Source organism: Mobula hypostoma, chromosome 11 (assembly GCF_963921235.1).
Source record: "Mobula hypostoma chromosome 11, sMobHyp1.1, whole genome shotgun sequence".
Lineage (NCBI taxonomy): Eukaryota > Metazoa > Chordata > Chondrichthyes > Myliobatiformes > Myliobatidae > Mobula > Mobula hypostoma.
In genome coordinates this window covers 83,388,670-83,510,891 of record NC_086107.1, presented here as the reverse complement: position 1 = coordinate 83,510,891, position 122,222 = coordinate 83,388,670, and the positions used below count along the sequence as shown (strand labels likewise).

Here is a 122,222-nt window from a genome sequence, read left to right as displayed (position 1 = left end):
GAGCAGATTGGGGCAGAGGGGGTCTTGAATGAAAGGGGGAGTGGGGGAGAGCGAAGGAGAAATATAGAGAGGGAAGGGAGAATGGAATGCATTGAGCAGAGATGAATGAGGGAAAGCAGAGAGAGGAAGAGGGAGATGGGGAGAGAGCGAAAGGAGAGCGGTGGCAGATGAGAAACAGTAGCAAAGGAAAAGATGAGAGACAGAAGGAGGTATTGAGGGAGAGAGAGGGAGCGGGGTATTGAGAATGGAGGAAGCAAGAGAGTGGAAAGGGAGGGAGGGAGAGGTGGAGGGAGGAAGAGAAGGAGTGGGAAGCCAGAATGCGGGAAGGGAAAGAGTGAAGGAAAAAGGAAGGGAGAGAGAGGTGGGATAGAGGTAGAGAGTGATAGAGGGAGGTAGAGATTGAAGGAGGAAAAGAGTGATCGAGAGAGAGAAGGTGAAGAAGAAAGAAAGTGAGGGGAGGGGGAAAGGCAGAAAAAGGATGACATTGATCTTCTCTCTGCCCATCAACCGTCCTCTGCTCAGGCACCAGGTCACTGCCCCTCACCACCACCCCCAGAGAAAGATAATCTCCACTTTTTCCTCCCAGTAGGACAAGGGAATGAATTGGACCATCATTTGTCAGTCATCCCTGACGAGAGCTTACGAGGCCCGAGGGCCTTTAGGGGAAGTTAGGACAGGGGAGGGGAAGATGGGATGGAGGAGATGTGCTCTGGGAGTTAGGGGCCATGACGTCAGATCAGTCTTGCTATTGGTTCAGATTAGCCTCCAGGAGAACTGGAATAGGCTGGTGAGGTTTAGCCTGCACACGAAGCCCAGGTTTACAATATGGCACAGCCCATTATGTTGTGCTGACCTTTAACCTACCCCAAGATGAATCTAACCCTTCCTTCCACATAGGCCTCCAGTTTTCTTTCATCCATGTGCCGAGCTGAGAGTCACATATATGTCCCTAATGTGTCAGTCTCTGCCACCGTCCTTGGCAGCACATTCCATGCACTATCACTCTCTGTGTGAAAAAACCCTACCTCTGACATCCCATCTATACTTTCACTCAACTTGACTACGTCGACACAGGCCTAGGGGGCCGGCGTTGTGCGATCATGCCTTACAAAGCGCAAAACGAAAGACTGTGTGGCACGCCACTCCTAGCACAGACAGTAGATGGCCATTGACTCACAAAGTGTTCATCCGCCCTTTGACAGGTTTTCTTTTTAGCCCTGCTGGGTGCCTACACACCCTCCTCCCTGGTTAACCCAAGTGCACCAGGGGGTGTGCTGGTTGAGTCGCCGACAGGCTACGTGGTAAGGCCCAGACCTGACCTGAGATGCTCAATCACTTTAAAATAATGTCCTTTCGTATTAAATATTTCTACCCAGGGTAAAAGGCTGTCCATTCTATCATTTTGTACACCTATATAAAGTTTTTCTCATCCTGTTTCACTCCAAAGGGAAAAGCACTAGCTTACTTGATCTTTCCTCATAGGACATGCTTTCTGGTAAATCTCCTCTGCACCCTCTCGAAAGCTTGCACATCCTTCCTATTATGAGGTAACCAGAACTGAACACAATTCTCCAAGTGCGGTCTAACCACGTTTTTACAGAACTGCAACATTAGCTCTGAGCTCTTGAACTCAGTTCCTTGATTAATGAAGGCCAACACACCATACGCCTTCTTAACCAACTATCAATTTGTGTGGCAAACTGGCTGGCTCTTTAGATATTCTCAAGATTCCTCTGTTCCCTGGCAGTGCCAAGAATCCTACCATTAACACTGTACTCTGCCTTCAATTTGCCATCTGCATTATCCACAACTCCACCAACCTTCCTGTAATCTGCAGACTTACTAGCCCACCTTTCCACTTCCTCATCCAAGACGTTTATAAAAACTCACAGGGAACAGCTGTCCCAGAACAGGTCCAGTTTGCGGACAAGTCACTGACGGCTTCCCTCTCCTCTCCGCCGGAAATGTTGTGGCTGAGTCTGGGCTGGGTCTGACCTTCTCATTAACCAGGTCAAAGTGGGTGGGGGGTGGGAACGAAGGGGGCTGTGGGGTCACCGAAGACGGGTGTCGGGTCGCAAATTGGTGATTGGAAAGTCCACCCCTCCACGTCTCTGTGACCACCCCCGCTCCTTGTCCCACCCTATCTCCGTGACCCCCACCAGCCTTCATTGAAGGGCACATGGATGAGGAAGTAATAGGCCTCGGGGGGGGGGGTGCACGTGGTTTGTCAATGTTTATTTATGAGAATGATCCAACCGGCATTTGGAACAGGCCCCTGACATTCAAACCCTGGCCTTTAAGTGTCCGCTCGTTGAAAATATCTGGGCTCGGAGGGATCTCTCACCGGCTAAATATAGAGATCCCTGTCCAATCCGTCTGCAGCCGGCTCTGTCATCAGCAGACTTAGTGTGTATTATTTGAAAACAGATGCCGGGGAATTACAGTATGGACGCGGTGTCTGTGTCCAACTCCGGACTCCAAGGACTGGTGCTCTGGGAACTGAAGGCTTCAGACAGAGGGACAGAGGGAGAGTGAGGGAGAGAGTGAATTGAGAAAGGGAGAGCAAAAGAGAAAGTCAGAGGGAGAGGGAGAGTGAGGGAGAGGGAAGAAGGGGAGAGAGGAAGATAGACGGCAGAAAAGGAGAGAGGGAGGACAAGAGAAAGAGATGGGGTTTCACAGAGACGGAGGAGGATGCAGGGGAGGGAAGGGTTGCGGGAATGGGAGAGGTTTAGGGGAAGGAAGAGGTCACGGAAATGGGGAGGGGTATATGGAGTTACAAGAAGAGAATTGGTTTAAGGTACAGAGGGGGTCATGGAGACAGAGAAGACTGTGGTGTGGGGAGGGGGTCACGAAGACCAGGAGGGGGTCATGGAGACGGGGAGGAAGGGGGTCACAGAGATGGGGAGGTGTTTAAGGGAGGGAGGGAGGGGTTACAGAGACAGTGAAGGATGTGGAGGAGGGAGTAGTCATAAAGACAGGGAGGGGAGGGAATGGGTCAAGAAGATGGGAGGGGTGGAGGGGAGGCAGACAATGATGGAGACGGAGAGGGAGGGGATGATGGAGATGGGGGTGTAGAGGAGGGAGGGGGTGATGGAGATGGGAAAGGAGAGTGATGGAGGGAGGGAGGGAGGGGATGCTGGAGATGGGGAGGGGTGTACAGGAGGGAAGGGTGTAGGGAAGGGAGGGGTGATGGAGACGGGGAGGGAGTGATAAAGATGGGGACGGGTGTACGGGAGGGAGGGTTTAGGGGAGGGATGGGGTGATGGAGATGGGTATGAGCATAGGTGAGGGAGGGGGGGTCACAGACCAGCCCTTCTCGTTGCACCCCCCACCCCCTGCCCCACCTAAGCCGTGAGGACATGGCGGGAAGATGAATCACTCAGATCAGCAGCCTGGCGACATGATCACGCGTCCCCACAGCTGCAGGACCCAGTAGCACCACCACTGACATCAGCCCCCTTCTTAGGAAACACACATTTCTGTAACACAACACGGCACTAGTGTCAGCTGTCTCCAGAGATTCTGACCTCAGCAGCAGCAGGGAGGGACACTCACTCTGTGTCTGACCCTGGGAGTGTGTGATGGGACGGTGTGGAGGGACACTCACTCTGTGTCTGACCCTGGGAGTGTGTGATGCAATGGTGTGGAGGGACACTCACTCTGTGTCTGACCCTGGGAGTGTGTGATGGGACGGTGTGGAGGGACACTCACTCTGTGTCTGACCCTGGGAGTGTGTCATGCAATGGTGTGGAGGGACACTCACTCTGTGTCTGACCCTGGGAGTGTGTGATGGGACGGTGTGGAGGGAGATTCACTCTGTGTCTGACCCTGGGAGTGTGTGATGGGATGGTGTGGAGGGACACTCACTCTGTGTCTGACCCTGGGAGTGTGTGATGGGATGGTGTGGAGGGACACTCACTCTGTGTCTGACCCTGGGAGTGTGTGATGGGATGGTGTGGAGGGACACTCACTCTGTGTCTGACCCTGGGAGTGTGTGATGGGATGGTGTGGAGGGACACTCACTCTGTGTCTGACCCTGGGAGTGTGTGATGCGATGGTGTGGAGGGAGATTCACTCTGTGTCTGACCCCGGGAGTGTGTGATGGGACGGTGTGGAGGGAGATTCACTCTGTGTCTGACCCTGGGAGTGTGTGATGGGACAGTGTGGAGGGAGATTCACTCTGTGTCTGACCCTGGGAGTGTGTGATGGGACAGTGTGGAGGGAGATTCACTCTGTGTCTGACCCTGGGAGTGTGTGATGGGATGGTGTGGAGGGACACTCACTCTGTGTCTGACCCTGGGAGTGTGTGATGCGATGGTGTGGAGGGAGATTCACTCTGTGTCTGACCCCGGGAGTGTGTGATGGGACGGTGTGGAGGGAGATTCACTCTGTGTCTGACCCTGGGAGTGTGTGATGGGACAGTGTGGAGGGAGATTCACTCTGTGTCTGACCCCGGGAGTGTGTGATGGGACAGTGTGGAGGGAGATTCACTCTGTGTCTGACCCCGGGAGTGTGTGATGGGACAGTGTGGAGGGAGATTCACTCTGTGTCTGATCCCAGGAGTGTGTGATGGGACGGTGTGGAGGGAGATTCACTCTGTGTCTGACCCCGGGAGTGTGTGATGGGACGGTGTGGAGGGAGATTCACTCTGTGTCTGACCCCGGGAGTGTGTGATGGGACGGTGTGGAGGGAGATTCACTCTGTGTCTGACCCTGGGAGTGTGTGATGGGACAGTGTGGAGGGAGATTCACTCTGTGTCTGACCCCGGGAGTGTGTGATGGGACAGTGTGGAGGGAGATTCACTCTGTGTCTGACCCCGGGAGTGTGTGATGGGACAGTGTGGAGGGAGATTCACTCTGTGTCTGATCCCAGGAGTGTGTGATGGGACGGTGTGGAGGGAGATTCACTCTGTGTCTGACCCCGGGAGTGTGTGATGGGACGGTGTGGAGGGAGATTCACTCTGTGTCTGACCCCGGGAGTGTGTGATGGGACGGTGTGGAGGGAGATTCACTCTGTGTCTGACCCCAGGAACACACAGGGAGATTTACCCTCTTTACCACACTCTCCCTCTCTCATTCACCAGTCTCTATCTGTCTCACTAGAGCAATGGAAGAAGAGAATTTCTTTGTTATTTCTGATGAAGGGAGAAGAGTTTCCCTTTCACTTCCCTCCATCTCTCTTGCCGGGAACTGAGGTATATGCCTCTAAAAACATTTGACAAATTACAACCACAGGGGACGGGAAGGGGAGAGGCACTTATCGGCTCTCACCGTGTGATGCACCTCTTCCTGACGTCAGTGCCTGATGGAGGTGATTTTCTCTAGAACCCTCCCCCCCCATCGTCATCTTACTTCCGCTGTTGCTGGTGGGGAACAGGGATGTGGGTTCAGTATCGGTTCTGACAAAAGCAAAGATCAATGAGGCCAGAGGTTGTGAGGAGAAGGGATCACCATGGGAGGGATAGGGAACAGTGAGGGAGACCGCACTGTCGAGTGGTGGTGTGGAGAGAGCACTGTAGGTGAGTGTGTATAAACAAAAATCTTAATGCAAGAGTGCATCAAAGATGTGTGTAAAGCTATTGATTTTTAAGGGCTGTCATCAGTTGACAGGAAGTAATTGAACTTCTGATGCAAATGTCCAGAAATAATCTCCTCAAGTGAGAGAGGGACGGAGAGACACCAGTCAGTGTACAGATCTCCCCCTGAGAGAGAGGGGCTGAGAGACACCGGTCAGTGTACAGATCTCCCCCTGAGAGAGAGGGACTGAGAGACACCGGTCAGTGTACAGATCTCCCCCTGAGAGAGAGGGACTGAGAGACACCGGTCAGTGTACCGATCTCCCCCTGACAGAGAGGGGCTGAGAGACACCGGTCAGTGTACAGATCTCCCCCTGAGAGAGAGGGACTGAGAGACACCGGTCAGTGTACAGATCTCCCCCTGAGACAGAGGGACTGAGAGACTCCGGTCAGTGTACAGATCTCCCCCTGAGAGAGAGGGACTGAGAGACACCGGTCAGTGTACAGATCTCCCCCTGAGAGAGAGGGACTGTGGGACACCGGTCAGTGTACAGATCTCCCCCTGAGAGAGAGGGACTGTGGGACACTGGTCAGTGTACAGATCTCCCCCTGAGAGAGAGGGACTGAGAGACACCGGTCAGTGTACCGATCTCCCCCTGAGAGAGAGGGACTGAGAGACACTGGTCAGTGTACAGATCTCCCCCTGAGAGAGAGGGACTGAGAGACATTGGTCAGTGTACAGACAACACTGTCCTGTGTGTTTCTTCAGAGTGTATGTGACGGATTGTCTAAACAAATATTTATTGAGGGAGACAGACAGTCAGTATGTGTTGATGAGAGCATATATATATATATATATAGAGAGAGAGAGAGAGAGAAAGGCAGAGGGGTGCCGTGTGAGAGAGGGGGATAAGGGGAATGAGGAAAGTGGCAGACTGGTGGGGAGAGGATGGATGGAAGGGGAGAGGGAGGACAAAATTGAAAGGGATGAGAGAAACGGATCATCGGAGAAGTCGGAGAAGGGGAGAGGGCTATCAGCAGCACTGGGGCTCCACAGGGGACTGTTTTGTCTCCCTTTCTCTTCACCATTTACACCTAGGACTTCAACTACTGCACAGAGTCTTGTCATCTTCAGAAGTTTTCTGATGACTCTGCCATAGTTGGATGCATCAGGAAGGGAGATGAGGCTGAGTACAGGGCTACGGTGGGGAAACTTTGTCACGTGGTGTGAGCAGAATTATCTGCAGCTTAATGTGAAAAAGGCTAAGGAGCTGGTGGTAGACCTGAGGAGAGCTAAGGTATCGGTGACCCCTGTTTCCATCCAGGGGGTCAGTGTGGACATGGTGGAGGATCACAAATACCCGTGGATACGAATTGACAATAAACTGGACTGGTCAAAGAACACTGAGGCTGTCTACAAGAAGGGTCAGAGCCATCTCTATTTCCAGAGGAGACTGAGGTCCTTTAACATCTGCCGGACGATGCTGAGGATGTTCTATGAATCTGTGGTGGCCAGTGCTATCATGTTTGCTGTTGTGTGCTGGGGCAGCAGGCTGAGGGTAGCAGACACCAACAGAATCAACAAACTCATTCGTAAGGCCAGTGATGTTATGGGGATGGAACTGGACTCTCTGACGGTGGTGTCTGAAAAGAGGATGCTGTCTAAGTTGCATGCCATCTTGGATAATGTCTCCCATCCACTACATAATGTACTGGGTGGGCACAGGAGTACATTCAGCCAGAGACTCATTCCACCGAGATGCAACACAGAGCGTCATAGGAAGTCATTCCTGCCTGTGGCCATCAAACTTTACAACTCCTCCCTTGGAGGGTCAGACACCCTGAGCCAATAGGCTGGTCCTGGACTTATTTCCTGGCATAATTTACATATTACTATTTAATTATTTATGGTGCAACTGTAATGAAAACCAATTTCCCCCGGGATCAATAAAGTATGACTATGACTATGGAAGGGGAGAGTGGTCACAGAATGGGGAGACGAGGTTATAGGGGAAAGAGCAGAGGCAAAGTAATGAGAAGGGAAGCATTGGGAGGTGAGAATGCAGGGGAGAGAGATAGGGAGAAGGGGAAGGAGAAAGAAGTGTGAGAGAGGTGAGAACAGGGAAAGGGTCAGAGAAGAAGAATGTAGTGAGTAGGAGGGGAGAAGGAAGACAGGTAGGCAGCAGAGGGAGCTAGGTGGAAGGGGAGAGTGTGCAGAGGGACAGAGGAGAGAGTATGGTTCAGAGAAGAAAGAGACACTGGGGAGATAGAGGGAGACAAGGAGATGGGGAAGGCAGGGTGTAGAGGGGGAGAAAGGTGGATGAAAGACGTGGAGAGGAGTGGAAGGGGGAGAAGTGAGGGATAGGGAGGAAGGGGGCAGGGGTAAAGAGGAGAGAGGGAACAGTAGGGTGAAATAGAGAGGGGGAAGGCAGGGAGGAGTGGGGAAGAGAGAGATGGGGAGAGGGTTAGAGAAGGGAAGTGTGAGGGGTTGATTGAGGGAAAAGAATCAGAGGGGGAGGGAGGGGGAGAGAGAGAAGGGTTAAAAGAGAGCAACAGAGAGGTAGAGAGAGTGGAGAGAAAGTGAGAGTGGGAAGAGAGGCAAAGGGGAGAGAGGGAGAGTCAGTAAGGAGAGTGGGGAGAGGGTAGCAGGTTGAGAGGGAGCAGAGAGGCTGGGAGAGGAGGGAGATGGCCCAAGGGTGTGTGGAGAGAGATGGGAAGAGAAGGGGGTGGAAGAGGCAACTGTGGCTGCCTCATGAAGTCAAAGACCGCATACAAGCAAAAGAAAGGTCATATATTACAGTAAAAATCAGTGGAAAATCAAAGGATTGGAAAGCTTTTAAAAACCAACTAAGAAAGGAATATGGAGAGAAAAGATGAAATATGAAGGTAAGCCAGTACAAAAGAGGATATCCATTGTTTCTTCAGATATATAGAGAGTAAAGACAGGTGAAAGTGGATACTGGATCACTAGAAAATGATGCTGAAGAGGTAGTAATGGACACAAGGAAATGGCAAACAAACTGAATAAGTATTTTGCATCAGTGGAAGACACTAGAAATATTCCAGGAATTTGGGACTGTCAGGGGGCAGTTGTGCTTATAGTCACTATTACTAAGGTGAAGGTGCATGGGAAGCTAAAAGGTCTGAAGGTAGATAAGTCACCTGGACCAGATAGACTGCACCCCAGGGTTCTGAAAGAGGTGGTTGAAAGATTGTGGAGGCATTAGAAATGATTTCTCAAAAATCACTAGATTCTGGCATTGTTCCAGAGGACTGGAAAATTGCAAATGTCACTCTACTCTTTAAGAATGGAGGGAGGCAAAAGAAAGGAAATGATAGGCCAATGAGCCTGATCTCAGTGGTTGGGAAGATGTTGGAGTTTGTTGTTAAGGGTGTGGTTTTGGGGTTCTTGAGGCAGATGACAAATTAGGCCAAACCCAGGATCTCCTTAAGGGGAAATATTGCCTGACAAATCTGCTGGAATTCTTTGAGGAAACAACAGGCAGGAGAGATAAAGGAGAGCCAGTGGATGTTGTGTACTTGGATTTTCAGAAGGCCTTTGACAAGGTACCACACATGACAAGATAAGGGCCCATGGTATTACAGGAAAGATACGAGCATGAACTAGACAGAAGATTGGCTGATTGCAGGATGCAAAAGATGAGAATAAAAGGAGCCTTTTCTGGTTTGCTCCCTTTGATTAATAGTGTTCTGAAGAGACTGGAGTTGGGACTGCTTCTTCTTATGTTCTATGTCAATGGTTTGGATGATGGAATTTATGGATTTGCAGCCTGGTTTGTGGACAATACAAAGATAGGTGAAGGGACAGGTAGTATTGAGGAATCAGGGATTCTGCAAAAGGACGTAGATTAGGAGAATGGGCAAAGAAATGGCAGGTGGAATATAGTGTAGGGAACTGTATGGTCGTGTACTTTTGTAGATTGAATAAAAGTGTGGACTATTTTTTAAAACCGGGAAAAATTTTGAAATCAGAGGTGCAAAGGGACTTGGGAGTTCTTGTGCAGGATTCCCTGAAGGTTAACTTGCAGGTCGGGTCTGTGGTGGGGAAGTCAAATGCAATGTTAACATTCATTTCAAAAGGATTAGAGTATAAAATCAAGGATGTGATGCATTGGTCAGACCATACCTGGAGTATTGTGAGCAGTTTTGGGTCGTTAATCGAAGAGAAGATGTGCTGTCATTGGAAAAGATCCGGAGGAGGTTCACAAGAATGATTCAGGGGATGAAAGGTTAACGTATGAGGAGCAATTGATAGCTCTCAGTCTGTAGTCATGGAGTTTAGAAGAATGTGCGGGCATCTCAGTGAAACCTATCAGATATTGAAAGGCCCAGATAGAGTGGATGTGGAGAGGATGTTTCCTGTAGTGGGGGAGACCAGGACCAGAGGGTACAACCTCAGAGAAGAGGGAAATCTATTTAAAATAGTAATTTCTTTTGCCGGAGGGTGGTGTATCTGTGGAATCTATTGCCACAGATGGCTGTGGAGGCCAAGTTATATTACACTTAAAGCAGAGGTTAATAGGTTCTTGTTTAGTCAGGGCGTGAAAGGTTACGGGGAGAAGGCAGGAGAATGGGGGTGATAAATGAGCCATGAGGTAGTATTCTCGATTGGACAAATGGCCTTATTCTGCATATATGTTTAATGGTCTTATGAAGATCAGGTGAGAGAAAGAGAGAGGCGTGAGAAAGAACAGGGTGAGGTGGGAGGGAGAGAGGAGAGATGGCAGAGAAAGAGAAGGAGGTAGTGAGAATGATGGGAAGAGAGACTGGGGGTAAAGGAGATAGAGAGACTACCTAATGAAGGCAATACCCCCTGTAACAGAGGTAATGGGGGAGAGACTCCCTCTGTAACAGGGGTAATGGGGTACAGACTCTATAACAGAGGTAATGGGGGAGAGACTCCCTCTGTAACAGGGGTAATTTGGAGAGAGTCTCCCTCCCTCAAACCAAAAGCCGTGGATGAACAAGGAGGTTCGTTGTCTGCTTAGGGCTAGATCTGTGGCATTTAAGTCTGGTGACATTACTTCCTATAAAGCGAAACCCAATAGTATGAATGGCAGTGATGCTTCACCACCAGATGAACTCAACACCTTTCATGCCCGCTTTGAAAGGGAGAACACAACTACAGCTGTGAAGATCCCTGCTGCACCTGGTGACCCTGTGATCTTTGTCTCAGAGGCCAATGTTAGACTGTCTTTAAAGAGAGTGAATCCTCGCAAGGCAGCAGGCCCCAGTGGAGTACCTGGTAATGCTCTGAAAACCTGTGCCTACCGACTGGCGGGTGTATTCAAGGACATTTTCAACTTCTCACTGCTATGGGCAGAAGTTCCCACCTACTTCAAACAGTCAACAATTATACCAGTGTCCAAGAAAATTAGTGTGAGCTTCCTTAATGACTATCACCCAGTAGCACTCACATCTACAGTGATGAAATGCTTTGAGAGGTTGATCATGGCTCGAATCAACTCCTGTCTCAGAAAAGCCTGGACCCACTGCAATTTTCCTATCGCCACAATAGTTCTACAGCAGACGCAGTCTCTATGGCTCTTCACACAGTGCTAGATCACTTGCACAACACAAACATCTATGTCAGAATGCTATTCATCGGCTATAGCTCAGCATTTAACACCATAATTCCCACAGTCCTGATTGAAAAAATACAAAATCTGGGCCTCTGTACATCCCTCTGCAATTGGATCCTTGATTTCCTAACCAGAAGACCACAATCTATGCAGATTGGTGATAACACCTCCTCCTCGCTGACGATCAACACTGGCACACCTCAGGGATCTCCACACCCATGACTGCGTGGCTAGGCACAGCTCAAATACCATCTATAAATTTGCTGATGATACAACCATTGTTGGTAGCATCTCAGATGGAGACAAGAGAGTGTACAGGAGCAAGATATACTAGCTAGTTGAGTGGTGCTGCAGCAATAACCTTTCACTCAACATCATTAAGACCAAAGAGCTGATTGTGGACTTCAGGAAGGGTAAGACAAGGGAACACAAACCAATCCTCATCGACGGATAGGAAGTGGAGAGAGTGAGCAATTTCAACATTTCTGAGAATCTAACCCGGTCCAAACATATTGATGCAGCTACAAAGCAGGCAGGACAGCAGCTATACTTCATTAGGAGTTTGAAGAGATTTGGATTGTCATTTAAAACACTCGAAAACTTCTACAGATGTAACATGGAGAGCATTCTGACAGGCTGCAACACTGTCTGGTATGGGAGATGGACACTGCACAGGACCAGAAGAAGCTACAGAAAGTTGTAAAATTAGTCAGCCCCATCTTGGGTGCTAGTCTCCATAGTATCCAGGACATCTTCAAGGAGTGGAGCCTCAAAGTGGCAACATTCATTATTCAGGACCCCCACCACCCAGGATGTGCCCTCTTCTCATTGCTACCATCAGGAAGGAGGTACAGAAGCCTGAAGGCACACACTCAGTGATTCAGGAACAGCTTCTTCCTCTCTACCATCCGATACCTAAATGGACATTGAATCCATGAATACTACCTCACTTTTTAAAAATATATATTATTTTTGTTTTTCTATGATTTTTAATTTAATGATTTAATAAACACACACACACACACACACACACACACACACACACACACATGTATATATATACTTACTGTCATCAATTTACTTTTTTTCCCTCTTCTATATTATCATGTATCGCATTGTGCTGCTGCCCAGTTAACTAATTTCACAACACGGGCCAGTAATAATAAACCTGATTCTGATTCTGATTCAACAGGGGCAATGGGGAGAGACTCCCTTTGTAACAGGGGCAATGGGGAGAGACTCCCTTTGTAACAGGGGTAGTGGGGAGAGACTCCCTTTGTTACAGGGGCAATGGGGAGAGACTCCCTCTTCAGCACCGAGTTTGGGGAGAGATCCCCTGTTTAGCATGGAGACTGGGGAGAGTTCCCCTGTTTAGCATGGAGTTTTTGGAGAGACTTCCAGTTTAGCACAAACATCAGGTAGAGATTAAAACCTGCTGTATATTTGCCTGATTCATGTGTCAGACAGTCGGTTGCTAGGCAGTCGGGAGGCTTCAGAGCGAGGAGAGAATTCCTGACCATACATTATTACTGGCTGTGGTGTGGTGGCTGTGTGCAGCTCCCGGAAACTGCTCTCATTCCAGCGCTGTACAGGCCAGCTCGACGTGAATGGGCTCTGTGAGGGAAAGTCAGACTGCTAATAAACTGTTTATCTACGGGCTGTGAACTACAGAAATAAACAGGGCAGCTACGGTAGGTCTAGACATAGAAAAGCCCTCAACTCTGTCCCATTTCACACTTAAACATGCAGTGCAGGCTCCTTCCACACAGTCCCATCTCCCACACGTGGGTCACACACAGAGTGAATCTCCCTCCGCACCATCCCATCACACACTCCCAGGGTCAGACACAGGGTGAATCTCCCTCCACACCATCCCATCACACACTCCCGGGGTCAGACACAGAGTGAAGCTCCCTCCACACCATCCCATCACACACTCCCAGGGTTAGGCACAGAGTGCAGCTCCCTCCACACAGCCCCATTTCCCACACCTGGGTCAGACACAGAGTGAAGCTCCCTCCACACAGCCACATCTCCCACACCTGGGTCAGACACAGAGTGCAGCTCCCTCCACACAGCCCCATCTCCCACACCTGGGTCACACACAGAGTGAAGCTCCCTCCACATTGTCTCATCTCCCACACCTGGATCAGATACAGGGTGAAGCTCCCTCCACACAGTCCCATCTCCCACACCGGGGTCAGGCACAAAGTGAATCTCCCTCCACACCATCCTATCACACACTCCCGGGGTCAGACACAGAGTGAAGCTCCCTCCACACCATCTCATCTCCCACACCGGGGTCAGATACAAAGTGAATCTCCCTCCACACCATCCCATCACACACTCCCAGGGTTAGGCACAGAGTGAAGCTCCCTCCACACTGTCCCATCACACACTGGTTTGTATATACTGTAGCACTGAATTTGTAGTAAAGATATTTTGTAATAAAAAAAAGGGGATTAGACACAGAGTGAGGCTCTCTCCACACCATTCCACACACACACCCTCTGTTCCATGATACTCCCCACCATTCATGGTGTGTGTCCTACCCTCATCAACCAAGGTCCCTCTCACCCTCGATACTCTTCATCATTCATGGTATATGTCCTACCCTCGTACACTGAGGTCCCTCTATCCCTCAATACTCTTCACCATTCACGGTGTGCGTCCTACCCTCTTACACCGAGGTTCCGCTGTTCTGCAACCAATTCTCTGATCATTTCAATATGTATTTTGTAAATATCAAAGTTATTCATCAGAGTTTACAACATGAACATCAGCCACTGTTTGGAATGTTTTACAAACTCTCTGTTTTCTTTTTGCCTTCCAATTTGTATTCTTTCTAATGGGGTAGAAACATCCCTGTAACAGGGGTAATGGGGTAGAGACTCCCTGTAACAGGGGTAATGGGGAGAGACTCTCTCTGTAACAGGGATAAAGGGGCAGAGACTCTCTCTGTAACAGGGGTAATGGGGGAGAGTTTCTCTCTGTAACAGGGTAATGGGGTAGAGACTCTGTAATGGGGTGATGGGGAGAGACTCTCTCTCTGTAACAGGGTACTGGGGTAGAGACTCTCTTTGTAACAGGGGTAATGGGGGAGAGTCTCTCTCTGTTACAGGGGTAATTGGGGAGAGTTTCTCTCTTTAACAGGGTAATGGGGTAGAGACTCTCTCTGTAATGGGGTAATGGGGTAGAGACTCTCTCTGTAATGGGGTAATGGGGAGACACTCTCTCTGTAATGGGGTACTGGGGTAGAGACTCTCTCTGTAACAGGGGTAATGGGGGAGAGTCTCTCTCTGTAACAGGGGTACTGGGGTAGAGACTCTCTCTGTAACAGGGGTAAAGGGGCAGAGACTCTCTCTGTAACAGGGGTAATGAGGGAGAGTTTCTCTCTGTAACAGGGTAATGGGGTAGAGACTCTCTCTGTAATGGGGTAATGGGGAGAGACTCTCTCTGTAACGGGGTAATGGGGAGAGACTCTGTGTAACAGGGTACTGGGGTAGAGACTCTCTCTGTAACAGGGGTAATGGGGAGGGACTCTCTCTGTAACATGGGTAATGGGTAGAGACTCTCTCTGTAACGGGGTACTTGGGTAGAGACTCTCTGTGTAACGGGGTACTGGGGTAGAGTCTCTCTCTCTGTAATGGGGTAATGGGGAGAGAATATCTCTGTAACAGGGGTAATGGGAGAGACTCTTTCTGTAACAGTGATCCCCGACAGGGGACAGAGTCCAACGTGAAGAGGTGTGCTCTTTAATTTTTCCTTTTGATTGCTTTAAGGTCTTGTTTGAATCCTTTCCTTTGATCTGACGTTACATTTTAATTTCTCGTTTTAACCATGGCTGGACCACATTTCCTTTCAGCATATTACATTCTACCTCAAAGATACATATTGCACCAAAACGATGAATTAACATCTTTCGAGGTCAACCTTTGCTTGTTTAATGTCGTATTTTTTTGTACAGGATCCAAGCCTCCCAGAACCAATTCCTGTCTGCTCCCTTCGAACCATGCCCTACTTCCATCTGAGATCTTGTTTGCCGATAGTAAATAAATGAACACAACGATGCAGTGTTGTGGAGGGCTGCCAAATGATGTAGTTCCTGGGACTGAACATCACTAACAGCCCGTCCTACTCCAACTATGTAGACACCACGGCCAAGAAAGCTCACCAACGCCTCTGCTTCCTTAGGAGACTGAAGTAAATTGACATGTTCCTGTCGATACTTACCACTTTGTATTGATGCACCAGAGTAAGCCCCTATCCAGGTGCAAAGTCAAAGTATGGTCATTATCAAAGTGTGTATTCAGTATAGAACCCGGAGATTTGCCTTCCCACAGACAGCCTCGAAATGAAGAAACACCATGGAAACCGTTCAAAGAAAGCATCAAACAACCAATGTGCAAAAAAAAAGAAGAAATCTCGCAAATGGCAAAAAAATGAGCGAATAACACACAGAATATTAAACTTCAAACCACAGGGTCCTTCAAACAGTCTAGGAATATTCAGTTTTGTTCAGAGTACGAAGTAAAATTTATTATCAGAATATATACATGTCACCACATACAACCCCTGAGATTCTTTTCCCTGTGAGAAATGTACAGACCTCCTCCGGAGAGAGGGACAACACCGGTCAGTGTACAGATCTCCCCCTGAGAGAGAGGGACAGAGAGACACCGGTCAGTGTACAGATCTCCCCCTGAGAGAGAGGGACAGAGAGACACCGGTCAGTGTACAGATCTCCCCCTGAGAGAGAGGGACAGAGAGACACCGGTCAGTGTACAGATCTCCCCCTGAGAGAGAGGGACTGAGAGACACTGGTCAGTGTACAGATCTCCCTCTGAGACAGAGGGACTGAGAGACACCAGTCAGTGTACAGATCTCTCCATGAGAGAGAGGGGCAGAGAGACACCGGTCAGTGTATAGATCTCCCTCTGTGAGAGAGGGACACAGAGACACAGATCAGTGTACAGATCTCCCCCTGAGAGAGAGGAACTGAGAGACACCGGTCAGTGTATAGATCTCCCTCTGTGAGAGAGGGACACAGAGACACTGGTCAGTGTACAGATCTCCTCCTGAGAGAGAGTGACTGAGAGACACCAGTCAGTGTACAGATCTCCACATTAGAGAGAAACATCGGTCCCACTGAAAGAGAGGGACTGAGAAACAAAGTTCAAAGTTAAAAGTTCAAAGTGAAGTTTATTATCAGAGTACATTCATGTCACCACATACAACCCTGAGATTATTTTTCCTGCGGGCAAACTTAGCAAATCTATAGAACAGTAACTGTTAAACAGGATTAATGAACAACAAACTGTGTGAATGTAAGTATAAATAAATAGCATTAAAAATAGGGAGCATGAAATAACAAGATAAAAAATCCTTAAAGTGAGACCATCAGTTGTGGGCTTACCAGAATTAGGAATGAGTGTCGTTTTCCCCTTTTGTTCAAGAGCCTGATGGTTGAGGGGTAGTAACTGTTCTTGAACCTGGTGGGGTGGGTACTGAGGCTCCTGTACCTTCTGCCTGGTGGCAGCAGTGAGAAAAGAGCATGGTCTGGGTGGTGGGGATCTTTGATGATGGATGCTGCTTTTCTACGGCAACATTTCATGTGGATATGCTCAATGGTTGGGAGGGTTTTACCTGTGATGTACTGGGCCAAATCCACTGCCTTTTGTAGGATTTTCTGCTCAAAGGAGTCGGTGTTCCCACACCAGACCATAATGTGGCCAGTCAGCACCTTTTCCACCACACATCTATAGAAGTTTGCCAAAGGTTTCGATGACTTGCTGAATCCCTGAAGACTCCTGAGGAAGCAGAGGTGCACTCGTGCTCTCTTCGCAATAATATTTATATGATGGGTCCGGGACGGGTCCTTTGAGATAGTGACACCCAGGAATTTAAAGTTACTGACCCTCTCCACCTCTGACCCTCCAATGATTACGGCCTCATGGACCTCTGGTTTTCCTCTCCTGAAGTCTACAATCAGTTCCTTGGTCTTGTTGACATTGAGTAAGAGATTATTTTTATTACACCACTCAGTCAAATTTACAATCTCCCTCCTGTTTGCTGATTCATCACCCTCCTTGATACAGCCCACACAGTGGTGTCATCAGCAAACTCGTATATGGTGTTGGATCTGTACTTATCCGCACAGTCATAAGTGTAAAGTGAGTAGAGCAGGGGGCTACGCACACAGCCCTGTGGTGTTCCTGTGCTGATGGAGATTGTGGAGGAGATGGTTTTGCCAATCCGAACTGACTGGGGTTTGCAAGTGATGGTGTTAAATGCTGAGCTGAAATCGATGAAGACAATCCTGGTGCGTGCATCTTTGCTGTCCAGGTGTTTCAGGGTTGTGTGAAGAGCCAGTGAGATGGCACCTTTTGCACCAGTAGGTGAACTGGAGTGGATCCTAGTCACCATTCAGACAGGAGCTGTTATGCTTCAACAGCAGCCTCTCAAAACACTTCACCACGGTGGATGTAAGTGCCACCGGCTGACAGTCACTGAGGCAGGTCACCACACTCCTCTTGGGCACAAGTACGACTGAAGCCTGCTTGAAGCAGGAGGGTAACCACACACTGCCTGAGTGAGAGGTTGAAGATATCCGTGAATACATCAACCAGCTTGTGGGCACAAGTCTTCAGTACTTGGCTGGATACTCCGTCCGGACCGGATGAGTTCCCTGGATTCACTCTCTTGTAGGCAGCGCATCATCTTCAGATACTGAGATCAAAGGATCATCAGGAGACACGGGGCTGTGCGATGGTTCCTCCCTGTTCTGGTGAACAAAGCGAGCACAGAAGGCATTGAGCTCATCTGGAAGCAAAGCTCTGCTCTCCCCATGTCACAGATTTAACTTTGTAGGAGGTTATGGCATTCAAACCCTGCCACAGCTGTCGAGCGTCCCTTGTTGATTCCAGTCTAGTCCGGAATCTCCACTTCTCCCGAGAGATGGCTTTCCGGAGATCATACCTGCACCCCTTGTAGCATTCTTCATCTCCAGACTTGAATGTCTCTGATCTGGCCCTCAGCAAATTCCAGATTTCATGGTTCATCCAGGGCTTCTGATTGGGGTAAACCCTGAATGGTTTTGTGGGGACACACCCGTCTACCACTGTTTTAATGAAGTCTGTTACGGCCCAGTGTCGTCAATCGGGCCCACAGACGAGTTCAGTTTAGCGCAATATCATTCATTGACCGCAGGCTGCAGCTCCAGTCTGCTCCAATCAAAATTGTGCAAAATAGCAATAGAAAAGGAGTAACCAGAAACCAGAAACACATCATAATGTGAACTGCAAAATCCTCTAGAAACAAGTCATCATGGCTTGTTTGTCACCGCTCTGCCTGTGACCGCAGGAAACCACGGAGAGTTGTGGATTCAGCTCAGCACATGACAGAAACCAACCTCCCCACCATGGACCCTGTCTACACTTCCCACTGCCTCAGTAAAGCTGCTGGCATGATCAAAGACCCCACCCTTCCCAGACATTCTCTCTTCTCCCCTCTCCCATTGGGCAGAAGATACAACAGCCTGAAAACACCAACCGCCAGGCTCAAGGACAGCTTCTGTTTTAAGACTATTGAACGGTCCCCTAAGTATGATAAGATTTGACCTCATAATCTACCTCATTGTGGCCCTTGTCTGCCAGCACTGCACTTTCTCTGTAACACTTTATTCTGCATTCTGCTATTGCTTGTCCCTCGTACTACCTCGAACTGTGTGGATGGTATGCAAAATCCTTTTGTGTATGTGTGCCAATAATAAAACAATTTACCAAATCTAGCAGTGGGATCTGTTGGCCGTTTGCAGAAACGAGTGGGGAAATGACAGCTGGAGTTTAATCTGAGCAATTGCACTTTGGAAGGTTAGATGTCAAGGGAAAGGACACAGTTAATCGCAGGACCCTTAACAACGTTGATGTACAGGGTCCAAGTCTACAGCTCCCTGGAAGTGTCTGCACAGGTCAACAGGATGGCAAAGAAGGTGTATGGGCATGCTTGCTTTCATTCATCACTTCAAGAGTTGGGAAGTTGCGTTGCAACTTTATGAAACTTTGGTCAGGCCGCATCTGGAGTACTGCATTCAGTTTTGGTTACCCCATTACAGGAAGGATGTGGGAAATTATGCATTAACCTCTGCATACGTGTACTTGTGAGTGTGACTGTAAACCTGACCTTGACTTTGGGGATGTGGAGAGGGTGCAGGAGAGCTTCACCAGGATGCTGCCTGCTTTAGAGGGCGAGAGCTGGAGAGGCTGGACAGACTTGGGTTGTTTTCTCTGGAGGGGCAGAGGCTGAGGGGAGACCTGATAGAAAGTTATAAGATTATGACAGACGGACAATTGGTATCTTTATCCCAGGGCTGCAATATCTAATACCAGGAGGCATACATTTAAGGTGAGGGGGAGGGGTAAATTCAAAGGAGATGTGAGGGCAAGTTTTTTTTTACAGAGAGTGCTGAGTGCCTGGAATGTACTGGCAGGGGAGGTGATGGAGAGACATGCGATAGAGGTGTTTAAGAGGCAGGTAATGGAGGGAGGTGGACGTGGGACAGGCAGTAGGTGTGATTGCGGAAACTTAGTTCAACACAGCATTGTGGATTGAAGGGCCAATTCCTTTGAAGCATTAAAGATTAGAGAGGCATTGATCGTGTGGATAGTCAGAGGCTTTTTCCCAAGGCTGAAATGGCTAGCACCAAAGGACGCAGTTTTAAGGTGCTTGGAAGGAGGTACAGAGGGGATGTCAGGGGTAAGTTTTTTTACGCAGAGTGGTGAGTGCGTGGAATGGGCTGCCGGTGGCGGTGATGGAGGCGGATACGATAGGGTCTTTTAAAAGGCTCCTGGATGGGTGCATGGAGCTTAGAAAAATAGAGGGCTATGGGTAACCTGAGGTAATTTCTAAAGTAAGTACATGTTCGGCACAGCTTTGTGGGCCGAAGGGCCTGTAATGTGCTGTATGTTTTTTATGTTTCTATGCTTCTGTCAAGTCATTCAGCCCTCATTGTACAAAGGTAGGTCACCACGGAGGGAAGTATCGGGAGACCTTAGTGTAGCAGGGTATGACACACTGTGAATTGTGGGGAGTATCGAGGGACAGAGGGACCTCAGTGTATGAGGGTAGGACACACACTGTGAATGGTGAGGAGGATTGAGAGAGAGGGACCTCAGTGAATGAGGGTCGGATACACACCGTGAATGGTGGGGAGCTGTGAGGAACGGAGGGGCCTTGGTGTACGAGGGTAGGACACACACTGTGAATGGAGGGGAGCATAGAGGACCAGAGGGACCTCGTGTACGAGGGAGGGCACACACCGTGAATGGTGGAGAATATCAGGGAACAGAGATTTACATGTCGAAGGCTCTCTGAAGACAGCAGCACAGTGGGATGAGGTGGTACAGAAGGTGTACAGACACAATCCTTCATTCACTGGGACACGGAGTACAAGAGCAGGGAGGTGATGTTCAGAACGTTACAGCCCATGGGTCAGATCCCAATTGGAGCACCGGGTGATCTGCTCCCCAGACCACAGGAAGTGGGTGACGGTGCTGGAGCGGGTGCTGAAGGGATAGCCCAGCACCCCCTCTTGGGTACAGAGCGTCGGTACCAAGGGGAGAGGCTGGGCCTGTTCTCCCTAGAGCAGAGCGTACTGAGGAACTTTCAACATGGAGAATTTTAAGATTACAAGAGGCAATGAAAGGGAATCTTCCTCTGTATGAGAGGCAAAGAGATTGTCTCATCACACACCCCCAGGGTCAGACACAGAATGAAGCTCCCTCCACACCGTCCCATCACACACTCCCGGGGTCAGACACAGAGTGAAGCTCCCTCCACACCGTCCCATCACACACTCCCGGGGTCAGACACAGAGTGAATCTCCCTTCACACCGTCCCATCACACACTCCCGGGGTCAGACACAGAGTGAATCTCCCTCCACACCGTCCCATCACACACTCCCGGGGTCAGACACAGAGTGAATCTCCCTCCACACCGTCCCATCACACACTCCCGGGGTCAGACACAGAGTGAATCTCCCTCCACACCGTCCCATCACACACTCCCGGGGTCAGACACAGAGTGAAACTCCCTCCACACTGTCCCATCACACACTCCCAGGGTCAGACACAGAGTGAATCTCCCTCCACACCGTCCCATCACACGGTCCCAGGGTTAGACACAGAGTGAAGCTTTCTGCACACTCCAGGGACACCCTGCTTGAAATTTTTAAAGCTGCTGTATTTCAGTCTGTGGAGAGTGGGGTGCTGACGATTGAGTGTCTGGGATGTTTTGAGAAGTTACTCACTCTCCACTTCCTCCCTCTCTCCCCACTCACTGGGGCCCCTCACCCACCGAAGTTACGTCCCACCTCAGCAGTTGGATCTGTTCCCTGATGCTATGCAGTTTGTTTTTCTGAATGAATCTCAGCTTTGTGGGGGGAGGAGAGGAAGAGAGACACAGAGAGAGAGAGAGAGAGAGAGAGAGAGAGAGAGAGAATGAATGAGAATGTGTGGAGGGGAGTGTGCGAAACTGTTGTGTGAGAGTCTGTGTGTCTGTGTGTGCACATGTGGAGAGAGAGAGCTGTGTGGATACTACTGTGACAGTATGTCAATCTGTGTGTGTGATAGATGTGCGTGTGTGTGTGTGAGAGAGAGGGGGTGGGTGGGGACAAGATACAGAATGGGGAGGGAGAGGGGAAGGTGGACAGGGGACTGGGGAGGGGCCGACGGCCCTGTTTGCTGACTGTGGCCAGGAATGTGTGGAATGTTTCCATACTGACTCCCTGGCCTTTGGGTTGTGTGAGGGGTTCAGTTCTGTGTGTGTACATGCGTAGTGTGTATGTGTGTGTATATATATATATATATATATATACACACACACACACACACACATATATATATAATGGGCAAAGAAGTAGCAGATGGAACGCTGTGCAGGGAAGTTTGTGGTCCCTTAAGGCAGACTATTCTCTAAATGGAGATAATATTCAAAGATCAGAGGAGCAAAGGGACTGGGGAGCCCTTGTGTAGGACTCGCTAAAGGCTAACTTGCAGGTTGATGCGGTGGTGAGGAAGGCAAGTTAAATGATAGCACTCATTTCGACAGGACTAGAATATAAAAGCCAGGATGCAATGCTGAGGCTTTAAGAGCAGCTTTGGGCCCTGTATCTAAGGGAGGATGTGCTGGCATTGGAGAGGGTCCAGAGGAGGTTCATGAGAATGAGGGTGAGGGAGGGGATCGAGAAGGGTAGAGAAGTCACCCATGTTCTTCCAGAAGCACTCACAAGTTCTGTTCCAAATTATTTAATGATACAGAGAGTTTCAAACAGTAATATCCAGTCTCAAAATGAGGTTGGGGGGTGGGAAGTGGGGGAAGAGAGGAGGGGGAAGAGGGGATTGGAGGGCACGGGGGGGAGACAAGGGGGAGGGGAAGAAGGAAATGGGAGGGGAGGGGCAGAGGGTAGAGAGTGGGGAACAGAGGTATTGGAGCAGAGGGATGGGGGGAGGATAGAGTGGGGGAGGAAAGGGTTGGGCGTTATCCCAGAGTGAGAGGGACTGAGAGACACTGGTCAGTGTACATATCTCTCCCCGGAAGTAGGTTAGTGTTTCGACTGTGCATTGAGGGGGTGAGGTGTGAGGCTTCGTAGATCAACGATTTCTTTATCATTCTGTGTGTACTTTGAGGAGCGTTTTCAAAACTTGTTAACTGTAGGCAAGGTCTGTCACGACAGTCCTAACCCAGTCCATCATGCGTGCAACGTTGGTGTAGTAACCCATGTAGTTGGCACTGCACTGTGCAGTGGTCCCCGAACTGACAATCCCGATCTGTGGGGTGATTCAGATCCTGTTAGAGACACCCAATGGGGAGCCATCCCTTCCCATTCACTCCCACCACCCACATTCCCAATGGGACCCCAACTCTTCCCATATACTCCCACTGTCCACAGTCCTAATGGGACCCACCCCTTCCCATTCACTCCCACAGTTCACACTCCCAGTGGGACCCCAACCCTTCCCATTCACCCTAACTGTCCATTGTCCCAATGGGCCCCAACCCTTCCTATTAACCCCCATTGTCCACACTCCCAATGGGATCAACCCCTCCCTGTGCACACTCCCAATGGGACCCCAACCTTCCCATTCACTCCCACCACCCACATTCCCAATGGGACCCCAACTCTTCCCATTTACTCCCACTGTCCACAGTCCCAATGGGCCCCAACCCTTCCTATTAACTCCCATTGTCCACACTCCCAATGGGATCAACCCCTCCCTGTGCACACTCCCAATGGGACCCCAACCTTCCCATTCACTCCCACTGTCCACACTCCCAAATGGACCCCATCCCTTCCCATTCACTCCCACCATCCACACTCCCAATGGGAACTCACCCCTTCCCATTCACTTCTGCAGTCCACACTCCCAATGGGAACTCACACCTTCCCATTTCCTGCCAGATTTAATTGCAGGAAACATTGCAGCAATGTGCTGTGATGGTGCAATGCCATCACCTTTGCTGCTGTTGCATTCTATTGAAATGTTGCCTCTGCGTTCCCATGCTTTGGCCCTGCTGTTGAATGGTGCTGCTCCCAGAACCTGAAGGCATTTGAAGATGCCATGCTTTAGCTCGTTGTTGCATCTCTGCTGCAGAATTCCACCTTACAACACTGCAGTGGACTGGTAGTTGTGAGGTGTTGTGGAATGCTTTTTCTGCAAGGTCCTGCAATGCATTTGTGTAGCAGTTTAACGCTGTTGCATTGTAGTATATTGGTGTGTTATAGTAGAGTGAGCATTTCCATGCTTGACTCTGTGCTGCATTGTTGACCACTCGTTGCAGAAATGCATCGCTGCATGTACATTGTATTGAGAAATGATCAGCACAGTGTTGCAATAATGCAGCAGTGTGTGGTTCTGCAAGGAGAGTGGAATTGTGCTGTAATGCTGCATGGTTCATGCAGGGGTAAATGCAATGGTATACTGCAGCACAGGACTGCAATTCCCAATGGTGCCCAGCAATACAAGAGCTTAAAACTGCCTCTGGAGTATGCAGAATGGAGTGATGCAACTTTAACCTCCTATGGCGTGTCGTACTGATTCATTTTGTTGGAGTTGTTACGTTGCGGGCGTGCTACAGTGAGATAGGATTGGTGCATCGCCCTGTGACGCTGTTTTGCTGAACGATGGACTGCAGCAACACAGCAAAGGTGGGGGGAAATGCAGCCCATCAGTGCGCTGCAGCAAGACACGGCTGCAGAGGTCATGCCTTTGATGCAATGCAGTCGCAGATATCTGCTGTCTTCCAGGTGGAGATGATGCAGGAGGGTTGACCACTGCATTCCAAGAGGATTGGTTGCACTCGTTCTCACCTGAATCCATCTCTGCTTAATTTTGATTGAGAAAGGACCGCCAGAATCTCCTAAAACGTAGAACACAGAACAGCACAGTACAGGAACAGCCCCTTTCCTCCACAAAGTTGTACTAAACTAAACAAATGCAATTGAATGCCTAACTCTAATCCCTTCTGCCTACACAGTGTCCAGTCAATACCCCTCCACCCATGTGCCTCTCCAAAAGCCCCTTAAAACACCTCTGTCGTATCTGCCTCCACCACCACCCTCAACACCACATCCCAGGCACCCACCACCCTGTGTGTGAAAGAACACTTGCACCACACATCTCCTTTGAACTTAACCCTCGCACCTTCAATGCATGCCTGCTGGTATTAGAATTTCAATACTTTGACCTTGAGGGATAAAGATACCAGCTGTCTATGCCTCTCATTATCATTGTGAGTGGAGACTTCTGTGAGGTCCCCCCTCAGCTCCTGCTGCTCTGGACAATACATCTGATCTCTCCCGATAACTCATAACTCCTAATCCTTCCTGCAATCGGCTAACCAAACCTGAATGCAATACTCCAGACGAGGCCTGACCAGAGTTTTATAAAGCTGCAATGTTACTTCCCAATCCTTGAACCGATAAAGTCTGCACCTTCTTTGCCATCCTATTGAAGTACTGGGAGTTGTGGACGTGGAGTCTAAGATCCCTCTGTACATTAACACTGCTAGGAGTTGTCATTCACTGCGTCCTGTCCCTTGACACCTGCCCTCTCAAAGTGGAACACAAGGCGAAGCAGATACACAACGTAAAGCACAGATCTGAAGTGTGGCAGGACACTCCACATTTCCCTGGCTGGGGTTAGTCCCTGCATTCACATCCACCATATTACCTTGCCCACATCTGCATGTCAGGAGTGTGACGGGACATTACCCAATTTGCCAGCTGAGGGCAGCTCTCGAGAAGCTCAGCGCCATTCAGAACAGATAGCACCCTTCACCAGTTACCCCTTATCCCTGCCACCCCCACAAAACACCCACTCCTGCCCACCTCTAGCACAAAAAGAACCATACATAGAGGGCACCACAGTCCCTGGCCAGGCCACTCCAAAAGCCCCTCCTGAACACCCCCCCCCACCACAAATCTTGCTGGATGGATGACAGGAAGACCACCACCTACGGTTTTCCCACATCCCACACGGATCAAAATGCGATATACGCTCTCCTTCCCTTTCATTGGATCAGGGTCTGACTCCCAGAACTTGCTCACTCAATGGTGTCAAGGGAGAGCACCCGCACCAGAAAGGACATACCTTGGGGATGGGGGGGGGATGTTTTCACGGCCTCCTTCTCAGGGGGCAAATAGGGATGGGGAGAAATGCTGGCAAGTTCCCTACCTTCTGGAGGGGTGATAAGTGATGAGTGCCAAAAGCAGGCAAGCAGAGTAATACCAAGGGTCCATAAATTTAATTGGGTGACAAAGCTGGTGGAGGGAGAGGAGGAAATGGAGAGTGTGGGGAGAGGAGATGGAGAGGCGGAGAATGGGTGAGGAGTGGGTGGGGTGTCGGTGGGGAGAGGGTGGGGAGAGAGTGGGGGGAGAGAGTGGAGAGTGGGTGGGGAGTGGGTGAGGAGTGGGTGAGGAGTGGGTGGGGAGAAGGTGGAGAGTGGGAGGGGAGTGGGTGGGGAGTGGGTGGAGAGTGGATGGAGAGTGGGTGAGGAGTGGGTAGGGAGTGGGTGGAGAGTGGGTGGGGAGAGGGTGGGGAGAGGGTGGAGAGAGTGGGGAGAGGGTGGAGAGTGGGTGGGGAATGGGTGGGGAGTGGGTGGAGAGTGGGTGAGGAGTGGGTGGGGAGTGGGTGGAGAGTGGGTGGGGAGTGGGAGAGGGTGGGGAGTGGGTGGGGAGTAGTTGGGAAATGGTGGGAGATGGTACAGAGTGGGTGAGGAGTGGGTGGGGAGTGGGTGGGGAGTGGATGGGGAGTGGGTGGGGAGTGGGTGAGGAGTGGGTGAGGAGTGGGTGGGGAGAAGGTGGAGAGTGGGAGGGGAGTGGGTGGAGAGTGGATGGAGAGTGGGTGAGGAGTGGGTAGGGAGTGGGTGGAGAGTGGGTGGGGAGAGGGTGGGGAGAGGGTGGAGAGAGTGGGGAGAGGGTGGAGAGTGGGTGGGGAATGGGTGGGGAGTGGGTGGGGAGTGGGTGAGGAGTGGGTGGGGAGTGGGTGGAGAGTGGGTGGGGAGTGGGAGAGGGTGGGGAGTGGGTGGGGAGTAGTTGGGAAATGGTGGGAGATGGTGCAGAGTGGGTGAGGAGTGGGTGGGGAGTGGGTGGGGAGTGGACGGGGAGTGGGTGGGGAGTGGGTGAGGTGTGGGTGGGAGATGGTGGGGAGTGGGTGAGGAGATGGTGGGGAGTGGGAGTGGGTGGAGGTGGGAGAGTGGAGATGGAGAGGGTCAGAGGAGGACAATATGGAGGGGAGATCTCAGTTGGAAAACTCACCAGCACAAGTGTCCACCCCATCTCCTTTGGCACAGATCTGACTCAGATCAAGGTTATTCCTCAAACACTGGTCACGGGGCTGGAGGTGGGGGTGGTTGAGAGAAAGAGAGTGTGGGACATTAGTCATTATAGCTGAGACGCAAAGGGAGGGGGATGCAAGAGAGGTGAGGAGTGGGAGGTTTGGAGAAAAGGTGGGGAGAGGGCAATACAGAGGGAGGAAATGGGAGAGAGAGGAGGGTAGAGAGGAGAGAGAAGATGGAGAGAAAGGGGAGAAAGGGGGAGGGGAGAGGGGGGAGACAAGGGGGAGAGGCAGGGGAGACAGTGGGACAATGGGGGAGATGGTGTAGGCGGGGGTAGGAGACAGGGAAATGGAGAGATGTGAGGGAGAGAAGTGAAAGAGGGATGAAAGGGAGGGAGAGAGAGGATAGGGGGAGGGAGGAAGGTGTCAGGGTGGGGAGAAAGATGGGCTCCAGGGAGGGACATGTTGGGATGAACTCACCTTGATGGAGATTTTCCCATACTTGAGAACTTTTGAGATTTTCCCTTTTTCCGTGAGGCCCCAACCTGAGATGTACCCTGAGATCTCTCTCCACTCGCTCCCACTGTAGCCTGTTAGGACACGGTCTGTATCCAGAGAGATATCTGCCCTTAGTGCAATGTTCCCAGAAGGCAGACCACAAACTCCAGCACACTCTTCTATGTAATCTCTCACTCCCCCTCTCTCTCATGTCATCTCCCCCTCTGTCCCTTTCTTTCTCAGTTTGTCTCTCTTCCTCTCTGTCTCTCTCCATGTTTCCTCCCTCTCTCTTTCTCTCCTCTCTGGCTTCCCCTTCTCACACCCTTCCCCTCTGTCTCGGACTGGAGGTTGGTGACCAGAGCTGTCTCGAGGGCTCAGTGTTGGGAGCTTTCACGCTTGTTATCCATGTCAGTGATTTGAATGAGAATATACAGATGCAGTTAGCAAGTTTGCAGCTGACACAAAAGTGGGTAGAGTCGTGGACAATGAAGAGGATTGTAAGGACTTACAGGGGGATCTCAATCAACTGAGTCCATGGGCCGAGGAATGACAAATGGAGTTTAGGTTGGATAAGTGCGACGTAACACATTTCAGGAAGACAGATGAGGGTGAGACTTTGCCAGAGAACGGCAGGTCCCTCGGGAGGCACAGTTCCCTGAGAGTAGGGTCACAGGTAGACAGGGCGGTGAATAAGGTGAGAACAGGGTTTGGAACATCCCTCTGGATAAGCCGTGGGGCACAACCAACCGAGGGGAGCAGAGTGATCGTCTCTCTGCTCTGCCACTGAGTCTGGTGCTGTGATTGCATGGGGGGAGGTGGGGAGAAGACGGTTAGAAGAGTAGACGTGATGTGAAGGAGACACCCCCAGATGGTATGTTGCCTCGCAAGTGCCAGGGTCAGGGATGTCTCGGGTTGGGACCACGGCATTGTAAACTGGGAGGTTGAGCAGCCAGGAGTCCTGGCCCCAGTGACACAGGTAGGAAAAGGGAGGAAACCTGAAGAGAGATTTTAGGGAGCTAGGTAGAAAGCTGAAAAACCAGAACTCCAGGATAGTAATCTTTGGATCGTTACCTGTGCTATGTGCCAGTGAGGGAAAGAATGGGACGATGTGGCAGATAAATGAGTAGCTGAGGAATTGGCTCAGGGACTAGTGTTTCAGGTTTCTGGATCGTTGGAATCTCTTCTGGGGAAAATATGACCTGTAGAAAAGGGGCAGGTTACACCTGAACCCAAGGGGGACCAATACCCTTGCGGGCAGGTTTGCTAGAGTTGTTGGAGAGGGTTTAAGCTGATATGGCAGGGGGTGGGAACCAGCGTGATAGGGATGAGAATGGGGCAGTTAATGTATGAACATATGCAGTGCGTAGTGAGACTGTGAGAAAGGACAGGCAGACGTTAGGACAAAATTGCAGTCAGTGGGATATTAAAGTGTAACGGGGCAGAATTGAGAAAGGTGACTGAAGGTGTTATATTTGAATGCGCAAAGTACAGTATACAGAATAAGGCAGATGAACTTGTAGCACAGTTACAGATTGGCATGTATGACATTGTGGGCATCACTGGATCATGGCTGAAAGAAGATCATAGCTGGGAGTTTAACATCCGAGGATACTCATTACATCGAAAGGAGAGGCAGGTAGGCAGAGGGGGTGGAGTGGCCGTCTTGGTAAAAAATGAAATCAAATCCTTAGAAAGAGGTGACACAGGGTCGGAAGATGTAGAATCCTTGCAGATACAGTTAAGAAGCTGCAAGAATAAAAGACTCTAATGGGAATTGCATACAGGCCTCAAAACAGTAGCCAGGATGTGGGGTACAAGTTACAAAGGGAGATAGAAAAAGGCTTGTAAAAAGGGTAATGTTCGGATAATCACAGGAAAATCAATATGCCAGTAGATTGGAAAAATCAGACAGATGCAGACAGCCCAGCGCATCTGTAGTTATGAACTTCCCATGATTCAGGACATTTACAAGGACAGGTGTGTAAAAAGGGTCCGTAGGATCATTGGGGACCCAAGCCATCCTAACCACAATCTATTCCAGCTGCTGCCATCCGGGAAGCAGTACCACAGCATAAAAGCCAGGACCAACAGGCTCCGGGACAGCTTCTTCCACCAGGCCATCAGACTGCTTAACTCATGCTGACTTGAGTGTACTCTGTATTACATTGACTTCTATTTATTATAAATTATTATAAATTACTGTGATTGCACATTGCACATTTAGATGGAGACGTTACGTAAAGATTTTTTACTCCTCACGTATGTGAAGGATGTAAGAAATAAAGTCAATTCAATTCAATTCAATACCAAGAGAGAGAATTTGTAGAATGCCTACAAGATGGCTTAAAAGAATAGCTTGTGGTTAAGCCCTCTAGGTGATCAGCCATTCTGCATTGAGTGTAGTGTAATGAACCAGATTTGATTAGGGTGCTTAAGGTAACAGAACCCTTCAGAGACAGTGATCGTAATATGATAGACTTCACCCTACAATTTGAGATTGTGAAGCTAAAGTCAGATGCTTCAGTATTGCAGTGGAGTAAAGGGAACTATAGAGGCACGAGAGAGGAGTTGGTCAGCATTGACACTAGCAAGGATGACGGCAGAACAACAATGGCTGGAGTTTCTGGGAGCAGATCAAAAGGTACAGGATAGATACATCCTAAAGAAGAAATATTCTAAAGGCAGGATGGGTTGACCATTGCTGACAAGGGAAGTCAAGGACAGCATAAAAGCGAAAGAGAGGGTATTAAATAGAGCAAAAATTAATGGGGATTAGGAAGCTTTTTAAAGATCACCAGAAGGCAATTAAAGATCATAAACAGAGAAAAGGTGGAATGAGTGGAAGCTAGCCAATAATATCAAAGGGGAAACCAAAAGTTTTTCAGATATATAAGAGAGGTGAAAGTAGATATCGGACCACTGGAAAATGATGCTAGAAATTGGGGACAAGGAATGATAAATGAACTGAATAAGTATTTTGCATCCATCTTCACTGTGGAAGACACAAACAGTATGCTGGAAGTTTGAGTGTGTCAGGGGGCAGAAGTGTGTGCAATTGCAATTACTAGGGAGGTGTTAAGAAGGTGAAAGGTCTGAAGGTAGGTTAGTCACCTTGACCTGATGGATTACACCCCAGGGCTCTGAAAAAGGCAGCTAGAGAAAATGGATGCATTAGCTTCTAGCATGGTTCTGGAGGACTGGAAAATTGCAAATTTCACTGCACTCTTCAACCAGGAAGAGAGGCAGAAGAAAGGAAATTATAGGCCAGTTAGATTGACCTCAGTGGCTGGGATGATGTTGGAGTCAGTTGTCAAGAATGACATCTCAAGGGTATTTGGGGACACATGATAAAATAGACCATAGTCATCATGGTGTATTTAAGGGGAAATCTTGCCTGACATATCTGTTGGAATTCTTTGAGGGAATAACAAGATGGATAGACAAGGGAGAACTGGTGAATGTTGTGTTTTCAGAAGGCTTCTGATAAGGTGCTGCACATGAAGTTGCTTAACAAGACAAGAGCCCATGGTATTACAGGAAAGGTACCGGCGTGGATAGAGCATTGGTTGATTGGCAGGAGACAAAGAGTGGGAATAGGGTAGCCTTTTCTGGTTGGCTGCCAGTGACTAGTGGTGTTCCACAGGGGTCTGTGTTGGGGTTGTTTCCTTTTACATTGTATGTCAATGATTTGGATGATGGAATTGATGGCTTTGTGGCCAAGTTTGCGGATGAAACGAAGCTAGCTGGAGAGGCAAGTATGTTGAGCAAGCAGGGAGGCAGTAGAAGGAGACTGGGCAAAGTGGCAGATGGAATACAGTGCAGAGAAGGGTATGGTCATGCACTTTGGCAGAAGAAACAAACACATAGATTATTTTTTAAACGAGCAGAAAGTTCAAAAATCTGAGGTGCAAAGGACCTCGGGAGCCCTTATGCATCATTCTCTAAACGTTCATTTGTGGCTTGAATCAGCATTAAGGAAGGCAAATGCAATGTTAGCATTCATTTTGACAAGACTAGAATATATTGTAAAAGCAAGGATGTAATGCTGAGGCTTTATAAGGCACTGGTAAGGCCTCACTCAGAGTATTGTCAGCAGTTTTGGGCTGCTTAACTAAGAAAGGTTGAGCTGACATTGGAGAGGGTCCAGAGGAGGTTCACAAGAATGATTCTGGAAATGAAAGAGTTAGCATATAAGGAGCATTTGATATCTCTGGGCCTGTACACACATTGAATGTTGAAAGGCTTAGATAGAGTGGATATGGAGAGAATGTTTCCTCTACTGGGGGACTCTAGGACCAGAGAGCACAGCCTCAGAATAGAGGGACGTCCATTTTGAATGGAGATGAGGAGGAATTTCTTGAGGTAGAGGGTGGTGAATCTGTGGAATTCATTACCACAGGCAGCTGTGGAGGAAATGTCATTGGGTGTATCGAAGGTGGAGGTTGATAGGTTCTTGATTAGTCAGGGCACGAAAGTTTACAAGGAGACAGCAGAGAATGAGGTTGGGAGGGAAAATGGATCAGCCATGGCAAAATGGCAGAGCATTTCGATGGGCTGAATGGCCTAATTATTTTCTATCTCTTATGGTTATGATCCTGTTACAGCTGTACAAGATGTCAGTTTTGGTCACCCTGCTAAAAGATGCCATTAAGCTGGAAAGTATGCAGAGGAAATTTACAGGGGATGTTGCTGGGTCTTGAGGAACTGAATTAAGGAGAGAGTTGGGACTTTGTTCTCTGGAGTACAGGTGACCTAGTAGAGGAGTATAAAATCATAAGGGACACACAGGGTGAATGCAGAGTCTTTTTCCCCCAGAGTTGGGGAATCAAGATCCAGAGGGCACAGGTTTAAGATGAGAGGGGGGAGATTTAGTAGGAAACTGAGGAGAAACTTCTTTACAAAGAGTGTGGTCCATATATGCAATGAACTGCCAGAGGAAGTGGTTGAGGCAGGGACATTAACAATATTGAAAAGGTAGATGAAGGCAAAAGGTTCAAAGGGATATAGGCTAGACAAGAGGAAATGGAATGAACTTGGATAGAAATCGACCAGTATGGATCCGAGAGGGTCGAAGGGTCTGTTTCTGTGTTGAGTGACTCTGGAACACTCCCTCACTTACTCACGTTCCTGGGGTCAGACACAGAGTGAATCTCATTCCACTCTGTCCCATCACACACTCCCGGGGTCAAACAAAGAGTGAAGCTCCCTCCACACCGTCCCATCACACACTCCTGGGGTCAGACACAGAGTGAATTCCCCTCCACTCTGTCCCATCACACACTCCCGGAGTCAGACACAGAGTGAATCTCCCTCCACACTCTCCCATCACACACTCCCAGGGTCAGACACAGAGAGAAGCTCCCTCCACACCATCCCATCACACACTCCCGGGGTCAGACACAGAGTGAATCTCCCTCCAGACCGTCCCATCACACACTCCCGGGGTCAGAATCAGAGTGACTCTCCCTCCACAGCGTCCCATCACACACTTCCAGGGTTAGACACAGACTGATCTCCCTCCACACCGTCCCATCACACACTCCCAGGGTCAGACACAGAGAGAAGCTCCCTCCACACCATCCCATCACACACTCCCGGGGTCAGACACAGAGTGAATTTCCATCCACACTGTCCCATCACTCACTCGCATTATTCCTGTATTCCCTTGGCTCCCTACCTTGGTAAGAGCACTGATCTGTCCAGTCACCCTCTGGTGCCGGGAGAAATTCAGAGACTTCCTTCGTGCAGGGTAGACAGACAGGCCTGAGAAAGGGATGGAGAATAGGGGTCAGTTCCCGTAGCAACAGATCCATACTGGCAACCTGCTACACATGTCTTGCATAGGATATACAACACAGAACAAGCCCTTCCACCCACCACGTTAAACATAACTAAACCCCTAACTAAGCTAATTCCTTCTGCCCATACAGTGCCATACCCCTCAATTCCCAGTACATCCATGTGCCTGTCTGAGAGTCCCTTCAACGCCTCTGTTCTATCTGCCTCCACCACCACCCTCGTACCCACTGCTCTCAGCGTTAAACCACTTGCCCCACATATCTCCACTAGACTTACCCCAATCACCTTAAATACATGCCCTCTAATGTTAGACATTTCAACCCTGGAGGCAGAAGATAATCACTGCGCCACTCATAATCTGATAAACCTCTCTCAGATCTCCCCTCAGCCTTCGCTCCAGAGAAAACAACCCGCGTTTGTTCACCCTCTCCTGGCACGCAGCATCCTGGTGAAGCTCTCCCGCACCCTCTCCACATCCCCAAAGTCAAAGTCAGGTTTACTGTCACACGCAGAGATTAATGAAACATTTCCTGGCAGCATCACAGGCACATTGCATCAGACACACACAAGAAAGACAGGAATTAAACATATATTATGCAAAATTTATTTCTTCTTTATGGCTTTGGCTTCTGCAGAACATGGAAGGGTACAGCACAGCACCGGCCCTTTGGCCTGCGATGCAGTGCTGCACTCTAAGATCAATCCAATGCCTCCCTCCCGCACAGCCCTCCATTTTTCTTTCACCCATGGGCCTATCTCAGAATCTCTTAAATGCCCCTAATGCATTTGCCTCGGCCACCATCCCTGGCAGGGCGTAGAACACACCCACCACTCTCTGTGTAAAGAAACCTACCTCTGAAATCCCCCCTATATTTTCCTCTAAGCCCTACCGAATTAGTCACTCTGCCCCGGAGGAAAAAGTCTCTGGCTGTCCTTTCCATTAACTTGTACACCTCTATCAAGTTACCTCCTTCATTCCAAGGAGAAAACCCTGGCTCACTCAACCTACCTTCATAAGACATGCTCTCTGATCCAGATAGCATGCTGGTAAATCTTCTCTGCACCCTCTCTAAAGCTCCATATCCTTCCTATAATGTGGTGACCAGAACTGAATCAAGTGCAGTCTACCCAGGGTTTTATAGAGCTGCAACATTACCTCATGGCTTCTAGGTTCTACAAGAAAGAACATACTTGGACCACAAACAAAGACTATTGTGGTGCAAAGTGGTGTACTGAGGTAGTGATTAGAATTGTGCCTGTTGGTTCAGGAGCCAAATGGTTGAAGGGAAGTCATTGTTTCTGAACCGAGTGGTGTTGGACTTCTGGGTTTTTTTACCCCCCGCCTGATACAAGCTGGGAGAAGATAACGTGGCCCAGATAGTGGGATCTTTGATGATGGATGTTGCCTTTTGAGGCAGAGCCTCCTGTACTGATGGTGGAGAGGGATGTGCCCGTGATGTGTTGGGCTTATTCATCTTCCTGCAATGAGGGACCAGCACTGTCCCCAGCCGTCCGAGCTTTATTCAGTTACAGGATGACTTCCTGATTGTTACTCTCAGCACCCCATCCAATGAAGGCAAGCATGCTGTGTGCCTTCTTCACCACCCTGTCTATCTGCATAGTCACTTTCAGGGAGCCGTGGACTTGCAGCACAAGGTCTCTCTGTACCTGAGCACGATCAAGGGTCCTGCTTAACAGTCCACTGTCTCTTTACATTTGATGTGAGAACAAGATTTGAAGCGAATGGGGTGAGTCAGGACATTCGGCAGGCTTTAGATCGCAAGGAGCAGTTGGGTTGTGTATTTTGGGAGTAAGATTTGAAAAAGCGAACAGGGCAGTCAGGATATTTGGTAGGCTTGAGATCATGGGGTAAGTAGGCACTTGGCAAGTACCAATAAATAGATATTTTGTTTAAGCCATTGTAGGAGCAGCTGTAATTGGGCTGGGCTGGTATTTCAGAGGAGAGTCAAGGCTTTGGATCAAGGGTCCTAAACAGGCAAGACAGCTCATGAAAGTATCTGGTTTCTGAGGAGGCTGCTGAGAAATGGACTTTGAACATCTTTACTCACGTCATTCTACAGATGCGCAGTAGAGAGCATCTTAACAAGCTGCATCGCTGCTCGGGTTGGAAACTGCACTGTAGCAGTCAGGAAAACTCTACAACAGGTACTGAAAACCTCCCAATGCATCACTGTCATCAGCCTTCCCGCCATCAAGGATAGAGTTAAGACTGGGATGAGAGCTGCATACAGGCTCTGGGCCTGTAGTCGCTGGAGTTTAGAAGAATGAGGGAGGATCTCGTTGAAATCTATCAAATATTGAAAGGCCTCAATCAAGTGGATGTGGAGAGGTTGTTTCCTGTTGTTGGCAACTCTAGGAGAGCACAACCTCAGAACAGAGTGACAACTCTTTAGAACAGAGTGGAGGAGGAATTTCCTACAGAGGGTAGTGAGTTTATGGAACTCACAGTCAGCTGTGGAGGTCAAGCCATTGGGTATACTTAGAGCAGAAGTTGATAGGTTCTTGATTAGACAGGGTGTCAAAGATTATGGGAAAAAGGCAGGAGAATTGGGTTGAGAGGGATAATAAATTAACAATGATTGAAAGGTAGAGCAGATTTGAAGGGCCAAATGGCATGTTAAGAAGGGTAATGTCATAATTGTAATGGGGGACTTCAATATGCAAGGGGATTGTGAAAATCAGGTTGGTGTTGGATTGCAAGAGACTACTTGAGCCTACTCAGGGAAAGGTTATCTTAGATTGGGTGATGTGTAACCACCCAGATCTTATCGGAAACATAATGTAAAGGAACCCTGAGGAGGCAGTGATCATAATATGATTAAATTCATACTGCAATTTGAGAGGGAGAAACATAAGTCACGTATCATATCACAATGGAATAAATGGAATTACAGAGGCAAGAGAGAGGAGCTTGCCCACATGGACTGGAGGAGGATAGTGGTGGAGACGACAGCAGAGCAGAGATGGATGAAGTTTCTGGGAATAGTTCACAAGGCACAGGATACACAGAGGAAGTTCTCAAATGGCAGGGGCAGGCAACTGTGGCTGACAAGAGAAGTTAAGGGCTGCATAAAAGCCAAGGAAAGGGCATATAAGGTAGCAAAAGTGAGTGAGAAGTTGGATGATAGGGAGGCATTTAAAATCCAACAAAGGGTAACTAAAAAAGAGCTGTAAGAATGGAAAAGATGAAATATGAGGGCAAATTAGCCAATAATATAAAGCAGGATACTAAAAGGTTTTGTTTTCAGTTAAGAGTAAAAGGGAGCTGAGAGTTGATATTGGACCACAGGAAAATGATGCTGGTGAGGTAGTAATGGGAGACAAAGAAATGACAGATGAACTTAATGGACACCTTGCATCAGTCTTCACTGTGGAAGACACTAGCCACATACCAGAGGTCTGTGAGTGTCAGGTGTCAGATAACAGGAGTGAATGCCATTGCTATTACAAAGCAAAAACTGCTAGGCAAACAAAAAGGTTTTAAGGTGGTTAAGCACCTGTACCTGGACTACATCCTCGGGTCCCGAGAGAGGTTGCTGAAGGGATAACAGATGCATTGGTCATGATCTTGCAAGAACCTCTTGATTCTGCAATGGTCCCGGAGAACTGGAAGATTGCAAATGTCACTCCGCTTTTTAAGAAGGGAAAGGCAACAGAAAGGAAGTTAGGCCAGTTGGCCCAACCTCAATGGTTGGAAAAGTGTTGGAGTCTATTATTAAGGGTGAGGTTTTGGGGTACTTGGAGGCTAATGATAAAATAAGTCAAAGTCAGTACGGTTTCTGTAAAGGGAAACCTTGCCTGACAAATCTGTCAGAGTTCTTCGAGGAATTAGCAAGTAGGGTGAGTAGCAACAAAGGAGAGGCAGTGGATGTCATTTACTTGGATTTTCAGAAGGTGTTTGACAAGGTGCCACACATGAGACTGCTTAACAAGTTAAGAGCCCATGGTATTACAGGAAAGCTACTGGCATAGTTAGAGCTTTGGCTGATTGGTAGGAGGCAGCCAGTGGGAATAAAAAGATCAATTTCTGGTTGGCTGCCAGTGACTAGTGGTGTTCCACAGGGGTCAGTGTAGGGACCACTTCTTTTTATGTTCTATGTCAATAATTTAGATGATGGCTTTGTTGCCAAGTTTGCAGATGATATGAAGATTGGTGGAGGGGCAGGTAGTGTTGAGGAAACAGGTAGGCTGCAGAAAGACCTGGACAGATTAGGAGAATGGGCAAGAAAGTGGCAAATGAAATACAATGTTGGAAAATGTATGATCATGTACTTTGTTGTAGAAATAAATGTGCAGACTAGTTTCTAAACAGAGAGAAAATCCAAAAATCTGAAATGAGAAAGGAATTGGGAGTCCTTGTGCAGAACACCCTTAAGGTTAACTTGCAGGCTGAGTTGGTGGTGAGGAAGGCAAATGCAATGTTAGCATTCATGTCAAGAGGTCTAGAATACAAGAGCAGGGACGTGATGCTGAGGCTTTATAAGGCACTGATGAGGCCTCACCTTGATTATTGTGAACAGTTTTGGGCTCCTCAGCTAAGAAAATATGTGCTGGCATTGGAGAGGGTTCAGGGGAGGTTCACAAGGATGATTCTGGGAATGAAAAGGCTATCATATGAGAAACACTTGATAGCTCTGGGTCTGTACTCACTGGAATTTGGAAGACTGCGTGAGGATCTCATTGAAACCTTTTGAATGTTGAAAGGACTAGATAGAGTGGATGTGGAAAGGATGTTTCCTATGGCAGGGGTATCCAGAAATTGAGGGGTGACCTTTTAGAACAGAGGTAAGAAGGAATTGTTTTAGCTAGAGAGTGATGCATCTGTGGAATGCTCTGCCACAGACTGTGGTGGAGGCCAAGTCCACACGTATATTAAAGGTGGGAGTTAATACTTTCCTGATCAGTCAGGGCATCAAAAGATATGGCGAGAAGGCAGTTGTATGAGATTGAGTGGAATCCGGGATCAGCAATGATGGAATGGCAGAGTAGACTCGATGTGCTGAATGGTCTAATTCTGATTCTATATCTTATGGACTTATGGGTCAAACACAGGGTGAAGCTACCTCCGCACGGTCCCATCTCACACTCCCGGGGGTCACACAGAGTGAAGCTCCCTCCACCCTGTCCAATAACACAGTTCTGGTGTCAGATACTGGGTGAATCTCCCTCTGCACTTTCCCATCAAACTCTCCTGGGGTCAGACACAGAGTGAATCTCCCTTCACACTGTCCCATCACACACTCCCAGGGTCAGATGCAGAGTGAATCTCCCTCCACAGTGTCCCATCACACTCCCGGAGTCAGACACAGAGTGATTCTCCCTCCACACCGTCCCATCACACACTCCCGGGGTCAGACACAGAGTGAATCTCCCTCCACAGTGTCCCATCACACTCCCGGAGTCAGACACAGAGTGAATCTCCCTCCACACTGTCCCATCACACACTCCCAGGGTCAGACACAGAGTGAAGCTCCCTCCACACTGTCCCATCTTACACTTCCGGGGTCAGACACAGAGTGAATCTCCCTCCACACTGTCCCATCTTACACTCCTGGGGTCAGATACAGAGTGAAGTTCCCTTCTCACTGTGCCATCACACACTCCCAGGGTCAGACACAGAGTGAAGCTCCCTCCACTCCGTCCCATCACACACTCCCAGGGTCAGACACAAAGTGAAGCTCCCTCCACACTGTCCCATCACACACTCCCAGGGTCAGACACAAAGTGAAGCTCCCTCCACACTGTCCCATCACACACTCCCGGGGTCACATACAGAGTGAAGTTCCCTTCTCACTGTCCCATCACACACTCCCGGGGTCAGACACAGAGTTAAGCTCCTTCCACACCGTCCCAAAACACTCCCAGGGTCAGACACAAAGTGAAGCTCCCTCTGCAACACATTTCCTGACCTGATTTGGTCACTGAACTGTAAATCCTCCTCCAATCGCAGAAGACCAATGTCGTAGGAATAATCTTGAGTGAGAATAGCATGCGTGTTATTGTATGAAGGATGCACATGCAGTTCCGTGACCTCCTTCGGATTCCTGCTGCGTCTTTTCAACTCTCCTGTAACGACAAATCCCATCCTGGGAAAATGCTAACTGCCTTCTCGAACTGACGGAATTCCTTATGTATGGGGGAATGGGCAGGACAGTCTGATAAGAGATGGCTAGACAGAGTGGGGTTGTCTCCGAAGTGTGGGGTTACAAAGAGCAGTGGGGACTGGACACAGCATTTAGATCCTGAGGAGGCGAACATCTTGCTAAGTGGGACAGCAAGTTATTGAGAAGGGCTGAGAGAAATATTTCAGATGCTGAGGGGTTTTCAACAATTGATTAAGTCGAGTGTGTCTGTACTCAGAAAAGGTAGAGAAAAACTGTCATAGGCCAGCTGGGTTCTGACAGTCTGCCTAACAAGGACCACACTTAATTTGAAAAGATTGAGTGAAACATCCTCGGGGGCTTTCAACAAACTGCTAAGCAGAGAGAAGACATAATCAGGAACACTGAGTGATAACATTTAATACCTTGAGTGTTTTCAACAGATGAGTAAGCGAGGTGGGTGTGTCATTAGGGAAGCGGACAGAAACACTTATGGCCAGCAGTGTTTTGACAGTCTGCCTAGCGAGATCAGCACTTCATTCAAAATGATTGAGAGAATCATTTAACAACTTGAGATGTGTTGACAGATTATTAAGTGGGAAGAACAAATGGTCAAGAAAGGCTAAATAATAACATTTAACCCTCTTATTGGTTAAGACAGTCTATTGAGCAGCGAGAACTGAAATCAGCTAATATTGAGGAGACATGAAAGATCCTACGACATTTTGATAGTCTGATAAGCAGGGAGCACAGTTAATCAGAAAAGATCGAAAGTAACATTTGAGATCCTGATTTTCTACTATGTAGACAGCGCAAGTAACCAAGAATGTTGATAGACAGATTTCGGACCCTGAATCCTTTCCATAGTCTGCTAAATGGAGGAAGCAAGAATTCAGGAAAGTTCAGTGATAACATTTATAATCCTGATGAGTTTCTAACAGTTGAGTAAGTTCTACGCTTCTCAAAGCTCTACGCTTCTTTTTGGATTCCAGACCTAATCAGTTCCCCTCTACCACCACTCTGCTCCGTCTAGCGGAATTAGTCCTTACTCTTAATAATTTCTCTTTTGGCTCCTCCCACTTCCTCCAAACTAAAGGTGTAGCTATGGGCACCCGTATGGGTCCTAGCTATGCCTGCCTTTTTGTTGGGTTTGTGGAACAATCTATGTTCCGTGCCTATTCAGGTATCTGTCCCCCACTTTTCCTTCGCTACATCGACGACTGCATTGGCGCTGCTTCCTGCACACATGCAGAACTCGTTGACTTTATTAACTTTGCCTCCAACTTTCACCCTGCCCTCAAGTTTACCTGGTCCATTTCCGACACCTCCCTCCCCTTTCTAGATCTTTCTGTCTCTGTCTCTGGAGACAGCTTATCCACTGATATCTACTATAAGCCTACTGACTCTCACAGCTATCTGGACTATTCCTCTTCTCACCCTGTCTCTTGCAAAAACGCCATCCCCTTCTCGCAATTCCTCCGTCTCCGCCGCATCTGCTCTCAGGATGAGGCTTTTCATTCTAGGACGAGGGAGATGTCTTCATTTTTTAAAGAAAGGGGCTTCCCTTCCTCCACTATCAACTCTGCTCTTAAACGCATCTCCTCCATTTCACGTACATCTGCTCTCACTCCATCCTCCCACCACCCCACTAGGAATAGGGTTCCCCTGGTCCTCACCTACCACCCCACCAGCCTCCGGGTCCAACATATTATTCTCCGTAACTTCCGCCACCTCCAACGGGATCCCACCACTAAGCACATCTTTCCCTCCCCCCTCTCTCTGCATTCCGCAGGGATCGCTCCCTACACAACTCCCTTGTCCATTCGTCCCCCCCATCCCTCCCCACTGATCTCCCTCCTGGCACTTATCCGTGTAAGCGGAACAAGTGCTACACATGCCCTTACACTTCCTCCCTTACCACCATTCAGGGCCCCAAACAGTCCTTCCAGGTGAGGCATCACTTCACCTGTGAGTCGACTGGGGTGATATACTGCGTCCGGTGCTCCCGATGTGGCCTTTTATATATTGGTGAGACCCGACGCAGACTGGGAGACCGCTTTGCTGAACATCTACGCTCTGTCCGCCAGAGAAAGCAGGATCTCCCAGTGGCCACACATTTTAATTCCACATCCCATTCCCATTCTGACATGTCTATCCACGGCCTCCTCTACTGTAAAGATGAAGCCACACTCAGGTTGGAGGAACAACACCTTATATTCCGTCTGGGTAGCCTCCAACCTGATGGCATGAACATTGACTTCTCTAACTTCCGCTAGGCCCCACCTCCCCCTCGTACCCCAGCTGTTACTCATTTTTATGCACACATTCTTTCTCTCACTCTCCTTTTTCTCCCTCTGTCCCTCTGAATATACCTCTTGCCCATCCTCTGGGTCACCCCCCCCCGCCGTCTTTCTCCCTAGGCCTCCTGTCCCATGATCCTCTCGTATCCCCTTTTGCCTATCACCTGTCCAGCTCTCGGCTCTATCCCTCCCCCTCCTGTCTTCTCCTATCATTTTGCATCTCCCCCTCCCCCTCCAGCTTTCAAATCCCTTACTCACTCTTCCTTCAGTTAGTCCTGACGAAGGGTCTCGGCCTGAAACGTCGACTGCGCCTCTTCCTATAGATGCTGCTTGGCCTGCTGCGTTCACCAGCAACTTTGATGTATGTTAGTTGAGTAAGTGGTGTGTTTAAGTAATCGGAAAAGCTTGAGAGAAACATTTAAAGTCCAACAGAATTTTTATACCCTGGGTAGTGGGGAGAGCAGAAAATCAGGAAAGAGAGAGTGAAATCTCTGTCAACAAATACATTCAAAAACTTCTATAAATGTACCATGGAGAGCATTCTGACAGGCTGCATCACTGTCTGGTATGGAGGGTCTACGATACAGGACCGAAAGAAGCTGCAGAGGGTTGTAAATCTAGTCAGCTCCATCTTGGGCACTAGCCTACAAAGTACCCAGGATATCTTTAGGGAGTAGAGTCTCAAAAAGGCAGCGTCCATTATTAAAGACCTCCAGTACCCAGGGCATGCCCTTTTCTCACTGTTACCATCAGGTAGGAAATACAGAAGCCTGAAGGCACACACGCAGCGATTCAGGAACAGCTTCTTCCCCTCTGTCATCCGATTCTTAAATGGACTTTGAAGCTTTGGACACTACTTCACTCTCTTTAATATACAGTATTTCTGTTTTTGCACATTTTTTAATAATCTATTCAATATATGTAATTAATTTACTTGTTTATTTATTATTATGTTTTATTTATTATTATTATTATTCTCTCTCTGCTAGATATGTATTGCATTGAACTGCCGCGGCTAAGTTAACAGATTTCACGTCACATGCTGCTGATAATAAACCTGATTCTGATTCTGATTCTGATTAAGCAGTCTGCTAAACAGGAAGAGCAACTAATCTGGAAAGATTGGAATAAATATTTATGATCCAGAAGGATTTGAATTGTCTGCCTACTGGGTGTGCAAGTAACCAAGAAAGTTGGGAGAATCATTTAAAATTCTGAGAGGATCCAACAGTCGGCTACATGGAGGAAAGCAAGTAATCAGGAAAATAAACATTTAAGACCATGAGGGATTTTGACAGTCTACGAAGCATTGGAAGCTAGTAATCAGGAAAGACTGATGTCAAGGTTTAAAATTAAGATGTTCTGACAGACTGCTAAGAGGAGATAGCAGGAAATCAGGAAAGACTGAGTGAAATTTTTAAATTCCTGAGGGGATTTTGAGTGTCTGCTGAACGTGTTAGTAAGTAATTAGAAAAGTGAAGCATTTAAAATACTCATAAAAGTTGCTGGTGAACGCAGCAGGCCAGGCAGCATCTCTAGGAAGAGGTACAGTCGACGTTTCGAGCCGAGACCCTTCGTCAGGACTAACTTTTATGTGTGTTGCTTGAAATTCCAGCATCTGCAGATTTCCTCGTGTTTGCGTTTAAAATGCTGAGGGGTTTCAACAGCTGAGGAAGCAGAGTGGATAAGAGGAAAGCTTGCATGAAACATTTGTCTTCCATTAGGGTTTTGACAATTTGCCTAGCAGGGACAACATTTCACTGGGAAAGACTGAGGGAAACATTTAACATCCTGGGCAGTTTTAACAGTCTAGTAAGCTGGAACAGAAAATCAGGAAATATTGAAGACCCTGAATTGAGTAAGTGTGGTAGTTGTAATCAAGAGAGTTTGAGGGAAGTTGACTATCCAGCAGAGACAGCATTTCACTGGGAAAGGTTGGAAGCAATATTTATCATTCCGAAGATGGTAAGCAGGCAGAATAGGAATTCAAGAAAAGTTGAGGGAAATGTTGAAGATCCAGAGGGATTTGGACAGTCTAAACGCAGGGAAAGCAAGCCATGAAGAAAACTAAGAGAAATATCCAGTATTTGAAGCTTTTTAATAGTCAGCTAAGTGGGGAAGAAAGTAATGAGGAAAGCTGAATGGAACATTTAAGAACCTGAGAGGCTTTCGACCATTGAGTAAGAGAGGTGTGGAACTAATCAGGTAACTTTGAGGTAAATGTACAGTGTATGGTCCAGCAGTGTATTCAGTCTGCATAGCGGGGAGAGCAGGACATAATGAAAGGAGGAATGAAACGTTTAGGATCCTAATTGATTTCAGCAGTTGAATAAGGATGATGAGCAAGAATCCAGGAGAGCCTGAGAGAAACTTTTAACTCCCGTGGGATTTCGAAAGTCTGCTAAGGGGGGGAGATCAAGTAATCAGGAAAGACTGAGAGAAACATTTAAGACCCCAATTAGGTTTGACTGTTGACTAAACAGGGAGAGCCAGTAGCTAGGAAAGATCAGAAATTGTGATGATTTATCGAGAGGGGATCGAATACATATTTTCAAGTTAGTGCCTCAGTTCCATAGGGTGTTGGTAAGATCGGACCTGGAGACTGAGAATAGCACCACTCTCCCTATCCAAGGTTGGTGGTGGGGTGGGGAGGAGCTGTTATTGCCTCAGGAGCAGTTTGAAGGATGGTATCTGAATTGACAGACTTCTCACAGACTCATCTCATGTGGGTGGTAAGAGTGTGAAAGGTTGTAGAGGGAGGAATAACCTGAGCAAAACCTAGTCCAGAAGCCAGGGCTGGAGAGAGTGAGAGGGAAGTGGAGACACAGACAGACCAAAGGGGAACATACCGACAAAGACATGGATTTCCGCAGGGGTGAGAAGCTGCTCATCAAAGAGGTTGTGAGCTACTGTGAGGATCCACTTCTTGGAAATGATCGAGCCGGCACCCATACAATAGCCATTCTGAAAAGAGAGACAAATGTGGAGGGAGCGTCACTCTGAGTCTGAACCCGGGAGTGTGGGAAGGGACGGTGTGGAGGGAGCTTCATCCTGTGTCTGACCCCAGGAGAGTGTAATGGGATGGTGTAGAGGGGGATTCACTCTGTGTCTAACCCCTGGGAGTGTGTGATGGGACAGTGTGGAGGGAGATTCACTCTGTGTCTGACCCCGGGAGTGTATGATGGGACGGTGTGGAGGGAGATTCACTCTGTGTCTGACCCTGGGAGTACGTGAAGGGACAGTGTGGAGGGAGATTCACTCTGCGTCTGACCCCGGGAGTGTGTGATGGGACGGTGTGGAGGGAGCTTCACTCTGTGTCTGACCCCAGGAATGTGTGTGATGGGACAGACTGGAGAGAGATTCACTCTGTGTCTGACCCAGTTAGGGTGTGATGGACTGTGTGGAGGGATATTCATTTTGTGTCTGACCCCGGGAGTGTGCGATGGGACAGCGTGGAGGGAGATTCACTCTGTGTCTGACCGCGGGAGTGTGGGAAGGGAAGGTGTGGAGGGAGCTTCATTCTGTGTCTGACCCCGGGAGTGTGTGATGGGACAGTGTGGATGGAGATTCACTCTGTGTCTGACCCTGGGAGTGTGTGATGGGACGGTGGGAAGGGAGATTCACTCTGTGTCTGACCCGGGGAGTGTGTGATGGGACGGTGGGAAGGGAGATTCACTCTGCGTCTGACCCCAGGAATGTGTATGATGGGACAGTCTGGAGAAGGATTCACTCTGTGTCTGACCCAGTTAGGGTGTGATGGACTGTGTGGAGGGATATTCATTTTGTGTCTGACCCCGGGAGTGTGCGATGGGACAGCGTGGAGGGAGATTCACTCTGTGTCTGACCGCGGGAGTGTGGGAAGGGAAGGTGTGGAGGGAGCTTCATTCTGTGTCTGACCCCGGGAGTGTGTGATGGGACAGTGTGGAGGGAGATTTACTCTGTGTCTGCCCCGGGACTGTGTGATGGGAAGGTGTGAGTGGAGATTCACTCTGTGTCTGACCCCGGGAGTGTGTGATGGGACAGTCTGGAGGGAGATTCACCCTGTGTCTCACCCCGGGAATCTGTGTGATGGGACAGTGGGGAGGGAGATTCACTATGTGTCTGACCCCGGGAGTCTGTGATGGGACGGTGTGGAGGGAGCTTCACTCTGTGTCTGACCCCAGGAATGTGTGTGATGGGACAGTCTGGAGAGAGATTCACTCTGTGTCTGACCCAGGTAGGGTGTGATGGACGGTGTGGAGGGATATTCATTTTGTGTCTGACCCCGGGAGTGTGTGATGGGACGGCGTGGAGGGAGATTCACTCTGTGTCTGACCCCGGGAGTGTGTGATGGGACAGTGTGGATGGAGATTCACTCTGTGTCTGACCCCGGGAGTGTGTGATGGGACGGTGTGGAGGGAGATTCGCCCTCTATCTGACTCCGGGAGTGTGTGATGTGACGGTGTGGAGGGAGCTTCACCCTGTGTCTGACCCCGGGAGTGTGTGGTGGGACGGTGTAGAGGGGAATTCACTCTGTGTCTAACCCCTGGGAGTGTGTGATGGGACGGTGTGGAGGGAGCTTCACTCTGTGTCTGACCCTGGGAGTGTGTGTTGGGACAGTGTGGAAGGAGTTTCACTCTGTATCTGACCCTGGGAGTGCGTGATGAGATGGTGTAGAAGGAGCTTCACTCTGTGTCTAACCCTGGGAGTGTGTGAAGGGACGGTGTGAAGGGACGGTGTGGAGGGAGTTTCACCCTGTGTCTGACCCCGGGAGTTTGTGATGGGATGGTGTGGAGGGAGATTCACTCTGTGTCTGACCCCGGGAGTGTGTGATGGGACAGTATGGAGGGAGATTCACTCTGTCTCTGACCCCGGGACTGTGTGATGGGACGGTGTGAGTGCAGATTCACTCTGTGTCTGACCCCGGGACTGTGTGATGGGACGATGTGAGTGGAGATTCACTCTGTGTCTGACCCCGGGAGTGTGTGATGGGACAGTCTGGAGGGAGATTCACCCTGCGTCTCACCCCGGGAATCTGTGTGATGGGACAGTGGGGAGGGAGATTCACTATGTGTCTGACCCCGGGAGTGTGTGATGGGACGGTGTGGAGGGAGCTTCACTCTGTGTCTGACCCCAGGAATGTGTGTGATGGGACAGTCTGGAGAGAGATTCACTCTGTGGCTGACCCAGGTAGGGTGTGATGGACAGTGTGGAGGAATATTCATTTTGTGTCTGACCCCGGGAGTGTGTGATGGGACGGCGTGGAGGGAGATTCACTCTGTGTCTGACCCTGAGAGTGTGTGAAGGGACGGTGTGAAGGGACGGTGTGGAGGGAGTTTCACCCTGTGTCTGACCCCGGGAGTTTGTGATGGGATGGTGTGGAGGGAGATTCACTCTGTGTCTGACCCCGGGAGTGTGTGATGGGACAGTATGGAGGGAGATTCACTCTGTCTCTGACCCCGGGACTGTGTGATGGGACGGTGTGAGTGCAGATTCACTCTGTGTCTGACCCCGGGACTGTGTGATGGGACGATGTGAGTGGAGATTCACTCTGTGTCTGACCCCGGGAGTGTGTGATGGGACAGTCTGGAGGGAGATTCACCCTGCGTCTCACCCCGGGAATCTGTGTGATGGGACAGTGGGGAGGGAGATTCACTATGTGTCTGACCCCGGGAGTGTGTGATGGGACGGTGTGGAGGGAGCTTCACTCTGTGTCTGACCCCAGGAATGCGTGTGATGGGACAGTCTGGAGAGAGATTCACTCTGTGGCTGACCCAGGTAGGGTGTGATGGACAGTGTGGAGGGATATTCATTTTGTGTCTGACCCCGGGAGTGTGTGATGGGACGGTGTGGAGGGAGCTTCACTCTGTATATGACCCTGGGAGTGCGTGATGAGATGGTGTAGAAGGTGCTTCACTCTGTGTCTAACCCTGGGAGTGTGTGATGGGACAGCGTGGAGGGAGATTCACTATGTGTCTGACCCCGGGAGTGTGTGATGGGACGGTGTGGAGGGAGCTTCACTCTGTGTCTGACCCCAGGAATGTGTGTGATGGGACAGTCTGGAGAGAGATTCACTCTGTGTCTGACCCAGGTAGGGTGTAATGGACGGTGTGGAGGGATATTCACTCTGTGTCTGACCCCGGGAGTGTGTGATGGGACAGTATGGATGGAGATTCACTCTGTGTCTGACCCTGGGAGTGTGTGATGGGATGGTGTGGAGGGAGATTCACTCTGTGTCTGACCCCGGAAGTGTGTGATGGGACGGAGTGAAGGGAGATTCACCCTCTATCTGACTCCGGGAGGGTGTGATGGGTCGCTGTGGAGGGAGCTTCACTCTGTGTCTGACCCTGGGAGTGTGTGATGATGGGTCGCTGTGGAGGGAGCTTCACTCTGTGTCTGACCCTGGGAGTGTGTGATGTGACGGTGTGGAGGGAGCTTCACCCTGTGTCTGACCCCGGGAGTATGTGATGGGACGGTGTAGAGGGGAATTCACTCTGTGTCTAAACCCTTGGAGTGTGTGATGGGACAGTGTGGAGGGAGATTCACTCTGTGTCTGACCCTGAGAGTGTGTGAAGGGACGGTGTGAAGGGACGGTGTGGAGGGAGTTTCACCCTGTGTCTGACCCCGGGAGTTTGTGATGGGATGGTGTGGAGGGAGATTCACTCTGTGTCTGACCCCGGGAGTGTGTGATGGGACAGTATGGAGGGAGATTCACTCTGTCTCTGACCCCGGGACTGTGTGATGGGTCGGTGTTAGTGGAGATTCACTCTGTGTCTGACCCCGGGACTGTGTGATGGGACGGTGTGAGTGGAGATTCACTCTGTGTCTGACCCCGGGAGTGTGTGATGGGACAGTCTGGAGGGAGATTCACCCTGTGTCTCACCCCGGGAATCTGTGTGATGGGACAGTGGGGAGGGAGATTCACTATGTGTCTGACCCCGGGAGTGTGTGATGGGACGGTGTGGAGGGAGCTTCACTCTGTGTCTGACCCCGGAAGTGTGTGATGGGACGGAGTGAAGGGAGATTCAGCCTCTATCTGACTCCGTGAGGGTGTGATGGGTCGGTGTGGAGGGAGCTTCACTCTGTGTCTGACCATGGGAGTGTGTGATGTGACGGTGTGGAGGGAGCTTCACCCTGTGTCTAACCCAGGGAGTATGTGATGGGACGGTGTAGAGGGGAATTCACTCTGTGTCTAAACCCTGGGAGTGTGTGATGGGACGGTGTGGAGGGAGCTTCACTCTGTGTCTGACCCTGGGAGTGTGTTGGGACAGTGTGGAAGGAGTTTCACTCTGTATCTGACCCTGGGAGTGCGTGATGAGATGGTGTAGAAGGAGCTTCAGTCTGTGTCTGACCCTGGGAGTGTGTGAAGGGACGGTGTGAAGGGACGGTGTGGAGGGAGCTTCACCCTGTGTCTGACCCCGGGAGTTTGTGATGGGATGGTGTGGAGGGAGATTCACTCTGTGTCTGACCCCGGGACTGTGTGATGGGGCGGTGTGGAGGGAGATTCACTCTGTGTCTGACCCCGGGACTGTGTAATGGGACGGTGTGAGTGGAGATTCACTCTGTGACTGACCCAGGTAGGGTGTGATGGACGGTGTGGAGGGATATGCATTTTGTGTCTGACCCCGGGAGTCTGTGATGGGACGGCGTGGAGGGAGATTCACTCTGTGTCTGAACCCGGGAGTGTGTGATGGGACAGTGTGGATGGAGATTCACTCTGTGTCTGACCCCGGGAGTGTGTGATGGGACGGTGTGGAGGGAGATTCGCCCTCTATCTGACTCCGGGAGTGTGTGATGGGACGGTGCGGAGGGAGATTCACTCTGTGTCTGACCCAGGTAGGGTGTGATGGATGGTGTGGAGGGATATTCATTTTGTGTCTGACCCTGGGAGTGTGTGATGGGACGGCGTGGAGGAAGATTCACTCTGTGTCTGACCCCGGGAGTGTGTGATGGGGCAGTGTGGATGGAGATTCACTCTGTGTCTGACCCTGGGAGTGTGTGAAGGGACGGTGTGGAGGGAGCTTCACTCTGTGTCTGACCCCGGGAGTGTGTGATGGGACAGTGTGAAGGGAGATTCACCCTCTATCTGACTCCAGGAGTGTGTGATGGGACGGTGTGGAGGGAGATTCACTCTGTGTCTGACCCCAGGAGTGTGTAATGGGACGGTGTAGAGGCGGATTCACTCTGTGTCTGACCCCTGGGAGTGTGTGATGGGACGGTGTGGAGGGAGCTTCACTCTGTCTCTGATCCTGGGAGTGTGTGATGGGACGGTGTGGAAGGAGTTTCATTCTGTATCTGACCCTGGGAGTGTGTGATGGGACGGTGTGGAAGGAGTTTCACTCTGTATCTGACCCAGGGACTGGGTGATGGGACGGTGTGAGTGGAGATTCCCTCTGTGTCTGACCCCGGGAGTGTGTGATGGGACAGTCTGGAGGGAGATTCACCCTGTGTCTCACCCCGGGAATCTGTGTGATGGGACAGTGGGGAGGGAGATTCACTATGTGTCTGACCCCGGGAGTGTGTGATGGGACGGTGTGGAGGGAGCTTCACTCTGTGTCTGACCCCAGGAATGTGTGTGATGGGACAGTCTGGAGAGAGATTCACTCTGTGGCTGACCCAGGTAGGGTGTGATGGACAGTGTGGAGGGATATTCATTTTGTGTCTGACCCCGGGAGTGTGTGATGGGACGGCGTGGAGGGAGATTCACTCTGTGTCTGACCCTGAGAGTGTGTGAAGGGACGGTGTGAAGGGACGGTGTGGAGGGAGTTTCACCCTGTGTCTGACCCCGGGAGTTTGTGATGGGATGGTGTGGAGGGAGATTCACTCTGTGTCTGACCCCGGGAGTGTGTGATGGGACAGTATGGAGGGAGATTCACTCTGTCTCTGACCCCGGGACTGTGTGATGGGACGGTGTGAGTGCAGATTCACTCTGTGTCTGACCCCGGGACTGTGTGATGGGACGATGTGAGTGGAGATTCACTCTGTGTCTGACCCCGGGAGTGTGTGATGGGACAGTCTGGAGGGAGATTCACCCTGCGTCTCACCCCGGGAATCTGTGTGATGGGACAGTGGGGAGGGAGATTCACTATGTGTCTGACCCCGGGAGTGTGTGATGGGACGGTGTGGAGGGAGCTTCACTCTGTGTCTGACCCCAGGAATGCGTGTGATGGGACAGTCTGGAGAGAGATTCACTCTGTGGCTGACCCAGGTAGGGTGTGATGGACAGTGTGGAGGGATATTCATTTTGTGTCTGACCCCGGGAGTGTGTGATGGGACGGTGTGGAGGGAGCTTCACTCTGTATATGACCCTGGGAGTGCGTGATGAGATGGTGTAGAAGGTGCTTCACTCTGTGTCTAACCCTGGGAGTGTGTGATGGGACAGCGTGGAGGGAGATTCACTATGTGTCTGACCCCGGGAGTGTGTGATGGGACGGTGTGGAGGGAGCTTCACTCTGTGTCTGACCCCAGGAATGTGTGTGATGGGACAGTCTGGAGAGAGATTCACTCTGTGTCTGACCCAGGTAGGGTGTAATGGACGGTGTGGAGGGATATTCACTCTGTGTCTGACCCCGGGAGTGTGTGATGGGACAGTATGGATGGAGATTCACTCTGTGTCTGACCCTGGGAGTGTGTGATGGGATGGTGTGGAGGGAGATTCACTCTGTGTCTGACCCCGGAAGTGTGTGATGGGACGGAGTGAAGGGAGATTCACCCTCTATCTGACTCCGGGAGGGTGTGATGGGTCGCTGTGGAGGGAGCTTCACTCTGTGTCTGACCCTGGGAGTGTGTGATGATGGGTCGCTGTGGAGGGAGCTTCACTCTGTGTCTGACCCTGGGAGTGTGTGATGTGACGGTGTGGAGGGAGCTTCACCCTGTGTCTGACCCCGGGAGTATGTGATGGGACGGTGTAGAGGGGAATTCACTCTGTGTCTAAACCCTTGGAGTGTGTGATGGGACAGTGTGGAGGGAGATTCACTCTGTGTCTGACCCTGAGAGTGTGTGAAGGGACGGTGTGAAGGGACGGTGTGGAGGGAGTTTCACCCTGTGTCTGACCCCGGGAGTTTGTGATGGGATGGTGTGGAGGGAGATTCACTCTGTGTCTGACCCCGGGAGTGTGTGATGGGACAGTATGGAGGGAGATTCACTCTGTCTCTGACCCCGGGACTGTGTGATGGGTCGGTGTTAGTGGAGATTCACTCTGTGTCTGACCCCGGGACTGTGTGATGGGACGGTGTGAGTGGAGATTCACTCTGTGTCTGACCCCGGGAGTGTGTGATGGGACAGTCTGGAGGGAGATTCACCCTGTGTCTCACCCCGGGAATCTGTGTGATGGGACAGTGGGGAGGGAGATTCACTATGTGTCTGACCCCGGGAGTGTGTGATGGGACGGTGTGGAGGGAGCTTCACTCTGTGTCTGACCCCGGAAGTGTGTGATGGGACGGAGTGAAGGGAGATTCAGCCTCTATCTGACTCCGTGAGGGTGTGATGGGTCGGTGTGGAGGGAGCTTCACTCTGTGTCTGACCATGGGAGTGTGTGATGTGACGGTGTGGAGGGAGCTTCACCCTGTGTCTAACCCAGGGAGTATGTGATGGGACGGTGTAGAGGGGAATTCACTCTGTGTCTAAACCCTGGGAGTGTGTGATGGGACGGTGTGGAGGGAGCTTCACTCTGTGTCTGACCCTGGGAGTGTGTTGGGACAGTGTGGAAGGAGTTTCACTCTGTATCTGACCCTGGGAGTGCGTGATGAGATGGTGTAGAAGGAGCTTCAGTCTGTGTCTGACCCTGGGAGTGTGTGAAGGGACGGTGTGAAGGGACGGTGTGGAGGGAGCTTCACCCTGTGTCTGACCCTGGGAGTTTGTGATGGGATGGTGTGGAGGGAGATTCACTCTGTGTCTGACCCCGGGACTGTGTGATGGGGCGGTGTGGAGGGAGATTCACTCTGTGTCTGACCCCGGGACTGTGTAATGGGACGGTGTGAGTGGAGATTCACTCTGTGACTGACCCAGGTAGGGTGTGATGGACGGTGTGGAGGGATATGCATTTTGTGTCTGACCCCGGGAGTCTGTGATGGGACGGCGTGGAGGGAGATTCACTCTGTGTCTGAACCCGGGAGTGTGTGATGGGACAGTGTGGATGGAGATTCACTCTGTGTCTGACCCCGGGAGTGTGTGATGGGACGGTGTGGAGGGAGATTCGCCCTCTATCTGACTCCGGGAGTGTGTGATGGGACGGTGCGGAGGGAGATTCACTCTGTGTCTGACCCAGGTAGGGTGTGATGGATGGTGTGGAGGGATATTCATTTTGTGTCTGACCCTGGGAGTGTGTGATGGGACGGCGTGGAGGAAGATTCACTCTGTGTCTGACCCCGGGAGTGTGTGATGGGGCAGTGTGGATGGAGATTCACTCTGTGTCTGACCCTGGGAGTGTGTGAAGGGACGGTGTGGAGGGAGCTTCACTCTGTGTCTGACCCCGGGAGTGTGTGATGGGACAGTGTGAAGGGAGATTCACCCTCTATCTGACTCCAGGAGTGTGTGATGGGACGGTGTGGAGGGAGATTCACTCTGTGTCTGACCCCAGGAGTGTGTAATGGGACGGTGTAGAGGCGGATTCACTCTGTGTCTGACCCCTGGGAGTGTGTGATGGGACGGTGTGGAGGGAGCTTCACTCTGTCTCTGATCCTGGGAGTGTGTGATGGGACGGTGTGGAAGGAGTTTCATTCTGTATCTGACCCTGGGAGTGTGTGATGGGACGGTGTGGAAGGAGTTTCACTCTGTATCTGACCCAGGGACTGGGTGATGGGACGGTGTGAGTGGAGATTCCCTCTGTGTCTGACCCCGGGAGTGTGTGATGGGACAGTCTGGAGGGAGATTCACCCTGTGTCTCACCCCGGGAATCTGTGTGATGGGACAGTGGGGAGGGAGATTCACTATGTGTCTGACCCCGGGAGTGTGTGATGGGACAGTCTGGAGGGAGATTCACCCTGTCTCTGACCCCAGGATTGTGTGTGATGGGACAGTCTGGAGAGAGATTCACTCTGTGTCTGACCCAGGTAGGGTGTGATGGACGGTGTGGAGGGATATGCATTTTGTGTCTGACCCCGGGAGTGTGTGATGGGATGGTCTGGAGGGAGCTTCACACTGTGTCTGACCCTGGGAATGTGTGGAGGGAGATTCACTCTGTGTCTGACCCTGGGAGTGTGTGATGGGACGGCGTGGAGGGAGATTCGCCCGGTATCTGACTCCGGGAGTGTGTGATGGGATTGTGTGGAGGGAGGTTCACTCTGTGTCTGACCCCGGGAGTGTGTGATGGGACGGTGTGAAGGGAGATTCACTCTGTGTCTGACCCTGGGAGTGTGTGAAGGGACGGTGTGGAGGGAGATTCACTCTGTGTCTGACCCCGGGAGTGTGTGATGGGACGGTGTGAAGGGAGATTCACCCTCTGTCTGACTCCGGGAGTGTGTGATGGGACGGTGTGGAGGGACGTTCACTCTGTGTCTGACCCCAGGAATGTGTCTGATGGGACAGTCTGGAGAGAGATTCACTCTGTGTCTGACCCAGGTAGGGTGTGATGGACGGTGTGGAGGGACATTCATTTTGTGTCTGACCCCGGGAGTGTGTGATGGGACGGCGTGGAGGGAGATTCACTCTGTGCCTGACCCCGGGAGTGTGTGATGGGACAGTGTGGATGCAGATTCACTCTGTGTCTGACCCCGGGAGTGTGTGATGGGATGGTGTGGAGGGAGATTCACTCTGTGTCTGACCCTGGGAGTGTGTGAAGGGACGGTGTGGAGGGAGCATCACTCTGTGTCTGACCCCGGGATTGTGTGATGGGACGGTGTGAAGGGAGATTCACCCTCTATCTGACCCCGGGCGTGTATGATGGGACGGTGTGGAGGGAGCTTCTCCCTGTGTCTGACCCCAGGAGTGTGTGATATGACGGTGTGGAGGGAGATTCACCCTGTGTCTGACCCTGGGAGTTTGTGATGGGATGGTGTGGAGGGAGGTTCACTCTGTGTCTGACCCCGGGAGTGTGTGATGGGACGGTGTGGAGGGAGCTTCATTCTGTGTCTGACCCCGGGAGTGTGTGATGGGACGGTGTGAAGGGAGATTCACCCTCTATCTGACTCCGGGAGTGTGTGATGGGATGGTGTGGAGGGAGCTTCACTCTGTATATGACCATGGGAGTGCGTGATTAGATGGTGTAGAAGGTGCTTCATTCTGTGTCTAACCCTGGGAGTGTGTGATGGGACAGCGTGGAGGGAGATTTACTCTGAGTCTGACCCCGGGAGTGTGTGATGGGACAGTGTGGATGGAGATTCACTCTGAGTCTGACCCCGGGAGTGTGTGATGGGACGGTGTGGAGGGAGATTCACCCCCTATCTGACTCCGGGAGTGTGTGATGGGACGGTGTGGAGGGAGATTCACTCTGTGTCTGACCATGGGAGTGTGTGAAGGGACGGTGTGGAGGGAGCTTCACTCTGTGTCTGACCCCGGGAGTGTGTGATGGCACGGTGTGAAGGGAGATTCAGCCTCTATCTGACTCCGGGAGTGTGTGATGGGATGGTGTGGAGGGAGGTTCACTCTGTGTCTGACCCCGGGAGTGTGTGATGGGACGGTGTGGAGGGAGCTTCACCCTGCGTCTGACCCCAGGAGTGTGTAATGGGACGGTGTAGAGGGGGATTCACTCTGTGTATAACCCCTGGGAGTGTGTGATGGGACAATGTGGAGGGAGCTTCACTCTGTGTCTGACCCTGGGAGTGTGTGATGGGACAGTGTGGAGGGAGATTCACTCTGTGTCTGACCCTGGGAGTGTGTGATGGGACGGTGTGGAGGGAGATTCACTCTGTGTCTGACCCCAGGAGTGTGTAATGGGACGGTGTAGAGAGGGATTCACTCTGTGTCTGACCCCTGGGAGTGTGTGATGGGACGGTGTGGAGGGAGCTTCACTCTGTGTCTAACCCTGGGAGTGTGTGATGGGACGGTGTGGAAGGAGTTTCACTCTGTATCTGACCCCGGGACTGTGTGATGGGACAATCTGGAGGGAGATTCACCCTGTGTCTCACCCCGGGAATCTGTGTGATGGGACAGTGGGGAGGGAGATTCACTCTGTGTCTGACCCCGGGAGTGTGTGGTGGGACGGTGTGGAGGGAGCTTCACTCTGTGTCTGACCCCAGGAATGTGTGTGATGGGACAATCTGGAGAGAGATTCACTCTGTGTCTGACCCTGGGAGTGTGTGAAGGGACGGTGTGGAGGGAGCTTCACTCTGTGTCTGACCCCGGGAGTGTGTGATGGGACGGTGTGAAGGGAGATTCACCCTCTATCTGACTCCGGGAGTGTGTGATGGGACGGTGTGGAGGGACGTTTATTCTGTGTCTGACCCCAGGAATGTGTGTGATGGGACAGTCTGGAGAGAGATTCACTCTGTGTCTGACCCTGGTAGGGTGTGATGGACGGTGTGGAGGGATATTCATTTTGTGTCTGACGCCGGGAGTGTGTGATGGGACGGCGTGGAGGGAGATTTACTCTGTGTCTGACCCCGGGAGTGTGTGATGGGACAGTGTGGATGGAGATTCACTCTGTGTCTGACCCCGGGAGAGTGTGATGGGACGGTGTGGAGGGAGCTTCACCCTGTGTCTGACCCCAGGAGTGTGTGATATGACGGTGTGGAGGGAGCTTCACCCTGTGTCTGACCCTGGGAGTTTGTGATGGGATGGTGTGGAGGGAGATTCACTCTGTGTCTGACCCCGGGACTGTGTGATGGGACGGTGTGGAGGGAGATTCACTCTGTGTCTGACCCCAGGAGTGTGTGATGGGACGGTGTGGAAGGAGTTTCACTCTGTATCTGACCCTGGGAGTGTGTGATGGGACGGTGTGGAAGCAGTTTCACTCTGTATCTGACCCTGGGAGTGTGTGATGGGACGGTGTGGAAGCAGTTTCACTCTCTATCTGACCCTGGGAGTGCATGATGAGATGGTGTAGAAGGAGCTTCACTCTGTGTCTGACCCTGGGAGTGTGTGATGGGACAGCCTGGAGGGAGATTCACCCCCTATCTGACTCCGGGAGTGTTTGATGGGACGGTGATGAGGGAGGTTCACTCTGTGTCTGACCCTGGGAGTGTGTGATGGGACAGTGTGAGTGGAGATTCACTCTGTGTCTGACCCCGGGAGTGTGTGATGGGACAGTCTGGAGGGAGATTCACCCTGTGTCTCACCCCGGGAATCTGTGTGATTGGACAGTGGGGAGGGAGATTCACTATGTGTCTGACCCCGGGAGTGTGTGGTGGGACGGTGTGGAGGGAGCTTCACTCTGTGTCTGACCCCAGGAATGTGTGTGATGGGACAATCTGGAGAGAGATTCACTCTGTGTTTGACCCAGGTAGGGTGTGATGGACGGTGTGGAGGGATATTCATTTTGTGTCTAACCCCGGGAGTGTGTGATGGGACGGCGTGGAGGGAGATTCGCCCGGTATCTGACTCCGGGAGTGTGTGATGGGATGGTGTGGAGGGAGGTTCACTCTGTGTCTGACCCCGGGAGTGTGTGATGGGACGGTGTGGAGGGAGATTCACTCTGTGTCTGACCCTGGGAGTGTGTGAAGGGATGGTGTGGAGGGAGCTTCACTCTGTGTCTGACCCCGGGAGTGTGTGATGGGACGGTGTGAAGGGAGATTCACCCTCTATCTGACTCCGGGAGTGTGTGATGGGACGGTGTGGAGGGACGTTTATTCTGTGTCTGACCCCAGGAATGTGTGTGATGGGACAGTCTGGAGAGAGATTCACTCTGTGTCTGACCCTGGTAGGGTGTGATGGACGGTGTGGAGGAATATTCATTTTGTGTCTGACGCCGGGAGTGTGTGATGGGACGGCGTGGAGGGAGATTCACTCTGTGTCTGACCCCGGGAGAGTGTGATGGGACGGTGTGGAGGGAGCTTCACCCTGTGTCTGACCCCAGGAGTGTGTGATATGACGGTGTGGAGGGAGCTTCACCCTGTGTCTGACCCTGGGAGTTTGTGATGGGATGGTGTGGAGGGAGATTCACTCTGTGTCTGACCCCGGGACTGTGTGATGGGGCGGTGTGGAGCGAGATTCACTCTGTGTCTGACCCCGGGACTGTGTGATGGGACGGTGTGAGTGGAGATTCACTCTGTGTCTGACGCAGGTAGGGTGTGATGGACGGTGTGGAGGGAGATTCATTTTGTGTCTGACCCCGGGAGTGTGTGATGGGACGGTGTGGAGGGAGGTTCACTCTGTGTCTGACCCTGGGAGTGTGTGAAGGGACGGTGTGGAGGGAGCTTCACTCTGGGTCTGACCCCGGGAGTGTGTGATGGGATGGTGTGAAGGGAGATTCACCCTCTATCTGACTGCGGGAGTGTGTGATGGGATGGTGTGGAGGGAGGTTCACCCTGCGTCTGACCCCAGGAGTGTGTAATGGGATGTTGTAAAGGGGGATTCACTCTGTGTCTAACCCCTGGGAGTGTGTGATGGGACAGTGTGGAGGGAGCTTCACTCTGTGTCTGACCCTGGGAGTGTGTGATGGGACAGTGTGGAGGGAGATTCACTCTGTGTCTGACCCTGGGCGTGTGTGATGGGACGGTGTGGAGGGAGATTCACTCTGTGTCTGACCCCAGGAGTGTGTAATGGGACGGTGTAGAGGGGAATTCACTCTGTGTCTGACCCCTGGGAGTGTGTGATGGGACGGTGTGGAGCGAGCTTCACTCTGTGTCTGACCCTGTGAGTGAGTGATGGGACGGTGTGGAGGGAGATTCACTCTGTGTCTGACCCTGGGAGTGTGTGAAGGGACGGTGTGGAGGGAGCTTCACTCTGTGTCTGACCCTGGGAGTGTGTGAAGGGACGGTGTGGAGGGAGCTTCACTCTGGGTCTGACCCCGGGAGTGTGTGATGGGACGGTGTGAAGGGAGATTCACCCTCTATCTGACTCCGGGAGTGTGTGATGGGATGGTGTGGAGGGAGGTTCACTCTGTGTCTGACCCCGGGAGTGTGTGATGGGACGGTGTGGAGGGAGCTTCACCCTGCGTCTGACCCCAGGAGTGTGTAATGGGATGTTGTAAAGGGGGATTCACTCTGTGTCTAACCCCTGGGAGTGTGTGATGGGACAGTGTGGAGGGAGCTTCACTCTGTGTCTGACCCTGGGAGTGTGTGATGGGACAGTGTGGAGGGAGCTTCACTCTGTGTCTGACCCTGGGAGTGTGTGATGGGACGGTGTGGAGGGAGCTTCACTCTGTGTCTGACCCCTGGGAGTGTGTGATGGGACGGTGTGGAGGGAGATTCACTCTGTGTCTGACCCCAGGAGTGTGTAATTGGACGGTGTAGAGGGGGATTCACTCTGTGTCTGACCCCTGGGAGTGTGTGATGGGACGGTGTGGAGCGAGCTTCACTCTGTGTCTGACCCTGGGAGTGTGTGATGAGATGGTGTAGAAGGAGCTTCACTCTGTGTCTCACCCTGGGAGTGTGTGATGGGACAGCGTGGATGGAGATTCACTCTGTGTCTGACCACAGGAGTGTGTGATGGGACGGTGTGGAGGGAGCTTCACTCTGTGTCTGACCCCAGGAGATGTGATGGGACAGTATCGAGGGAGCTTCACTCTGTGTCTGACCCCGGGAGTGTGTGATGGGACGGTGTGGAGGGAGATTCACTCTGTGTCTGACCCCGGGAGTGTGTGATGGGACGGTGTGGAGGGAGCTTCACCCTGTGTCTGACCCCAGGAGTGTGTGATGTGACGGTGTGGAGGGAGCTTCACCCTGTGTCTGACCCCGGGAGTGTGTGATGGGACGGTGTAGAGGGGAATTCACTCTGTGTCTAACCCCTGGGAGTGTGTGATGGGACGGTGTGGAGGGAGCTTCACTCTGTGTCTGACCCTGGGAATGTGTGTTGGGACAGTGTGGAAGGAGTTTCACTCTGTATCTGACCCTGGGTCTGTGTGATGGGACAGTGTGGAGAGAGTGTTACCTATGTCTGACACCAGAAATGTGCAATGGGATAGTGTCTGAATCCTGGAGTTTGCCCTCGCCTCTGGTCTTGCATTTCTCTTTGCTCCTACCTGCCCCCTTATTTGAAGGCGTATTTGCCAGGGCCACTGTTTCTCCTCTGCGTCCTCTCCCCCGTAAACACGAGCGACCTCTCGCTGACTGCGTCTTCGCCCTCTCATCCCACAGCCCATGGGAATGTCCCCTGTCAGAGACACAAGTGAGTGGGTGATGGTTGGCACTGGCTATAGTCATCCCCTTGGGTTGGACTGAGTTACTGTTGCTGTCTCTATCCCATTCCTGCACGGAAAAGAAAGAGTCCCATTTGTAGTATAGATGGTGTTGGTGGGAGTGAATGGAAAGGCTTACAATCCCATTGGGAGTGCTGATGGTGTAGTGAAAGGGAAAGGGATGGGGTCCCATTAGGATTGTCGATGGTGGAGTGAATGGGAAGAGGGGATCCCACTGGGAATGTGGATGGTAGGAGTGATGGGAAGAGGGAATCACATTGGAAGTGTTAACGGTGGGAGTGAATGGGAAAGGGATGGGTTCCCATTGGGCATTTCGATGGTGGAGTGAATGGGAAGAGGGGATCCCACTGGGAGTGTTGATGGTGGGAGTGAATGGGAAACAGGTGGGGTTCCATTGGGAATGTAGACATTGGGAGTGAATGGGAAGGGATGGGGTCCCATTGGGAGTGCTGATGGTGGGAGTGAATGGGAAGGGTTGGAGTCCCATTGGGAATGTTGACATTGGGAGTGAATGGGAAAGGGGTGGGGTCCCATTGGGAGTGTCGATGTTGGACTAACTGGAAAGTGGGGATTCCATTGGGAGTGTGGATGGTGGGAGTAACTGGAAAGTGGGGATTCCATTGGGAGTGTGGACGGTGGGAGTAACTGGAAAGTGGGGATTCCATTGGGAGTGTTGATGGTGGAGTAACTGGAAAGTGGGGATTCCATTGGGAGTGTGGATGGTGGGAGTAACTGGAAAGTGGGGATTCCATTGGGAGTGTGGATGGTGGGAGTGAATGGAAAGCAGGTGGGGTTCCATTGGGAATGTTGACATTGGGAGTGAATGGGATAGGGTCCCATTGGGAATGTTGACGTTGGGAGTGAATGGGAAAGGGGTGGAGTCCCTTTAGGATTGTCAATGGTGGAGTGAATGGGAATAGATCGGGTCCCTTTGGGAGTGTGAACGGTGAGAGTGAATGAGAAGGGGTGGGGTCCCATTGGGATTGTGGACAGTGGGAGTGAATGGGAAGTGGGTGGGGTCCCATTGGGAGTGTGGATGGTGGGAGTAAATGGGAAAGGGATGGGTCCCATTGGGTGTGAATAGGAATGGTTGGTGTCCAGAAGTCTGTGAACAGTAAGGAGTGGGGAGCAGTTTGACAGGGAAGTTAACCATACCATGAGCCCAGTGATGTAGGACGTACCCTCTGGCCTCCTGGTGAGTTGGGTGAGCTCCTGTAGTTGGTTGTAGTTGGCAAAGTAAAAAGTGCGTGGTTCATCCTGGCTAGTGACAAGTTGCTCAAGCTCCTCCTTGTTCCCATCACCGATCCCAATGGCAAATATATCTGGGACAGAATATAGGGAAAAACATGGGCACTAATGAGTCTTCCCACTGCATGCCCCATGTCAAAGTGTCTCTGGACAGCAGCAAGGCATGATGGGAGATACGTCAATCCAGCATTCATTGTCCTTCATCAATCACCCCTGGAGAAAGTAGGGAACTTGCCAGCATTTATTGCCCCTCCCTGATCAGCTCTTGAGAAAGTGGGGAACTTGGGAGGTTCCATCATCTATCCCTGATCACCCCTTGAGAAAGAGGGGAACTTGCCAGCATTTATCACGCATCCCTCATCACCCCTCGAGAGGGTGGGGAACTTGACAACATTTATCACAATTTCCTCCTCAAGGTGGTGGGGGTTTGCCATAACTTATCGCCCATCAGAAGACCAAGACAACACTTTTGTGCAGGTGTGGTCTTCCCAGCAACTACTGCCCATCTCTACTATCTCTACTTGCCCCGTCAAGAACGTGGGACTTTGCCAGAGTTTACCACACATCCCTAATCGCCCCTTGGGAAGATGGGGGTAAGCGCCCCCCCCCCCACACACACCAACTCCTTGAACCAGTTGTGTCACTTCTGATGGCAGGGCCCCCAGAACGTCTCTGGCTCCACAATTCAGATCCGGCCCCATTAAAGGGAGGCTGATTCATCTCCCAGTCAGGTGGTACAGGGTTGCAAGTGTGGGGAATCTGTGGATGGTGGTACCATGTTCCCCCCCTCCCTGCACCCACTGCCTTGCCCTTCGGATGGGGACAGACCAATTTTAAATCTTAGCCCTGGCGATCCCTCCTCCCTGCCTTTCCAAAGAGTCAGCCCTCCCCCAGTGATGGGACGTATTTACCGAGGTTCTCCTCAGCCCTGGGCACCAACTCCTTAATCTTCTTCACAACTTCTACTGGATTCCTGCCCACGTTATGTCTCCCTGTCAGACAGAAATACAAAACAATTCAAAACTAAACTCAACGTCAAGTTTATCTTCATTCACACAAGGACTTGATTTCTAGATTGTGGAACAAGGACAAACCCTTCAGCACACAAATTAATATAACGCCTCCTGCCTGCACAGTGTCCACACCCCACCCAGCTGCTGTACTCAGTGCCCTGACTGATGAAGGCCGGGGTGCCAGACGCCTTTACCAACTTCTCCACTTTCAGCAAATCATGTCCCTGTACCCCAGGCCCCAGAAGACAAGTTGGGAAGGTGCAGGTTTTACCGTCAGTGAGAAGGATGATGATTTGTCGGGCAAGAGTTTCCAGAGAAGATGCAGACACGGCCTGCCTGATGTATCCCAGGGTGTGGTCCAACGCCCCACTGATGTTCGTACCCATCTCGGAGAGGTAGGCTGGAATCAGCGATGTACAGGTCATGAGTGAGGGGAGAGGGAGGCAGAGGGGGGGTGAAGAGGAGGGGAGTGGGGGAGGAGGGGGTAAGAGAGGGGGGCAAGGATGGGAAAGGAGGAGTGAACGGAGAGCGTAGGGATGAGAGGGAGAGGGAAGGGACAAAGGAGGGAGAGACAGGGTGAGGGGGAGGGAGAGTAGGGCTGTGAGTGGATGAGGGAGAGAGTGAGGGCGTGGTCCTGACCTGTGTAGTTGAAGTTGTGGAATTCCTCGGCGAACAGGGGCTCGGAGGATGAACTGACCTCGAACAGGACACGGGAGGCGAAGCAGACAGCGCGGAACTGTACACGGTTCGAAACGTCGTGTGTCTGCGGATGCAATGGTGGCTCAGCAGGAGCAGAAGGGGGAGCATCACATCTGAGTAACCCCTCCCCCAACTTGTCCTCCACCCCTCCAGATCATCCGCCATTATCAAACCCCCAGACCACGTCTCCATCTGTTTCCCACCCCACCAGCTCCCCCTCACCCCTCGTCCCCTTGCCAAAGGAATGGAGATGGGGAGGGACAGGCTGTGGGTTAGAAAATTGGCATTGGCAGTCGAAAGTAAGGTGCTAAGCCCCTTTCTCCCGCCATCTGTTCTCTTCCTCCCACACCCATCTGTCTCTCATTCTCTCCCTCCATTCTTCCTCCTCCACTGTCTCTATTCCTCTCCCCTTCCCTCATTCTCCATCCCACACTCCCTAACCCTCCTTTCCTCCTTCCATCCTCCCTGTTCCTTCTCTCTACTTTCCCTCTCAGTCAAACCCTTCCTCTCTTTCACCCCTCTATACATCTCCCTTTCCATCTCCCTCTCCCACCTCCATCTCTCACTCTCTCTCTCTCCCTCTCCTTCCATCTCCCTTTATCCCTTCACCTCTTCATCTCCCTCTCTCCCTCTCTCTCCATCTCTCCCCTCATCTCTCTCCCTCCATCTTTCTCTCTCACTCCCTCTCTTGCTTCATCTCTCCATCTCTCTCTGCCTCCCCTCCATCTTTCTCTTTCTCTCCCTGCCCATCTCCTCCCGCTCCCTCCTTTCCTCCTTCCAGCTCTCACTGAAGTCAGGTTTGTGTATTGGGGTGCAGGACGGGTGTGGGGGGCTTTGGAGAGGGATGTAAAGAGATTTATCGGGATGCTGCCTGGATTAGAGGGCATGAGCTAAAAGGAGAGGTTGGACAAAGTTGGGTTGTTTTCTCTGAAGCCGTGGTGGCTGAGGGGAGATCTGATCCAGATTTATAAGATTATGAGAGGCTCAGATACAGTAGACAGCTGCTATCTTTTATCCTCAGGCTGGAAATGTCTAATACCAGAGGGAATGCATTTAGCAGGGGTGGGGCAAGTTCAAAGGAGATGTGTGGCGGCAAGTTATTTTTACAGAGAGTGGTGGGTGCCTGGAATGTGGTGTCGGGGGTGGTGGTGGAGGCAGATACAATAGGAGTGTTGAAGAGACTCTCAGGCGGGCACATGTAGGTGCTGGGAATGGAGGGCTATGGACACTGTGTAGGCAGAAAGGTTAGATTAGTTAGGTATTTAATTAGTTCAGAACACTGAGGCCTGGGGTCCAGGGGGCCAGAAGGCCTGTACTTGCATTATAACGTCACCCTCTGTACAACTTTCAGGGAGGGGGAGTCACTGGGTTGACAAGGAAGAGGGGATAATCAGGGCCTCAGTGAAATGAATTTCACCACCTCCTGCAAGTTCAGAGCCGGACAAAGATTCGAGCACCGATCTGCCCCTTCACACCCCCTCCTGCCTGCACTCTCCCCAGGAATCTGAGATTGGGTGGGGGGGGGGGAGGAGAGAGTGTCCCTTGGAGAGGGGATGGCCGACACCCAAACCTTCTCGCTGAACGTAGCAACGAATTCCAGGGTCTTCTGAAAATTCTCCTCGCCCACGCTGCCAGATGCGTCCAGGAGGAAGTAGATGTGTACACCTGATGATATGGAGAGTGGACGAAAAGTCCAAAAGTTAATCAATGGGATCCATCCCCACATGGGACACCCACTCTACCACCTCCCCTTCCTCCCCTAACCTTCTGAGTCAGAATCAAAGCTGTCTATCATTGATTTATGTCGTGAAGTTTGGGGTTTACGGCATGCAGCAGCAGTACAGAACAAGACATGAAAAATTACTCTATGTTAACATATAATTAATAAATATTGCAAAACTCAAATAGTGAGGTAGTGTTCGTGGGCCATTCAGAAATCTGATGGCAGAGGGGAAGAAGCTGTTCCTTAAACATTGAGTGTGTGTCTTCAGACTCCTGCACCTCCTCCCTGATGGTAGTGATGAGAGGAGATATCCTGGCTGGTGAGGCTCCTCAGCGATGGGTGCTGCCCTCTTGAGGCATTGCCTATTGAAGCTCTCCTCGATGGTGAGGTGGGCTGTGACTGGGTCTACAGCCCTCTGCAGCCTCTTGCAGCCCTGTGCGTTGGAGTCTCCGTACCAGACGGTGATGCACCCTGTCAGAATGCCCTCGTGGAGACATAGAGCACCACGCTGCAGGAACAGATCCTTTGGCCTGTCTAGTCTGTACTGACTATTATTCTGCCTAGACCTGTTGACCTGCATCTGGACCATAGCCCTCCATACCCTTCCCATTCATGTATTTATCCAAACTTCTCTGAAATGTTGAAATATAGACTCTCCATGGTACATCTGTGGAAATCTGCTAGAGTCTTTGATGACATACAAAATCTCCTCAAACTCCTAATGAAATGTAGCGGCTGGTGTACCTCCTTTGTAATTATATCAATATGTTGGGCCAAGGACAGATCCTCAGGGACGTTGATGGCCAGGAATGTGAGGCTGCTCACCTTTCCACTGCTGATCCCTTGTTGAGGACTGCTATGTGCTCTCCTGAAGGCCACAATCAGGTCCTTGATCTTGCTGATCCGAGACCTGGTGACATCACCCAAACAACCGATTTATCATCACTTCTGTATGCTTCCTTGTCACTATCTGAGATTCTGCCAATGACAGTTGTGTCAGCAGAGAATTTATAGATGGTGTTTGAGCTATGCCTAGCCACATTCTGTGGGACAGGGACAGCTGGGAACAAAGGCATCAAAGGCCAGTGGTGCTGTGCACAGAGTAGAGGATTGGCAAAGGATACAGAGGGATATAGATCAATTGCAGCTTTGGGTGGAGAAATGGCAGATGGAGTTTAATCCAAACAAACGCGAAGTGCCGTACTTTGGGAGGTCAGTTGTACACAGTGAATGGCAGGACACTTCACAGTGTTGATGAACAGAGGGAGTTTGATGTCCAAGTCCACAGCTCCCTGAAAGTGGCCACACATACTGATAAGTGGTAAATGTATTTGCCGTTGATACGACCGTTGTTGGCAGAATCTCAGCTTGTGACAAGGAGGCGTATAGGAGCCAGATAGATCAGCTGTTTGAGTGGTGTTGCAACAACTTTGCACTCAACGTCAACAAGTGCACGGAATTGACTGTGGACTTCAGGGTGGGAGGTCAGGAGAACACACACCAGCTCTCTTTGAAGGGTCCGCGGTGGAAAAGGTGAGCAGCTTCAAGTTCCTGATGTCAACATCTCTAAGATCTATCCCGGGCCCAACACGTTGACAGAATCGCAAAGGAGGCATGCCAGCTTCATACAGAGTTCATACTTCATGAGGAGTTTGAGGAGATTTGGGAAGTCACCAAAGACTCTTGTAATCTCAACAGATGTACAGTAGAGACCATTCTGACTGGTTGCATCACCGTTTGGTGTGGAGGATCACAAGGGGATGTACAGTGAAAACCATTCTGACTGGTTGCATCACCGTTTGGTGTGGAGGATCACAAGGGGATGTACAGTGAAAACCATTCTGACTGGTTGCATCACTGTTTGGTGTGGAGGATCACAAGGGGCTGAAGAGGGACGGAGGCTCTGCCAGCTCCATCACAGACACAACCCTCCCCACCATCGGGGACGTTAATAAGAGGCTGTGCCTCAAGAAGGTGCATCAATCACTGAGGACCCTCGCATCCAGGACATGCCCCCTTCTCATTGCTACCATCAAGGAGGAGGTACAGGACACTGAAGACACACACTCAATGTTTCAGGAACAGTTTCTTCCCCTTCGCCATCAGATTTCTGAATGAACAACAAACACAACCTCACCACTTTGCTTTCTTTTTGCATTCATTATTTATTTTTTTAAATTTTGTAAGATCTATTAACTTTTTATTTATTGTATTGTACTGTTGCCACCAAGCGACAAATTCCACAACATACTGACAAGGTTCCACACGGTAGGCTTATTCAGAAAGTCAGAAGGCATGGGATCCAGGGAAGTTTGGCCAGGTGGATTCAGAATTGGCTTGCCTGCAGAAGGCAGAGGGTCTTGGTGGAGGGAGTACATTCGGATTGGAGGGTTATGACCAATGGTGTCCCACAAGGATCTGTTCTGGGACCTCTACTTTTCATGGGGTAGAAGGGTGGGTTGGCAAGTTTGCAGACGACACAAAGGTTGGTGGTGTTGTAGATAGTATAGAGGATTGTTGAAGACTGCAGAGAGACATTGATAGGATGCAGAAGTGGGCTGAGAACTGGCAGATGGAGTTCAACCCAGAGAAGTGTGAGGTGGTACACTTTGGAAGGACAAACTCCAAGGCAGAGTACAAAGTAAATGGCAGGATACTTGGAAGTGTGGAGGAGCAGAGGGATCTGGGGGTACATGTCCACAGATCCCTGAAAGTTGCCTCACAGGTGGATAGGGTAGTTAAGAAAGCTTATGGGGTGTTAGCTTTCATAAGTCGAGGGATAGAGTTTAAGAGTCGCGATGTAATGATGCAGCTCTATAAAACTCTGGTTAGGCCACACTTGGAGTATTGTGTCCAGTTCTGGTCACCTCACTATAGGAAGGATGTGGAAGCATTGGAAAGGGTACAGAGGAGATTTACCAGGATGCTGCCTGGTTTAGAAAGTATGCATTATGATCAGAAATGAAGGGAGCTAGGGCTTTACTCTTTGGAGAGAAGGGGGATGAGAGGAGACATGATAGAGGTGTACAAGATAATAAGAGGAATAGATAGAGTGGATAGCCAGCACCTCTTCCCCAGAACACCACTGCTCAATACAAGAGGACATGGCTTTAAGTTAAGGATTGGGAAGTTCAAGGGGGATATTAGAGGAAGGTTTTTTACTCAGAAAGTGGTTGGTGCGTGGAATGCATTGCCTGAGTCAGTGGTGGAGGCAGATACACTAGTGAAGTTTAAGAGACTACTAGAGAGGTATATGGAGGAATTTAAATTGGGGGTTATATGGGAGGCAGGGTTTGAGGGTCAGCACGACATTGTGGGCCGAAGGGCCTGTACTGTGCTGTACTATTCTATTCTATATGTCGGTGATAATAGATCCTTTTCTGATTCTTCTTCTGAAAGAATGCGTACGGCATGCTTGCCTCCATTAGTCAGGACCCTGAGTTCAAGAGTTTGGAAGTCACAATGCAGCTTTATAAAACTCTAGTCAGGCCACAGCGGGAGCATTGCCTTCAGTTCTGGCCGCCCCATCACAGGAAGGGTGTGAGAGTTTTGGAGAGTGGACAGAAGTGGTTCAGCCAGGATGTTACCTGGATTGGAGAGCATATAAGCTGTCGGGAGAGACGAGACAAACTTGAGTAGTTTTCTCTGGAGCGGTGGAAGCTGAAGGGAGATCTGATCCGGACCTGGTAAGCACAAGAGATTCCACAGGTGCTGGAAATCCAGAGGGATATGGGCCAAACTCAGGCAAGTAGGGCAAGTTTAGATGGGAATCTTGGTGGGAATGGACATTGGGCCAAGGAGCCTGTTTCTGTGCTGTGTGTCTAAGAACCAACACGATCAAAAACTATAGAGAGTTGTGGACACAGACACCAGCCTCCCCTCCATGGACTTTGTCTGCATTTCCCTTTGACTCGGTAAAGCAACCAGCGTAATCAAAGCACCCACCCATCCCAAATTTCTCTCTCTCCCCTGTCCATCGGGCAGAAGATACAAAAGCCTGAAAGCACGTCCCACCAGGCCCAAAGACAGCTTCTACCCTGCTGTGATGAGACTTTTGAATGGAGAGGGAAAGAAATGGAAGAGGGGCGAGAGGAGGAGGCACAGAGGGGGAGAGATGGGAGGGCAGGGGAGATGAGAGAGTGGGAGACGGGAGATGGGAGAGCAGGAGAGGAGAGGGGAGGTGGGGGGAGAGGCGAGTGGGCGGGCGAGGAGACATGAGAGGGGAGAGTCGGGAGGGCAGGAAAGGCAGGAGGGCAGGTGAGACATGAGAGTGGGAGATGCAGGAAGGAGGGGGTGACATGAAGGGGGAAGAGACAGAATGGCAGGGGACACACAAGAGGGGGAGAGTTGGGCAGGCAGGGGATACGGGAGGGCAAGAGAGGCAGGAGGGCAGGGGAGACACGAGAGCGGAGAGGCAGGAGAGCAGGGGAGACACGAGAGGGGGGAGAGGCAGAAGGGCAGGGGATACGGGAGGGCAAGAGAGGCAGGAGGGCAGGGGAGACACGAGAGGGGAGAGGCAGGAGGGCAGGGGAGACACGAGAGGGGGGAGAGGCAGGAGGGCAGGGGATACGGGAGGGCAAGAGAGGCAGGAGGGCAGGGGAGACACGAGAGGGGAGAGGCAGGAGGGCAGGGGAGACACGAGAGGGGGGAGAGGCAGGAGGGCAGGGGATACGGGAGGGTAAGAGAGGCAGGAGGGCAGGGGAGACACGAGGGGGGAGAGGCACGCAGGTGGGGAAGATGGGAGGGCAGGAAAGTAGGATGGGACAGACTGGTGACCTCACAGACTCTTGTACCTTATTGTCTGGCTACACCGCACTCCCCCTGTGATTGTAACTCTTCATTCTGTATTCTGTTTACCCTTTTGTCCTACCTCAGTATCTTACCTGGGCCATAATCTCTATGGATAGCATAGACAACGAAAGCCTTTCACCATATCTCAGTTCATCTGACAGTAACCAACCAGCCATGTCTTGTGGGATCCTCACACAGAGAGGAGGGTTAACGGGGGAGGGGGGCACTTACCTTGCTTAGCATGGCCCAGAATTTCTTCAGAGAGGGTCAAATGGTTGGCCACATCCTTGGGAAAATCAAAGGCATACCAACCTCGAGAGAAGACAGAGTGTGTGTATGTGTGTGTGTGTGTTCTCTCCCCTACACCCCTTGCTGTCACCCCTCCTTCCCCATCGCCTCACTGTCTGTCACCCCCTCCCTCCCCATGCCCCCCATCTCCAACAACCCCCCGCCTCATCTCTATCAACCCCTCCCTTTCCTATGCCTTTCCCCATCTCTGTGATCCCCTTCATTTGCTGCTCCCCTCCATCTCCATCACCCCTCCTTCCCCTGTGCCCCTCCCATCTCTGTGTCCCCCCCACCCCCATGCAGCTCCCTGTTTCTGTGATATCCTCCCTCCTCTACGGTCGTCACATCTCCATCAACCCCTTCCCACCCCTGAAATCTTTCATTGCTCAGTTGCCTTCTCCTCCTCTACACCCCTCCCCATCTCTCACACCCCCTCCGCCACTTACGCCCCTCCCTGCCAAATACACTCCCTCCCCTCCCCCTTCTGCCGCCCCATCCTTTCCCTTCCTCCTTACTCTCACAGGTGGTCTCCCTCCCACTCCACCTGCCAGTGGGGAGGCAGGTCCTGGTCCGAGAGCCTCTCAGCACCAGGCCGGAAGAGCACAGGTAGGAGACGGTGTCGCCCTCATCGAACCCCCTCACTTTGCGGCTTCCCCCAAGCGGGATCCCCGGATCAGGGCAAAGCGAATCTGCTGGGAGTAAACGAACAGGTTCAGCCTTCAATGCTCACACCTCCGGGACTGAGGCCCACCTTTTCCTCCATTGACCACTAGGCCCGAGATGAAGCGTGGGGCTGTCCTGTGCGTTTTAAAGGGCTTGATGCCCCAGTGGCCAAGTGACCAAATGGCATAATTATGCTCCTATGCCCTATGTCTATGAAACATAGAAACATAGAAAACCTACAGCAAAATACAGGCCCTTTGGCCCACAAAGCTGTGCCGAACATGTCCTTACCTTAGAACTACCTAGGCTTACCCATAGCCCTCTATTTTTCTAAGCTCCATTTAGCCATCCAGGAGTCTCTTAAAAGATCCTATCATATCCGCCTCCACCACCATCGCTGGCAGTGCATTCCACGCACTCACCACTCTCTGTGTGAAAAAACTTAGCCCTGACATCTCCTCTGTACCTGCTTCCAAGCACCTTAAAACTATGCTCTCTTATGCTAGCCATTTCAGCCCTGGGAAAAAGCAGACATCCCACCTCTCCCTGAAGATCCGGGACTCTCCCGTATATTGATAGTGGCTCCCTGACGCCCGGAAATTATATACGATATCCCGGAAATAGATTTTTTTGAGAGGGAGAGGGAGAGCGAGCATCTTGATTGGTCTCTCTTCGGTGCTAAGAGTGGTCCCCAACCACCAGGCCGTGAGGAAACAATATGATTTGGCAATATGAAACGATATGAGTCATTTGCACCTTTCCTCATTCCCTGTCACGCACTGTTGAATTTGAATGCACGCGAGGTCATTACCCGCACGTCATCCATGTCAGCGCGGGAAGGAGATTAACTCCTCAAGCTTGCAAATGACGGCGGGCTGAAAAGTATGTTTGATATATCATCCCTGCCGGCATTCTGGATCAAAGTCAAGGCTGAATATCCAGGAAAGCACTGAAAACGTTGCTTCCATTTCCAACATCATATCGCTGCGAAGCGGGGTTTTCTGCAATGGGTGCAACGAAAACTAAATTGCGGAATAGACTGGACATAAGGAACTCCCTTCGAGTATCACTGTCTCCCGTCACCCCTCAATAGGACCGTCTTGTTGCAGGAAAACAAGCCCAGAGTTGTTGGTGTGTTGCAATGATTCTTTATGTTCATACGGGAAAAATATGCACTGTGTGTTTAATATCCAAACGTTACTTAAAAAGTTATGATGCTATTGACTTATCACCTATATTCCAGTCGTGATTAACACCTCCCTCTCCCCGCCCCGGTCAGCCGGTCCGCAAGAATATTGTCGATATTAAACTGGTCCGCAGTGCAAAACTGATTGCGGACCCCTGCTAAGTAGACCTATCAGTTTTCTCTGTGGGCAGGCTTTACAGTCCATCTCAAAAATAATGACGGCGTTGCTCGCTGCACTGTTTGCAACAGTGATTTTTCTATTCCCCACGGTGGGTTAAAATGTAAAAGCCATGTTGAGGTGAGTTTAATAGGTGTTATTACAGCATAGCTAACGTTATTTAAACTAGCTGGCTGGCTGCTAAGGAGCTACTCTATTGATGTCCTACGTGATGAGGCCAAACCCCCTGTAGACTTGCTTAAAGTTGTAATAGAATAAATATGATGATATAATATAAGTACATATTTTAATGTCACGTTTTCTGCATATACCCAACTTGGTTTACAGATTAGACAAAATCACTAAACAAAGTATTACATACACCCTTGGAGGTCAACGGGTGGGGGGGTGGTATATGGTGTTGCGGGGGAGGTGGGGGTGCTACCTCCCTGAAATGGTGGTGATACCTCCCTGAAATGAGTTTTTGCAGGGTGGGATGTCTGAAAAAGCCTCTGACTATCCACACGATCAATGACTGTCATTATCTTGTCCACCTCTATCAGGTCATCTTTATGTTTGATGGTTATCTTACATGGGATTGATAAGCTGACAAATAGGCCTACATAGAACATAGACCATAGAATAGTACAGCACAGTACAGGCCCTTCGGCCCACAATGTTGTACCGACCCTCAAACCCTGCCTCCCATAAAAGCCCCCACCTTAGATTCCTCCATATACCTGTCTAGTAGTCTCTTAAACTTCACTAGTGTATCTGCCTCCACCACTGACTCAGGCAGTGCATTCCACGCACCAACCACTCTCTGAGTAAAAAACCTTCTTCTAATATCCCCCTTGAACTTCCCACCCCTTACCTTAAAGCCATGTCCTCTTGTATTGAGCAGTGGTGCCCTGGGGAAGAGGCGCTGGCTATCCACTCTATCTATTCCTCTTATTATCTTGTACACCTCTATCATGTCTCCTCTCATCCCCCTTCTCTCCAAAGAGTAAAGCCCTAGCTCCCTTCATTTCTGATCATAATGCATACTTTCTAAACCAGGCAGCATCCTGGCAAATCTCCTCTGTACCCTTTTCAATGCTTCCACATCCTTCCTATAGTGAGGTGACCAGAACTGGACACAATACTCCAAGTGTGGCCTAACCAGAGTTTTATAGAGCTGCATCATTACATCGCGACTCTTAAACTCTATCCCTCGACTTATGAAAGCTAACACCCCATAAGCTTTCTTAACTACCCTATCCACCTGTGAGGCAACTTTCAGGGATCTGTGGACATGTACCCCGAGATCCCTCTGCTCCTCCACACTACCAAGTATCCTGCCATTTACTTTGTACTCCGTTTTGGAGTTTGTCCTTCCAAAGTGTACCACCTCACACTTCTCCGGGTTGAACTCCATCTGCCACTTCTCAGCCCACTTCTGCATCCTATCAATGTCTCTCTGCAATCTTTGACAATCCTCTACAGTATCTACAACACCACCAACCTTTGTGTCGTCTGGAAACTTGCCAACCCACCCTTCTACCCCCACATCCAGGTCGTTAATAACAGTCATGAAAAGTAGAGATCCCAGAACAGATCCTTGTGGGACACCACTAGTCACAATCCTCCAATCTGAATGTACTCCCTCCACCACCACCCTCTGCCTTCTGCAGGCAAGCCAATTCTGAATCCACCTGGCCAAACTTCCCTGGATCCCATGCCTTCTAACTTTCTGATTAAGCCTACCGTGTGGAACCTTGCCAAATGCCTTACTAAAATCCATATAGATCACATCCACTGCACTACCCTCATCTATATGCCTGGTCACCTCCTCAAAGAACTCTATCAGGCTTGTTAGACATGATCTGCCTTCACAAAGCCATGCTGACTGTCCCTGATCAGACCATGATTCTCTAAATGCCTATAGATCCTATCTCTAAGAATCTTTTCCAACAGCTTTCCCACCACAGACGTAAGGCTCACTGGTCTATAATTACCCGGACTATCCCTACTACCTTTTTTGAACAAGGGAACAACATTCGCCTCCCTCCAATCCTCCGGTACCATTCCCGTAGACAACAAGGACATAAAGATCCTAGCCAGAGGCTCAGCAATCTCTTCTCTCGCCTCGTGGAGCAGCCTGGGGAATATTCCGTCAGGCCCCGGGGACTTATCTGTCCTAATGTATTTTAACAACTCCAACACCTCCTCTCCCTTAATATCAGCATGCTCCAGAACATCAACCTCACTCATATTGTCCTCACCATCATCAAGTTCCCTCTCATTGGTGAATACCGAAGAGTAGTATTCATTGAGAACCTCTCTCACTTCCACAGCCTTCAGGCACATCTTCCCACCTTTAACTCTAATCGGTCCTACCTTCACTCCTGTCATCCTTTTTTTCTTCACATAATTGAAGAATGCCTTGGGGTTTTCCTTTACCCTACTCGCCAAGGCCTTCTCATGCCCCCTTCTTGCTCTTCTCAGCCCCTTCTTAAGCTCCTTTCTTGCTTCCCTATATTCCTCAATAGACCCATCTGATCCTTGCTTCCTAAACCTCATGTATGCTGCCTTCTTCCACCTGACTAGATTTTCCACTTCACTTGTCACCCATGGTTCCTTCACCCTACCATTCTTTATCTTCATCACCGGGACAAATTTATCCCTAACACCCTGCAAGAGATCTCTAAATATCGACCACATGTCCATAGTACATTTCCCTGCAAAAACATCATCCCAATTCACACCCGCAAGTTCTAGCCTTATAGCCTCATAATTTGCCTTTCCCCAATTAAAAATTTTCCTGTCCTCTTTGATTCTATCCTTTTCCATGATAATTATAAAGGCCAGGGAGCAGTGGTCACTGTCCCCCAGATGCTCACCCACTGAGAGATCTGTGACCTGACCAGGTTCATTACCTAGTACTAGATCTAGTATGGCATTACCCCTAGTCAGCCTGCCCACATACTGTGACAGGAATCCATCCTGGACACACTTAACAAATTCTGCCCATCTAAACCCTTGGAACTAATCAGGTGCCAATCAATATTAGGGAAGTTAAAGTCACCCATGATAACAACCCTGTTATTTTTGCACCTTTCCAAAATCTGCTCCTCTGTATCTCTGCTGCTACCAGGGGGCCTATAGAATACCCCCAGTAGAGTAACTGCTCCCTTCCTGTTCCTGACTTCTACCCATACTGACTCAAAAGAGGATCCTGCTACATTACCCACCCTTTCTGTAGCTGTAATAGTATCCCTGACCAGTAATGCCACCCCTCCTCCCCTTTTTCCACCCTCTCTATCCCTTTTAAAGCACTGAAATTCAGGAATATTGAGAATCCATTCCTGCCCTGGTGCCAGCCAAGTCTCTGTAATGGCCACTACATCATAATTCCATGTATGTATCCAAGCTCTCAGTTCATCACCTTTGTTCCTGATGCTTCTTGCATTGAAGTACATGCACTTTAGCCCTTCTACCTTACTACCTTTACACCCTTTATTCTGCTTCTCTTTCCTCAAAGCCTCTCCATATGTCAGATCTGGCTTTACTCCATGCACTTCTTTCACTGCTCTATCGCTCTGGGTCCCAACCCCCTTGCAAATTAGTTTAAACCCTCCTGAACCATGCTAGCAAACCTACCTGCAAGGATATTGCTCCCCCTCGAGTTCAGGTGCAACCCATCCAATCTGTACATTTTCCACCTTCCCCAAAAGAGATCCCAATGGTCCAAAAATCTAAAACCCTGCTCCCTGCACCAACTCCTCAGCCACGCATTCAACTGCCATCTCCTCCAATTCTTACCATCACTGGCACGTAGCACTGGTAGCAATCCTGAGAACGCCACCCTTGAGGTCCTGTTCTTCAGCCTTCTGCCTAGTTCCCGAAACTCACACTTCAGGACCTCATCCCTCTTCTTGCCTATGTCATTGGTCCCAACATGTATCACGACTTCTGGTTGCTTTCCCTCTCGTACCAGGATGTCATGCACCCGGTCAGAGACATCCCGGACCCTGGCACCCGGGAGGCAACAAACCATGTGGGTGTCCTTCTCACGCCTAAGATGAAGCCTGGGGCTTTTCTATAGGAGCTTGTAAGGGGATCATTCTATGATGTCTGTGAAGAGTAAGAATTAGCAGTTGTGTCATTGAGTAATTGACCACTAGGCCTGAGATGTAAACTGGAGCTTTCCTGTGGGTTCTAGAGCATTTGAGGCCCTCCTCACTGGATGGATCACCGTTTTTTTTAACAGTAGGTCTGAATTGGAGCCTAGGGCTTTCCTATAGGGGTTGTAAGGGGTTTTGTGGCCCACTTTTGTGAGTATACTGTTGGTCTTTGACCGCTAAGCTCAAGATGGAGTCTGGGACTTTCTCATGGAGGTTCTGGAGGGTTTGAGGTCTTCCTCCTCACAGGACAGGTCATTGGTTTCTCAAACAGTGGGGCTGTCATGTGGGATTGTGCAGAGGGATTGCCGCCCTCCTTATCTTATGTCAGAAGTCACTGCGAGCAATGTCAGCGGAACGTACTACACTGAATCAGAAGCTCACCAGAAGCTGCATATCACAATGCAGCACACTCCACAAACAATAACTCACAAGCTACGCTGTTCCTGGATTGTGCCTTGCACTCATGCTTGGATCTTCTAAAATCAAACCTTAGAAGGAGTATGCAGGGCAAGCATACTGAGGCACGAGGCCTAAAACAAAGCCTAGGACTTTCCAGCCAGTGAGTGACAGGAAACAAGGGCTTTGTGCCTAAAATGTGAGTGAGTGAAACAAGGAACTCGGGCAAAAACTGAGCCTGCGACTTTCTTGGAGCGAGTAGGCCCCACTGGAGGTGAGATCAATCAGGCAAGGACTAGGCCCCAAGCAAATTCTGGGACTTTCTTGAGCATAGAGCCCTATTAGGAACTATTTCAACACACACATAATGCTGGATGAACTCAGCAGGCCAGGCAGCAAACTGGATTTATGAACAGGCTCAGCTAAGCAGGAATTAGGCTCCAAAACTTTGAAGCAAAGCCTGGGACTTTCTTGAGAGACTTAAGCCCCACTACTGGTGAGATTAAACAGTTAAGGGACTAGGCCCCAAACAAAGCCTGGGACTTTCCTGAGCAATGAGTACCCCCCTTGGGAGCAGGGTCAAAGAGGCAAGAAACTAGGCCTGGAGCAAAGCCTGGGACTTCCCTGTTTCCGTGAGATGGCCAGATGTGGGGTGGGGTGGGGGAGGGAGTGTGACCTCAGTCCGTGAGTGTGAGGTGGGGGTAGACTCACCTCCGGCGTAGCAGATAACAGCATTTCCGCTCCAGCGCCCATTAGCGAGGCAGGTCCGAGTGGGGGAGCCAAGGAGCGCAAAGCCCTGGTTGCAGATAAACTGTACCGTCTGGTTGACGCGGTACTGCAGGAGGCGCGGCTGGAAGTATCCGTGCTGTAGGAGCATTGGGCTCACGCACCGGTACGCTGTGGAGTGGCGAGGGAGAGAGAGCATTAGCCGAGGGGGGAGAGGGAGGGGTGCAGGAAGCAAGACGGAGACAGCCCCAGGTCGGTGTAATGCCAGAAAACAGTTGGGAGCCAAGGGCCGTGTATCAGAGTAACCTGGTCCACGTAACACAGTAACCCAGTCCTGGTCCACATAACACAGTAACCGGTCGTGGTCCACATAACACAGGAACCCAGTCCTGGTCCACGCAACACAGGAACCCAGTCGTGGTCCATGTAGTACAGTAACCCAGTCGTGGTCCGCGTAACACAGTAACCTGATCGTGGTCCACGAAACATAGGAATTCCGTTGTGGGTCCACGTAACATAGGAATCCCGTCGTGGGTCCACAAAATACAGGAGTCCAGACATGGGTCCAGGAAACACACGGGCCCAGTCATGGGTCCACGAAACACAGGAACCCAGTCACACGTTCACGAAATGGTGTAGTCCAGTCGTGGGTCCAGGAAACACGGGAACCCGGTCGTGGGTCAACATAATGCAGGAACTCGGACATGAGTCCATGAAACAAAGTAACCCAGTCATGGCTCCTGTTATATATTATACAGAGAAAGAACAATAAGGGGTCTAGAAACATTTAATATAAACTTGGTAAGCAGCCTCATGTGTGGCACCTTGTCAAAGGCCTTCTGAAAGTCCAAATATACAACTTCCACTGCATTCCCTTTATCTATCCTACTTGTAATCTCCTCAGAGAATTCCAACGGGTTTGTCATGAAAGATTTTCATTGAAGGAAACCGTGTTGACTTTGTCTTTTCTTGCCCTGTGTCACCAAGTACTCCATAACCTCATCCGTAACATTTGACTCCAACATCTTTCCAAATACTGAGCTCCCCGCTCTCAATGGGAACTGCAGAAGAAGGGAATAAGTGAGGTTACAGCCAACCATTTTAATTCCCATTCTCATTCCCATTCCGATATATTGATCCATGGCCTCCTCGTGCCACAATGAGGCAACCTTCAGGGTGGAAGAGCAACACCTCATATTCCATCTGGATAGCTTCCAATCTGATGGGATGAATATTAAATTTTCCTTCCCCCTTCCCTCTTCTATTCCCCATCTAGCCTCTTACTTCTTCTTCTTACCTACCTGTCACCTCCCCCTGGTGCCCCACCTTCTTCCCCTTCACCCATGGTCCACTCTCCTCTCCAACCTTTTACCTTTCCCACTCACCTGGCCTCACCTGCCACCTTCAAGCTTGTCCTCCTTCCCGCCCCCAACCTTTTTATTCTGGCATCTTCCCCCTTCCTTTCCAACCCCGAAGAAGGGTCTCAGCCCAAAACATCCCCTGTTCATTAATTTCCATTGATGCATCTGACCTGCTGAGTTCCTCCAGCATTTTGTTACTCTGGATTTTATAGAACATAGAATAGTACAGCACAGTACAGGCTCTTCGGCCCACAGTGTTGTACCGACCCACAAACCCTGCCTCCCATATAACCCCCCACCTTAAATTCCTCCATATACCTGTCTAGTAGTCTCTTAAATTTCACTAGTGTATCTGCCTCCACCACTGACTCAGGCAGTGCATTCCATGCACCAACCGCTCTCTGAGTAAAAAACCTTCCTCTAATATCCCCCTTGAACTTCCCACCCCTTACCTTAAAGCCATGTCCTCCTGCACTGAGCAGCAGTGCCCTGGGGAAGAGGCACTGGCTGTCCACTCTATCTATTCCTCTTAATATCTGTGTACCTCTATCATGTCTCCTCTCATCCTCCTTCTTTCCAAAGAGTAAAGCCCTAGCTCCCTTAATCTCTGATCATAATGCACACTCTCTAAACCAGGCAGCATCCTGGCAAATCTCCTCTGTACCCTTTTCAATGCTTCCACATCCTTCCTATAGTGAGGTGAGCAGAACTGGACACAGTACTCCAAGTGTGGCCTAACCAGAGTTTTATAGAGCTGCATCATTACCCTGTGACTCTTAAACTCTATTCCTCAACTTATGAAAGCTAATACCACATAATCTTTCTTAACTACCCTATCTACCTGTGAGGCAACTTTCAGGGATCTGTGGACATGTACCCTGAGATCCCTCTGCTCCTCCACACTACCAAGTATCCTGCCATTTACTTTGTACTCTGCCTTGGAGTTTGTCCTTCCAAAGTGTACCACCTCACACTTCTCCAGGTTGAACTCCATCTGCCACTTCTCAGCCCACTTCTGCATCCTATCAATGTCTCTCTGCAATTTTTGACAATCCTCTACACTATCTACAACACCACCAATCTTTGGGTCATCTGCAAACTTGCCAACCCACCCTTCCACCCCCACATCCAGGTCGTTAATAAAAATCACAAAAAGTAGAGGTCCCAGAACAGATCCTTGTGGGACACCACTAGTCACAACCCTCCAATCTGAATGTACTCCCTCCACCACCACCCTCTGCCTTCTGCGGGCAAGCCAATTCTGAATCCACCTGGTCAAACTTCCCTGGATTCCATGCCTTCTGACCTTCATGCCTACCATGTGGAACCTTGTCAAATGCCTTACTAATATCCATGTAGATCACATCCACTGCATTACCCTCATCTATATACCTGGTCACCTCCTCAAAGAACTCTATCAGGCTTGTTAGACATGATCTGCCTTCACAAAGCCATGCTGACTGTTCCTGATCAGACCATGATTCTCTAAATGCCCATAGATCCTATTTCTAAGAATCTTTTCCAACAGCTTTCCCACCACAGACGAAACGCTCACTGGTCTATAATTACCCGGACTATCCCTACTACCTTTTTTGAACAAGGGCACAACATCTGCCTCTCTCCAATCCTCCGGCACCATTCCCGTAGACAACGAGGACATAAAGATCCTAGCCAGAGGCTCAGCAATCTCTTCCCTCGCCTCGTGGAGCAACCTGGGGAATATTCCGTCAGGCCCCGAGGACTTATCCGTCCTAATGTATTTTAATAACTCCAAAACCTCCTCTCCCTTAATATCAACATGCTCCAGAACATCAACCTCACTCATATTGTCCTCACCATCATCAAGTTCCCTCTCATTGGTGAATACCGAAGAGAAGTATTCATTGAGGTCTTCACTCACTTCCACAGCCTCCAGGCACATCTTCCCACCTTTAACTCTAATCGGTCCTACCTTCACTCCTGTCATCCTTTTGTTCTTCACATAATTGAAGAATGCCTTGGGGTTTTCCTTTACCCTACTCACCAAGGCCTTCTCATGCCCCCTTCTTGCTCTTCTCAGCCCCTTCTTAAGCTCCTTTCTTGCTTCCCTATATTCCTCAATAGACCCATCTGATCCTTGCTTTCTAAACTTCATGTATGCTGCCTTCTTCCACCTGACTAGATTTTCCACTTCACTTGTCACCCATGGTTCCTTCACCCTACCATTCTTTATCTTCCTCACGGGACAAATTTATCCCTAACGTCCTGCAAGAGATCCCTAAACATCGACCACGTGTCCATAGTACATTTTCCTGCAAAAATATCATCCCAATTCACACCTGCAAGTTCTAGCCTTATAGCCTCATAATTTGCCCTTCCCCAATTAAAAATTTTCCTGTCCTCTCTGATTCTATCCTTTTCCATGATAATGCTAAAGGCCAGCGAATGGTGGTCACTGTCTCCCAGATGCTCACCCACTGAGACATCTGTGACCTGCCCCGGTTCATTACCTAATACTAGATCTAGTATGGCATTCCCCCTGGTCGGCCTGTCAACATACTGCGACAGGAATCCATCCTGGACACACTTAACAAACTCTGCCCCATCTAAACCCTTGGAACTAATCAGGTGCCAATCAATATTAGGGAAGTTAAAGTCACCCATGATAACAACCCTGTTATTTTTGCACCTTTCCAAAATCTGCCTCCCAATCTGCTCCTCCGTATCTCTGCTGCTAGCAGGGGGCCTATAGAATACTCCCAATAGAGTAACTGCTCCCTTCCTGTTCCTGAATTCCACCCATACTGACTCAAAAGAGGATCCTGCTACCTTACCCACCCTTTCTGTAGCTGCAGAATTTCTTGTGTTTATGATGAAATGTCTATCCCATTTGATACCGGTTAACCGGCTGGTGCACCCCTGTGTTTATGATGAAATGTCTATCCCATTTGATACCGGTTAACCGGCCAGTGCACCCCTGTGTTTATGATGAAATGTTTATCCCATTTGGTACCGGTTAACCGGCCGGTGCACCCCTGTGGGCTGCTGCAAGAAGGTTCTCTCCCTGCCTTCCTTGTTAGCTGATGCCGAGGGCAGTGGGCTGTGAATCTACGGATCTCCTGGTCCGTCTGCTGGGACACTAGCTTCATCAGCAAAGGAATCTTTTTTAGCTTCCCTGGGACCCTGCCGATCATCTGGCGTTTATGATCCAAACGTCTCCTAACAATTTGTCCATCTGCCAGCTCAATCTCTACTACTTGACCGTGACAATCCCGGATGACAGACGCCAGCTTTTTCTCCCCTGCAAGATGTGCATCTTTGGCACCAAACATTCTCGGACTGGTGTGCATAATGTAATCCTGCTTCATGTCCTCTTGCTGGCTGCAAGTTCACTCCTGGACAGTCGGCTCTGGGAGATCGGATGACTACAGTCCATCAAGTTCCTCTACGCACACCCAGGCCTGGTAAAAGTTCAGCTGGCAGTCTCCTTAAACTTGAACTTAAACCAGACCAGTACTGATCTGAAGCATCAGTGTGAAAACCCCACTGTAAAAGAGAATTCATTGTTTTCTTCCTTTATTGACACACGCAGTGTGGAGTAGACCCTTCTGTCCCTCAGGCTGCGCACCCCAGCAACCCCCAATTTAATCCTAGCCTAATCATGGGACGACTTACAATGACTAATTAACCTACCGACCAGTACGTCTTTGGACTGTGGGAGGAAACCGGAAACCCATGCAGTCAGGGGGAGAACGCACAAGTTCCTGACGGGCAGCGGTGGGAATTGAACCCGTGTCTCTGGTACTGTAAAGAGTTGTGCTGACCACTACCCTATGGTGCTACTCCTCCAATACGATCGATGCAGGACATCACCAATGGTATCTTTTTAATCCAATTTCTGCCCAGCAAATTAGCCCATTAGCCTCCCCGGTCTACAGGCAGGTTCCCTTGTGAGGCACCTCTGTAGTAAAGACACCACGCAGGTCCACGTCATCTCCAGTGTAGCTACGGAACACCGAGTTCAGCGATTTTAATTCTGGAATATGACGTAAGGATAATCTGGTTTCCAAGGTGATGGCTGAACCGGTATTCAGCTCAAATTTCAGGGCTAGTTGTCCACCGTGAGTGCAACCAGGTAAGGAGGCCAGGCCTGGGGTTACATGCAAAGGGTTTGGAAAATAGTGTACACTTCTTCACTCCGGTTGTCTCCTTGCGTGGCTGGATTCTGTCGCTTTATGTTGGTGCATTGCTTAACGAAGCACACCTTCTTGAGGTGCCCTACCTTCTGACAGAAATGGAAGACTTTTTTTTTGATCCTATTATTTTGAAGGACCTGTCCCAGGCTCAGCACGTAAATGTAATTATGAAGACAGAACAGCAGCACCTCTACTTTTTAGGAGTTTGTGAAGATTTGGAATGACATCTAGAACTTTGACAAACTTCTATAGACGTGTGGTGGAGAGTATGTTGACTAGCTGCATTACAGCCTGATATGGAAAATCCTACAAAGAGTAGTGAATTCAGCCCAGGCCATCACGACCCAGGTCAAGCTCTCTTCTCGCTGCTGCCATCAGGAAGAAGGTGCAGGAGCCTCAGAGCTCACACCACCAGGTTCAGGAACAGCTATTACCTCTCAGCCATCACAGTTTTCAACCAAAGGGGATAACTTCACTTGCCCCATCATTGAAATTTTCCCGCAACCTATGGATTTACTTTCCAAAACTCTTCACCACATGCTCCTGCTATTTATTGCTTATGTATTTATTATTATTGTTGCTTCTTTTTATATTTGCACAGTTTGTTGTCATTTGCACACTGGTTGAACGTCCAAGTTGGGTGGTCGGTCATTGGCTCTGTTACGGTTATTATGCTAAAGATTTGTTGGTATGCCCATAAGAAAATGAATCTCAGGGTTGTATATGGTGACATGCATGCACCTTGATTATTAAACTTTACTTCGAACTTTTGAATTTCGAACTTTGCTGTGGAGATGTTCTGCAGAGGGGGCTCTTGCTTCAATACTGCCTGAATCTGTAGCAAGCTGTGCAGCTTGCTTTGTCCCAGGACGTATCATGTTTTACGGACAGGAGGCTCTCCTATGTCCTATTATGGGCTCTAGAAAATAAATTCGTGGATAAGTGTTGCTTTATCGAATTTGCTCAGGGGATATCTTTGCACTAGCATTCCTGTACCACCAGGGTCAGTCTTGCAATTAAATCATCTCCTTTCTCGTTGGGGGTCTGCTGCAAATGTGAGAACTTATAGCATACGGTAAAACATTGCCCTGCACCCCCTAAATGTTGTCCAAAACATCTAACGACTGTCAGTTCAGACTCGTTCTGGAGGTGCAGGGCACCAGTGTATTTGTGCCTGAGTTCTCCCAAGTGCACGTGGAGCAATTCGAGTTTCATTACTTCCCCTAATTTGCTGCTGGTGTTAAAATTGTTTGGAGTTCGATGATTTCCTCCATTACAGCCAAATTCCAGTGGTCGGTTTTGCCATTGCAACAGCCCAAAATGTATTGGTTTGTCATTGCAACTGTCTAAACTGGATTGGCTTGTCATTGCGACAGTCCAAAATGAATTGGTTTGTCACTGGAACAGTCTAAACTGGATTAGATGCTTGGAGTAGAGAGGCCAGTCTTGTTTCCATCTTTATCACCAGATGTTATGTATCCGCGGAGCAAAAACAACAACGTAGTAGTAGGATTAAACACTGTACTGAGTCATGTTAGTAATGGTTCACACTGGACAACTTACAGTGTGGGAGAGACAAACCAAGCCCTCCAAGACGAAACATTTGAATCAAAAGCCAGCGCAGAATGAGAGAGCTATCCGCACACAGCAGTCCATTCAATTCACCACGAAATCTATCGACACATGGACACTTTGCACATTCTCACAATCAATCTGTTACAAGCACAAATACATATAGTGCAGGAACCTGGTCGTGGGTTCACATCCGATGCCGTAAGTTCGCTTATCACAGAGATGGACTCTGTAAGTCCATGTATGGCTGGGACGGACTCCATAAGCCCCCGTATTGCAGCGACGGACTCCATAAGCCCGCGTTTGGCAGGGACGGACTCCATAAGCCTGCGTATCACAGGGCTGAACACTGGAAGCTCACGCATCGCAGGGACAGGCAAGGCTGTGTAGCGTGGTCACCAGTGCTACAGGAACACAATCCTCTGAACAGCTACAATCAGTCCCCGTCACACCCAACACTCCCCACCCCACCCTTTGGACTCACGTCGGCACTGGGCAGTCTGCGACCTCTCCCTCTGTGCATTGCGCAGAGGGCTCCAGCGTCCGGACTGCATACACACCCTCCAGGCGACAGGGAAGGGACGGAAGCCGACCGGACAGTGGTACTCCAACACTCCGCCCGGCCGGGGACTGGAGGCACTGGAGGACCTCCCTCCCGAGATCGGATCCACCGGACCGCAGGTTGTTCCTGGGGGAGAGAGGGGAATCAGTGAGGCTCCAGCACCTCCTCCCGTTTCCTCCCTCCATCCATTACCTCACTCCTCCCTCTCACTCCATCCTCTCCTTCTCCGCTCCCGACTCAACTTCCTTCCCTCCAGCAAGTCCTAACATTTTCCACCTCCTCCTCCACCCCTCACCCCCTCCTTTTCTTATGACCTCCTCTTCCTTCTGCTCCTGTCACCTCCTGCCCCTCCTCCTCCTCCTCATTGCTCCTCCTCCCATCACCTCCTCTTAATGCACCCATATGGGGAGGGAGAAGAGTATGAGATGGGAGGGAGTGACGGGTAAGTTGGGCATAGGAGAGTGAGAGGTATGAGGGGGAGGGTTACAAAGGGAGAAGATGGGAGGAGGAAGAGAGGGATAGGAGGAGAGAGAGAGGGCAGGGGAGGGAAGGGGAGGGGAGGGGGAGGGGAGGGGGAGAGGGGAAGAGGGAGGGGAAGAGGGAGGGGAGAGGGGATGAGGGTAGGGTTGGGGGAGGGGGAGAGGGAGACAGGTAAAGGGAGAGATGCAGTGGGAGGGGGAGAGGAGAGGGGAAGTGGAGGAGAGGGGAAGTGGAGGAGAGGGGAAGTGGAAGAGAGGGCAAGAGGGGTGGAGGGGAGAGGAGGAGAGGGTGGGAGTGAGAGAGAGGGGGTGTGGCGAGAAGATTGGGAGAGCAGGAGGGAGAGGGGCTATAGCGGGGAGAGGGGAGGGAGAGAGGAATGGTAGTGAGGGAGAAGGGGTGTGGCATGGAGAGGAGGGGAGAGAGGGAGAGAGGGAGGAGGATGGGGGAAAGTGGGAGGAAGAAGGAGAGGGAGGGTGAGAAGATGAGAAAGTGAGGAGGTGAGGAGGGGGAGATGGGGAGATGGGGAGAGGGTAACAGGGTGAGGGAGAAGAGAGGGAAAGACGGAGATAGGAGACAGGGGAAAGGGGACGGGGACAGGGGAGAGGGGAAAAGGGAGAAGGAAGGGGAGCTGGGAGGAAGAGGATGAGGGTAAGGGTAAGGGTGAGGGTGAGGGGTAAAGGATAGTGGTGGAAAGGATCAGAGGGAGAGAGGGGGAGAGGGGAGAGGGGAGAGGGGAGAGGGGGAGAGGGGGAGGGGGACAGGGAAGAGGGGGAGAGGGGAGGGGGGGAGGGGAGAGGGGAAGATAGGGGAGGGGGAGAGGGGAGGGGGAGATGGGGTGAGGGGAAGGGGGGAGATGGGGTGAGGGGAAGAGGGGAGAGTGGAGAGGAGAGAGGGGAAGAGGGAGGGGGAGCTGGGAGGAAGAGGATGAGGGTGAGGGTGAGGGGTAAAGGGAGAGTGGAAAGGAGCAGAGGGAGAGAGGGGGATGGGGAGAAGGGGAGAGGAGGTGAGGTGAGATGGAGAGAGGGAGAGGAGGAGAGGAAGGGGGAAAGGGGGAAGGGGGATGGGGAGGGGGAGAGGGAGAGGGGAGAGGGGGAGGGGGCAGAGGGAGGGGGAGAGGGAGAGGGGAGGGGGGAGAGGGAGGGGGAGCTGGGAGGAAGAGGATGAGGGTGAGGGTGAGGGGTAAAGGACAGAGTGGTGGAAAGGAGCAGAGGGAGAGAGGGGGATGGGGAGAAGGGGAGAGGGAGAGGGGAGAGGGGGAGGGGGCAGAGGGAGGGGGAGAGGGAGAGGGGAGGGGGAGAGGGAGGGGGAGCTGGGAGGAAGAGGATGAGGGTGAGGGTGAGGGGTAAAGGACAGAGTGGTGGAAAGGAGCAGAGGGAGAGAGGGGGATGGGGAGAAGGGGAGAGGAAGTGAGGCGAGATGGAGAGAGGGAGAGGAGGAGAGGAAGGAGGAGAGGGGAAGGGGGATGGAAAGGGGGAGAGGGAGAGAGGAGAGGGGGAGGGGGCAGAGGGAGGGGGAGAGGGAGAGGGGAGAGGGGAGAGGGGGAGAGGGAGGGGGAGCTGGGAGGAAGAGGATGAGGGTGAGGGTGAGGGTGAGGGGTAAAGGGCAGAGTGGTGGAAAGGAGCAGAGGGAGAGAGAGGAGAGTGTAAGGGTGAGGGTGAGAGAGGGGGAGAGGGGTTGAGGGGAGAGGGGGAGAGGGGGAGAGGGGAGGGGAGAGGGGGAGTGGGGATGGGGGAGATGGGGTGGGGGAGATGGGGAGGGGAGGGGGAGAGGGGAAGAGGGGAGAAGGGAGAGGAAAGAGGGGAAGAGGGAGGGGAAGCTGGGACGAAGAGGATGAGGCCAAGAGTGAGGGTGAGGGTGAGGGTGAGGGGTAAAGGGAGAGTAGTGGAAAGGAGCAGAGGGAGAGAGGGGGAGAGGATGAGGGTGAGGGAGAGGCTGAGGGAGAGGGAGGGGGGAGGGGGAGAGGGGGAGAGGGGATGGGGAGATGGGGTGGGGGATATGGGGAGGGGGAGGGGGAGAGAGGAGAGTGGAGAGGAGAGAGGAGAGAGGGGAAGAGGGAGGGGAAGCTGGAACGAAGAGGATGAGGCCAAGGATGAGGGTGAGGGAGAGGCTGAGGGAGAGGGAGAGGGGGAAGGGGGAGAGGGGGAGAGGGAGAGGTGGAGAGGGGAGGGGGAGAGGGAGAGGGGAGAGGGGGAGAGGGTGAGGTGGAGAGGGGAGGGGGAGAGGGAGAGGGGAGGGAGAGGTGGAGAGGGGAGATGGGGAGAGGGAGACGGGGAGAGGGGAGGGGGGAGAGGTGGAGCGGGGAGATGGGGAGAAGGAGATGGGGAGGGGAGAGGGGAGGGGGAGAGGGGGAGAGGGGAAAGGTGTTGAGGGGAGATGGGGATTGAGATGGGGAGAGGGGAGAGGGAGAGGGGGAGAAGGGGAGAAGGAGAGAAGGAGAGGGGAGAAGGGGAGAGGGAGAGGGGGAAGGGGGAGAGGGGGAGAGGGAGAGGTGGAGAGGGGAGGGGGAGAGGGAGAGGGGAGAGGGGGAGAGGGAGAGGGGGAGAAGGGGAGAAGGAGAGGGGAGAAGGGGAGAGGGAGAGGGGGAGAGGGGAGAGGGTGAGAGGGGAGAGGGTAGAGGGGGTGAGGAGAGGGAGATGGGCGAAGAGGTGAGGGGAGAATTAAGGGGGGATGGGGAGAGGGGGAGAGGGGGAGCAGGGAGAGGGGGAGAGGGGAGAGGGGGAGAGTGGAGAGGAGAGAAGGGAGACGGGGAGAGGGGAGGGAAAGAGGGGGAGGGGGGAGTGGGGGAGTGGGGAGAGGGGGAGTGGGGAGGGGGAACTGGGAGGAAGAATATGAGGGTGAGGGTGAGGGGTAAAGGAGAGAGCGGTGGAAAGGAGCAGAGGGAGAGAGGGGGAGAGGGGGAGGGTGAGGGTGAGGGAGAGGTGGAGAGAGGAGATGGGGAGAGGGAGGGGTGAGGGGAGGGGGGAGAGGTGGAGAAGGGAGATGGGGAGAGGGAGACAGGGAGAGGGGAGGGGGAGAGGGGAAAGGTATTGAGGGGAGACGGGGATTGAGACGGGGAGAGGGGAGAGGGAGACGGGGAGAGGGGAGAGGGAGAGGGGGAGAAGGGGAGAAGGGGAGAAGGAGCGGGGAGAAGGGGAGAGGGAGAGGGGGAGAGGGGAGAGGGTGAGAGGGGAGAGGGGGTGAGGAGAGGGAGATGGGCGAAGAGGTGAGGGGAGAGGTATGGGGAGATGGGGAGAGGGGGAGAGGGGGAGCGGGGAGGGGGGAGAGAGGAGAGGAGGAGCGGGGAGAGGGGGAGAGTGGAGAGGGGAGAAGGGAGACGGGGAGAGGGGAGGGGGAGAGGGGGAGTGGGGAGAGGGGGAGTGGGGAGAGGGAGAGGTGAGAGTGGGAGAGGGGGAGAGGGGAGGGGAAAAGGAGAAGGGGAGAGTGGGAGAGGGAGGGGGAGAGGGGGTGAGGGGAGAGGGAGAGAAGGAGGAAGAGGAAGAGGATGAGGGTGAGGCTGAGGCTGAGGGAAAGAAGGGGAGAGGATGAGGGTGAGGGAGAAGGGTAGAGGGAAAGGGAGGGTGAGAGGGGGAGAGGGGGTGAGGGGGAGAGGGGGAGAGGGGAGAGAGGAGAGGGGGAGAGAGGAGAGGGGGAGAGAGGATGAGGGGAGAGGGGAGAGGGGGAGAGCGGAGAGGGGAGTGGGGAGAGGTGGAGAAGGGGAGAGTCGGAGAGGGGAGAGCGAGAGGGGTAGAGGAGGAGAGGGGGAGAAGGGGAGAGGGGGAGAGGGGAGGGGAGAAGGGGATAGGGAGAGGGGGAGAGGGGGTGAAGGGAGAGGGGGTGAGGGGAGGGGGGAGACAGAGAGGGGGAGAGGGGAGAGGGGAAAGGAGTAGAGGGGAGGGGGAGAGGGGAGAAGGGAAGAGGGAGAGAGGGCGGTGGAGCTGGGAGGAAGAGGATGAGGGTGAGGGGTAAAGGGAGAGTAGTGGATAGGAGCAGAGGGAGAGAGAAGAGGGTGAGGGTGAGGCTGAGGGAAAGCGGGGGAGAGGGTGAGGGTGAGGGAGAGGGGTAGAGGGAAAGGGAGGGTGAGAGGGGGAGAAGGGGTGAGGGAGAGAGGGGCAGAGGGGAGAGGGGAGAGTGGAGAGGGGAGAGGGGGTGAGGGGTGAGGGAAGAGGGGAGAGGGGGTGTGGGGATGAGGGGAGAGTGGAGGGGAGAGGAGAGAGGGGAGAGGGGAAGAGGGGGAGGGGGAGAGGGGAGAGGGGAAGAGGGGGAGGGGAGAGGGGAGGGGGAGCGGGGAGAGGGGGAGAGGGGGTGAGGGAAGAGGGGGAGAAGGGGTGAGGGGAGAGGGGAGTGGGGAGAAGGGGAGAGTGGAGGGGGAGAGGGGGAGAGGGGAGAGCGAGAGGGGTAGAAGGGGAGCAGGGGAGAGGGGGAGAGGGGAGAGATGGAGAAGGGGAGGGAGAGATGGAGAAGGGGAGAGGGAGAAGGAGAGAGGGGAGAGGGGAGAGGGGGAGCGGGGAGAGGGGGAGATGGGAGAGGGGAGAGGGGGAGGGGGGAGAGGGCGTGAGGGGAGAGGGGGTGAGGGCATGAGGGGGAGAGGGGAGAAGGGGAGGGTGGAGATGGAGAGGGGGAGAGGGGAGGGGGAGAAGGGGAGAGGGGAGAGGGGGAGAGGGGAGAGGGAGACGGGGAGAAGGGGAGAAGGGGAGAGGGGGATGGGAGATGTGGAGAGGTGGAGGGGAGATGTGGAGAAGGGGAGGGGAGATGGGGAGAGGGAGAGGGGGATGGGAGGGGGAGATGGTGTGGGAAATGAGTGGCAGAGGGAGATTGGGAGGGGAGAGAGGGAGGGGGAGAGGGAGGGGGAGAGGGAGGGGGAGAGGGAGGGGGGCTGGGAGGTGGAGAGGGAGATGGTGTGGGAAGGGAGTGTAGGGGTAGGGAGAGTAAGAGGGAGAGGGAGAGAGGGATGGGGGAGATGGAAAGACAGAGAGCGGGAGAGATGAGAGAGGGGGTGTTGGGACTGATGGGAGGTGGAGAGATGGGGGAGAGACAGGGAAGAGAGTGAAGAGACAGAGGTGGGGGTGGGAGAAGGAAGAAGATTGAAGGGTATTCGTGCCCTCTGCCCTCCTGTCTGGGACCCCAGTCCTCGACGATCCACCCCCTCACCTGTGACATCAGCAGCGTGGAGGAGGAGGCTGAGGGAGAGAGTGAGGAACCACAGACAGGGCTCCATCGCTGGAAGTGCAGGATTGAGTGATCGATTGTCGTGGGTTCCCGTACACACAGTAACAGGAATTACCGGGGCAAAGGTTGATCTGAAGGCCAGACCCGTTCTGATTTTGGAATCACTTAACCCCTTCTCTTCCATCTCTCAGCCAATCGAGGACGTGGGAAGGTGGGAGCAAAGGCAAGAGGGGCAGGAGGATAGCAAGCATGCAAAGGAGGAGGAGGAACGGCGGGGGAGAAGTGGACCGGGGAAAGGGGTCATAGGGAGCAGGAGGAGAAGAGGAGAGACTGGGTAGAGGGGGACGAGTGGGAAGAGAGGGGAAGGGGCAACGGGGAGGGTGTTGGGGGAGAAGTCAGAGATAGTTTGGGGGAAGAGAGGGGAGGGTGTGGCAGAGAATGGAAGTGGGGTGGGGGAGAGAAAGAAACTTACCAGTAGAAAGGAGAAGGGAGAGGGGTTGGAAGGGTGGGGCAAAGAAAGGAGGTGATGAGGGGAGGGAGGATGAGGGGAGGAGAGAGGGATGGCAGGCTTCAGTCATTGCAATTTATTAGGCACAGCAAAGGCAATTAAAAATAAGTTACATTTAAGCAGAACTGCTATGGTTGGAGAGGGCCAGAGTTAAAGTGGTTATTCTTGGACCTCCCCAAGAAGAGGCAAAGGCTCGAGGTAGGTTTCTTTCTTTCTTCATCGGTTACTACACAACTGGTGCAGTGAGAGCGGGTCCAGGTTGGGTGGTGAGTTCCTTAATGTGAGAGACGTGGGAACACAGGGATGACTCCAGTCTCCCCGATAACTGCTTCGAGGCATGTCAGGGAACGAGAGCAGAGGCTCGACGACATTCAGCTCATCTCAGAGAATGTGCGAGTAACAATTAGGAGCCACAGGGGAGTAGTTTAAGTTTATGTGTATTGTCGTTCAACCATGTAGGTGTATACAGGTAAACAAAGCATCATTCCTCAGGGACCAACCTGCAAAACACAGAACATAGAGGCAATCACATACAGTTTATAAAATAATATTAACACAGTCATTTTACAGGTAATTAAAATACTCTATAGATAAGTTGAAATAAAGTGCATATATGACATATACTGAAATATATAACTGGGTAATGGTACCAGCGCTATCATAAAGAATGTGTACTGGGTGGTACCATGGTGTTCAGGAGTCTCACAGCCCAGGAAAAGAAGCAGTTACCTAGCCTAATAATCCTCACTCCCATCCTGCAGAACCCTGACAGTAGGAGTCAGAGAGACTGTTGGAGGTCAGAGAGACTGTTGGAGTTCAGAGAGACTGTTGGAGGTCAGAGAGACTGTTGGAGGTCAGAGAGACTGTAGCAGGTCAGAGAGACTGTAGGAGGTCAGAGAGACTGTTGGAATCAGAGAGACTGTAGGGGGTCAGAGAGACTGTTGGAGGTCAGAGAGACTGTAGGAGGTCAGAGAGACTGTTGGAATCAGAGAGACTGTAGGGGGTCAGAGAGACTGTTGGAGGTCAGAGAGACTGTAGCAGGTCAGAGAGACTGTAGGAGGTCAGGGAGACTGTTGGAATCAGAGAGACGGTAGGAGTCAGAGAGACTGTAGGAGGTCAGAGAGACTGTAGGAGGTCAGAGGGACTGTAGGAGGTCAGAGAGACTACAGGAGGTCAGAGGGACTGTTGGAGGTCAGAGAGACTGTAGGAAGTCAGAGAGACTGTAGGAGTCAGGGAGACGGTAGGAGGTCAGAGAGACTGTAGGAGGTCAGAGAGATGGGAGGAGGTCAGAGAAACTGTTGGAGGTCAGAGAGACAGTAGGAGGTCAGAGAGACTTAGGAGGTCAGAGAGACTGTAGGAGTCAGAGAGACAGTTGGAGGAACAGGAGGGGTGTTGACATTGCTGAGGTCTCTGCGAACGCAGGGCTTCAGGTGAATGTCTTGTACAGGGTTGGTGGTGGGTGAGAGGCCCTGATGTTTCTCTCAGCCGTCCCTATAATCCGTTGCAGGTTCTTGTGGTCAGATGTCTTGCAATTCGTACACCAGACAGAGATACACCTGGTCAATACTCTCCCGGTGGTCTTGTCTACGTTGCAGAAGACAGGTAGCTGGGTGACTGTCAGGAGAAGGAATGGAAATAGGGAGAGAGTGCAGAGTAAGCCCTCAATACCCCATAGAAACCATAGAAACTACAGCACAGAAACAGGCCAAACAGCCCCCAGGACCCTTTCCCCTCAATAATATGTATCATTTTGGATACTGCGGGGCGGGGGGGAACTGAGCTTCTGGGAGAAACTGCAGTAACCAGGTCATTGGCACTGAGTCTGACTGTGGTTCAGAAGATGGGGAGTGGGTGGGGACAGACGAGTGCAGTGATGCTGGGGAATTCCACAGCTAGACCAGTAGACACGAGTTCTGTGGACGTAAAAGAGACACCCAGATGGTGTGTTGCCTCCCAGGTGCCAGGGTCAGGGGCGTCTCCGATCGGAACCGCAGCATTCTAAATACGAAGGATAAACCCCCAAACATCGTGGTACATTTTGGCACCAATGACATCAGTAGACAAGGTGAGGAGATCCTGAACAGAGATTTTAGGGAGCTCGGTAGAAACCTGAAAAGCAGGATCTCTAGGGTAGTAATCTCTGGATTGCTGCCTTTGCCACGTGCCAGTGAAGGTAAGAAGTGGATGATTTGGCAGATGAGTGCGTGGCTGAGGAATTGGCATACAGTGCTGGGTTTCAGATTTCTGGATCATTAGGATCTCTTCTGGGGAAGGTATGACTTGTGCAAAAGGGGTGTGTTCTAGATTGTACAACGTTGTTTAATGTCATTTCAAGTGTAAAGGAGAATGAAATAATCGTTACTCTGGATCAGATGCAGCACAAAAACAAAACACAGTAAGATAAAGAACACAACAATAATAAAAAAAACACAATAAATATAAATGCATTAGGTAGCTTATACACGTAAATACGTAAAGTGACACTAGGCTGTATGCAAGTTAAATGAGGGAAATAATAAAGTAGTGGTCGAGTTAGTGGGTGGAGGTGTTACTGCTTGGGGAAAGTAACTGTTTTTGAGTCTGGTGGTCCTGGCGTGGATCTACACAGCCTCCTCCCTGACGGGAGTGGGACAAACAGTCCATGAGCAGGGTGGGTGTGAACCTCCAGGACGTTGCTGACTCTTTTCCAGCACCTTTCTGTACGAGGGCGTCAATGGCAGGTAGAACGGTGCCAGTGATGCGTTGGGCAGTGTTGGCTTTCCCGTCTGCCGCAGTGCAATGATGCAGCTTGTTGGGATGTTCCCTACTGCACATTGGTAGAATGACCTGAGTATGGATGTTCAGAATCCAGTTCTCTTTATCCTCCTCAGAATGGCGATGCTTTGGTGAACTTTCCTGATGGTGTAGGATGTATTCCAGGACTGTGGGAGGTTGTGTGTGATGTGCTCTCACAGAAGAATGAAGATACTTGAGTTTCTACTGTGGTGCTGCCGACGTAATGAGGGCTGTTAGTCGTGCGAGCCTGGAAGTCGACAACCATCTCCTTTGTCTTGTTGACAGAGGTTGAACACCTGAATTAAAGAACACACACAAAATGCCGGAGGAATTCAGCAGGACAGGCAGCATCTATGGACCTTTCCAGTCTATGGACCTCTCGGGCCGAAACCCTTCAGCAGGACTGGAGAGAAAAGCTGAGGAGTAGATTTAAAAGATGGGGAGAGGGGAGAGAGAAGCACAAGGCAACGGGTGAAACTTGGAGGAGGAGGGATGAAGTAAGGGGCTGGGAAGTCGATTGGTGAAAGAGATACAGGGCTGGAGAAGGGGGAGTCAGACAGGAGAGGACAGAAGGCCATGGAAGAAAGAAAAGGGGGGAGGAGCACCAAAGGGAGGTGATGGGCAGGCAAGGAGATAAGCTGAGAGAGGGAAAGGGGGGTGGAGACTGGTAAAGGGGGGTGGGGGCATTACTGGAAGTTCAAGAAATCAACCTTCATGCCATCAGGTTAGAGGCTACCCAAACAAAATATAAGGTGCTGTTCCTCCAACCTGAGTGTGGCCTCATCACAACAGTGGAGGAGGCCATGGATGGACATATCAGAATGGGAATGGGTAATGGAATTAAAATGGGTGGCCACTGGGAGATCTCGCTTCTTCTGGCGGACTGGTAGGTGCCCAGCAAAGCATCTCCCAATCCACGTCAGGTCTCACCCATATACAGGAGGCCACACCGGGAGCACCAGGCACAGTATATGACCCCAACAGACTCACAGGTGAAGTGTCACCTCACCTGGAAAGAGTATTTGGGGCCCTGAATGGTAGTGACAGAGGAGGTGAACGGGCAGGTGTAGCACTTGTTCCGCTTGCAAGGATAAGTGCCAGGAAGGAGATCAGTGGAGAAGGACAAGTGGACCAGGGAGTCACGTAGGCAGTGATCCCTCTTGGCAGAAAGTAGAAAGTGGGGGGAGGGAAAGATGTGCTTGGTGGTGGGATCCCGCTGGAGATGGCAGAAGTTCCAGAGAATTATGTGCTGAATGCGGAGGCTGGTGGGGTGGTAGCTGAGGACAAGAAGAACCCTGTCCCTGGTAGGTTGTTGGAAGGATGGGGTAAGAGCAGACATGTGTGAAATGGAAGTGATATCATCCTCCATGTTCTTCCATGGCCTCTGTCTTCTCCTGTCAGATTCCCCCTCCCACCTTCTCCGCCCTGTATCTCTTTCACCAATCAACTTCCCAGCTCCTTACTTCATTCCTCCCCTTCCAGGCCTTACTCCTCATCTGCTCCTCATCCTTTTTTCTCCAGTCCTGCCAAAGGGTCTCAGCCCAAAACGTCGACTGTTCTTTTTTCCCATAGATGCTGCCTGACCTGCTGAGTTCCCCCAGCATTTTCAGTGTTGCTGGGATCTCCAGCATCTGCAGATTTTCTCTTGTCTGTGACCTGAACTCTAGTTGGACCAATATCCTTGCAGGCAGGTTTGCTCGAGCTGTTTGGCAGGGCGATGGGACCCAGAGTGATAGGGCTGAGGATGGGCAGTAGATGCAGTGCATAGTCAGGCTGTCAGTAAGGATGGGCAGATGAAAGGGCAAAATTGCAGTCAGTGGAATGAGTTGAAGTGTGAGTTTAAACTAAAGTTCAACAGTTTGGAAAATTGAGGATATTGTGAAATGGAAGGAGAGTGCAGGAGAGATTACAAAATCTCCGGAATGGAAAAAAAAACAAAAAGTTTAGAAACGTATGAGAATTTAACTTCAGATAACATGGGGAGAAAATTGAAAAGGGTGATGAACAGAGGACTGATATCTGAATATCTGAATGCACGCAGTATACAGGATAAGGCATTGTAGGTTATCTTGTAGTGCAGATAGAGATCAGCAGATATGATGTTCTGGGCATCACTGAGACGTGACTGAAAGAAGATCACAGCTGGGAGCTTATCATCCAAGGATACGCATTGTAGCAACAGGGTAGGCAGGTAGGCAGAGGGGGTGATGTGAAAAATGAAATCAAATCCTCAGAAAAAAGTGACATGGTATTGGAAACGGTAGGGTCCTTGTGGGTAGAGTTAAAAAGACCCTGATGGGAGTTGTGAACAGGCCTCCAGATAGTAGCTAGGATCTAGGATGAGGGCTACAAATTACAATGGGAGAGGTAGATAGAAAAGACATGTACAATGTTCATGGGAAATTTCAATATGCACATGGATTGGAAAAATCAGGCTGGTGCTGGATCCCGAGAGAAGGAAGTTGTGGAATGCCTGTGAGGTGGCTTTTTAGAGCAGCTTGTGGTTGAGCCCACTAAGGGAAAAGCATTTCTGGATTGGGTGTTATGGAATGACCCAAGATTTGATTAGGGAGCTCAAGGTAAGGGAATCCATAGGAGGCCGTGATCATAATATGATAGAATTCACCCTGCAGTTTGAGAGGGAGAATCTAAAATCAGATATATCAGTATTACAATGGAGTAAAGCGAATTATAGAGGTATGAGAGAGGAGCTGGCCAAAGTTGATTGGAAGGGGACACTGGCAGGGATGACGGCAGAGCAGCAATGGCTGGAGTTTCTGGAACAACATTCCCTCCAGGACCAAACATTGCTCTGAGAGGGAAATTTTTATGTAGGGCTCTCAGTATACTAGGTGGACTGTTAACTGTTAATCGCTTATTACCAAAATGGCTTCTCTGAAGTGTTATATTAAAATGGCTTCTCGTAACGTTAACTGCTGAGCAAGGGGTTCTCTGTAACTGCAATGTTTGGGTTATACAGGGTGATAATGGAAATTGTATTCATTTGTTAGCCAATGGAAGTCATGTTCTGTTATCTTGTATATGTGTGCTGAGTTGAGGAGCGCGGGCTCTTTCGGGAGGCGAGCAGAGAGGATGGACGTGTGAAGAATGGATAGCGGTTCCCGGGTGACGTACACTGGACCTCAGGGGTTCGGAGGGTGGCCGGAGTCTCAGAAGGACGTTGTGGATGGAATCAGAGGCGTGAACTCCAACGTATTAAAATATTATGTGCACAAGACCGATAAGTTACTTATGTGGCGCCTTTTCTTGTAGTTGTTTCTACTAACCCATCACCAAAAATTTGCTATAAAGTTTAATTCTTTACTCGCACATGGTATATTGTTTGATATTTGTGTCGTGGCTGATCATTAGGCGACTCACACCTTATCCGCACCAAAGCAACTGCACTGTTTGGCGGGGTTGACGGCTATTCACCCTGGGCAACTGGGGGGGGGTCAGTGGGGCAAAGACCCTTACACTTGCATGGCCTGAAAACTGCGCAACACTTTAATAAAACATTATATTAAAGAAAATTGCAACTGTGGCAACAAAGGCTTTGTATGAGAGCATTTTGGTTACTGCCTGGCTGAGCGTTGAGAGGCAACAGTGTTCTGGAGCAATTGAAAAGCTGCAGGATGGATCATCCTGGAGAAGTGCAGCATGTGACAACCGTGGCTGACAAGGGCCGTCAAGGACAGCACAAACGCAAAGGAGAAGGCATAAAATAGAACAAAAATTAATGGGAAGTTAGAGGATTGGAAATCTTTTAAAAACCAACAGAAGGCAACTAAAAATCCATCAAGAGAGAAAAGATGAAAATGAAGTTAAGCTAGCCAACAATATAAAAGAGTTTTTTTTTAGATATATAAGGAGTAGAAGAGAGGAAAGAGAGCATATCGGACCACTGGAAAATGACACCGGGGAGGTAGTAATGAGGACAAAGGTCTGCAGTCACCTGGACCAGATGGACTTCACCCAGGGTTCTGAAAGAAGTAGATGAAGAGATTGTGGAAGTATTTCTTTCAAGAATTATTAGAATCTGGACTGGTTCTAGAGGACTAGAAAATTGCAAATGTCACACCACTCTTTAAGAAGGTAGGGAGGCAAAAAAAATGGGACATTATAGGCCAGTTAACCTGACTTCAGTGGTTGGGAAGATGTTGGAGTCAATTATTAAAGATGTGGTTTCAGGGTGTTTGGATGTGGGGGACTGACGAGGTATAATGGAATAGGTTTACTGTTGTCACATGTACTGAGGGACAGAGCATCTTGGATATCTCCTGGAGAGACGTGCCGGCCTTCCTAACATGTACAGGCCGCTGGGCCAGGTTTGCCACATGCAGGATGACCACATCCCAAAAGACATCCCCTTGGCCAGCTGGCTTCAGGCGGGAGCGGGAGAGCCGCTAGCCACCTACAACTGGGCTACAAGCATGTTTGCAAGCCGGATAAGAAGGCGCCGGACACCAACCGTGTCCTGGGAGGAACTCGCAGCTGACCACACCAGATGGAAAAGCACCCTGAAACTTCACCTTAAGTCAGGCGAGGAAAGGCTCCTGAAAGCGGCAGAAGACAAATGGGCCTGTGGAAAGGAACGCTGCCTCTCCAGCACCACTGAGGCCAGTTAATGACCTTTCAAACAGAGACCGTCAGACCCGCATCGGTCTCATCACCCACAGGCGCGCTGCACCAACAACGTGGACAGTTACATGGTCAACCTCGACCAGCAGAGGGCTCACTTTTACTGACACGCTGTGAAAACTTCCCCTTGCACACTGTTCATACCGACCAAATCACTACTGTACACAGTGCATTCAGCTGGCACAAGGTTAAACAATAACAGAATGCAGAATAAAGTGTTACACTTACAGAGAGAGTGCGGTGCAGGTAAACAATAAGGTGCAAGATCATAATTAAGAGTCTAATTGTACTAGGAACCATCTAACAGGCATAAAGCAGCAGGAGAGAAGGGTCCTGACGAAGGGTCTCGGCCCTAAACGTCGACTGTACCTCTTCCTATAGATGCTGCCTGGCCTGCTGCGTTCACCAGCATTTTTTGTTTGTGTAGCAGCAGAGAAGTTGTCCTTGAGCCTGGGGGTATGTGCCTTCAGGCTTTTGGATCTTTTGCACAACTGGAGTTGCAGTCGAGGGGCGGGGGGGGGGGCGCTTCCGGAGAAGAAAGAATATCCAGGATGATTGGGGTATTTGATTGTGAGGCAGGGTGAAGTGATGTGCTGAGCTGTCTCCGCAACTCCCTGTGTTTTATTCGCGGTCACGGACTGAGCAGGTACCATACCAAGTACTGAAGATCATGAGGGGCATTGACGTGCCGAAAGCACGCCAGCTTTTCCCGGGAGGGCGGTGGTAAATCCATTCGGAGTTGAGAATGCTGCAGAAAACTGGGAGCTTACAAATATGAATTATCTCAAAGAGGGGACTGAGTGTGGTGCGGCTACAGTGGCAAGGCAAATTATGCAAGGATGTGGGGAGTCCACAGAGAGATATAGACAGGTTACTTGAGTGGGCAAGGGTCTGGCAGATGCAGTGTTGGTAAATGTAAAGGGAATCGATGGGATGAATAAAACTGTGAAAAATTGCAGCGCACTGATTTACAGTGACTTGGCAATACTGGAGCATGAATCACAAGAGACACACATAAAAGTTGCTGGTGAACGCAGCAGGCCAGGCAGCATCTCTAGGAAGAGGTACAGTCGACGTTTCGGGCCGAGACCCTTCGTCAGGACTAACTGAAGGAAGAGTAAGTAAGAGATTTGAAAGTGGGAGGGGGATGGGGAGATCCAAAATGATAGGAGAAGACAGGAGGGGGAGGGATGGAGCCAAGAGCTGGACAGGTGATTGACAAAGGGGATATGAGAGAATCATGGGACAGGAGGCCCAGGGGGAAAAACAAGGTGGGGAGAAAACCCAGAGGATGGGCAAGGGGTATAGTCAGAGGGACAGAGGAAGAAAAAGGAGAGAGAGAGAAAGAATGTGTGTATATAAATAAATAATGGATGGCATACGAGGGGGAGGTGGGGCATTAGCGGGAGTTAGAGAAATCAATGTTCATGCCATCATTTTGGAGGCTACCCAGACGGAATATAAGGTGTCCGCCAGAGAAAGCAGGATCTCCCAGTGGCCACACATTTTAATTCCATGTCCCATTCCCATTCTGACATCTCTATCCACAGCCTCCTCTACTGTAAAGATGAAGCCACACTCAGGTTGGAGGAACACCTTATATTCTATCTGGGTAGCCTCCAACCTGATGGCATGAACATTGACTTCTCAAACTTCCGCTAATGCCCCACCTCCCTCTTGTATCCCATCTGTTATTTATTTTTATACACACATTCTTTTTCTCTCTCTCCTTTTTCTCCCTTGGTCCCTGAGTGGGAAAGTGGGCTAGTGAGAGAGAGGTGAGAGTGTGGGAGAGAGGGGGACAGAGAGGGGAGAGAGGGGGAGGAGAGGGGGTGAAAAATTGAGTGAAGGGGGGAGAGTGCAGTTGAAATAGAGGGGCAGTGAAAGTGGGGATTAAATACGGGGAGAGAGTGGGGGAGCAGTGGGGTGAGAGGGGAAAGAAAGTGTGTCAGTAGAGGGAGGGGGGATGGGGAAAGGTGGGAGACCGTGGGAAAAGAGGGTGTCTGGAGAGTGGGGGAGAGAGAGAAGTGAGGGGAGAGGGGAGAAAGCGTGTGGGAAGAGAGGGGGCAAAAAGCAGGGGAGAAAGAGATGGAGAGAGAGGGGGGTAGGGAGAGAGAGTAGTGGTAGAGATGGGAGAGAGTGTAGAGAGAGTGTGGAAGGAAAGGAGGAAGAGAAGGGAGGAGAGAGTAAGGGATAGAGAGGGGGAACAGAGAAAGGGAGAGTGGAGGGGAGGGGAGGAGAGGGGCAGAGTTAGTGGGGAGAGAGGGGAAGGAAGAGGGCTAGTGAGAGAAAGGTGAGAGGGTGGGAGAGAGGGGAAGAATGGGGGAGAGGGGGGTTAGAGAGCCGGGGGAGAGAGGGGGAGGGGGTAGAGGGTAGAGGGTAGAGGGTAGAGGGCAGAGGGGAGAGAAGGGGAGAGAGCGTGTGGGAAAAAGAGGTTAGAGAAAGGGGGTAGAGAGTGGGAAAAGGATATGGCCGGACAGTGGGAGAGTGATAGGGGCAGAGGGAGAGGGAGATAAAGGGAAGGGGAGGGAGAGAGAGTGAGAGAGAGGGAGATAAAGGGAAGGGGAGGGAGAGAGAGTGAGAGAGAGGGGGAAGCAGGGGAAGGTGGTGAGAGGGGAGAGGGAGGAGCAGGCCAGGAAGTGGGAGGTCAGGAATGTTCCCCCACCCACTGCCCTCCCCACTTCTGGTCCTCTCTGACTGGTGCTTGACTCTGATCAAGGCCCAATTGTTCCATGGCTGCCAGTGCCAGCAAAGTGGGTTGCAATGCCTGTCACATGGTTAATGAGAGCACAACCATTGAAGGCAGTGATTGGTCATCTGCATTGATAGATTTTATTGATCTAAGGCCATCCACAGGACATGGGAACAACAGGGATTCTGACTGGTTATCGTAATTCAACGTCACTCTTGGTTATGGTAGCAAGGCCACTGATTAGTTCTCCACTTTGATGCCATGTCATAGCTATGTCATTGGTTGATTGTTCTCATGACCAGGATATTGTCCGCAGTTCAGACTGCTGATTGTTGGTCTGCTGTAATTATGATGTCATTGTCAATACACGTGACAGATTGGTTGCTCTTATCTGTGATGTCATATCCAAACTAGGCTGCTGATTGACTACCCTCCTTGCACATGCATGATGCATTGTCCATTGAAGGGGGAGGGGGTGGGCATGGGCAAAGGGGTGGGGAAAGGGAAGGTGAAGGAGAAGGGGAGAGGAAAGGGAGGGGAGGAGAGAGGAATGGGAAAGGGCAAGGGGGAAGGGAGCAAGGGGTTAGAAGAGAGGGAGGAGTTGACACCATCAGTGTTTGGGGACAGCAGCTCCCCAAGCGTCCCCTCTCTGCCAGCACATGGAAATGTCGGTGACTGAATGCTGCCGACTGGCTTACTCTCGCCTGCAGGAGTACGTGCTGAGGGATGCACTCAAGCTTGGTGCGGCCACCGCGAAGGCCCGGTGGGGAAAGACCACAGTTTAAGGTTCATCACCTGTGGGAGTGTGAGAGGTTGGAGACTAACCCTCATCAGCGGTGTGGGCAGATAATCAACATGGTGCCCAAGGAGTGGGTGGAATTGTTAATTTGGAAAAACGCCTGCCTTTATTGTTGATAATTTTATTGTTGATAAGTCTTAACTCTTAATCAAGGGTTGAGAGTAAATGAACAGTTTATTGTAAACATCTTGCATTTGTAAATGAACAGAGAGTCAACGCATAATTTTATTGTAAATAACTTTATTGAATAAGGACTCAGTCAACAAATGTTTTTTCTTATATGTAAATAACTTTATTTTGTAATAATTCTGAATAAAGTATTTTTGGAGAAAAAAAAGTGTCCAGTGGGTGGAGGAGGAATCTGTGGTCCCACCGCGGAGAATGAGGAGTTCAGTCCATGGTCCCACCGCGGAGAATGAGGAGCTCGGCCTGTGGTCTCACCGCGGAGGAGGAGGAGTTCAGTCCATGGTCCCACCGCAGAGAATGAGGAGCTCGGCCTGTGGTCCCACCGCAGAGAAGGAGGATCTCAGTCCATGGTCCCACCACGGAGAATGAGGCGCTCGGCCTGTGGTCCCACCACGGAGGAGGAGGAGCTCAGTCCATGGTTCCACTGCGGAGGATGAGGAGGAATTCAGTCTGTGGTCACACCATGAAGGATGAAGAACTCAGTCCATAGTCCCACCACAGAAGATGAAGAGATCAGTCTATGGTCCCACCATGGAGGATGAGGAGGAACTCAGTCTTGGTCCCACTGCGGAAGAGGAGGAGTTGTTGCTGCCTGTGATCTCAGTTCAGAATGTGTGAATCTTCTCCCAGCTCACTGCCAAAGGGGGTGGGCGTATTAACAGGACCGCTGATCAGATATCTCCCTCCCCACTGTACCCTCCATAATCTTTCTCCAGTCCTCTCTTTCCCTCCATCTCTCACTTCCCTTAATTTCTTTTCCCCCACTCTCCTTCTCCTCCTCTCTCCCTTCCTCCTCTCTTCTATGCCTTGTCCTTCTCTCCCCCTCTCTCTCTCTTTCCTCCTTCCTCTCTCTTCCCATATGCTCTCTCACCCACTCTCACAGCCCTTTGTTTCCAGAGAGGGACTGACAGACACCGGTCAGTGTACAGATCTCCCCCTGAGAGACACCGGTCAGTGTACAGATCTCCCCCTGAGAGAGAGGAACTGAGAAATACCGGTCAGTGTACAGATCTCCCCCTGAGAGAGAGGAACTGAGAGACACCGGTCAGTGTACAGATCTCCCCCTGAGAGACACCGGTCAGTGTACAGATCTCCCCCTGAGAGAGAGGAACTGAGAGATACCGGTCAGTGTACAGATCTCCCCCTCAGAGAAAGGGAATGAGAGACACCGGTCAGTGTATAGATCTCCCCCTGAGAGAGAGGGACAGAGAGACATCGGTCAGTGTACAGATCTCCCCCTGAGAGAGAGGAACTGAGAGACACCGGTCGGTGTACAGATCTCCCCCTCAGAGAGAGGGACTGAGAGACACCGGTCAGTGTATAGACCTCCCCCTGAGAGAGAGGGACTGAGAGACACCGGTCAGTGTACAGACCTCCCCCTGAGAGAGAGGGACTGAGAGACACCGGTCAGTGTACAGATCTCCCCCTGAGAGAGAGGGACTGAGAGACACCGGTCAGTGTATAGACCTCCCCCTGAGAGAGAGGGACTGAGAGACACCGGTCAGTGTACAGATCTCCCCCTGAGAGAGAGGAACTGAGAGACACCGGTCAGTGTACAGATCTCCCCCTCAGAGAGAGGGACTGAGAGACACCTGTCAGTGTACAGATCTCCCCCTGAGAGAGAGGGACTGAGAGTTACAGGTCAGTGTCCTGATACCACCCCCATCCCCTTTCTCTCCGCTATCCCCCTGCCCAACCAACGAGTGTGGAGAGTGGGAGAGTGCATTTGACTGTGATCAGAATCCATTTGGCAGCGACCTGAACTTGGGAGGTGATTCTGAACTTCAGTCCAAAGTCCATACATTCAGAGGTTAGAGATTTTCATAATCATTGTCGTTGGAATTCAAGGCTGGGAGGGTGTGGGGGAAAGAAACAAGTGTCAACACAAGGTTGCACAACTCTAAACAAATCGTCTCCCCACCCAATCACCACCGGCACACAGAGCAAACTCCATAGAGCCCACCACAGTCCCTACCATTCTGACAGCCCCTCCCTACTCCTCCCACTCGGACAGAGAAGATAAGCACCACCATCTGTGGGTTTTCCTAAAACACCCCTCCAGGTCCCACAGTGTCCCAGTTGGGGCATATGGGTGCACATTCCCTTCACCAGGGCTAGATCTGGATCTCCAGACTCCGTCAGCTGGCAGTGGTGTGCAAGCTCATCACCGACAACAGCTGCAGAGAAGGCAAGTTCCCCACCTGCTTGAAGCGCTGCTTCGGGACGCACAATAAATGCTGGCAAGTTCCCCATCTACCCAGGATCAGATAGGGATGGGTAATAAATGCTGGCAAATCCCCCATCAACCCAGGATCAAATAGGGATGGGTAATAAATGCTGGCAAATTCCCCATCTACCCAGGATCAAATAGGGATAGGTAATAAATGCTGGCAAATCCCCCATCTACCCAGGATCAAATAGGGATAGGTAATAAATGCTGGCAAATCCCCCATCTACCCAGGATCAAATAGGGATAGGTAACAAATGCTGGCAAATCCCCCATCTACCCAGGATCAAATAGGGATGGGTAATAAATGCTGGCAAATCCCCCATCTACCCAGGATCAAATAGGGATAGGTAATAAATGCTGGCAAATCCCCCATCTACCCAGGATCAAATAGGGATAGGTAATAAATGCTGGCAAATCCCCCATCTACCCAGGATCAAATAGGGATAGGTAATAAATGCTGGTAAATCCCCCATCTACCCAGGATCAAATAGGGATAGGTAATAAATGCTGGCAAATCCCCCATCTACCCAGGATCAAATAGGGATGGGTAATAAACGCACGAGCATCTAGAGTGCCAACTGAGGATGAACAATAAATGCTGGCAATAACACACCTCTCAAGAATGATAAGAGATGGGTTATAAATGCTGACAATCTCTGAACATCTCAAAGGCAACAGGCAATGGGTAATAAATGGTGGCAGGATCCTGTCTTCATTCATTTCTGATCAGAAAAAGCATTCAAGGAGTCAGGGATAAGTACTCACACGATATTACAGCATCTGGAAAAGGAGGGATGTTTTCGTAGGAACAGGAGGCACCAGGGCCAGATGTCAATTTCGGAGGCGCAGGATGATCTGGGAGGACCTCGCTGTATAGGGAAAAAGAAAGGGGTGAAGCATAAACTGAAGCTCGCACCACACCACCTCATCACACACTCCCAGAATCAGACACAGAGTGAATCCCCCTTCACACCGTCCCATCACACACTCCCAGAATCAGACACAGAGTGAATCCCCCTTCACACCGTCCCATCACACACTCCCAGAATCAGACACAGAGTGAATCTTCCTCCACACCATCCCATCACACACTCCCAGGGTTAGACACAGAGTGAATCCCCCTTCACACCGTCCCATTACACACTCCCAGAATCAGACACAGAGTGAATCCCCCTTCACACTGTCCCATCACACACTCCTGGGGTCAGACTCAGAGTGAATCCCCCTTCACACCGTCCCATCACACACTCCCGGAGTCAGACACAGAGTGAATCCCACTTCACACTGTCCCATCACACACTCCCAGAGTCAGACACAGAGTGATTCTTCCTCCACACAGTCCCATCACACACGCCCGGAATCGGACACAGAGTGAATCTCCCTCCACACCGTCCCATCACACACTCGCGGGGTCAGACACAGAGTGAATCTCCCTCCACACCGTCCGATCACACACTCCCGGGGTCTGACACAGAGTGAAGCTCCCTCTACAACACCCCAGTACCCACTCCCAGCAACAGACAGAGACTGAAGCTCCCTCCACACCGTCCCATCACACACTCCCTAATGCTGACACGGCTAGAATACCCTCTCCCGTGAGAGAGGATTAGCAGATCTCACTCAGGGCAAAGACAGTTGTACACACATTGTTACCCTCTTCCCTCCCTCTCTCAGTTCCCCCATAACTTTCCACACATACCTCTCACTCTTTCTCACCTACCTCCATCCCACTCTCTCTCTCCTTTCTTCCCCTCATCCCTATTACCTTCCACCTTCCTTCCCGCACTCTCCTTCATCGTTCCTCTCCACACTTCCTCCCGTTCCATCTCTCCATGAACCCTCTCCACACACCCTGTCCCACTCCCTCCATGACTCACTCTCTCCCCTTCCCACTCTCATTCCCCTCCCTCCCTCTCCCTCTACCTTTCCCCAAATGAACACCATCAGACATGTATCACAAAGGGATGGTGTGAATGTTCTGGAATATTTCAGGGGGTAGTGTTTGTACCCAACCTCACAATACTCACATGTAGTTTGAATCCACGAGCCCGTCTCCTGAGGGATCAAACAAACGCATTACACTGCGATCTTACACAGTCAGTCCCAAAACTAAACCGAATGCCCCGTGTCAGTTCCCAATCTAATTCCACTGCCTCCTGTCAGTCCTCAATATAATCCCACTGCCTCCTGTCAGTCACCAATCTAATCCCACTGCCACCTGCCAGTCCCCAAACTAATCCCACTGCCTCCTGTCAGTCACCAATCTAATCCCACTGCCTCCTGCCAGTCCCCAAACTAATCCCACTGCCTCCTGTCAGTCCCCAAACTAATCCCACTGTATCTTATCAGTCCCCAAACTACTCCCAATGCCTGTGTCAGTCCCCAAACTAATCCCACTGCCTCCTGTCAGTCCCCAAACTAATCCCACTGCCTCCTGTCAGTCCCCAAACTATTCCCACTGCCTCCTGTCAGTCCCCAAACTAATCCCACTGCCCTCTGCAGTCCCCAAACTAATCCCACTGCCTCCTGTCAGTCACCAAACTAATACCACTGCCCCAAATACTCCTCAATCTAATCCCACTGTCCTGTGCCAGACCACAAACTAATTCCACTGACTCCTGTCAGTCCCAAACTAATCCCACTGCCTCCTGTCAGTCCCAAACTAATCCCACTGTCTCCTGTCAGTCCCCAACCTAATCGCACCGCCTCCTGTCAGTAACCAAACTAATCGCACTGCTCCGTGTCAGTGCCCAAACTAATCCCACTGCCTCCTGTCAATCCTCAATCTAATTCCACTGACTCCAGTCAGTCCATAAACTAATCCCACTTTACCCTGTCAGTCCCCAAACTGATCCCAAAGCCTCCTGTCAGTCCTCAATCTAATCCCACTGCCTCCTGTCAATCCCCTAATTAATCCCACTGTCTCCTATCAGTCCCCAAACTAATCCCTCTGCCTCCTGTCGGTCCCCAAACTAATCCCACTGCCGCCTGTCAGCCCCGAAACTAATCCCACTTCCTCCTGTCAGTCCCCAAACTAAACCCACTGCCTCCTGTCAGTCCCGAAACTTATCCCACTGCCCCCTGTCGGTCCCCAAATTAATCCCACTGTCCCATGTCAGTCCGCAATCTAATCCAACTGCCCTGTGCCAGAACCCAAACTAATCCCACTGCCTCCTGTCAGTTCCAAACTAATCCACTGCCTCCTGTCAGTCCCAAACTAATCCACTGCCTCCTGTCAGTCCCAAACTAATCCCACTGCCTCCTGTCAGTCCCCAAACTAATCCCAGAGCCTCCTGTCCGTTCCCAAACTAATCCCACTACCTCGTGTCAGCCCCCAAACTAACCCCACTGACCCATGTCAGTCCACAAACTAATCCTACTGCCCTGTGTCAGTCCCCAAACTAATCCCACTGTCTCATGTCAGTCCCCAAACTAATCCCACAGCCTCCTGTCAATCTCCAAACTAATTCCACAGCCCCGTGTCAGTTCCCAAACTCATTCAACTGCCCCAAATCAGTCCTCAATCTAATCCCACTGCCCTGTGCCAGACCCCAAACTAAACCCATTGCCTCCTGTCAGTCCCCAAACTAAACCCACTGCCTCCTGTCAGTCCCCAAACTAATCCCACTGCCCTCTGCAGTCCCCAAACTAACCCCACTGCCTCCTGTCAGTCCCCAAACTAATCCTACTGACTCCTGTCAGTCCCCAAACTAATCCCACTGCCTCCTGTCACTTACCAAACTAATCCCACTGCCCCAAATCAGTCCCCAGTCTAATCCCACTGCCCTGTGCCAGACCCCAAACTAATCCCACTGCCTCCTGTCAGTCCCCAAACTAATCCCACTGCCTTCTGTCAGTCCCCAAACTAATCCCACTGCCTCCTGTCAGTCCCGAACGAATTCCACTGCCCCGTGTCAGTTCCCAAACTAATCCCACTGCCTCCTTTCAGTCCTCAATCTAATTCCACTGCCTCCAGTCAGTCCCCAAACTAATCCCACTTTACCCTGTCAGTCTCCCACCTGATCCAACTGTCTCCTGTCTGTCTGCAAACTGATCCCACAGCCTCCTGTCAGTTATCAATCTAATTCCACTACCTCCTGTTGGTCCCCAAACTAATCCCACTGCCTCCTGTCATTCCCGTAACTAATCCCACTGTCTCCTGTCAGTCCCCAAACTAATCCCTCTGCCTCCTGTCAATCCCCAAACTAATCCCACTGCCTCCTATCAGTCCCGAAACTAATCCCACTGCCTCCAGTCAGTCCCCAAACTAATCCCACTGTCCCATGTCATTCCACAATCTAATCCAACTGCCCTGTGCCAGACACCAAACTAATCCAACTGCCTCCTGTCAGACCCCAAACTAATCCCATTGCATCCTGTCAGTCCCCAGACTAAACCCACTGCCCCAAATCAGACTCCAATCTGATCCCACTGCCCTGTGCCATACGCCAAACTAATCCCACTGCCTCTTGTCAGTTCCAAACTAATCCCACTGCCTTCTGTCAGTCCCGAAACTAATCCCACTGCCTCCTGTCAATCCCGAACGAATTCCACTGCCCCGTGTCAGTTCCCAAACTAATCCCACTGCCTCCTTTCAGTCCTCAATCTAATTCCACTGCCTCCAGTCAGTCCCCAAACTAATCCCACTGCCTCCTGTCAGTCCCCAAACTAATCCATTGGCTCCTGTCAGTCCCCAAACTAATCCCACTGCCTCCTGGCAGTCCCTAAACTAATCCCACTGCCTCCTGTCAGTCCTCAATCTACTACCACTGCCCTATATCAGCCCCAAACTAATCCCACTGCCTCCTCTCATTCCCGAAACTAATCCCACTACCTCCTGTCAGTCCCCAAACTAATCCCACTTCCCCATGTCAGTCCTCTATCTAACCCACTGCCCCGTGTCAGTCCCCAAACTCATCCCACAGTCTCCTGTCAAACCACAAACCAATCCCACTGCCTCATGTCAGTCCCCAAACTAATCCCACTGCCTCCTGTCAGTCCCCAAACTGATCCCAAAGCCCCCTGTCAGTCCTCAGTCTAATCCCACTGCCTCCTGTCAATCCCCTAATTAATCCCACTGTCTCCTTTCAGTCCCCAAACTAATCCCTCTGCCTCCTGTCGGTCCCCAAACTAATCCCACGGCCGCCTGTCAGCCCCGAAACTAATCCCACTTCCTCCTGTCAGTCCCCAAACTAAACCCACTGCCTACTGTCAGTCCCGAAACTTATCCCACTGCCCCCTGTCAGTCCCCAAACTAATCCCACCGCCTCCTGTCAATCCCAAAACTAATCCCACTGCCTCATGTCAGTCCCAAATTAATCCACTGCCTGCTGTCAGTCCCAAACTAATCCCACCGCCTCCTGTCAGTCCCCAAACTAATCCCAGAGCCTCCTGTCCGTTCCCAAACTAATCCCACTGTCTCCTGTCAGTCCTCAAACTAATCCCACTGCCTCCTGTCAATCCCAAAACTAATCCCACTGCCTCCTGTCGGTCCCCAAATTAATCCACTGCCTGCTGTCAGTCCCAAACTAATCCCACTGCCTCCTGTCAGTCCCCAAACTAATCCCAGAGCATCCTGTCCGTTCCCAAACTAATCCCACTGTCTCCTGTCAGTCCCCAAACTAATCCCACAGCCTCCTGTCAATCTCCAAACTAATTCCACAGCCCCGTGTCAGTTCCCAAACTCATTCAACTGCTCCAAATCAGTCCTCAATCTAATCCCACTATCCTGTGCCAGACCCCAAACTAATCCCACTGCCTCCTGTCAGTTCCACACTAATCCCACTGCCTCCTGTCAATCCCAAACTAATTCCACTGACTCCAGTCAGTCCCCAAACTAATCCCTCTGCCTCCTGTCAGTCTCCAAACTAATCCCACTGACTCCTGTCAGTCCCCAAACTAATCCCACTGCCCCAATTCAGTCCTCAATCTAATCCAACAGCCCATGTGCCAGACCCCAAAATAATCCCACTGCCTCCTATCAGTCCCCAAACTAATCATACTGTCTCCTGTCAGTCCCCAAACTAATCCCACTGGCTCCTGTCAGTCCTCAAACTAATCCCACTACCTTGTGTCAGTCCCCAAACTAATTCCACTGCCCCGTGTCAGTCCTGAATCAAATCTCACAGCCCCGTGTCAGTCCTCAATCTAATCCCACTGCGTCGTGTTAGATCCAGAACTAATTCAACTGCCCCGTGTCAGTCCCCAAACTGATCCCACTGCCTCCTGAGAGTCCCCAAACTAATCCCACTGCCTCAAATACTCCTCAATCTAATCACACTGCCCTGTGCCAGACCCCAAATTAATTCCACTGCCTCCTGTGAGTCCCAAACCTGATCCAACTGTCTCCTGTCATTCCCGTAACTAATCCCACTGTCTCCTGTCAGTCCCCAAACTAATCCCTCTGCCTCCTGTCAGTCCCAAACTAATCCCACTGCCTCCTGTCAGTCCCCAAACTAATCCCACTGCCTCCTGTCAGTTCCAAACTAATCCCACTACCTCCTGTCAATCCCCAAACTAATCCACTGCCTCCTGTCGGTCCCAAACTAATTCCACTGCCTCCAGTCAGCCCCCAAACTAATCCCACTGCCTTCTGTCAGTCCCCAGACTAAACCCACTGCACCAAATCAGTCCCCAATCTAATCCCACTGCCCTGTGCCATACCCCAAACTAATCCACTGCCTCTTGTCAGTTCTAAACAAATCCCACTGCCTTCTGTCAGTCCCCAAACTAATCCCACTGCCTCCTGTCAATCCCGAACGAATTCCACTGCCCCGTGTCAGTTCCCAAACTAATCCCACTGCCTCCTTTCAGTCCTCAATCTAATTCCACTGCCTCCACTCAGTCCCCAAACTAATCCCACTGCCTCCTGTCAGTCCCCAAACTAATCCATTGGCTCCTGTCAGTCCCCAAATTAATCCCACTGCCTCCTGGCAGTCCCCAAACTAATCCCACTGCCTCCTGTCAGTCCTCAATCTACTACCACTGAACTATATCAGCCCCAAACGAATCCCACTGCCTCCTGTCATTCCCAAAACTAATCCCACTGCCTCCTGTCAGTCCCCAAACTAATCCCACTGCCCCATGTCAGTCCTCTATCTAACCCACTGCCCCGTGTCAGTCCCCAAACTAATCCCACTGCCTCCTGCCAGTCCCGGAACTGAATCAACTGCACAGTGTCAGTCCCCAAAATCATCCCACTGTCTCCTGTCAAACCACAAACCAATCCAACTGCCTCCTGTCAGTCCCCAAACTAATCCCACTGCCTCCTGTCAGTCCCCAAACTAATCCCACTGCCTCCTGTCAGTCCCCAAACTGATCCCAAAGCCTCCTGTCAGTCCTCAATCTAATCCCACTGCCTCCTGTCAATCCCCTAATTAATCCCACTGTCTCCTATCAGTCCCCAAACTAATCCCTCTGCCCCCTATCAGTCCCCAAACTAATCCACTGCCTCCTGTCAGTCCCAAACTAATCCCACTGCCTCCTGTTAGTCCCCAATCTAATCCCAGAGCCTCCTGTCCGTTCCCAAACTAATCCCACTACCTCGTGTCAGTCCCCAAACTAACACCACTGACCCATGTCAGTCCACAAACTAATCCTACTATCCTGTGCCAGACCCCAAACTAATCCCACTGCCTCCTGTCAGTCCCAAACTAATCACACAGCCTCCTGTCAGTCCCCAAACTAATCCCACTGCCTCCTGTCAGTCCCAAACTAATCCCACTGCCTCCTGTCAGTCCCCAAACAAATCCCACTGTCTCCTGTCCTTCCCCAAACTAATCGCACTGCCTCCTGTCAGTCCCCAAACTAATCGCACTGTCCCGTGTCAGATCCCAAACTAATCCCACTGCCTCCTGTCAATCCTCAATCTAATTCCACTGACTCCAGTCAGTCCCCAAACTAATCCCACTTTACCCTGTCAGTCCCCAACCTGATCCAACTGTCCCCTGTCAGTCCCGAAACTAATCCCACTGCCTCCTGTCAATCCCAAAACTAATCCCACTGCCTCCTGTCAGTCCCCAAATTAATCCAACTATCCCATGTCATTCCGCAATCTAATCCAACTGCTCTGTGCCAGACACCAAACTAATCCAACTGCCTCCTGTCAGTCCCCAAGCTAATCCTATTGCATCCTGTCAGTCCCCAAACTAATCCCACTGCCGCAAATCAGTCCTCAATCTAATCCCACTGCCTCCTGTCAGTCACCAATCTAATCCCACTGCCTCCTGTCACTCCCCAAACTAATCCCTCTGCCTCCTGTCACTCCCCAAACTAATCCCACTGCCCCAAATCAGTCCCCAGTCTAATCCCACTGCCCTGTGCCAGACCCCAAACTAAACCCATTGCCTCCTGTCAGTCCCCAAACTAAACCCACTGCCTCCTGTCAGTCCCCAAACTAATCCCACTGCCCTCTGCAGTCCCCAAACTAACCCCACTGCCTCCTGTCAGTCCCCAAACTAATCCTACTGTCTCCTGTCAGTCCCAAAACTAATCCCACTGCCTCCTGTCACTCACCAAACTAATCCCACTGCCCCAAATCAGTCCCCAGTCTAATCCCACTGCCCTGTGCCAGACCCCAAACTAATCACACTGCCTCCTGTCAGTTCCAAACTAATCCCACTGCCTTCTGTCAGTCCCCAAACTAATCCCACTGCCTACTGTCAGTCCCGAACGAATTCCACTGCCCCGTGTCAGTTCCCAAACTAATCGCACTGCCTCCTTTCAGTCCTCAATCTAATTCCACTGCCTCCAGTCAGTCCCCAAACTAATCCCACTGCCTTCTGTCAGTCCCCAAACTAAACCCACTGCCTCCTGTCAGTCCACAAACTAAACCCACTGCCTCCTGTCAGTCCCCAAACTAATCCCACTGCCTCCTGTAAATCCTCCATCTAACTCCACTGACTCCAGTCAGTCCCCAAACTAATCCCACTTTACCCTGTCAGTCTCCCACCTGATCCAACTGTCTCCTGTCAGTCTGCAAACTGATCCCACAGCCTCCTGTCAGTTATCAATCTAATTCCACTGCCTCCTGTCGGTCCCCAAACTAATCCCACTGCCTCCTGTCATTCCCGTAACTAATCCCACTGTCTCCTGTCAGTCCCCAAACTAATCCCTCTGCCTCCTGTCAATCCCCAAACTAATCCCACTGCCTCCTGTCAGTCCCGAAACTAATCCCACTGCCTCCTGTCAGTCCCCAAACTAATCCCACTGTCCCATGTCATTCCGCAATCTAATCCAACTGCCCTGTGCCAGACACCAAACTAATCCAACTACCTCCTGTCAGACCCCAAGATAATCCCATTGCATCCTGTCAGTCCCCAGACTAAACACACTGCACCAAATCAGTCCCCAATCTAATCCCACTGCCCTGTGCCTTACCCCAAACCAATCCCACTGCCTCTTGTCAGTTCTAAACAAATCCCACTGCCTTCTGTCAGTCCCCAAACTAATCCCACTGCCTCCTGTCAATCCCGAACGAATTCCACTGCCCCGTGTCAGTTCCCAAACTAATCCCACTGCCTCCTTTCAGTCCTCAATCTAATTCCACTGCCTCCACTCAGTCCCCAAACTAATCCCACTGCCTACTGTCAGTCCCCAAACTAATCCATTGGCTCCTGTCAGTCCCCAAATTAATCCCACTGCCTCCTGGCAGTCCCCAAACTAATCCCACTGCCTCCTGTCAGTCCTCAATCTACTACCACTGCCCTATATCAGCCCCAAACTAATCCCACTGCCTCCTGTCATTCCCAAAACTAATCCCACTGCCTCCTGTCAGTCCCCAAACTAATCCCACTGCCCCATGTCAGTCCTCTATCTAACCCACTGCCCCGTGTCAGTCCCCAAACTAATCCCACTGCCTCCTGCCATTCCCGGAACTGAATCAACTGCACAGTGTCAGTCCCCAAACTCATCCCACTGTCTCCTGTCAAACCACAAACCAATCCAACTGCCTACTGTCAGTCCCCAAACTAATCCCACTGCCTCCTGTCAGTCCCCAAACTAATCCCACTGCCTCCTGTCAGTCCCCAAACTGATCCCAAAGCCTCCTGTCAGTCCTCAATCTAATCCCACTGCCTCCTGTCAATCCCCTAATTAATCCCACTGTCTCCTATCAGTCCCCAAACTAATCCCTCTGCCCCCTGTCAGTCCCCAAACTAATCCCACTGCCTCCCGTCAATCCCCAAGCTAATCCAACTGCCTCCTGTCAGTCCCGAAACTAATTCCACTACCTCCTGTCAGTCCCCAAACAAATCCCACTGCCTCCTGTCAGTCCCCAAACTAATCCCACTACCTCCTGTCAGTCCCCAAACTAATCCCACTGCCTCCTGTCAATCCCCAAACTAATCCTACTGACTCCTGTCAGTCCCCAAACTAATCCCTCTGCCTCCTGTCAATCCCCAAACTAATCCCACTGCCTCCTGTCAGTCCCGAAACTAATCCCACTGCCTCCTGTCAGTCCCCAAACTAATCCCACTGTCCCATGTCATTCCGCAATCTAATCCAACTGCCCTGTGCCAGACACCAAACTAATCCATCTACCTCCTGTCAGACCCCAAGATAATCCCATTGCATCCTGTCAGTCCCCAGACTAAACACACTGCACCAAATCAGTCCCCAATCTAATCCCACTGCCCTGTGCCATACCCCAAACCAATCCCACTGCCTCTTGTCAGTTCTAAACAAATCCCACTGCCTTCTGTCAGTCCCCAAACTAATCCCACTGCCTCCTGTCAATCCCGAACGAATTCCACTGCCCCGTGTCAGTTCCCAAACTAATCCCACTGCCTCCTTTCAGTCCTCAATCTAATTCCACTGCCTCCACTCAGTCCCCAAACTAATCCCACTGCCTCCTGTCAGTCCCCAAACTAATCCATTCGCTCCTGTCAGTCCCCAAATTAATCCCACTGCCTCCTGGCAGTCCCCAAACTAATCCCACTGCCTCCTGTCAGTCCTCAATCTACTACCACTGCCCTATATCAGCCCCAAACTAATCCCACTGCCTCCTGTCATTCCCAAAACTAATCCCACTGCCTCCTGTCAGTCCCCAAACTAATCCCACTGCCCCATGTCAGTCCTCTATCTAACCCACTGCCCCGTGTCAGTCCCCAAACTAATCCCACTGCCTCCTGCCATTCCCGGAACTGAATCAACTGCACAGTGTCAGTCCCCAAACTCATCCCACTGTCTCCTGTCAAACCACAAACCAATCCAACTGCCTACTGTCAGTCCCCAAACTAATCCCACTGCCTCCTGTCAGTCCCCAAACTAATCCCACTGCCTCCTGTCAGTCCACAAACGAATTCCACTGCCCCGTGTCAGTCCCCAAACTAATCCCACTGCCTCCTGTCAGTCCCCGACCTGATTCAACTGGCCCGTGTCAGTCCCCAAACTAATCTCACTACCCCATGTCAGTCCCCAAAGTGATCGCACTACCATCTGTCAGTCCCCAAAATAATCCTACTGCCTTCTGTCAGTCCCCAAACTAATCCCACAGCCTCCTGTCAGTCCCCAAACTAATCCAACTGCCCTCTGCCAGACACCAAACTAATCCAACTGCCTCCTGTCAGACCCCAAACTAATCCCACTGCCTCCTGTCAGTCCCCAAATTAATCCCACTGTCCCATGTCATTCCACGATCTAATCCAAATGCCCTGTGCCAGACACCAAACTAATCCAACTACCTCCTGTCAAACCCCAAGCTAATCCCATTGCATCCTGTCAGTCCCCAAACTAATCCCACTGCCCCAAATCAGTCCTCAATCTAATCCCACTGCCTCCTGTCAGTCACCAATCTAATCCCACTGCCTCCTGCCAGTCCCCAAACTAATCCCACTGCCTCCTGCCAGTCCCCAAACTAATCCCACTGCCTCCTGTCAGTCCCCAAACTAATCCCACTGCATCCTGTCAGTCCCCAAACTAATCCCAATGCCTGTGTCAGTCCCCAAACTAATCCCACTGCCTCCTGCCAGTCCCCAAACTAATCCCACTGCCTCCTGCCAGTCCCCAAACTAATCCCACTGCCTCCTGTCAGTCCCCAAACTAATCCCACTGCCTCCTGTCAGTCCCCAAACTAATCCCACTGCCCTCTGCAGTCCCCAAACTAATCCCACTGCCTCCTGTCAGTCCCCAAACTAATCCCACTGTCTCCTGTCAGTCCCGAAACTTATCCCACTGCCCCCTGTCAGTCCCCAAACTAATCCCACTGCCTCCTGTCAATCCCAAAACTAATCCCACTGGCTCCTGTCAGTCCCCAAATTAATCCCACTGTCCCATGTCAGTCCGCAATCTAATCCAACTGCCCTGTGCCAGAACCCAATCTAATTTACTGCCTCCTGTCAGTTCCAAACTAATCCCACTACCTCCTGTCAATCCCCAAACTAATCCCCACTGACCCATGTCAGTCCACAAACTAATCCTACTATCCTGTGCCAGACCCCAAACAAATCCCACCGTCTCCTGTCCTTCCCCAAACTAATCGCACTGCCTCCTGTCAGTCCCCAAACTAATCGCACTGTCTCGTGTCAGTTCCCAAACTAATCCCACTGCCTCCTGTCAATCCTCAATCTAATTCCACTGACTCCAGTCAGTCCCCAAACTAATCCCACTTTACCCTGTCAGTCCCCAACCTGATCCAACTGTCTCCTGTCAGTCCCCAACTAATCCCACTGCCTCCTGTCACTCCCCAAACTAATCCCTCTACCTCCTGTCACTCCCCAAACTAATCCCACTGCATCCTGTTACTCCCCAAACTAATCCCACTGCCTCCTGTCAGTCCCGAAACTAATCCCACTGCCTCCTGTCAATCCCAAAACTAATCCCACTGCCTCCTGTCAGACCCTAAACCAATCCCATTGCATCCTGTCAGTCCCCAAACTAATCCCACTGCTCCAAATCAGTCCTCAATCTGATCCCACTGCCTCCTGTCAGTCACCAATCTAATCCCACTACCTCCTGCCAGTCCCCAAACTAATCCCACTGCCTCCTGTCAGTCCCCAAACTAATCCCACTGCATCCTGTCAGTCCCCAAACTAATCCCAATGCCCGTGTCAGTTCCCAAACTAATCACACTGCCTCTTATCAGTCCTCAATCTAATTCCACTGCCTCCAGTCAGTCCCCAAACTAATCCATTGGCTCCTGTCAGTCCCCAAACTAATCCCACTGCCTCCTGGCAGTCCCCAAACTAATCCCACTGCCTCCTGTCAGTCCTCAATCTACGACCACTGCCCTATATCAGCCCCAAACTAACCCCACTGCCTCCTGGCAGTCCCAAAACTAATCCCACTTCCTCCTGTCATTCCTCAATCTACTGCCTCTGCCCTATATCAGCCCCAAACTAATCCCACTGCCTCCTGTCAGTCCCAAAACTAATCCCACTGCCTCCTGTCAGTCCCAAAACTAATCCCACTGCCTCCTGTCAGACCCCAAACTAATCCCACTGCCCCATGTCAGTCCTCTGTCTAACCGACTGCCCCGTGTCAGTCCCCAAACTAATCCCACTGCCTCCTGTCAGTCCCCGAACTGATTCAACTGCCCAGTGTCAGTCCCCAAACTCATCCCACTGTCTCCTGTCAGTCCCCAAACCAATCCCACTGCCTCCTGTCAGTCCCCAAACTAATCCCACTGCCTCCTGTCAGACCCTAAACCAATCCCATTGCATCCTGTCAGTCCCCAAACTAATCCCACTGCTCCAAATCAGTCCTCAATCTGATCCCACTGCCTCCTGTCAGTCACCAATCTAATCCCACTACCTCCTGCCAGTCCCCAAACTAATCCCACTGCCTCCTGTCAGTCCCCAAACTAATCCCACTGCATCCTGTCAGTCCCCAAACTAATCCCAATGCCCGTGTCAGTTCCCAAACTAATCACACTGCCTCTTATCAGTCCTCAATCTAATTCCACTGCCTCCAGTCAGTCCCCAAACTAATCCATTGGCTCCTGTCAGTCCCCAAACTAATCCCACTGCCTCCTGGCAGTCCCCAAACTAATCCCACTGCCTCCTGTCAGTCCTCAATCTACGACCACTGCCCTATATCAGCCCCAAACTAACCCCACTGCCTCCTGGCAGTCCCAAAACTAATCCCACTTCCTCCTGTCATTCCTCAATCTACTGCCTCTGCCCTATATCAGCCCCAAACTAATCCCACTGCCTCCTGTCAGTCCCAAAACTAATCCCACTGCCTCCTGTCAGTCCCAAAACTAATCCCACTGCCTCCTGTCAGACCCCAAACTAATCCCACTGCCCCATGTCAGTCCTCTGTCTAACCGACTGCCCCGTGTCAGTCCCCAAACTAATCCCACTGCCTCCTGTCAGTCCCCGAACTGATTCAACTGCCCAGTGTCAGTCCCCAAACTCATCCCACTGTCTCCTGTCAGTCCCCAAACCAATCCCACTGCCTCCTGTCAGTCCCCAAACTAATCCCACTGCCTCCTGTCAGTCCACAAACGAATTCCACTGCCCCGTGTCAGTCCCCAAACTAATCCCACTGCCTCCTGTCAGTTTCCGAACTGATTCAACTGGCCCGTGTCAGTCCCCAAACTAATCTCACTACCCCATGTCAGTCCCCAAAGTGATCGCACTACCATCTGTCAGTCCCCAAAATAATCCTACTGCCTTCTGTCAGTCCCCAAACTAATCCCACAGCCTCCTGTCAGTCCCCAAACTAATCCAACTGCCCTGTGCCAGACACCAAACTAATCCAACTGCCTCCTGTCAGACCCCAAACTAATCCCACTGCCTCCTGTCAGTCCCCAAATTAATCCCACTGTCCCATGTCATTCCGCGATCTAATCCAAATGCCCTGTGCCAGAAACCAAACTAATCCAACTACCTCCTGTCAAACCCCAAGTTAATCCCATTGCATCCTGTCAGTCCCCAAACTAATCCCACTGCCCCAAATCAGTCCTCAATCTAATCCCACTGCCTCCTGTCAGTCACCAATCTAATCCCACTGCCTCCTGCCAGTCCCCAAACTAATCCCACTGCCTCCTGTCAGTCCCCAAACTAATCCCACTGCATCCTGTCAGTCCCCAAACTAATCCCAATGCCTGTGTCAGTCCCCAAACTAATCCTACTGACTCCTGTCAGACCCCAAACTAATCCCACTGCCTCCTGTCAGTCACCAAACTAATCCCACTGCCTCCTGTCAGTCCCAAACTAATCCCACTGTCTCCTGTCAGTCCCCAAACTAATCCATCTGCCTCCTGTCAGTCCCGAAACTAATCCCACTGCCTCCTGTCAATCCCAAAACCAATCCCACTGCCTCCTTTCAGTCCCCAAATTAATCCCACTATCCCATGTCATTCCGCAATCTAATACAACTGCTCTGTGCCAGACAAAAAACTAATCCAACTGCCTCCTGTCAGACCCCAAGCAAATCCCATTGCATCCTGTCAGTCCCCAAACTAAACCCACTGCCCCAAATCAGTCCTCAATCTAATCCCACTGCCTCCTGTCAGTCACGAATCTAATCCCACTGCCTCCTGCCAGTCCCCAAACTAATCCCACTGCCTCCTGTCTGTCCCCAAACTAATCCCACTGCATCCTGTCAGTCCCCAAACTAATCCCAATGCCTGTGTCAGTCCCCAAACTAATCCCACTGCCTCCTGTCAGTTCCCAAACTAATCCCACTGCCTCCTGTCAGTCCCCAAACTATTCCCACTACCTCCTGTCAGTCCCCAACTAATCCCACTGCCCTCTGCAGTCCGCAAACTAATCCCACTGCCTCCTGTCAGTCCGCAAACTAATCCTACTGACTCCTGTCAGTCCCCAAACTAATCCCACTGCCTCCTGTCAGTCACCAAACTAATCCCACTGCCTCCTGTCAGTCCCAAACTAATCCCACTGCCTCCTGTCAGACCCAAACTAATCCCACTGTCTCCTGTCAGTCCCCAAATTAATCCAACTATCCCATGTCATTCCGCAATCTAATCCAACTGCTCTGTGCCAGACACCAAACTAATCCAACTGCCTCCTGTCAGTCCCCAAGCTAATCCTATTGCATCCTGTCAGTCCCCAAACTAATCCCACTGCCGCAAATCAGTCCTCAATCTAATCCCACTGCCTCCTGTCAGTCACCAATCTAATCCCACTGCCTCCTGTCACTCCCCAAACTAATCCCTCTGCCTCCTGTCACTCCCCAAACTAATCCCACTGCCCCAAATCAGTCCCCAGTCTAATCCCACTGCCCTGTGCCAGACCCCAAACTAAACCCATTGCCTCCTGTCAGTCCCCAAACTAAACCCACTGCCTCCTGTCAGTCCCCAAACTAATCCCACTGCCCTCTGCAGTCCCCAAACTAACCCCACTGCCTCCTGTCAGTCCCCAAACTAATCCTACTGTCTCCTGTCAGTCCCAAAACTAATCCCACTGCCTCCTGTCACTCACCAAACTAATCCCACTGCCCCAAATCAGTCCCCAGTCTAATCCCACTGCCCTGTGCCAGACCCCAAACTAATCACACTGCCTCCTGTCAGTTCCAAACTAATCCCACTGCCTTCTGTCAGTCCCCAAACTAATCCCACTGCCTACTGTCAGTCCCGAACGAATTCCACTGCCCCGTGTCAGTTCCCAAACTAATCGCACTGCCTCCTTTCAGTCCTCAATCTAATTCCACTGCCTCCAGTCAGTCCCCAAACTAATCCCACTGCCTTCTGTCAGTCCCCAAACTAAACCCACTGCCTCCTGTCAGTCCACAAACTAAACCCACTGCCTCCTGTCAGTCCCCAAACTAATCCCACTGCCTCCTGTAAATCCTCCATCTAACTCCACTGACTCCAGTCAGTCCCCAAACTAATCCCACTTTACCCTGTCAGTCTCCCACCTGATCCAACTGTCTCCTGTCAGTCTGCAAACTGATCCCACAGCCTCCTGTCAGTTATCAATCTAATTCCACTGCCTCCTGTCGGTCCCCAAACTAATCCCACTGCCTCCTGTCATTCCCGTAACTAATCCCACTGTCTCCTGTCAGTCCCCAAACTAATCCCTCTGCCTCCTGTCAATCCCCAAACTAATCCCACTGCCTCCTGTCAGTCCCGAAACTAATCCCACTGCCTCCTGTCAGTCCCCAAACTAATCCCACTGTCCCATGTCATTCCGCAATCTAATCCAACTGCCCTGTGCCAGACACCAAACTAATCCAACTACCTCCTGTCAGACCCCAAGATAATCCCATTGCATCCTGTCAGTCCCCAGACTAAACACACTGCACCAAATCAGTCCCCAATCTAATCCCACTGCCCTGTGCCTTACCCCAAACCAATCCCACTGCCTCTTGTCAGTTCTAAACAAATCCCACTGCCTTCTGTCAGTCCCCAAACTAATCCCACTGCCTCCTGTCAATCCCGAACGAATTCCACTGCCCCGTGTCAGTTCCCAAACTAATCCCACTGCCTCCTTTCAGTCCTCAATCTAATTCCACTGCCTCCACTCAGTCCCCAAACTAATCCCACTGCCTACTGTCAGTCCCCAAACTAATCCATTGGCTCCTGTCAGTCCCCAAATTAATCCCACTGCCTCCTGGCAGTCCCCAAACTAATCCCACTGCCTCCTGTCAGTCCTCAATCTACTACCACTGCCCTATATCAGCCCCAAACTAACCCCACTGCCTCCTGGCAGTCCCAAAACTAATCCCACTTCCTCCTGTCATTCCTCAATCTACTGCCTCTGCCCTATATCAGCCCCAAACTAATCCCACTGCCTCCTGTCAGTCCCAAAACTAATCCCACTGCCTCCTGTCAGTCCCAAAACTAATCCCACTGCCTCCTGTCAGACCCCAAACTAATCCCACTGCCCCATGTCAGTCCTCTGTCTAACCGACTGCCCCGTGTCAGTCCCCAAACTAATCCCACTGCCTCCTGTCAGTCCCCGAACTGATTCAACTGCCCAGTGTCAGTCCCCAAACTCATCCCACTGTCTCCTGTCAGTCCCCAAACCAATCCCACTGCCTCCTGTCAGTCCCCAAACTAATCCCACTGCCTCCTGTCAGTCCACAAACGAATTCCACTGCCCCGTGTCAGTCCCCAAACTAATCCCACTGCCTCCTGTCAGTTTCCGAACTGATTCAACTGGCCCGTGTCAGTCCCCAAACTAATCTCACTACCCCATGTCAGTCCCCAAAGTGATCGCACTACCATCTGTCAGTCCCCAAAATAATCCTAC

The 122,222-nt window shown here is 51.1% G+C and overlaps 1 protein-coding gene across 3 annotated transcripts; it reads right to left on the bottom strand.

Annotated features, from left to right (window-relative positions):
* Positions 1–21,905: 21,905 nt before the first annotated feature.
* LOC134354333 (complement factor B-like) lies at positions 21,906–90,320 on the bottom strand. 3 transcript variants are annotated; one of them, XM_063063266.1, is made up of 18 exons: positions 90,216–90,320; positions 84,531–84,734; positions 76,924–77,109; positions 70,160–70,336; positions 69,588–69,668; positions 64,413–64,507; positions 62,783–62,906; positions 62,415–62,543; positions 62,042–62,122; positions 61,064–61,204; positions 59,706–59,836; positions 44,521–44,635; positions 39,180–39,336; positions 33,128–33,213; positions 27,433–27,557; positions 26,934–27,012; positions 24,486–24,535; positions 21,909–22,944 (listed from the first exon to the last, which is right to left on the bottom strand). In XM_063063266.1, exons 1-18 carry the CDS (start codon positions 90,280–90,282, stop codon positions 22,822–22,824), a joined length of 2,151 nt encoding a protein of 716 aa, XP_062919336.1. In that variant the 5' UTR covers positions 90,283–90,320; the 3' UTR covers positions 21,909–22,821. The 3 variants fall into 3 exon arrangements, with proteins under 3 accessions (XP_062919338.1, XP_062919336.1, XP_062919337.1); XM_063063267.1 differs by having other exon boundaries at positions 21,911–22,944; positions 70,160–70,333; XM_063063268.1 differs by lacking the exon at positions 62,042–62,122 and having other exon boundaries at positions 21,906–22,944.
* Between the last annotated feature and the right edge of the window lie 31,902 nt (positions 90,321–122,222).

What these genes read in the sequence shown, in the direction of transcription:
- LOC134354333 (XM_063063266.1), bottom strand. Translation starts at nt 90,282, where the DNA reads ATGGAGCCCTGTCTGTGGTTCCTCACTCTCTCCCTCAGCCTCCTCCTC. An exon ending in CCACGCTGCTGATGTCACAG is followed by an intron (nt 84,735 to 90,215) that starts GTGAGGGGGTGG and finishes TCTCTCCCCCAG; the next exon opens with GAACAACCTGCGGTCCGGTG. An exon ending in ACTCACCAGGAGGCCAGAGG is followed by an intron (nt 59,837 to 61,063) that starts GTACGTCCTACA and finishes TGTCTCTGACAG; the next exon opens with GGGACATTCCCATGGGCTGT.